The sequence below is a fragment of the Rhamphochromis longiceps genome, linkage group LG15, assembly GCF_057381845.1.
Source record: "Rhamphochromis longiceps isolate RC_006_pf linkage group LG15, R_longiceps_female_GT1.1, whole genome shotgun sequence".
NCBI lineage: Eukaryota > Metazoa > Chordata > Actinopteri > Cichliformes > Cichlidae > Rhamphochromis > Rhamphochromis longiceps.
The window spans coordinates 35,877,191-35,991,394 of NC_140571.1; the positions used below are offsets into that span (position 1 = coordinate 35,877,191).

The following is a 114,204-nucleotide window of genomic DNA, read 5'->3' on the forward strand; positions in this document are numbered from 1 at the left end:
CAAACTCCGCCATGGCCAAGACCAAAGAGCTTTCGAAGGACACCAGGAAAAGTATTGTAGACCTGCACCAGACTGGGAAGAGTGAATCTACAATAGGCAAGCAGCTTGGTGTGAAAAAATCAACTGTGGGAGCAATCATCAGAAAATGGAAGACATACAAGACCACTGATAATCTCCCTCGATCTGGGGCTCCACGCAAGATCTCATCCCGTGGGGTCAAAATGATCATGAGAACGGTGAGCAAAGATCCCAGAACCACACGGGGGGACCTGGTGAATGACCTGCAGAGAGCTGGGACCAAAGTAACAAAGGTCACCATCAGTAACACACTACAACGGCAGGGAATCAAATCCCGCAGTGCCAGACGTGTTCCGCTGCTGAAGCCAGTGCATGTCCAGGCCCGTCTGAAGTTTGCCAGAGAGCACATGGATGATACAGCTGAGGATTGGGAGAATGTCATGTGGTCAGATGAAACCAAAGTAGAACTTTTTGGTATAAACTCAACTCGTCGTGTTTGGAGGAAGAAGAATACTGAGTTGCATCCCAAGAACACCATACCTACTGTGAAGCATGGGGGTGGAAACATCATGCTATGAGGCTGTTTTTCTGCCAAGGGGACAGGACGACTGATCCGTGTTAAGGACAGAATGAATGGGGCCATGTATCGTGAGATTTTGAGCCAAAACCTCCTTCCATCAGTGAGAACTTTGAAGATGAAACGAGGCTGGGTCTTCCAACATGACAAGGATCCAAAACACACCGCCCGGGCAACAAAGGAGTGGCTCCGTAAGAAGCATTTGAAAGTCCTGGAGTGGCCTAGCCAGTCTCCAGACCTCAACCCCATAGAAAATCTGTGGCGGAAGTTGAAAGTCCGTGTTGCTCGGCGACAGCCCCAAAACATCACTGCTCTCGTGAAGATCTGCATGGAGGAATGGGCCAAAATACCAGCTACTGTGTGTGCAAACCTGGTAAAGACCTATAGTAAACGTTTGACCTCTGTTATTGCCAACAAAGGTTATGTTACAAAGTATTGAGTTGTATTTTTGTTATTGACCAAATACTTATTTTCCACCCTGATTTACGAATAAATTCTTTACAAATCCTACCATGTGGATTCATGGATTTTTTTTTCACATTCTGTCTCTCACAGTTGAAGTGTACCTCTGGTGCAAATTACTGACCTCTGTCATCATTTTAAGTGGGGGAACTTGCACAATCGGTGGCTGACTAAATACTTTTTTGCCCCACTGTATGTACACGTTTTTAAAGACAAACAACAGACAAATGTAGCGAGTAAACGCCACCGAGTAACCACTAAGGGCCTCTATACTACTTGTGCAAACTTTCAGGCCCAAAGCTCTTACAGGAACGAGCCCAGAATAAACGGGACAAGAGGGTCAATATCAGTCAGATATGTTAAAATTTATTTTAAAAGAACACAAAGGGCATGCAAAAGGCCTAAAACATCAAAATGGAAAAGGTCACTAACAACCACAAGATAGTCTTATTGGTGCAACCTGCCAGCAATGCAACTATCACCTGAGGGCTTGCTCTACCCCGGTGGTCCCAGATGCTCGTTGCTTTAAAAGAAACAAATCCACCCCAAATAAATACGAGCCCAACAGAACACTTATCGCATGCACTAAGTGTTTTAGTTCAGGCAATAATCGGTGGCACTAAAATCACTCTTAATAAAACTTATTCACTGCAAATCCACATGGAGCACCTCTAAAAGATCTACTTCCCCTAAGGTAAGAGCCCAGCTCAGGGATTGCACATTGCCAGACTAATATTGCACCAGCCCAGTAGAAATAAAAACAAACCCGGCATCAAAACAAACAGTTTTAAAAGGTGACCCTACTCTAAAACCAACTTGGGAGAGAAACACAACGAAAAAGAGAAGGAGGAAAAAACAGTGACAAATTCACATGTGCAGCCTGCCCTCCCGCAGACAACTGTGTTTGCTGCACACCTGGCTTATCTTGGCTTATCTTCTAAAATCACTACTTGAACCTCTGCTGTAGAGGTTTAAAACAACTGTTTGTGTAGCAGACAATTAAAACTTCTCAGGCTCTTCACCTACTCACACAACCATTGTTCACAGCCGCTCATCAGTGGAAATGAAGAGCACCAGCTGCTACTTCCTCTTTTATACCCTCCATTGGGTCCCCTGGGTCCTAAAGCCTTCCCCATTACACAAAGGTGTAGACATACAGTATTAGCAAAGGACTTAATTTCTGGAATAGCTTCAAGAACTGGTATGAATAGCACATACCTTTTGAACATCAGTTACTCGACTATATTGGATGATGCTTTTACAGGCTTCTCACATCCTACAATCCCAAAAACCGCATCCAAGTTAAATTCGATAATGATGCCGGTAGTGGACTTAGGTGCTGCTTATACAATCTCTGGAGTAATCATTGAGCTTTGAGGGGACAGAAGAAAAGAAGAATTTGGCCATTGATTTCACAGGTAAGTTCAATCCAGAAATGAAATCTACAGTATAGGCAAATTCTGTACATATTCTGTTGTTGTCAATATCATTGTGTTGTCAGTTTTGATAGCTGTTTAAGAGGACCTTCCTCGCAGTGGAGGACCTTATCCACCAGTCTGTTTGAATGTTTAACAAAGGGTCCAAGTAATGCTTTACCAAAAACTGAAGATGTAATTAATATGGAGACGTGCAGCCAAAGATCGAAATGATGAAATCCATGGGCATTTTTTAAGTCTAAATTAAAAAATGGAAAATAACAATCACAATACAACAGTAGCCTTAGAGTATCTAATATTTAATAGATGATAAAGCATCAAACATAGTTGTTGTTTTTTTCAGTACATTATATTACTTTAAATGATTCTCCTAATGTTATTGCACACACCTAGGTTTCTGTGTTTGTTGTTTTTTTGTGTGTGCTGTCCCCAAGTTGCATGCCCAGAAAACTGGACCCAAAACATGTAATGTGTTTTTAAAAAGAGAATCTGTTGCAGTGCATTTGGAATCTGAAACATTATTTTTTCTTCCGATTGTTCATCCTCAGACCACTGAGGACATCCAAAATCAAATTTCTGAACTACAAGACTACCTGGTGATTGCAGGTTGCCTTAGTCCTGTTAGAAAGGTTGGCGACAAGCACATAATGGTTAGGAACATCTTCCAGGTCCCAGGTCACAGCAATCACTTGAATGGCATGACCTGTTCCAATATCTATTTATTCATATGCTTCTCTGCTTTAAGAATGGATGGATGGATATTTTTCCAACAAAGATCCAATATTATCCAGTTGTGTTCCACCCCCTACTTTGTCACAGGCCTACACTACAAAGGTGAAACCAGACATCTTCTACAAACAGCTCCTTTTAAAATTTTCCAGTACAGAGAACAACAGGTGAACAGCAGAAAACCAGGTGGTGGCATTTTTAAGAGATCACCTCCAGTATTCACCTTCAATTTTTATCTGATTGATTCAGTAGGAAACGTTGTAGAGTGCATGTTCAAAATTAATGTTTGCCTGTTATGATTTCTCTGGTCTTATTCTAGAGGGAGCATCCACAATTGAGAAGATAATAATATTTACAACAGGGTTCAGGGAGTTCTCTGCAGTGCAGTTTGTCCAGAGCCATCCCTGGAATTTCTTCACAGTGATCCTCAACTTCAAGATTTTTAACCAGGAATGGCAACAGCAACCACCTGTGTGAACATCTCCAAAACATTCATGCAACATATGATTCTGACTGCAGTGAGAAATGCCAGCATCTGAGCCAGACTCTGTCTGTGTCTCTCATCATGGTCACCTAAATGCACAGTAATGGCAGGTTTTGTAATAAGGCAGATCGCGCGAACATAATATGCACTGTTAGTTGATTATTTACCTGCCGCATTAACGGGAGAGGACGTGCAAACGTTACCACTGCTGCTGGGTTGAGATTCACGAGTCCGGAGCGGAATTAAAAACACGACATTCATTTAAGGTTATCGCATGTTTTGTGAGCAAATGCTTTTGCATATTCGTAGTGTTTCCTCCCTTAAGTGAAATGTCTACTTTTCAAGTATTGCAAGTTGCCCTGTTGTCATCTGTTCTCGTAAAGTATAACCAAACTTTTGAGCGTTTGAGCCGCCATGTTTCTTGCCAGGTAATTGATGCTCCGCAACGTGGTGACGTCATTCGGAGCGACTGGAATCGATAAGGGAATCGTTTGCAAAAATGGCAAACAATTCCAAGGAATTGAAACAGTGGGAACCGGTTCTCAACAAGAACCGGTGTTCGATACTCATCCCTAATGGTGACTTGCGCTATTTTCTTGAAGTTGGACTCTAGTGTTGTTCACCACATCCCCATTGAGTTCCCGATGAAGGATCTAAAGGTCCTGTTGACCTTGTATAGTTTGAGGCATTCCAGGATCTACATGCGGGGCATTGAGTCATAGGCCTTGCTGTACCTGGGTTGACAGCACTAGCTAGTGTTTCGCTCTAGTATTCCTACCAATTCCTTTCTGTGTCCTGCTCATTTTTTTAGCCATGTGCCTGTTCATCTTTGCTGCTATATGTGTAAAACATTTTCGACATGGTGAGCGAGACATATTGTGTTGGACATATAACATAGATTAGTAATAACTAAAGTTGTTTTTGTTGTTGTTGTTTCTGTCCAAAAATGGTTTGAACGGGGTTAAACATTTCAAGCAGAGTAATATAATTTTTATTTAAAAATTCTCCCTTATCTTTTATTACACCCATAATAGTATGTACTAAATCAGAAGTGTGTTCTGCATATACAAATTAAATCTTTCACAATGTAAAATGAAGACCAGAGAAAGAAGTGTATGTTCCTGGTTTTTTAATCATAAAATGGAAAAAAAAAACAACAAGAATCTAATAAGAGCCACATCAGTCATGAAGGAACTGTACAATGTAGGCAGAAGGGGGTAGCTAGACAGAAACATGGTGTTAGCTAGACTTCTCATTTCATCAGTTGCAAAGTAACATTTGACATAACTACATTTATTAAAAAAAAGAAAAAAAAAAGACTGAAAAAGTTGTCACTGTACAAAATGTAAACAGCATCGTTGATGGGTCCAAAAGACATATTCTGTTTCTCAATGTGATATGGAAACCTTTTAATTCTCAATATTGTTAGTGTTTTCATTTTGCTTCCAGGGTGTCAGGTTTATATAGTGGATTGTTTTTTATGCTTAGAAATATTTACTCATACATGCTTAGAGTTGCATAATCAATGTCATGTTGGTAGAGGGTTGATCCTTAGTAGTCTGTGGAGACTCTGTGTGCCTCCCAGAGCACTCTGGCATGCACACACAACTTAAGGTCAGGAGAGAGGTTATATCTGCTCTTACTGATATATGGTATAGCAAACACACGTATATCTGCTTTACTCTAAGTTCCTTTTGTTTAGATGAACTGCTGGACTTCCAAACCAGCAGGTTTAGGGAAGTCGTTTATGGGGTCACACTCTGACCCCCCCCCACACACACACACACACACACACACACACACACAGACGAGGTATTCTTTGTCCACATGTATACCTATATGAAACGTCATATGTTAGTGAACCTATGCATATTCATGTGACCACAATAAAAGGAGTGCTACAGGGAACCTGGCTGAGAGGCTGACGGAGGTCAAGTGGGTGGAACGAGGCAGGCCTCCCTCATGCATGAATAACACAAAGAACTTTGCCTACTCGCGTCTTGCTTTTGCTGTGTAGTTGAATTGTCTTGAACGTTCCAGCGAATGGGTTTAAGCTACAAACCTATCACAGGGTAATGCAGAAAAGGAGAAAAGCCTCCAGTCACATTCCAACGCAAAAGATACACGCAGCAAAGGGGACCACCATCAGCACCAGTGATAGTTAAAGGGCAGTCTGCCACCCAGTACTGTTAATAATGCAATCTAATGATTCTATGATTTTAAGTCATACAGTATGTATCATCATGCATCATTCATGAAAACCGTCTTCATTTACCATGTATCCTTGCTATGCTACCTTTTACAGCAATGCAGAGTATTTGGCCACCCCACATCATCAGACATTTAGGGCCTTTTCCTAACAATTTTTAGAAAACATAATATTTCATGTCCAACATATTTGATATTAGATCTGATTTTATTCAATATTAAACTGAGGATGAAAACATCACTATATTTTTATAAACATTTAAAATAATAGTACATTTGAATCCAAGGGTACTTTTTGTAGGTTTTGGTATTCAAAACAATTGACAAGCTGACTGGACTTTTTAAGGTACAAGCTAAAAATGCAAAAACAAACAAACAACAACCTATTCTCAAATTCAGAACTGTTCTACACACAGAAAGGATATATAATTTATCCTTACTGTGCAGAACCTAGACCTCTCTTGGTTGAAACTGTTTTCTTGTTGTTGTTGTTAGCTGTCTCCTAATTTTTGTTGGCCCCCAAATTCTCTACACCGATGCATATATAGGACATCACATATAATGGGTTTCAACTAAAAAACAAAAGTGCAAACACATATTACAAGGGATCAGTGAAAACAAGTTAAAACATTTAACTGGCAGGTTAAACTTTTCTCTGAATTCTAATGTATGCATAGCACATTAGCAAATTTAGTGTGAGGTGTTAGTGTCAGATTCTCTGCATGCTTGTGTCTTTACAGTTCAGCTAATGTACATGGCACATCTCCATTGAATGCTTTGAGTTAGGTAAAGTGGCCTTTAAGAAAATTGTTTAAAATTGAATTGGCGCACAAAGCTATTCTCTGTGTAACACAGAATCTACAAACAGGTTTTAGTTTTTACTAATATATAGACTCACACTAGGCATTGTTGTTCAGTATTATTGATTTGAAGAGGTTATTAAATTAACAGTTATTTTGTTTTGTTTGGTGTTACATAATTTGTTAGTATTTGTTATTACCTTATGTGCTTACGTCCTGGACTGATCAGCCAGTAGTTATATCCCCTGTGTTTGTTGTGTGTTAGGGCAGTTATAATGGGGTAAATCAAACCTATAGATGGGCAAAGTGAGACTTTGTGAAACACTGAAACACTCAAAGCATTTGTGCCAGAGTTGTATTGAGGCTTTGAAACAATCTGAAACCCGTCTCCATGATGACATCTGCTGGCCAACCTTCACTACACCAGTACACTACACTGGCACAGACGAGCTCTGCACAATTCCAAACAAAGCTACTCATCATACCAGACTGTTAATAATTATGATCAACACATATTTTGGAGGCCAGAAAAATATTGGGACCGTTAAAGATGGGTGGCAGCCTGTGACTATAGTGATCGGTGTACTTCAGCAAAATTTTTCCTCTGTTAATAGTCATATTGCTTTCAGCAACTTAATTTACAAAGTAAATCATTCTTAGAAAAGACCACTGTGTTTACTGGAATAACCACAGAGGTTTCCAGCTGTCTGGAGCTCAGTCTGTCTCGTTTTTTCCTCAAAGCCTTCAAACTTTGGACGTCTTTGGTTGATTTTGAAGCTTTCCAGGTGTTAGTGTCAGCTTTGTGCTAGAAGCCCCCAGTCTCTGTCTTGATGCTAGTAATCATTCAAAAGAGGTCTTTACATATTATGTATATATCTATATAATATTGGATTGATTACACTATAGATTCCAGTGTTTAATTGAAGTAATTACAAATGACTCAGATTCTTGAAACATTGGAATCCTGGTGCTTTGTAATGCCTAGAAGGAGCAGGTTTGGCACCGGTTGAAATTGGGGTGAAGTGCACCAAAACCTTGTTTAGTTGTGGTCATGCGACCCAGGTGTTTTGAACCATGCTTCGGAGCAGTGTTTCAAAACATCTGCACTTCACAAGCTTGACACAGTGTCGAAACACCATTTCCTCTCCGGTTTATGGGATATCTGCTTTAAGGCACACATTTGTAAAACTACCTTCTCCTACACCAACTACAGGGGCCTGGCTAGGTACAGGTTTTTCAAGGGTGCAGTGCTGGGTCTCCAAAACTACAAACAGGCTAAATTTAGTATCGCTATTACAAAAGGAGGAGGAACCATTAAAGAAGCCATGCTACACATATATATTCGGTGCAAAGGAGGTAGAACTATACAGCAGTGAACCAACAACAAGCCGCATTCAGAGGGTTAGTGGTTAGGGTTTTGGAGTGATGTTATTTTAATTTATATAGTACCAAATTACAACAGCAGTCTCCTCAAGGATTTATGAGATTGGTAGTCTTTAGATTCCCAAGCATAATTCTGTCATGGAAATCCCTGCATGGTTCAGGAACACTTCCAGAAATCACTGTCTGAACACAGTTTGTTGTGCCATCTACATATGCAGATTAAAGCTCTATTATGCAAAAAAGAAGCCATATGTGAACATGATCACTTTTCTCTGGGTCAAAGCTCAGAGAAGACAGTCTCAGTCCATTCTTTGTCTCAGAATGGACAAAATAGAAAAACGTTCTCTGAACACACAACAGAAATTTGAAATTGTTTTTGGAAAACATGAATACCTTATCCTCAGGACTAACGATAAGAGGCGTCACCCAGCTTGTTATCAGCACCCAGTTAAAAGCCTGCATTTCTGATGGTACAGGGTTTCATTTGTGCCTATGTAATTGGCAACCTATGTATCTGGGAAGGCACCATCAATGCTGAAATGTATATAGAGGTTTTAGAGCAACACAACATAGACAGACAAGAATGAGGCAGCATTCCTCTCGCAGAAGTCCAGCTACAACAGAAAAGGTAGTGGTGCACAGTGGTAAACGTGAAACTGTGCAAACTTTTTGAGACTTGGTTACAAGTCTCAATAAAATTAAAAAGGCCTTGGTTTTTTTATGGTAAATTTTCTCAGTGTTAACATCTGATATGTTTTCTTTGTTGCATTGTGAATAAAACGGAATTTGAAATTTGAAAATTCTTTTTTCATTTACATTTTATACAGCATCCCAACATTTTTGAAATTGAATTTGGATTTCAAAAGTTGGAAAAAGAAAGTAAATTGACTCAGGCGTACAGGTCCCACTCTCACTTTGCACTTATGTGGCGTCTGAGTTGTCTTCAGCAGGTTCAGGAAGCTCATGTTGTCTGTACATAAAGGTGAGGAGAAACAGAGCCACATCATATGAGCACCAATAGGCTGTATGTGAAGTCACAGCTGACCAATAGCGGCTTTCTACTAATCCCTCCCGCAGCTCGAAGTCAATGCGTCTCTCCAATTCCACTGCAACAGAAGAAATGCCATATTAGGATCTAAGATCATGTGAGCCAGGCTGGTGCTGAATACTCATACTGAAGAAGTTCATTTGACTTTTTTTCACTATGCAACATGTGGTTTCCATTTCAGTTTACTGGAGCAATAAAATTTCTACTTTTGGCCTAAACTCTTACTATTAACCAAACATTGAATATTTTGTAGGTATGCATTAGTAAACTACAGTAGATCATAAAACATATTTATAAATACTGAATGTAATACATTTGTAACCACCAACCTTTCTTTCTCATCAAAAAATTTAATAGAATAGCCCTTTATTGTCATTGTACATGTACAACAAAATTGTGGGTGCACAAAACCAGCTGTGCAGGAATAATCGTTGCCCTGTACCTGTGACATGTGCAATGACAATAAAGTTGAATTCTATTCTATTCTATTCTATTCTATTCTATTCTATAAAATATAAATAGCAGACAGCGGGAATACATAACAAAGAGGAGAAATATATACAATCAAGAGGAATATATAAAAAGCAATAGAGTGCTTGGAAGTACTGCAAAGAAAAAATACTTCTGAAGACAGTCCGTGTGTGTGTGTGTGGCCTGACTGATGGGGGTTACTCAGACTATGGCTCAGATTAGTGAGGTGGGTGGGGTGTGGGGGAGCCAAGGAGAAGGATCTGTTTGTGAATCTTGAGGTGTGGGACCTGACTGACTTTAGGTGCCAACCAGAGGGCGGCAGGTCGAACAGGTAGTGGGCGTCGTGCAAGGGGTCACCTGTGATGGCCCTAGTTTTCTTGAGACAGGAGGAGCTGGCGATGGCCTCCAGGGGTGGCAGAGGGCAGCCAATGATTTTTTGGGCAGTGTTAATTAACCTCTGTGCAGCCTTTTTTTTTTCTCAGTTGTGGCCCCTGCATACCAGACACCCATGCAGAGCACAATCTCCACTAAGGAGTGCTAGAAGGCCAGCAGCAGCTTCTGGTCCAGGTTACTCTAGCTGCTGCTTGGCCTTGTTTACCAGGGCGATGGTGTTGTGGGTCCAGGTGAGATTGGCGGAGATGTGAGTGCCCAGAAACCTGAAGGTGGAGACAGATTACACCTATATTTCATTTATGATGCAAGGGAATTGGACCTCCCCTCCGCGAATCGCTACCTTATCATGTTGGAGGGATTTGTGTGTCCCAGGGATCCCCGGGGCTATGTTGTCTGTTTTTTTTTCCCTCTCTGGTAGGGTTTCCCATGGCACATTGTCTGGGGAGGGTGCCCGAGGGCAACCTTCTGGTGGCTGGGCCTTAGTCCATGGGGCCTGGCTGGGCACAGCCAGAAAAAGGGACATGGACCCATCCTCCTGCAGGCCTACCACCCGCACAAGGCACCGTAGGGGTCGGGTGCATTGTGAGCCGGGCGGTGGCGAGGAGCGTAGGACCTGGGTGTGTCTGCTTTGGGGTATCTGCTTTTCGCGGATGATGTGGTTCTGTTGGCTTCATCGGGTGATGGCCTCCAGCTCGCTTTGGAATGGTTTGGAGTGTGAAGCGGTGGGAATGAGAATCAACACCTCCAAATCTGAGGCCATGGTCCTCAGCCAGAAAAGGGTGGAGTGCCCACGATGAGTTCTTGCCCCAAGTGGAAGAGTTTAAGTATCTTGGGGTGTTGTTCACGAGTGACGGGAGGAGGAGCAAGAGATTGACAGACTGATTTGTGCTGCGGCTGCACTGATGCGGACACTGTACCGGTCGCCTATGGTCACGAGCTGTGGGTCATGACTGAAAGAACGAGACCGTGGATACAAGTGGCGGAAATGGGCTTCCTCCGAAGGGTGGCTGGCCTCTCCCTTAGAGATACGGTGAGAAGTTCGGCCATCCAAGAGGAGCTCAGTGTAGAGTCGCTGCTCCTTCACATCGAAAGGAGCTAGTTGAGGTGGTTCGGGCATCTGAAAAGGATGGGAGCCTCCTGGGTGAGGTAGTCCGGGCATGTGAAGGCCCCAGGGCAGACCCAGGACACGCTGGAGAGATTATATCTCTCAGCTGGCCTTGGAACGCTTTGGTGTCTCCCCGGACACCTGGTCGAGGAGGAAGTGGCTGGGGAGAGGGAGGTCTGGGCTTCTCTGCTTGGGCTGCCACCCCTGCAACCTGGCCCCGGATAATAGGAAGGAAGGAAGGATGGATGGGTGGGAGGGAATTGGACCTGTCTGTGCCTCCTGAAGTCCATGATGAGTTCTTTTGAGGTTCAGGTTATTTTCTGAGTGCCAGTGGGACAAACTCTTTACCTCCACCCTGCATGCTGTCTCATGTTCATCAAAGATGAGCTCAATCACAGTGCTATTGACATACTTGATGATGACATTGGTTGTGTGGGTTGGTGTATAGTCATAGGTGTAGAGGACATACAGTAGGGGGCTGAGAATGCAACCCTCTGGGGACCCGATGCTGAGTGAGAGTAGAGTGGAGAGGTGGGGGTCAAGTCGGACTGATTGAGGCCGGTTGGTTAGGAAATCTTTGATGCAGGAGCAGGAGGCAGGGGGGATGTGGAGGTGGTCCAGTTTGGTGGGAAAGGATGTCTAGGATTATGGCGTTGAATGCTGAGTCCACAAAGAGCTTCCTCTCGCAGCTCTTCCTAGTGATGGTAATGGAATACTCTGTAGGCCGATTTGCTCTGTAAGCAAACTGGTGGGGGTCAAGAGAGGGAGGTAGGCAGTCTTTGATGTGCTGAGACACTATCTGCTCAAAACACTTCATTGCAGTGCAGTGGCAGACCCTGTATTTATTTAAGAGGACCCAAATACAGACGCTCAAGGCAGGAATCAGGTTTAACAAAAAACAAGCTGTTTATTGACGGCCAAAACACATGCGAAACAAAGGCAAAAGAACATGGAGATAAACTAAACTAAAAATCTAAACTGGGGAAAAACTAACCAAGGTCTAGTCTAAGGAGCTTGGAAAAGCGTCAGGATTTTTTAAAGTTTTCTTGAAGACATCTCATCCAAGAAGCTTCTTCAGTTCTAAGAGCAATTGGTGGAGATTCCCAGATTTAAGCCTTGTGGAGTGTCCACAAGAGGGTCATGGACCCCTTATTGTTCCTCTACCTAATCACATGAGCCAAGGTGTGAAAACGGGTGTGGGTGAACAAATTGTAAGACCTTGCCTCACCCTATCATGTGATTTACTGAAGTCAAATGACCCAGGATGTGAGTGGGCTTTAAAGTGTCTGGGAAGGATCTCAAAACTGGATTACAGAGGGTTGACAGTTGGTGTCCTAAGCCCCGCCCTCTGTTCAATAATGGTCATCCAAAGTGGACATAGATGGCTTCTTTCACTCCTCTTTCAAATCATCTGTCTTATCTGTCCTAAATGTGAACACTGGCATCCTCGAAAGAGTGACCTGTGTCCTTTAGATGCAGATGGATAGCCGAGTCTTGTACCCTGGTGATGGCTCTTCTATGTTGTGCCATGTGTTTATCCAGTCTCTCCAATGTAGAGGTCCTAGCATTCCTCACTGCACTGTATAGCATATACCACGTTGTTAAGTTTATGTTTAAGAGTTTTGTCTTTGGAATGAACCAGTTTGTATCTGAGTGTGTGGCTGGGAGTACACTGGGATGTCGTGCTTGGAGAAGACTGAGTTTTTCTGATAAACCGGCTACATAGGGGATGACAATGTTGTTGACTTTGTCTTTCTGATCCTCCCTAGTTGGTGTCTGATCTTCTTTTCTGTGCGTCTTTGCTGACTTGATGAAAGTCCAATTAGGATAACCACATGTTTTAAGAGCTTCCTTTACACGTGTGTGTTCCCTCGGTCCCGATTACTCCAAGTTTGTGTTCCAGAGGGTGGTGGGAGTCAAAGAGGAGGTATTGGTCCATGTGTGTGGGTTTCCAGTAAACTTCAGTGTTGAGGTTTCCATTCTCTTCAATGTGCACGGCACAGTCCAGGAATGGCAACCTGTTATCATTTGTGTCTTCCCTGGTGAACTTTATGTTTTATCCACAGAGTTAATGTCTGCGGTGAAGGATCCAAGAAGTATAATCCTTCACAGCTCACATCACTGGAGGTTTCCTCCGGTTATGAGGTTTTTCTGCCCACTGTTGCTTGCTCGTAGGCGGGTCATGTGATTGTTGAGGTTTCTTTCTGATACTGGAGGATCTTTACAATATAAAACACCTTGAAGCAACTGTTGTTATGAAATGGCACTATATACATAGAACTGAACTGAACTGACTTAACAGAACAAACATGATTTTGACTCACAAAAAAGTTTCTGAAAAATGATTACAGGGAGATAAAAGAAATGGTAAATGGGCTGGTTCTTATATAGTACTCTTTTACTCAAGCACTTTATACATGTCTCATTCACTTATTTACTACTCTCTACTTGTAGAGATTATAGCTAAGTACTTTCTAATTATCATTCACACAGATTCTGTGTGACACACACATTCTGATGAATGCATCAGGGGCAACTCAGAGTTCTTGCCCAAGGATGCTTTAGCATTCAGACTCAGCCTGGGATTGAACTACCAGCCTTCTGATTAGTGGATGATCTGCTCTAGCCCCTGAAGAGCAGCTACGTTGGTTTAAGATCTCAATAACCACAGCAAATCATAGATGCTTTACTTTACAGCACTTACATGAGGTGATGTCCAAGACAGCTGAGGTGGACTGGGACATGGCAGGCTCCACCTCCCTTCTTTCCTCCATTATTTGTTTGTCTTTGTCTTCTTTCTCTGCCATTGCTACTTCTTCCTCTCCTGTTCCCACATTTTTTACATCAGAGGTCCCACTCTCAGAATCTGATGGCTCCTCCTCCACTCCACCCACCTGGCCGCTGGAACGGGAAAAGCGGGAAAATAGGATTCCTCCAATTCCCTTTCCGAGACTTGCAGCACCTTAGGGGTAATTAGATTTATGCATTAGATCATCTTATTTTGTATTCCTAATCTAAAGTTCTTCATTAACAATATTTACTGTGTTCAAAAAAGTCGTGTGTCTTCTGCCCTTTTCTTCTTTCAACTGCTCCCTTTTGGGGTTTTCCGGATACCCACAACCAAGGTATTGGGCAGTAATGGAAAAAGCTGGATTGATGCACCAACCGTATTAATTCTCAAGGGAGCCTCAGGGAGTCACTCGAAGGGGGCAAAAGGGCAACAGGTTCATGACCCTTGTCTGTGGACCACAACTGTGGCAGCAAAATGTCACCTTGAAATGTTTGTTTTTATCGTTCTAGTGCTCTACAAATTTCATGACCTAAAAACGCTTGGCTTGTCTCATCTTAAATTTTTGGGAGCTTAGTGGAGTGAAGTTCTAATAGTGTTAGAAGCAGTACCTCTATATCTGCTGTGTAATATCAAATGTCTTTTATCCAGTTAAAGTTACTCTCCAGAGCTAATTGCTTCTATTGATTTGTTTAGAAAATGTTTACTGCCCAGTGCTGGGGCTGCTACAATATCAGCAGCTCAAGCATCTTCTGTTTCTCTCAGCTTACATCAGCTGATTTTACTTGGCGTTCATATCCATTTCAGATATTATTATTTCACTAAACTGATTTTTAAACATAAGAAGTTGAAAAAATCACATATATATATAATGTTCTCCTATCATCTATGACTCTATTGCCGAAATCCTCACCCATAATGCTGGCCTTGCCCAGGTTGGTGATTGACTCTCCATAGTGCCGCCGGGGCTGGGGGGGAGACGTGCAAGGGCTAGGGATGCTCTCTGAATCTGAGACAGACACAATCTCCTTCAGGGGATTGAGCAGCGTGGGCCGGATCAGATCATACAGTGCCGGGTTGGTAGTGTTGTACCTGCACATCACATCAACCTCTGCTCAATGAAACATTTCGCCCTTACTTAAATGACATGATAGTTATTACTACACACAAAACCAAAAAGTTTATTTTATTCTAGCCTTTACAGCTGGAAAACATCTTTTATATACAAGACACTTGACATTTCTTACCAGTGGATCTGAACAGGTGCAATGTTACTGTAGTGCTTTAAGATTAGAGGCTCCAGTCTGTACGCCTAAAACAAACAAATATTTAAACTCATTAGGTATTTTAAAGACACAATTTAATCATGACTGTAAGCTTGTCTTTAAATTTTTTAAATTTATATTAGTGTAATACTACCATAACCTTTTGTAACATTATCTTTGTCAGTATTCATTGAACAAGATATGAATAGCTTGATCATTAAAATAGGTACTTATTATCTCAGCAGGTTAATAAGATACATAACTGTGGCGCTTCAGCCACAACAGCTCCCACTTTGGACCCATGATACACACATCCTCTCTACTTTTAATATTTGGCTTCAAACGTTGCTTTTTGCTAAAGCATATTTGAATTTGAATTTATTTATTTAAAAGGGACAGTGCAGTTTTACGGAGCCCCGCAGGGGACATGGGAGAAAAAAAAATTAAGATGGACTTTTGCGAGATCTAACTCGGGATCTCGCAAAAGTTTTGCAAGATCTCGTAAAACAAACTTGAGATCTTGCAAAACCTTTGCGGTTTTGCAAGATCTCGCAAAAGTTGAATTCCAACAATTACTTAGTTGTAATTAGAGCTGGGCGATATGAGATTTTTTCATATCACGATATGTTTTTTTCATTTCAGGCGATAACGATATCTATCACGATATAAGCCAAATAACTATATTTGTAAGATTTAAATGTGCTGTTGCTCACAAGTAAAATGTGAAATAATCAGCAGCTTGTTTTTATTTAAATATTTATTTCCCATAATAAGTTCAACAGGGTAGATGTACTTAAGGAACATGAGACTTTTTCAGATAAATAAAGGCAAATATTGCAAACTACACAAAAGGCAGCCGCTAAAGCGTTTAAGTTTCAAAATAGAACAAACGAAACAGACTACTAAATTGTCAATTCCACTTAGAAACAAAATATTAATTCTAAAAATAAATCTTAGTTTGTTTTACAGAAGAACAGACAAAACTGACTAACTTTTGTCAATATCAAATAAACTGAGAACTACAAGGAAATTCTCAATCTCTCCTTGTTGTATAGCTTAGCTTTTCAAACAGCTTTAACAGTTACTTTAGTCTGACAAAAGCCGAATGACGAATTAGCGCTTCCAGTCAGAGACTGAGGCTACGTCCACACGTACACGGGTATTTTTGAAAACTGAGATTTTCCGTTTTCGTTTTAAAAAATAATCCCGTCCACACATAAAGGGAGAAATGAAGGAAAACGCTGCTATGAACATGCCAAAGCAGCAGGTGGCGCTCGATTCCTAACCGTGCAGAAATATTGGCCAATCAGAAGTCTAGAAGCCTTGGTGGGAAAAAGTAAACAAAGCTGGGGCATAGAAGCAGAACCGAGTCGTATGTGTGGACGGACAGTAACTGTGTGTATATGTAAGCATTTAAACACTGCAGGGAGTAGAATTAACAGTATTGTAGAAATTCATTTCACCGAAACAATAACGTGGCGCACAGTGTGACGCATGCACCAGTTCATTGTATTTCCAGACTTGCTTTCGGCACAATTTACAGTGCACGCTACTCTGTTTTTTGTCAGACTTGAAATAGCCGAAATACCTTCACACTACGGAACTTCTATGGCTCTTCCGTTCGACAATCTCTCCGGCGTTGGAACCATTATCTGTTTTCTCTTCGGTCACGCTCGGTTGATTTTTCTAGTCGGCACACTCATTTCCTCCATTACCCGCTGGCTGCTTCCCAAACAAACACACGTGCGGCTTGGCACTTGTGCTGTACGTAACAAGTCACGCGACGTGACGCTGCGGCTGTGATTGGTTCGGCTCTGCGCTACTTAGTTTGGATTGGCTGACCTTTTTTTTATTTTATTATTATTTTTATTTTATTTTTTAAGAGGACAAGAGCGGCGAGGTCTATCGCGATAGCTTAATTTCTCTATCGAGTAAAAGTTATATCGCGATACATATCGTTATCGTTCTATCGCCCAGCTCTAGTTGTAATATTACTCTTTCTGGGTCACAAAATAAACTTTTAAGATATTTTCAGGCGTGAATGTAGTTGTGTAAACGTCAGATATCTGCTCGGTTTACAAGACATCACGTATTTGCAAAAGTGCTCCATCTCGAAGCTAACGGGAGGTTGAGACCTACTACAGGCGGGAGGAACACCGCTTTCCCGGCACATCGTGCCTCGACCTCACGGTCGGCTTCGAGCTGGCGGCCTCCGAAGAATGCGGCTAAAACTTTTGCGAGATCTCGCAAAAGTTTTGTGAGATCCTGAGTTAGTTTTGCGAGATCTCGCAAAAGTCCGTCTTAATTTTTTTTTCTCCCATGTCCCCTGCGGGGCTCCGTACAGTGTAACATAGTCCAAGTAAAAAACATGAAACTGATGTAACGCACATAAGTTTCATGTTATGTGCGTTACAATAATTTTCAACAATTGTCCCTTGTTGGGATTACAATCAACATAGATACATTTTACAATAAAACATACATTTTCATAAAACCAAAATACATCATAAATACAATTACAATTAATAGATAATTAATTAATAATTAATTACAATTAAAATAAATTAAAAATCATTAGTTAAAATTACTACATCTCTGATTTCCCTTTAACAAAACTTTAACTTTCAATGTAAAGGATCTGATGTCTGTAATCAATTTGATTTCGGTTGGAAGTGTGTTCCACAGATGGCAAGCCTTTATGGAAAAAGCTGATATAGTTAGAGTTGGATCAGATAACCCTGAATCTTCCTTTAGTTGTGCTGCAATAGTTTCTTTTTCACTCACCAGTCTGCATTTAATTATTATTTATTATTAATCTCTGGCCAAACACACCCAACGTTATTTATAAACAGCAAGTGCTGACTTATATGTTTAACTGCTTAACATTAAAGACAGAATATATATATATATTAGGGGTGCAACGATACTCGTATCGATATTGAACCGTTCAATACAGTGCTTTCGGTTCCGTACGCATATGTATTGAACAATACAAAATGTTTCATTTATTTTATCAACTTTTCTTCTGACGATGCTGTCTGTGTTGAGCGCTCAGTGGATCTGCGTTCAACTACTCCGCCTAGGCTGCACTGTCGAGTGCAGATCCACTGAGCGCAGCGCAAGCTAGCGAGACAGAACCGAACCGTGAATTTTGTATATTGTTGCACCCCTACAGTTTTTCTCAGTCGCTTTGGTGCATTTCTCACAACAGAATTGAACTCTCCACCACTACTAAGGCACTTCTCAAAACAATTAGTGCAAACTGCAAAACATGGTGGATAACTTGCAAAAGTGAGTCACTCCATCAAAAAGAAAAGTCAGGTGTCCAAAATAAGTTGTCAATGCATCAACAACAAATCCCTTGAGCAAAACAGATAATACATTCATCAAAAGCAAGTACTTATATCAATCAAAGTGTCAGGGCTGTCACAATTACAAGTCATTACACCAGCACCTTTGGTCACAAAATCAAATGGTTTGAACATGTTCTCATTGTGACGGATTTCTTTGTAGGTGCTTCCCAATGACATGTCAAGTCTGGACAGCATGCATGGCATGTTGAAAACCATAAATTGTAAAGGAAAATCAAGACACTCCATATGCACTCTTGATAATATTTAATTGAAACTGTTCACAGCATTGTGCAAACTGGGGAAATACAGTAAATCAAACATTTTACAGCAAACATAAACTCACTTAGACAGTAAACCTCACTCCAGTGGTTATGAAACAAAAAAACAAAACTGAAAAACAGACACTGCTGCATATCAATCATTGATATCTAGACGCTCCCGTCTGTCTGCCCACATATTTGCATCAACATCACAGCGAATGTCAGCTCTATCGATGCATCGGGGAAAGTATCTTCTGGAGTGTCAACTCCACTCTCTGCAGGACTCTGCTGTGATGTCATCACAAGCTGCATCCATAGCTGCTAGCAGGGTCATTTGGGTATGTGGATGCCTGTCATATACCTTCCACCTCCAGAAAGAGAAAAACTCCTCAATTGGATTTAGGAATGGAGTGTAAGGAGGAAGAAACTCCATAAGTATCCTGTCGTGTGCTGCAAACCACTGCCCGACTACAGCAGAGTGATGGAAGCTAACATTATCCCAAACCACTACATACATTGTCCGATTGTCACCAGGATCATCCCTTTCATTTTGTGGGATTAGGTCCCTATAAAGAGCGTCCAGAAAAGCCAACCGGTGTTGTGTATTGTATGCACCAATACGAGGAATATGGGTGTGAACGCCATTTTCTGAGATTGCTGCACACATTGAAATATTTCCTCCTCGTTGGCCTGGGACATCAATGGTGGCTATTTCTCCAATGTGATTTCGTTCACGCCTTTTGCAAGATTGAATCCCGCTTCGTCAAGATATACAAACGTGTGCAGGGGTTTCATGGAAACTCCTTAAAAATAGGGTTTTCAAAATGGGTGTACAAAGTGTTTGACAAGATGTTCAACAATTTTGAGTGCACTGACACAAGCAATGAAATGAAGACTATTAGTTGTGAGGACAATGACTATTCAGCCGGTACAAGTATGAATAATTGTGACATTCATGATAAAAGAAAGGAGATAGTGATGAATAGGAAGTCAAACGTGACCATTCTTTAGATATTTGTACTCACTCAACTGCTTCATGTCCAAAGGCATTTGCCTTTGGACGCAGTGAACGTGAAACCGCCACAGGGTTGTGCCAAAACGACTACATGTTGTGGTGGTTGAACTAACTGTTGTGCAATGTTTAATTCTGTTGTGAGAAATGCACCAAAGCGACTGAGAAAAACTGTAATATATATATCATTTGCCTGACATGGTCCACGTCAGCTGTTGAGGAACCAGGGCACCTTGGTGAGAAAAGAAATGGGTGTGACTTAATTTCTAATCTGTGGAATTCTTCCTGTCTTCAACTTGTCTTCTTACACTCACCCCAACTGGTCGCAGCAGATGGCCGCCCCTCCCTGAGCCTTGTTCTGCTGCCGTTTTCTTTCTATGTTAAAAGGGCGTTTTTTCTGCCCACTGTCACCGAAGTGTTTGATCATAGGGGGTCATCTGATTGTTGAGGTTTCTCTGTATTGTTGTTGGGTCTTTACTTACAATATAAAGTGCTTTTAGGCGACTGTTGTTATTGTCGCTGTATAAATAAAACTGAACTGAAACGAGTGACTCACCACAGGGTCTGTAGGGTGGAATATGTTAAAGAGGCGATTGCAGATAGATTTTGGAAGGATGTGGTCCTGCATGCCATTGTTTCCAGGACGGATTCCTCGCAATGCTAAGAATACAGCCAGAGGAGACCCCATGCAGAAGAAATTCTCTACCTGCAATACAGAGAACAGGGTATCATTAGAGATATTAGAGATATAGTCATTGCTCCTCACAGGCATTTACACTACAAGTGAAGCTCCCTCAGATTGTGATTCTGTGAGCATTTGACATGCTAGGAATGTTTGTACTTTAAATATGAAGGCCGATTTATACAACAATGTTTTTAGGCTGAAATACAGGGAGACTATAGCTGCAATCAGATCTATGACAAAAGATGAATAGAATGGCATAATAGCAACCCATCATTTTTGATATGCGGTTCACATTTTGTCACACTTTAATATTTCAGATCATCAAACAATGTTAGTATTAGACAAAGTTCATTTCAGTAAATATTAATTTTTTAAATGATGATTTCATTCGGCACCAGGAAGCAAAGTTGCAGTCCTACACAACTCTTTGTGGCTTCTCTCCTCTTGTTATCCCTTCAAAACCCCATCCCCTTAGAGACTGTGTCAGCTCCCAAACAAAAAAACCCCTAAAAATCAGGAAAAAAATTACTTAGAATCACAAAGAGTACCTGAACGCTACATCCACAGATTATCTTGTTAATAATTTTACATCCTCACTACGTATGACACTGGTTACTGTAGCTCCTGCGAAAAATAGAGCCTCAAATCAGAAGGACTTGACTCCCTTGAATAATTCTCAAACGCGTAGCTAAAGCAGATAACTTTTAAGCTGTCACAAATTTAGAAGACAATCGTTTAGCCTGGAGAAAGTTTGCTGCTTTATAAGAAAGCCCTCTGTAAAGCTAGAACATCTTACTATTCATCACTGATTGAAGAAAATAAGAACAACCCCAGGTTTCTCTTCAGCACTGTAGCCAGGCCGACAAAAAGTCAGAGCTCTGTTGAGCCAACCATCCCTTTAATGTTAAGTAGTAACGACGTCATAAACTTCTTCACAAATAAAATTTTAACCATAAATTAATTTGTAGTACTTTCCAGACTGATAGATATTTTTGTTTCTTTTCTGCTTAGATCGTGAAATGATGTGTCCTTTTTTGGGCTCTTTCTACCTACTTCACTTTGTCAGACAGGTTCTATTTAAGTGACTTTGTGATTCAGTGGGTCAGACAATAATCGGGTCTGGGTGTCACTAGGGACTATGGAAGCCTGTAATCCAAAATTTCGAGTTATCTTTCTCAAAATTACGAGTTACTTTTCTCAAAATTTCGAGTTAATAAGTCGAAATTTCAAGTTAATCAGTTGAAACTTTAAGAAAACAAGTCAAAATTTTGAGTTAACAACTCAAAATTTAGAGTTATGGATACTTTTTTTGTTCCGGAAATGGGCTTCCATAAGTTACATTGAAGTTGTCTTTCCATAAAATGTTGTTATTCACAGTTAATTTGTGATTTATTGAGGGGGATTACTTTTTCACACAGTGCCAGGTAGCTTTGGATTGGTTTTTCCCTTAATAAATGAAATCATCATATAAAACTGCATTTTGCATTTACTTGATTTATCTTTGTCTTGTATACAAATGTGACACAATTCAGTGTGACAGCCAGTTTGCCATACATAAGAGTATTTTTCTACCAACTAAAGACATCTGAGTGTAAATTTGCAACACAAAATGACTGTCACAGATGATCCATAGTCCTTTTTGGACATGTCTGAAAATCATCACTTCATGAGCACCGAGCTGGGGCCTGCCGACCACCCTTCTGCCTACGTCCAGCAGCTGAAAGATGCGGCTATGTGGTAGCTGCAAACAGGGAAGGTGGCTGGACAACAACAGCTACAGGAGCTGGTCATCACGGAGCAGTTTGTGAGGGATTGAGATGAGTAAATGAGATGTCACAGGCCAGTGAGCTCGAAGGCAGGTGGTTCTTAGCAGGTCGTCACTTTGGCTAAGAACCACCTTGCTGTGCATATAGGGGAACACACTGAAGCAAACCAGGCTACCCATCTAATACCATGGACTGGACCTAAAGTCACTGTCCCTGCTTTACTGCCATGAGTCCAGTTGCTTGCTGGAACTGCACCCAGCTTGCCTTGGGCAGGAGTGCTGCAAGCATGGAGTGACCCTGTCACTTCTAAAAATAAGTGCCCTCATAGGTGGTGGTGGTACAGGTCACTTCCAACACCTTTTCCCAGTCAGGGGGGCACCAAACAGTGTTGTGATCAAAATGCAAAGGGGATATACATTGTGACATGATAGATTCAGACTACATTCAGTCCCTGACTCAAAGGGATCTGGTTCACACATTTTAAGTGTGTAAATGGGGATATTTACTGATATGCAGTAGCATCAATGTAAAATAGGTACAACGGTAAAATGCCAGTAGCCCGATCCCATTGGCCACATATTTGGGTGCATGTGCACACTTAACCACATAAATCCAGCTCACATTCCAAAAGCACCTTTGTGCTCTTTACCACTTATGGAGGTCATGTTTGAACAAACTGGCATGGATTTCACTGGGTCGTTTCATCAAGCCATTTGTGATAAGTTCAGGTGGACTGTGCAATTCGATATTACAAAGCAAAGCACCATAATATTTCTGCAAGAAATGCCAGATGAATGACAGAGCTGAGATGAGTCCCTTCTAACTACCTTTTTTAATCAGCCCAGAAGGCATGTGTTGCCAAGTTGCATCTTCCAGGTTACAATAATTTCATACAACATCATGTTAAGACTTCCCAATGGTGACGGTTTGGTCAAGACTTTATAGATTGCCAGAACACAAAAAGTAGTTCTGAAAGAATTTAAACTAAATCTGGAAATGAAGGTAGTAGGAGTAATAGTGCCTGGTGTAGTCCTATTGTTATTGTCATGAAGAGGGATGGGTCTATAAGGTTCTGTGTTGACTATCCCAAGGTGAATGCTGGTTTACAGTTTGCTGCCTACCTCATGCCCTGGATTGATGAGCTCCTTGAACAATTGGGCACCGCTCAACTTTTCATGACACTGGATTTAACCAAGGCCTTACTGGCAGATTTTCTTATCTCCAGAGTACAAGGAAAAAATGCCTTGGTTTGGTGCCCCGGCCTGTTGCATCCCAATACTACAAATGCTACTTTCTACGAAGATTAAATGATCAGCCACAGAAAAACCTGAGCATAGCATGTACAGTGGGTAAGCACAGTGCTGGAGCCCTTGAAGCAAGCTGGACTTATTCCCAGCCTGAAGAAGTGCAGGATTGGACAGAGGCAGGTGCACTGCCCTTGGGAAGTGGGCGAATATCCTCTCATGTGGACAAGATGGGATTGGCTTGTTACTATCAGAAGTTCATCCCACATTTCACGGATGTGAATAGCCCATAACTAAACACACCGAGAATGGTGGTCCATCTTGGGTCTGGTGGACCGATTGGTGCCAAATGGCTTTTTATAGGGTGAAAATAGCCCACTAGTGGAACACCCTGATCAACAACTTCTCTGTCCCTTTTATTTCGCACATTGATGTGTTGAACAGAGGGTTGGGGGCTTATTTTTTTCCAGTTGGTGTGTGGGGTTAACTCTCAGTGCTTTACATCAGAGAGAAACTTAGTAATTTAATATAGCATACCAAGTTTGGACCATGCCACACTGCAGTTGCTCCACTACATAAAGGATGCCAATGTCCAGATCACTCGATGATGACTGTGGTTAACTTCTCTTTCACTGGGGAAGGGGTTAGAGCAAATAACTTCCCGCCCTAAGTTGGGCAGTGGGGGTGCGTGGCTGTGGGTTATGGTTTGTGGCTTTGCAGTAGCAGGGAAAGGTAGGGCAGGATGACCGAGGGTTCCTGCATCAGTTGCAGAAAGACACATAGGGTGTGCAAATTAGTTTTTTCCCTATATAGTACATGTTGAGCACAATAAGCAATAAGGAAGGGGGCAAATACTTTTTGACTGCACTGTGGGGCTGAAGGAACGCAGTGGTGGACAAACTAAAGCAGTGGGAATGAACACTATCCATGAGAGTATATTCCCAGAAAGTTTTATAATAAAGATCTGTGTGTGCAAATCTGCTCTGTTTGAGGAGAAACTGCTACACCATCTTTACCTTGAATTTCAGGGCGGGCACTGGAACACAAGACGAAGTCTGCAGACCCTGGAACTGATCCTCTAAGTCCCTCAACCTGGACAGGATGACGGATACCATTTATTATGCCAGTGTAAAGCAGTTGACATGACTTTCAGCCGAAAACATTCTAATACATAATGAAAAAACAAAGGCTGATGTGAAAATTGTGACCCGAAAAATGTGTGAAAAATCTGAAACTGAATAAAATAAAACTGTTTCTCCAAGTCAATGACAAAACCATAGTGATATCTCTGACAGAGATTATCAAACTCTCAAGCTATATTTTATTGAGCATTGATCCTTATAAAGATATTTGTTCCCTACATTTTGAGCGGCTCCAAGCCATTCTGCTGATGAAGGCCACTTAAACAAAGAGTTAACCTTTATATTGTATTAATACACAAGTATTATACAATTATATTACACAAGTGATTAAATATTTCTCTCTCCCTTCCTATATAATGAAAAAATGTGGAAGAATAAAGAGGGTCTCTCCTCAAACTCCTTTGTGCCATTAGGTACACTTTTTGCTGAAACAGATGGGGACTGACTCCTTACCTGTTTCAGACAAAAGCCAGAGGAGTACCTGAGGCGCGTTAGTCTCAGTTGCTCCTGAAGGTGGTGCTTTTCATCAGTAGGCCAGTGGATCTGTGGATCCTCTGGGTCTAGGGCTTCTGGATGATGAAAGCGAACTGGATCCCAGCCTGTCATTATGTCAAAGGTGATGACGCAGCCCAGTGAGTGAGACACTATGGACACCTTCCCATTTTTCTCAAAGTCTGGGTTCCGTGAGCAGAAGAGTGAGTACAGACGATTCAGTTCCAGAGTCAATCCCCTGGTAATCTACACAAACAAAACAACAGCATGTGTGCACAACACCATGAGATATAAGTTTAATTATGTCAATCAGATTCAAATAGATATGATTATATTTGATGTTTTAGGGTCATTTTGATCGGCCGGTAGACCAGTGCTGCATAGCCAGTCTGGATTACAAAATCTTAACCAGATTTTAAGTGTGACAAAGTTTGGTTTAGCCTAATAGGAGTAATGCTGAGTGCCAGCAGGGAAGCAGTTTATTCAACACACTGATCACAATTTAGAATCACCAATTAATCCAACATGCATGTCATGAAGCAGGAGTACCTGGAGGAAAGCCACACAACTTGCTACAGAAAGGCCAGGCTTCACATCACAAACCACTGCACCAGCTCCCTGCAGCACCATATCAGTGAGGGGACAAAGGCTAGCCCTTAGGAACACGGTTTGTAGTAAGAATACTTATTTATTGTTATTGTTTTTCATTTATTAGCACATTGAAATAAAAGGTTAAAATAAAATAAAAGTTTTATCGTTGTCATGTGTTGAGTGTGAGAAAAGTGAGGATCCAAATGTAGACATTCAGAGACTTACTGAGGTAAACTAAAAGTAAGGTGTTTTATTTGGCCGATTGCAAAAATGCATGTGAAACAAAGTGCAAAGGGAAACTGAAAACTATTAACTAAATTATTAAACTATTAAATGTGATATCAATTAAGCATTTGGGAAATCCACTAACTCCCTGTACTAAAGGGAAAATTAACTGGAACATGTAAGTGACACACTCTGTAAGCGAATCATGACAAAGGTGGTGGATCAGCCAAAAACTACACAGGCGGAGCTTGTTGATGATATGAAGGCAGTCGGGACGACAGTCACGAAGGATTTCTCCATTAAGTACTAAGTCATGTTTTGCTTGGGGATCAAATTTATGTTTTTTGGTTGGCGTAGGATTTTTTGTTGATATCCTATTTTTTTTCATTAAACGAACCTACCATCAAAATAAGAGACTGGTCATTTCTTTTTAAGTGTAAGTGTAACAACTTTGACTTACACTTTAACCTCAATAGCTCATCAGTTGGATCAGCCCACAATGGGCAATCTTTGCTCACCACGTGCATCAGTGAGACTTGCCTCCTCATGACCAAGTCGCTGGATCACCACCCATTCCTTCCTTTTGACCACTTTTGATTGATACTGACCACTGCAAACTAGGAACACCTCACAAGAGCAGCAGTTTTGGAGATGCCCATTTTCAGCTGTGAGGACAAAATGTTGAATTGCTCACTATTATATCCCACCCACTAACAGGTGCCATGAAGAAGATACAAGAGAAGAAGCATGAACTAAACCTCTTCTGAGAACATGCATTTGTATTTGCTTTAAACCAAAGGGCAATTTCTTTGATATATATATATATATATATATATATATATATATATATATATATATATATATATATATATATATATATATATATATATATATATATATATGTAAAAGTTCAAAGACATTTGATAAGTCAGAGATTTCTGACTGGCAAAAGTACCTTCGCCAAGGTAAACAGACTGTTGCTGATTATTATGTAGACTTCTGAATCTTAGCTGACTAGGCAGGCTGGGAAGAGAAAGACCCTCATTTTTACATGGATGAAGTAAAAATCTCAGAAGTGAATTCGCTGCCAAAGACTTTCTAATGTGTACTTGATTTATTGATACCTGAATGTGCATTAGGATCAGTGATCACATTCAGGTGCAGAGATGACTGCCAGACTCCCAGGATCCACCGACCTCCAAAAGTGCTTACCCAGATGCTCTTTCTCTGTAAGTTCTTTCTATCTAACATTTAGAGAACTCCTTGGGGTTAGTGTCTTGCCCAAGGATATTGGAGAAGACGAGGATTGAATAATCAACTTTCTGATTAGTAGGCTGCTCTACCACCTGAGCTACAGCTACACTGAATGTTGAAATGGTGGGGCTTTTTCACTCACCTCATCTCTGTACAGAGGACTTGTGTAGTACATGATGTCCATGGCACTGCTGTTCAACATGTCTCTTAGACCTCTAACCTTGTCTGGAGTGATGGAGTCCACTGTGTCTGTAGGAAGAACATCGAAATACATAAGACATAGTTGTCAGAAGTTCCCAGAGCAAAATGAATTACTTTTTAATGCTTCTGCATATACTTGAGTAGACATTATGATTCTGGCTTGCAATGTATAGATATGGCAAAACTCAGTAGTATTGTCCCTCTGTCCAACATGAATATTAGCGAGTAAACCACAACATGAAACCACTGACAGGTGAAGAGGATAGTACCATCATCAGCAAGTGTCAGGAACATTTTTCTCACCAGTGCTACTGACTTTTTCCTCCTTGTTTTGTAGCATTCAACAGTATGCTACAAAACTTCTCCTCTTTTGGTCCCTTTCGTTTGCTGCATTCATTTCTGTAGTTAAAAGTTGCTTTTGGGGGAAAAGTAAGTATGAGGAGGAAGTATAAGGATGATAGATGGATAGTTTTTCAGTGTCACTCTGAGAAAGAACCTTTCTAGTTTCAAAGATGTTGTGCAAATGGAAGAAAACAGTTGTTGTTTAATATGTACCCTGAAGGACGTATCCTGGTCAAAAAAGGTTCCTCACAGTGTTACTGGAGGCCAAGGTAATGCCATCCAGAGTAAGAATCTGGTTTCATATCCATATTTGTAAGCTGTTTAAGGCCAAGTGAATTCATCTCATGTAATAATAATGGATTGGATTTATATAGCGCTTTTCAAGGCACCCAAAGCGCTTTACAATACCACTATTCATTCACTCTCACATTCACACACTGGTGGAGGCAAGCTACAGTTGTAGCCGCAGCTGCCCTGGGGCAGACTGACAGAAGCGAGGCTGCCATATCGCGCCATCGGCCCCTCTGGCCAAGACCAGTAGGCAAGTAGGGTAAAGTGTCTTGCCCAGGGACACAACGACCAGGACAGAGAGCCCTGGGATCAAACCGGCGACCTTCCGGTTACAGATGCGATTCCCAACCCCCTGAGCCACGGTCGCCCACACTCATGTAAACAATAACGTGGCGCACAGCGTGACGTGAAAAAAGGCACATACCTTTGACATTGTGTGACGACCTCTGTACTCCTCGTCCACACGTAAATGCAAAAAAGGAGTTTTTAAAAATCTGTTTTCGGTGATTTGAAATGCCGTGTACGTGTGGACGAAAGGCCCAAACGCATAGAAACAGCTGCGTTTTCAAAAATACCCATGGAGGTGTGGACGAAGCGGTATTTGGGGGGGGCAGCAAAAAAAGTTTGGGAACCACTGAATTAGAGAATTAGAGGTATTTATGTCTTTAAGACATTCCTGCAGTTTAACTAATTGGTGTGTGTTATCTGGCTAGACAGAGTTGGGTGCCATCTGTATAGCAGTGAAAATGTACGCTATGCCTTCTGATGATATTGCCTAAGGAAGGCATGTATCATGTAAACAGAAATTGGTCCTAGCATTGAACCTTCTGGAACTCCATATTTGACCATAGACAGCTCACACAATTTTCACCACAAACTCATGAGCTGTGCTCTAAAACTTTTTAGTGAAGGACCTATATAAATTCAGCTAAATACACTTTTTCTAGTTCATTTGATCCCTTACAGTACAGTCTTTTGGTAAATTATAGATAGATAGATAGATAGATAGATAGATAGATAGATAGATAGATAGATAGATAGATAGATAGATAGATAGATAGATAGATAGATAGATAGATAGATAGATAGATAGATAGATAGATAGATAGATAGATAGATAGATAGATAGATAGATAGATGGTCTACTTATGAAGTAGACCATCTGAGCGCTTTGTGTTTCCATCTGCTGACTAGCTTCATGGTGATGCTGATTTCCTTTTCTAGCAGGACTAAATGGTTTGCTGAATAAGTTCTTACTGAGGTTGATGGGCAAGGCAGCTTGTCCGACCTGAACCCCAGAAAGAATCAAAAACACAGATGAGCTATCAAAGCAATCTGGGCTTAACAGAGCTGATCACCTCTATGCCACGCTGCATCGACGCCATAAAGGATATTTCATGAGCTATAAGGTCATCATGGGCTGTAAGCTAATCATCAAAATAAAAAAAGGAAAAAGCTAAATATATATTACAATATTGTAATTCTTTATTTAGTTTTTGCACTAGTATTTAAAAATCTTAATAGAAATTCAGTTAAAGATCAGAATACAGAACAAAACACGAGGATGATGGTAGATTTCTTTTCTTAAAAGTAATCCAGCATGGCACTAAATCACTCCCTGTAAAAAAGAATTTGTCACATTTCTTGTTATATTACTTTTGGATTACTCAGTAATATGCCCTGAAGTGCACTCTGACACAACGACCAGATAACAATATAAACCTGAGCTATAGTCTCCCATGCTGACACAAATCACTATCCTAATCAGGACATACATGTGCTCTTTTTCTTAGTCTTTACATAAAACCACAAAAACAACATCACAAAGCAGCTGAAAACCAGCTCAAAGGAATTCCCTCAGTGATTTTACTTTAGAATATATACGGACAGAAATGAAGTCTGCAATGCTGCAAGCCTGACTGCTCATCACCACTTTTGTTGACTGTTAAGGTTCAGGCTCTGGCTACATCCTGGTTCAGCATATGCTCAGCTTTAACATCACTCTGGATTCTTCTGTAGCTTTATGTCAGCATGCTGTTTGTGTAGACGTATGCAAAGAGCAAGAGTTGTATTGGTTTTGTCCCAGATGCAGTTTGCACTCTACCAGCGTACTTTTGCCTTTTTGTGCAATTAAAATCAAAGTAAAGTCCATATTTCCATTCCTCAGAAAAACATTGTTGTAATTTAGTCTGCCTCTGGTGTGGTATTGAGAAATTTTGAAAGTCTTTCACTGCATTACCTAATGTGGATAGTTGTTCAAGAGCCAAAGACCACTTGTGGAGAGCTACAGAAAGACCTGGAATCAGCAGGTACAATTGTTTTGAAGAAAACAGTAAGTAATGCACTCAACCGCCATGGACTGTATGCATGCATCTACTAGGATGATGAAGATAAAACGCCGGTGGATGTGTGATACTGAAAACAGGAAACTCTCAACTGTTTTCAGAGAAAGAAAATAATGGCTCAGCCAATCTGTTGACCTCAATCGCATTTAGAATCTATGGCGAGTACTAATGCTCTGAGTCCATAAAAGGGGCCCACAGAGCCTCAGAACCTGAAGACTATTTGTGTGGAAGAATTATCAAGCATCACACTGCACGCGACTAGTTTCTCCATACAGGAGGCATCTTGAAGCCGTCATCACCAACAAAAACTTTTGTACAAAGTGGTAATTGCATTTCGGTAAGCATGTTCAATACCTTTTTTTGGTGTCATTTCTCATTATTACACATTAACTACTTAATTTATATATAGATAAGATATTTTTATTGATGCCCATGGGGAAATTGACTTACAGCAGAAGACACCTGACATTCAAAAACACCACATAAAAAACAAACACATCACCTTAAAAAACATAAGCACACAATACATAGACACTTTGGCTTTCCTTATATCTTAGGGATGATTTTATACCACACCAACTTGGCAGCCTATGTGTTGCTTATGTTCAGAATTTTGATGGCTTGAGGAAAAAAAGATCATTTGGACGTATTTTCTGTGAACAAAGTGGGACAATAGCGCTGTGCAGATAATAATAATCCAATAATAGAAAAGGTAAGTGGATGCCTTACATCACTCACAATATTATTTGCTTTACTCCATGCCCAGTCCCTAAAAATGCTTTCTAAACTTGCAGTTTAGAAATGTAATAGCAATGCAGTTCCAGGCAACTTACTAGCTAGTATCACTGCCTTTCTAGTCATCTTTTTCTGTGCCTCAGAGACATTTTCCAAACCAACAAATAATACAAGAACTAAACACACTTTTAATAAAAGCCCAACAAAACATATGAAGCATTTTAGTTATGTTTTATGGTCGAGCATAACGCCCAGACATTTGTATTCAGTCACACACTGGATCAGCTCTCCATTTAATTTAGGCTGGGATACTGGATTCCTCCTAAAATCTACTGGCATTTGGTCTTTGTGGTGTTGAGGACAAGATTTGCCCTCTCACACCATTTAATAAAATATTCAAGAACTGGCCCATCCTCCCCATCATACACGAGGCTCTCTAAAGCTGTATCATCTGCATAATTAATAAAAAGTCTGTTTTGAAAGGTGCTATTACAAGACTTGGTATACAGAATAAACAACAATGGAGATAAAACAAAGCCCTGATGGGAGCCTGTTGAAATGGTCAGTTTGTCAGAAAGTTGAGTTACCATTCTGACCAGCTGTGTTCTACTCCAAAGAAAATCAATAAGCAAAAATTCTTTTTCCAATTTATCTGCTAAAATAATCAGTAAGATTGTGTTGAAAGCAGAGGAAAAGTCCACAAATAAAATCTTGGCATGAGTCTTTGCTTTTTCCAGATGAGCATGTAGTAAGCAGCAAAATTAATACAGCATCTTCCACCGCTCTCTAGGGTTGATAAGAAAATAGCATGAGGTCTATAAGACCTTGAGTTTTCGATACCATGTACCTTTTCACCACATGTTCAAAACATTTTATGGCCAGAGATGTGGGTGCAACTGATCTGAAGTCTTTTGGAACCAAAGGTCTAGGGAACTTTGGAACAGGAACAGTTACTGACACTTTCCAGATATTTGGTATCGTATGACTGTTAAAAGAAAATCAAACAAAAAAAACTGAAAAATATTTTTCAAATACTCCCACAGACATTGTCAGGATCTGAACTTTTTGGGGGTTTACAGCCTCCGAAAACTTGCAATACTTTTGATTCTGTAATAAAGTCCAAGGGAGGAGTTGGTGAGGACGGCAACTCAACAGGACAGTCATTTCTGCTGCCACTATCAAAGCAGCAGAAAAGGGTGTTTAGTTGATTGGCCATCTCCAGACCCTCACTAACCTGCAGGTTGAGGGAAGCCTTCCCCCTACCTTGATGTGGGACATTTATCATGGGTTTGATACTCTGCCGCGCTTCTCTGGAATTACTAGATGTGTCACAGCACCCTCTAACTTTTGATTGTACTTTTAATTTGTCTCTGGAGGTCACTTCTGGCTATGTCATCATAGTCTTTAAAAGTCTTTTTCTTCATTTGTATAACCTTTACAAGTTTTGGATGGGACCACTAAATTCACACAGAAATGTATATAATCAGTCACCTGTTTGGTACAGTCATTAATGTTAGCACTTTTAAATACTTAGACATCTATGGTTTGATTTCTTTGCATGTGTGGATTAGATGGGTTGTTACCAACATCTAGTGAGAATTTTATGTCATTAGCGCCTCTAGAAATATAAATATATTTTACATAGAAAAACTGTGATGTGTTCAATGCTTATTTACCCACTGTATATGTTCAACATTTGACATAGAAAAAAAAAAGTGCTGAACAAAAATAAGATTCACTAAGTATTTATGCAAATTTTGATCCTGTTTTAGAAGATGAAACTCTGAGTCAGTTTAATGTAAAGTGTTGTAAGCAGGCTTTTCACACGTGCTGTAGCAGAAAAAAAACTGCATAATAAGCTTGCGAGCAATCCAAAACAAAAGTGTTGTAAAGCATACCTCCATCGAGACACAGTTTGGACCTCCACTCCACAGGAAGGAACTCTACATGCTCTGTGGTGCGATCTGAGAAGTGTTTCTCCTCCATCTTTCTGGCAGCATCTCTCATCCTATCCAGCAATTAAAAATAAATAAACTGTTACTTCCAAAATTACTCTAATTTTAATTTGTTATCTGTTCTTGCAATGGAAACACCATAATTTCTCACATGCTGGTGTTCCTGATAATGCGACCCTGGTCCATCTTCTGGCCAATGCCATGCACCACAAATACAATGTGTGTGGTTTCAGGTGGGGTGTCTTCAGGTGCAGCCTCTTCCACGTACCCTCGATGGAGACGTGTCCCACTGCTGGAGGCTGAGGACGTGAGAGACAGGTACAGGGCTGTGAAAAAAGTATTTGCTCTCTTCCTGTTTTTTTTTAGTCCATCCAGCCATTCATCCATTTTCTTCTGCTTATCCAGGGCCAGGTCGCGGGGGACGCAGTTGAATGCCTTCTTCACATGTACTTCACATGTATACTGGTAGTCAAACTCCCATGCAACCTCAAATATCCTCAAAGGGATAGGGAGCTAGTCCAGTGTTACGTGAACAGGACAAAAACTGCATTGTCTCTCTTGTATCCGAACTTTGACTAATGGACGGACCCTACTTTCCAGCACCCCCCCTATAGTTGGAGCACCACTCTGGTCTGCCAATACAACGGTACCACTTGAGATCGCCACATGACATTGTAGAGGCGTGTCAACCAAGACAGCCTTACAACATCCAGAGCCTTCAGGAACTCAGGGTGAACCTCATTCGTCCCAGGGGCTCTACCACCAAGGAGCTCAGTAGCCTCACCCCCAGTGATGATTGAGTCATGCCCCTCATCTGCTTCCTCTATGGAAGACCTTCCAGTGTGATTAAGCAGGTCCTCAAAGTATTCCTTCCACTGCCTAACAATATCCTCGGTTGAAGTCAGCACACCACCCCATTATTCACCGTGTGGGTAAAGCACTGTTCTACCCCTCCTGACTCACATGACGGTTTGCCAGAACCACTTCAAGGCAGTCCAAAGTTTTTTTTCATGGCCTTACTAAACTCCTCCCTCACCCGAGTTTTTGATTTAGCCACTGCCTAAGCCACATTCCACTTGTCCTGCTGGGACCCATCGGCTGTCTCCAAAGTCCCACAGGCTAACCAAGCCGAGTAGAATTCCTCACCAATGGAGGTGTGGAACACGGTCCGTTCTGACTCAATGTCCCCAGTCTGTCAAAGGTGGGTGCTGAAAATCCCACATCAGCGTTGAAGTCTCCCAGTAGCACAACAGAGTCCTTAGGTGGAGCACCCTTAAGAACACCACCCAGGAACTCCAAAAGGCCAAGTATTCTGAACTGTTGTTTGCCACATAAGCACAAACAACAGTCTTCATTCGTTCCCTGACGCAAAGGCATAGAGAACAAACACTTGCACTCACAAGGGAAAAATCCAACATACAGGCAGCAAGCCAATGAGATACCAAGATACCCACCCCAGCCCACTCCCTCTCACCAAGGGCAACTCTAAACAGAGGCAGAGTCCAGTCCCTCTCAGGGAGACTAGTTCCAAAGCCCAAAAGAGTCAATTGAGGTGAGCCCGATTATATCTTGCCAGTTGCTCTCAACCTCATACACTAGCTCAGGCTCAATCCACCAGACAGGTGACATTCCATGTCGTGATCACCAGCCTCGGTAGCCAGGATTGTTTTAGTTTGCTGCACAAATGTTTAAGAACATAAAACAAATTCTAAAATATAACCTGAGTAAATAAAAAATCAGCTCAATATCACAAGCAGCACACAGGTCTGGTTACTGCCAGATATACTTAATTGCTTAAATATCGCTTACCTAATCATTTAACTCACTTAAATAGAATCTCTCTGACAAAGCGAACTAGGCAAAAAAAACACAATTTTGAATATCAAAACAGCAAGTCCACCTCTGAATGGCTGAAAAAAACAAAAACAAAATTAAAGTTTTGGAGTGGCCTAATCAAAATCCAGACTTTTTTTTGTTGAAATTATGTTTAGTTTCATGACATATTTCAGCTCAGAAGGACACTAAAACATCCTCGTCTTTGCAGCAGCTGGAGTTCCTTGGTGACTACTACTGTCCTGTTTCCCTGATCCTGCATGGAATGTCAGCAGTACTCACCAGGTCAGCTTCGTGGGGTGCACCCCATTTCTCACCCAGTGACAGCTGGGATAGGCTCCAGGGTCAGATGACCCTGAATTGGATAAGCAGAAGAGGATGGATAGAATTCTTGGAATAGACAGAAAGTTTTAATCATCCTATATACCTTTAGAGAAGCCCAGTTTCTGAGTTACAGTACGTGCAATCTTCGAGGTGGTGGCATCGCTGTACAGATACACCTCATCCACACTGTGCCAGTCCACATGACTCCTGTTCAGCTTCAGACTGTGGCTAGCTGTGAGAAGTCACACTGTAATTAAGAGCAACTGACATAATTCATGCAGAATAATTAATTCACCAACTCCCATGACAGTATGCAGAATTGGAGTTAATTGGATCACTGCATTTTAAAATTTGTTACTTTTTGTTGATTATGAAAATATTTGACTTGTTATATATTCTTATTCCCATGGACAGATATAACTGCTGTGAAAACAGAATTTCCCAAATCTGGAAATATCTTATTTTATTACAGATTTTAGAATCAATAAACCCATGCATTATAGCATCACTTGACTTGTTTTGTGAACTTCCTGTAAAAGACCATTCTGGCCAACAGAGACACACATCTACAGACATGGTTGCAAACACTCGTCTTCTTTGCCTGACACACACACAATGGCATCTCTCTGTCTTTCCTGTCTGTTTTAAATTCCCTACCGTCCTTGCTGTCCACTGTGGTGGTCACTGCCTCGATCTCATAGGTGTCCCTCATCTGTTGCCCCCGGAAGCGTAAAAGATGTTCCTGCTCAATCAGATCACTCTCATCCTCCTCCAGTGGAAGCCAAGTTCCATCAATGAACCACTGGCCCCTCATCACAGGAATTCGGTCTTGCTCTGTGGAACAACATGTGAAGTTTATAAAAACAAAAATTGTAATCTAAGACAGAATGTTGGATCCCAGTAACAGTAAAGATGAACTAATTTTGAAAACATCAAACACAAAATTTTAAATTAATCATATCTGTCAGTGTGTGTGTGTGTGTGTGTGTGTGTGTGTCTAATCTAAGAATACTAAGCAAATGTGTAATTATAGGTTCAATTTAGAATTGACCCAAATTAGTTCATTAATATATTAATATATACACTATCATTAAAAAGTTTAAGAACATCCCTACAGAGAAATTGCAAAGAAAGTCAAGGTGTACAGTACAGTTTCCTTCACCAACAAAAGGCACTCAGAAACTGGGGCAAACGCTGACAGGAAGAGGTCTGACAGACCTATAGCCACAACTGAATCAGAGGACAAGTTTCTGAGAGTTAACGGCTTGTGTGATAGTCGGCTCATGGGACAACAGCTTCAAGCACAGCTTAAGAGTGGTCATAGTAAGCAAGTATCACTTTCAACTGTGAAGAGAAGACTTTGAGCTGCCGGTTTGACAGGACGTGTTGCAGCAAGAAAGCCATTGCTAAGAAGTCAGAATAAGACAAAGAGGCCATGAAACACAGACATTGGACTACTGAAGACTGGAAGATGGTATTATGGACTGATGTGGAAGAGGAAGTGTGATGGTCTGGGGCTGTTTTGCTGGATCCAGACTGGTGACTTGTAATAATAATAATGGATTGCATTTATATAGCGCTTTTCGGGGTCCTCAAAGCACTTTACAATTCCACTATTCATTCACTCACACATTCACACACTGGTGGAGGCAAGCTACAGTTGTAGCCACAGCTGCCCTGGGGCAGACTGACAGAAGTGAGGCTGCCATATCGCACCATCGGCCCCTCTGGCCATCACCAGTAGGCGGCAGGTGAAGTGTCTTGCCCAAGGACACAACGACCAAGACTGTCCGAGCGGGGCTCGAACCGGCAACCTTCCGGTTACGTAGAGAATAAGAGGCACCCTGAACCAACACGGCTACCACAGCATTCTGCAGCACCATGTAATATCCACTGGTATGTGCCTAGTTGGTCAGGGGTTCATCCCACAGCAAGATAAAACACAAGCCCAAGACCAGACCAGACCAGGCCAGACCTACCTCAGAAAAAAGAACAAGATAGTAAGCTTGAAAATATGGAGTGGCACAGTCCAGACCTAAACTCCATCGAACTGGTTTGGGATGAACTGGACAGAAGACTGAAAGCAAAGCAACCTACAAGTACCCCACATTTATGGGAACTTGTGCAACAGATATGGGAACTTTATGGAAAAATATTTTATGTCTATTGTAGAAAGAATGTCCCGGGTTGGTCAGCTGTTATATCTGCCAAAGGGGGCTACTTTGATGAGTCAGAATAAATGTTAGTCTATAAATTTATTCCATGGTTTCTTTTTTTAACTCTAATTGCTTAATTGTACTATGCTTTCATTTCAGAGTGTAATGGGAGAATAAAGTGCATAACTTTATAAAAAACTAGAAAAATTGCAGTGTTCCAAACCTTTGACCAGTAGTGTGTATATATGTATTCCTGCTCTCTGCTCTACATCCCTGTAAAGTATCGCTATTGTGTTGGACAAAGTCTTGAGAAGTCTCCTTCTAATATGCGACTAATTGTGCGGAAACAACTGTATTATTGTCTCGTTTCAAAGAGCATGTCTAAAAACATGCTTGTTAAGTGAACTGGTAGTTGGAACGTGGCCACGGATGTGAGGCAGATAAAGTACAGAATAAAGCGCTGTGTGAATGCATGGCTCAGTGTGGCTTTTGGTCTAAAGCACTTTGGGTGGTCAGTAAGACCATGACGATGTCAGTAACAGAGGACGTTTTTAAAGCAGCCTATTAGCTCAGTCCTCAGAGCTCAGAGGTGACAGAGTCAGCAGCAGCAGACGTTTCATTTTCTTAGAAGTGGTCAAAGATACTGACAGCAGAACACGTGCTAACAGTCCTAACAACAGCTATGTCATTACTGAGATGCTCACGGTTCCAATAAACAGGGTAGCATTCCTTTTCTTTGATATCCACTTCATAAAGGCCCCCTCTGACACACACTGCCTCCACGCTGGTGCCGCCGTTGTGGACCGGCTCTGTGATTTGCTCTGACACTGAGAGCTGTTGCACTGCCGGTTCCGCCCTGAAACTTGCACTGTCCACGGCCGAGCTTTCCGGCTGCAGCTCAGAGGACCCGGCTGTCTCCTTTTCGTCGGCTTCATTGGGATCCAGGGCCTTATCCTGGTTCTGGTCAACGAGCCGCCGGTAGATGATCTCGATTTTTAAAGAATCGTGTCCGACGAAAGGCTTCCACGTCCGTTTGTCCTCTTTGTAAAACCAGCGGACCTCCTCTGGCCCCAGCTCTGTAACGATATCACCGCGGTGCCGGGAGCTGTTGGACCGGATGCGCTTTTTGGTTGTAAGGTTGCCATCGCTTTCGGTGTAGTTTGGCTCGAAATCCAGATAGGATGAGGCAGGATATTCAACCCGATCCAGGCCCAACATCATCCCATCCAAGGGCAGACGCGTGTCCAGTAAGCTGGACTGTGCCGACTCCTGGTCCCCATCACCGATGCTGTCCGCTAACACGCTGTCGTCAAAACCGGACACAAACACATCGTTTGCCATGTCCCACTCACTGCTGCTCACAGAGTTATTCTCGGAGCTCTGCTGCCGAATAGTCCCTTTTTCCTTTATACTGCTCATTTTTAGAGTCCACAGGAAAACTCACAATGATGTCCTCCCACCAGACCAGTGGACCCGATTAACGGTTTACTTTTCTGCACCTACTCACTGTCTTTCTTGCCATTATAGCTACACATTAAAGCTGAACAAAGTGAAGATAAATCCCTGCCTTCCTGGCCCCATTTGCATCCTCCTTTCTCTGATAATGGCTGGAATAAACACAATAAGCTATGATGGGATTCGCAGTCGCTCCCTAGTGTTAGGTAAAATACGAAAAGTGCAACTTCCTGTTCAAACGTTCAAAATAAACAGATTTTTCACATTAAGACGAAAATTGTAAACCCAACTAACGCGTGCGAGCAGGACGCACACAACGCGCGTGCGTCCTGCGCGCGGTGAACATCCAGCTACAGACCTTTAATTTGAAGATCAGTCTGTTTTTTCACTCGTTTATTCAAAATCAGGTCAAACAATCGTCTGACATTTCATCTTATACTGTTTAGAATTTTGCTAAACTGACTATTAATCTGTCGTCGTGTCAAAATTAAATTCCAAAACACAATTGTTTGTAATAGCAGGAATCGCACGGTGCATCCGGTTCAATTAAGTTTTATTTATCCCGCGCCAAATCACAACAACAGTCGCCTCAAGGATCGCTCGATCCAGAAAGTATTTACAGCGCTTCACTCGTACCAAATTTTGTAATGTTACAGCCTTATTCCGAAATGGATTCATGACAAAGTGAAATTCCAGGATTCCAGTGAGCGCAGTGACCTCTATCATCCAGAAATGGAGTCTTCCTAGAGTTGGCCAAGCTGACCTATTTGTTAACAGTGCTCACAACAATTTTTCGAGTATGCAAATATCTCATAAACAGAGAAGCCATGTGAAATAAATGGAACCCAAACTCCAGTCTCAAACAGTCAAACATCATGCCCCAGTCACACACAATATTACATCCATGAGGAAAGTTTATCAGCTGAACAGCACATGACATGCAGTTTCAGATTCTAGTTTCAGATTCTAGGATCAAATCTTTAGGTGACTCAGCCCCTGTTCATAATGTCATGCATAAAGTCCTGAAATTAATATTAATTATTCAATTAATATTCTGCTTTCACACTGGGTAAACAAACAAACAAACAAAAACTTTCAGTTATTAATGGATGCTTACACAGCTACAATGTTCATTTACAACAGTGTCATATTTGCTATGTCCACCTCCAGACTGTCATAGAGCTTTGCACTGCTACAGATAGACAAGCACACACAAAATATAGTTGATAATAAGAGTGAGAAGGGACAATAATTTCACCCTAGTGCATGCGGATATCACTTTGTATTAGTTCTGATGGATTGTGCAACACGAAATCCCAAAGCAGTGCTACTGTGCACCTTTTTTTTTTTACAAAGAGTGTTGCATAGGTGCAATTTCAGGCCATTTTCTGAGTTGGCATCCTGAAAGAAATACTGACCAGGACACATCGTGTATGTCTCGCACATTAAAAGAACTGCGTGAATTATTGGGAATTACCTTTGAGAAAGTCAAGGTGTTAGACCTAAAGAAAGAAAACTGGAAGCAAGGTCCAAGACCAACTAAAATGAGATTTAATACATTCTGGACACTCTGAGGGCAAAGCTTCACATGTTAGGGGAGTAGAGGGCGGACGTTGCTGCATAACAACAGCGTTTTGCAGATGTATTCTCCCCTTATTCGGCTGTACCAATCTCCTGGAGCACCATTTGGAGACGGTTACCCTACAGGTTACCTGAGCATTAGGGACAATTTGTTCAAAGAAATTGTCTGAAATGCTAAAAATGTGAGTAATAGAAGAGTCACACAGTGCCTGGTGTAGCCCCGTAGTTCTTGTAGTAAGGAAACATGGATCTATCACAAGGTGAATGAGGTGTCACAGTTTGATGCATATCTGATGCTTCGGTCGACTGTGTGAAGACTCGCCTGATTCACCTGATTCACTCATATCCATGTGTATCAGGGTCGACGATGATGCTTGGTTGCATCGGGGCAGACAACAGGCTTGGCAGCTTCGTGACTACAAGATGGCTGCAAACAGACGGAACAATGACCTGTGGCATTTGTATAACCTGTATAACTGTGGTCACATACAACATTTGTGCCCAGAAATGCTTTAAAATGTTAATTGGTGTAATAAAGGTTCTCAAATAGAAATAAAAACAGGGTTTTTGCAGTATGGTGTGTGGACGTACTCTTTGTCTGAAGGTTGCTAAACTCTTGAGGGACACTTATTGCGAAACATAAATGGTGACTCAGGTCATGCCCTATGCCAGCTTTTCTTTTTGATTACTTCATTGTTCAGTAACTATCAATATGTGAAGGAGCTCTGATGGTAACAATGGAGCTCCAACTTCCAGCGAGAACATTACAGTCAGTCAAATTCAGACAGATCATTATTACAGTACAGTCGCAGAAACACTATTTTGCAGCCGATGACCTCGCAATTCTAACTTAACTACATCTCAGGCACACTTCCCATAATATTCGGCATAATTTGGAGTATTATCTGGAAGTGGAAAATTCAAAATGCGTCTAATCTCCATGTTATTGAATGCACTTCTCAAAAATACAGCAGGATGTGGTACTCTGTTCTGCATTTCCTCCTGGTTGTTGTAATGAATAATCACATTGCTGGTTTAATGCAAACTTTGCAGCCGAGGTCCTAATCGATGCACTATCTTCTACATTGTTTTGGTATAAAGTTACCTAAGGGTTGACAGTGACAAAAATTTGGGAAGCACTGGACTTCCGAATTTTCACTTAGTATATTTATCTCACTTAAGAGCTCATCTGATATTTGAATCTCTGATTCTAATCGCAAGTCTTCAAGAGCCTCGTTTCTGGGTGTCAGCAAAAATGTTTAGTAAAAAGGCGATTTCAGACTGATCTATCTCCACATTCAAATGTAAAATAAAACTATTTCTAAAAATACACATACATAGAACGGTATTCTTTCTTTAATATTAACATTGTTTAAGTCACCAAACACGTTGTGCAGCATAATAAAGACACACATTGCTGTCCCGGACCAGCTGTTATATGAGAGATTGAGAGATGGTCTCATTTTTGTTTCTTTAATGTTGTCTAAAACACCATCATCAGTAAAAATCAATTACACATTCATCTGTATTTTGAATGGGGAAATCAGAGTCTGAAAGAGTAAACAGTGAAAAACATTTCAAACACGTAAAGAAAGGCTACACCATGTCAGAGGAAGCTACGATATCAAATGTATCAGCTACCGTTTCTTAGTCTTCAGCTTTGTACATATGTAAAACTGCATTAAGGTGCTATAATTCCCCTGTTATCAAAACGCTGACAAAAGAGGCATGAAAAATAACAAATCTTTGGCCAGGTAAAATTAACACCCTGCCTTATCATAAGCACAGCAGGACACCACCATCTGTTTTAATCAGCTCTGAATTGGCTTTGGTCATCACAGAGGCTTATCTCCCAGCGTGACCTTCTGAAATCCCCCTTTGTCTGACTGATTTGAAACATAAAACCTCTTCCTCAGAAGGCCGTAAAATCAGTTACGTTTCCCACTGGTCAGCTCAAAGCCATTCTCCCCGCTCTCTTGTTGGTCTAAGCGAGAGCCTGCCTATCCCATATTGCTTTATTGGTGATTCAGGGAGGAGCTCCCAGACAGCCAGTATCGTCAGGTGTGGACTTGAAGTTTGTGAGTTGGTGTGAAAAAGTCCCCCCCCCCCGCTTCCTGATCTCATATTTTTTTGGTGTATTTTCCACATGTAAAAGTTTTAGATGATCAAACGAATTTAAATATTAGAGAAAGATAACACAAGTAAACACAAAATGCAGTATTCCATTATGATTTTTTTTTGCTTCTACGGTTATAAATCACAGGGCCAGAACTCACTTTCTAAAAGTACTCTTATCCCTCCTTAGCATGAATGGAAAATGCAGTTAACATTTACATGATACGCGCAACTTTCTTGCTACTTTGTTGTTATTTTCGTGAATGGTCGGATGATCCGTCACAATGAATTATGGGGCGGCGTTTTCTCCTCCCCTTTCATAAAGGGTGGTCCAGTGTATCCTCTGCTAAAGGAAGTGCTGATGCTTCTTTCCTTAGTATTTGAAGAATATGAACAGCTCTTACTTACTATGACAGCCACAGAGATACTTCCGGGAGTGAAAGTTATCAGACTGTTTCAAATTATGGAAGAGGATTAAAGTCACTGGGGAAAAATAAAAGTGGGCACATCTTTTTTTCCAGAATTCTGAGAAAAAAAGTTAGGTTTCTGCCTTTTTTCTCAAATTTATTTTTTCAGACATTTTCTCAAATTTTTGTGATATTTCACTGCACACCAGTTGGTGGCGGTAATGCACCATTTTGCTGTTTGACAACCACCAATACAATACAATACAAAACAAAAAAGAAGAAGAAGCTATTTCCGTGTTACGTCTCAGTGAGAACCTTGCTAAGCAAGATGGATTATTGGAATGAACCCAAGGTGTTATATGAGGTTTTTTAAATAAACACGCTTATTCTTGAAGATGATGTGAAATGGCAGGGGTGTTTCTAGCCACACTCTACGAGTACTCTCCGCTCTTTTATATTAGTGTGGTGTCGCTTTGTTTCGTTGTAACCGCTGCTATGGTCCTCGGCTGGTAAGTTGTATTTAGCTAATATAGTTAGCCACACTTTGATATATAATTTACATTCGTTGTCACCACACAGGTACCCTTCGACTTTATATATTAACGACTTGAATGTGGCCTTCATGATATAACATAGCATGTAGGTCTGGCGCAGCGTGCTGTAACATGTCTATCAATCATTTTGCTTATTTTCTGTTGAACAAAATACTGCATTGACCTGTAATTAAAATAATCCAAACTATTTTTTACAGTCCATTAATTTTCACGGTTTCAGAACTAACTGGAGAAACTATCATAATTAAAAATCTGAGTTTAGTATCGTTCCCATTGATACTTTAATCATAATGTTTACAGTCACTAATGACTGCCTTAAGACTGGAACCGACGGGCAATAACAAATTTGATGATTTTTTTTCCCTCGGTGATGCTGCCAGACAATCATAGCTTCTGCACTGAGCGATCAATCTGGGACTTCTGGGCTTTGTTATGATGTTTGTGTTCCGGTGATGGGTGTGAAAATGTTCTTACCACACTACCTGGCGTTATCCACGCTAGTGTACTCACCATTGCTTAAGTTTGGTTTCTGGGTCTCATCGGGGTGCACTTTAGGGCTGTGGGTATTATGAAGATTACTAGAACAACCTCACAAATGTGCACACACACACACAACGAGGTGAAAAAAATAATGGGCTAGTGATGTTTCAAAATAATATTCGTTGTCAGAGGCCTCGACCTGTAGATGATAGTAAATATGACATGTGACTCTAGTAGCGCGGCTTACCATTTAATTCTTTTCTGATCCCCCGCCCAAAGGAGAAAAAAATAAATAAAATCAATGTACAGGAGTCTGGCGTGGTTGTCTTTACTGTCCAGGTGGGTTAATACCGAGTGCTGTGAGCAGTGATGTGTCAGCAGGGAGCACACCTCTATGGTCTTCCAGGTTTTCTGATTGCCACATGTAGTGAAGTTCTTACCTACAGTGACATCCTCTGTACACTGTGCAGTGTTGCTGGTTACTGTCTTCGCATACTCTTGGATGTTTATGTGGTCTCGCCGAGAGGCTTCACTCAGTGTGCCTAAAGTAGAAGTGCTAAGGCTGCATCCTCTGTTTGTCATTGGCTTTATGTGCTTCAGTGAGGTTTGTAAGCAGGTACAAGCATAATGGAAAGATGATCAGGTGGGGTCAGGGGGTTGCCTTGTATGTGTGTTGGTGGTTTGTGTACACCAAGAGTCCAGCATGTTCACCCCTCTGGTTTTAAAGTTGTTGTATTGCTTGAACTTGGGGAGCGCAGTCTTGAACCTGTTGTGGTTAAAATCCCCTCCAATCACTTCAAAGCTGCTAAAGTGTTTAGATAGAAGCCCAACGTTGCTGTCGTGTAGGCCTCCAAGTGCCTAATTAGAAATAGCCTTAGCACTGGGAGCAGTGTACACAATGGCAGTGATAATAATGGTGAATGGCTGCCGTTTACACTGAGGAACTCTGCCTCTGTCATTTTTTCTCCTTGACAATTGGTTTTTGTTCCTCTGAAGTTTTTGCTCACTACCTGAATTTCTTTCATTTTGCAACCTAATAATTGCCTGTTATTCTTGAATATGTTATTCTGTGAAATGGACATGCAACACTTAGAAACAATTCAGACGTTGTATCTGGTTAGCTGATGAAGAAATAACAAATTGCTCATATGACCTGCATTTGAAGCTCTAAAGATTTGGGTCTCTGTATAAAGGATTGTAATTCCTCAATGCATTATTTTTGTTCAATCCTTTTACAATAAAGTTCAGAATCTGCACTTGAGTTGGATTTTTGATTGTTGATAATTGGTTGTAGAAACATTTCCAGGCATAACTGTGTCATGTTCTAGACTACAGTCAACATAGTAGCAGTTAATTCAGAAGAGCATGTTTCTACACAGCCAGCCAGTGTGTGCACCCCTCTGCATTTAATCGAATCGGTTTAGATTTAAGCGAGAACACCACCAGACAGAGAGACTCTGCTTATTCTCGCCTCTTTTCTGTAGGTTTGGCTTTGACGTTCCAGTTATACTTCGCAGCTATGATGAGCAAGAGCCCAGCTTACCAGAGAAACAGATGGTTCAGGTGACCAATCCCTTCGCCCTGGAGTTGGGTTCTGGATCAGCAAGTGTTACCGGTGAGAACAGATGAGGAATGAAATAATGCTGTTACTGGAAAAAGGTATTTTTTGGCCCAAAAGTATTTGGGGATGTGAAACTTCCATGCCTGCATCCAGAAACATCTGTTAACCCTCATATTCTAGTGTGTTTCCAGAGGATGGTGTCCAGCTGGATGTACTAAATAGAAAAAACTGTAAATCTATTGACTGCCAAGAGAATGTTTCTGTGTAGTAGAGCAGGGCAATATGGCCAAAAATATTTATCACGATATATATTTGAAAATTTGCGATAACGATATAACTGACGATATAATTGATGCGAGACAAAATACAACTCCACAACATTACTAGCGCAAAAAGACAACCTTCCATTTATTTTCACTTAAACAAGAAGCTGGTTTTTATGTACATTAAAGCTTTATAAAAATGTAACAGTGCAAATGCAAATTCCTTGCTGAAAGTTTAACCAAAAGGCATTTCCAGTAGAAATGGGCTGACATATCCTGAGCATAACCATGTATAATATCCACTGAAGTTAAAAAGAGGTGCTTTGCAACATTAAACTGCAGTGTGCAGTACGCATTTTTCGGACCATAAGGTGCACGGGATTATAAGGCACATTAAGCGAAACAAAGCAGTCAGATAAATCAAGCTTTATTAAACTCATTCTTCTTGTTTCCTCCACTCCTGTACCATTGATTCATTAATGTTAAATTCTCTGGCAGCTGCTCTATTCCCATGTTGTTGCAGTATATTAATGACTAACCTCGTATTGTGGATGGATTATCTCAGTTGTTCTCCTGACTGAAGTTTGGTCCGTTTACAGCATCCTGCCATGCGATTGCATTTGTCTCTAACTATCAGGAACCTTAACGTTAACTTTTATAAGTGGAAAAGTGTTAGTGTTCGTCCTCCAGCTTCACTGTTTATGTTATGCTAACATAGCTGTGTCGCTAGCGATCACGTAGCACATCATTATATACCAGCTAGCCCAACTTCAGTAACCCTACAAACGTCACTGCTGTTTAGTTTCCTGTCTTCATTTATGTTGGACGTGATAGCAGAGCTGTACGTTTGATTTTTTTTCAGAAATCTCTCAGTCAGAACATGCAATATCATGCTTAGGTAACTAGCGAAACTAGCGAGCTAACTTCCGCTAGCTTCCTCCTAACTTCTAACTCCGTTAAATGTAATAAATTTTGTTTTCATGGATGCCTGGAAGTTAAACTTCATAGTTACACCTGGTAAAGCAGCAATGCTGATCGTATTAAAGATGAAAGAATTTAGACAGTTTTTAACTCTCAGTGATGCTGCAGTGTTCGTTTGACCTGAAGTATACAGGGTTTAGGACCCAGATTACTCCCAGATTTAAGAGCATCTTAGTCCGACAAATACGACAATAACGACGGCCGCTTGCATGTTCTGCAAAAAAATGTGCTTTGTCGTGTATCTGACGGACAAACCCCAAACCAGTTCCACATCACTGAAGTTGCACCATTTTTACAAACCAATTCTGGTTCATCTGTTTCACTCAACAATCGGCCATGTGCGTATGAAAACAAAGGCACTGCGCATGCGCGTTTTACTCATATTCTATCGCGATACTTCATTTTCCTATCGTTGTCTAACATTATACCGGTATTACCGTGAACGGTATAATATGGCCCAGCCCTACTGTGTAGTCTATATAATTATCAATTTGATTTGTGGTCTGCTGTTCAATGGAAAGAACTCTAAATGGTGATGCTGTGGAACACTGAACCTTTTTCTGTTTTTGCTCTGTTCAGACGGTGTGCTGGTGAGACCTTGTTGTCTGGAGTCCTGTGTCCTGAGCTGTTTCTGGGGCTGTGAGGTCAGTACCCTACAAGGAGTGCTACATGCCCACCAGCATGGCATGATGCTCAGCACCCACCAGCATTTCCAGGAAGCCCTAAACCTCCACTACTATTATTGCCAGAAATTCCAGTATCCTATTTGTTGCTAACCAAGTATCTCAGTGGTATGCCTCTGTCAAACAGTTTAGACTTAATCTTTGACCTGTGAGATCTAAACTTGTGTTGTTCAGTCGAGCTGGAGTGTAGAAATTTCTTCTTTCTTTTTTCACACTGTGTGTCACTCCCCTCTTCCCTCACTCCTGAACGAAACCCAGAGACATCTAAACTCCCCTACTTGGGGCGTCAACTCGTCCTTGACCCAGCCTCAGATGGCCTCAGATTTAGAATGGGAGATTTCTATTCCTGCTATTTCAAACTCTGCTGTGAACCACTCTAGTGCAAGCTGGTGGCCACCACCACCTGACAAAGCCAACAGAACCACATCATCTAAAAAAAGCAGAGATGAGGCTGAGGCTACCAAAGTGGAAGCCTTCCGGCACCTGAATATGCCTAGAACTTCTGTCCATAAAATTTATTATGAAGAGAATCAGTGACAAAGAGCTCTAGCGGAGTAAAACACCTACCAGAAATGAGTCCGACTTATTGCTGCAATGCTCCTCTAATGTTCTATGACCAGGACGAACGCCACACTGTTAAGATTCAACTAATGGACAAATTGTCCTTTCCAGTATCCTGGAAAAGACCTTCATAGGGAGACTAAGGAGTGTGATCCCCTGTAGTTGGAGCACACCGATGTTGCAGCAGCCAGCCTTGATAGCCGGGTATCCAATTGCTAGGGCCTGTGCCACTGCCCTCCACCTGAAACACATTGCACCTGACCCCAACACTGTGTCCTGGAGGGGGTGGGCGTGCCCATGTTGTCTTTTTGGGGCTCCTTTCTTTCTGCCCAGCTGGACCAAGTGGGCTAGGGTCCGGTCATCAAACACTTACAGCATAACAGCATAGTCCCTGAGATCACACAGTGGAGCTTGTTTCCGCTTGTAGGAACCTTTGAGGTCCATTCAGGTGATTGGCACTGGACTAATTGTTACATGTGGTCTGTTCACGTTCTTGTGCCAGTGGCAGCAAAGTTTGTGTTATTAGTCATCAGTCAAAGCAATCATTTCTAACATTTCCGCTCTTTGACTCATTGAGCTTCATGCTTCATGTCTGCCTTATGAAGGAAGACATGAAGCATGTCTTCATGTCTCCTGCCGTTAGTGTCTTTGACCTTCTCTCAGTATCAGCAGTGAAGATAGAGCGGAGCGGCACGCACAGATCCCCGCTGATCAGGGCATCACTGATTTTGGACCACTGCCAAGACAGCGCTACCCTCTCGTGGCTGTGCTGACCCTGGAAGAGGCACAAGAAAGACACGTGAACGACATTGTGAGTTTAATCATTTAATTTATTTATTTTATAAACATCTCCAGTTTGTCTTAAGGCTCTTTATACTGTGAGAAGGAAACCCACACAGGAAGGCCCCAACTGGGATTTGAACCAGGAACCTTCTTGCTGTGAAGCAACACTATACCATCTTGCCTTCACTCAGGGTAACAGTGTGGTCAAAATGAAGAGGGGCGTGGGGGTAGAGAAAGTGGGCAGTGCATCATGAGAACTCCCCGAGCAGTCTGATCTAACCCTAACGATGAGTTTTATCTAATAAGAAAACTTAAAGTGTGTCAAAGTGGGAGCAGCCGTCAGTCAGAGAACAGCAACACTCACAGTGAGTTAAAAAAATGCAGATTTACATGGTGAACTGGTAGAAGTGATTGTAAATGTTTTCTCTTTCAGGTGGCTAGTGTCATAGTTATTCATGTTCCTGATGACAAATACAAGCTTTCTGCACGGATTCTCTTCCAGTACCTCCTCACCTCACAAGGGAGCATGTACGAGTTAAAGGTTGGTCAATAATAATAATAATAATAATAATAATGCATTTGATTTCAAGGACACCATTAAATGTCAAAAATAACATAAAAGGTCCACTTCTTTGTACATTCTGATGTCAGTTTGATCAAACTGTCAGGACTTTGCTGTTATTTCTAGGTTGATGCTATTATTCTTATTAGTATTATTCCTTATACTGAGACCATTGTTATTCTGTCACTGACAAATTCAAAAACTGAGGTGAAGAATTGGCCAGAAAATGCATGAGAAGAACAAAACGGAATAGTTGTTGGCTTTGTTCAGTTATTTTTCACCCATGGTTTCAGAGGGGGTTGCGGTTATGACTTCATTTCCCACTGAAGCATAAATCCCAGTGACTCCTGGATTCTCCTGTGTCAGCGCAGCCAGCCAGCAATCAAGAAGCACTTGTGTTTAAAGGCCAAGAGTGAAAGTGGACAGTCTTTCCTTGGTTTTCACCACTAGAGTCATTGCTGCAGCCACGGCCAGCACAACAAAAAAGCAGCTTTTTTTATTTTACCAACAATACAAACAACAGGAGGTTGGTTACTATTATGTAGTGCCACATTATGGCTCTAAAAAGTTTGGGTTTAAACAGTTATTTCAAGGACAGTCTTAAATGTGACAGTTTTTTAGAGCAAGGCTCCATGTGGTAAATCAGGTTTCATTAATGCAGTGCTTCCTGCCTTCTGTAATGTGTGCTTTGAAGGAATATGTATCATGATGTAGTGGTGTGTCAGTCAGGAATGAAATGTGTCTCTTTGAAGTCAACAATGGGACTAAGAGCTTTTTTCTTTTTGTTTTAAGCAGTTACATTTATTTAGTTGTTTGATTGTCTTTTATTATTTCACTGTAAATAATTCAAAGTTTATAATCAGGGATTGTATGTTTTTTGGCAAACTGAGATGGATGTTTGTTTTTGTACTTTAATAAGTCATTATATATAATAAACATTAGTCATTAATTATAGACATCATTTTACTTAGTTAATTTTTTACCTAAACTTAACAAAACTTCTGACGAGCTGCTTAGAAACCAAAAGAGCAGGCTCTCTTAGTAGAGCTAGAATTCCCGTCACTTGCAGGATGAACACTCAGAGGAATTCACTGACTCTTCTTGCAGTTCTCACCCTGATGCAGATTACTGCAGATGCCTATCAGGCAGATCTTGTGGCTTTAGACTAGCAAAATGTTACATATTTTGTGTCGTCTCTGTCAGTGTCAATACACGTGTGAAAATCTCCAGTTTGCCAAGCACTTAGGGCCTTGTTACAGCAGTTTAAGAAAAACCTATCTCTTGTCTCTTGCAGCCTCTTTTCATGTCTGCTGACAGCGGGGGGATGTCTGGGTCTGCTGATTCGGGGCACACTTTCACACCCAGTGACACTCAGAGCGAGGATCAGATCCCAGTGATGGAGGAGGAGGACTGGTCAGAGGGGACGGAGGGCAGAGACTGTGTGGTGTGTCAGAATGCAGCAGTGAACAGGGTGCTGCTGCCCTGCAGACACGCCTGCATGTGTGACAGCTGCGTGTCCTTTTTCCAGCACTGCCCCATCTGTAGAGCCTTTGTCCAGGAGTCGTTTGCACTGACACAGCAATGACTGTCAGTGAACTGGTGAAGATGATAGAAGAGATGACTACAAGGATCTGTCGCCTGTGTGACAGGTGTTTTGGTTAGCAGCAGATCAGACCTGTCTGTGCTCCTTTAAGGTCTGGTGGCTTTCTTTAAAACATTCTCCAGGACTTTACAGCGTTACCCAACTTCTGCAGTGCTTCAGCTAGCCTCTGGGATAGTTTCCTTTCTACGAGAGTGACACTGCCTCCACCATACATGGAAGGATGTTCTCGGGTTGTTCTGCAGTACTTTTGTTACACTAAACAGTTCCTTATGTTCACTCAGTTCTTCCGCAAACAGGATATTGTGATGTTTTCTGGCTCCTCTTGCTGAAAGTGGCATCACTGTGACCGCTTATGATGTGGTTGTTACTCACAAAAGTAATCGATTAGATGTTACTTGATAATCTTCCTAAAAGTAATACATTATATTACCTATATTCACCACTTTTGTGTTACTCCATAATTGTCTTATAGTTACCAGTTAATAATTTAAAACTACAGTTCTGCACAACATGCATACAAGCTGTGTTGTACTTTTGACATATGAACAGAAAAACAGCCCAGAGTGATGGCCGGGGTGATTCTATGGTAGAAACAGGTGGAAGTGGAAGCTACAAGGTTATTTTTGGCTTTGTTTTTCTTGTCCTTTAATTCAATAAAAAGATTGTCCAGACCTGCACTCATCAAAGCTGTCAATCTCTTCATTTTCCACCTCCCAGAAACGAGCTGATTCAGCTGACTGTAGTGTGAGCATGCAGGGTAAAAAAAACAACAACCTGAGAGCCATTGCAATTTAAATAATAACATAATTGTAATAAATTACTAAACATGATGACTAAAAACATGGAAACTGGTTACAGTAACTTGTTACATAACTGCTTGCCAGAGTTTAGTTTCACTGTTGATGCTCATTAACTAAACTCTGGAACATTGTCCAGCTCCAACTTCCGAGTTCTGTGTCAAACTACACAGCAAAACTTTGATGCATTAGAAGGAACAGCATACATTTTCACTTCTATGATAATACTTTATCTTTCCGTGATAATTAAACTGCAGGTGTTTCTGTAAGACTTAAAGACCTTGATGACCTCTAATTTCTTGTTTGCTTACTCTGGATGGCATTATCATATCAAACGTAGACTGAGCCCATGTTTGACGTTTGTTTTTATATTTTCATTCAGTCTTTTATTTACAGCATGTTTTAAGTGACAATATAATGGGGGAATATGTTTTATATGAGCAGTGTGCAGCCTGCTGTACTAAAATCAGTGCGTCGCATGGTCACAGGAACATGCGTGTATTAATTTGGTGATTTATTAAATGTATGAATGTTGTACTTGATTCTAATCTGCTGCTGAGTCTCTTATGCTGAAGAAAATAATGCAGATAACAAAGAACACACATCACAAACACTCGTTCAACCAATCGCATTCATTTCACTTTGACCTGCAACAAACTGAAGCATTCATCTCTTTTACAAGTGTTGCGTTTGACTGCCATATTTTTATGTTCTTTACGATGCAGGTTTTCCCATCTCTGGAATAGTTGGCAGTAATAAGGATGAGTTTATGTTGATGAACACAGATATGACCATTAGATTACTTTGATGCTTTCATGTGCCCATGCTGGGAAACCTTGGGTTAACTTAGAGCTCCTAACCTCTTATCCTGGTCCCAGTGTTGGGGTCAGCGATTCCAGATAATGGAAAGATATCCTGGAGATGCTGTCCTCGCTCCATGGTGTACAGGGCTCTGAGGCAGCAGCTGGACTGCCTGTTTAGCCTCATGATTATTATTCACAATAAAATATTAGTCTGTGTTTCACTAACAAGCCTGGTACAGTTAAACCAAACAGTTACTACATGACGGACACCAATGTTATCCATTTTAATAAAGCTTATGTGTGTATACACAGGTCATGCTGATTATTGAACAAAAACTCAAAGATCAGATATTAATCAGATTTATTTGCTCTCTCTCCTCCTTTAACATGTTTTTAATGTTAGTTATAATTCAGAATTGGTGACTGAAATGAGCATGACACATACGAACATCACGAGAGAAAGACTCGATAGTTTAGTTAGTTTCTGTTTGTTGTTGGCGCTGAGAAACGCCCGCTGAAAGGCCAAAGCAATGGTGTTGACTCGACCAGCGTTAACCCCGCCCCCTGACTGTGATTGGTGAGGCTGACTGATAAAATTAATTCATGAATTGTCCCTCCTGGCCCTCCATAGACACCCTCTCTACTTTTAGAAATAAAGCATAGAGTTAGGACTGGATCCATTTACACTCCAATTGGTCTCAGCTGCTTCCCATGATGTACCAAGTGTTTCTTCTTCAATTACTGTGTGTTTATACAACACTCTGCATTAGTTACTCATTAGTTATTATTCTCTGGCGCGCCTCCTTTCCCTTCACCCTCAACTAGTGGTAGCAGATGGTCTGCTGGAGGTTTCTTCCTGTTAAAAGGGAGTTGTTCCTTCCTATTTTTGTGCTTGTTCATAGCGGGTCATCTGACTGTTGGGTTTTTTGTATTATTGTGAGGTCTTTATAATCAATATTAAAGAGCCAACTGTTGTTGTGCTTTGGCGCTATATAAATAACACTAAATTAAATCAAGTAGGACCTTCACCATGGATCCATAAAGTTTAGTCCATATTATTATGTCCCAGTTGCTGCCATCTTAAAATATGCATTTCAAAGGTTAATATCACCCTTCTAGATAAAAATCAGAGACTGGTTGAAAAAGTTTAAAAGCAGACTAAAACATAAACTGAACACCTCTGTGGTCATCTGTGGATGTGATTAGTTAACAGGAGCATGTTTTTGTCAAATTTCCATTTCAGTTGTGAATAATTAAGAAGAAAACTGAACGATGGAAATAAAACACAGCTTCGGCAACAGTTGTATTTGTGGACATAAAGCCGTTTTATACAAGTGTAGATTATAAGACAGAGCCTCTTTCATGTGGTGTAAACACTGAGGCAGGTTCGACTAATAAGTGGAAACAGCAGGTAACGTCACTATGAAAGTCACTTTTGGCAATCTTAAAGGTGGAGGGATTTTTTTTTCCTTTTTCCTTTTAATACCGCTTCCCAACAAACAAACTTTAACACAGCAAATCCATGACAGAGGAATAAAAAATAAAGAAAAGGACAGACAAGTTATACAGGTTTGTAGTCCAGCTTAGACTCGAGCTTCTTTGAGTCCGCCACCTTCCTCACGGCCTTCATAAAGTCCTCCTGAGTTACGTACTCACGATCTGAGCGGATGGCAAATAACCCTGAAAACATACACAGAGCCATGTGAGAGAAGAGCTTCTCAGAGCTCATCATAGATCTGATAAGGAATGATCATCTGACCTGCTTCTGTGCACACGTTTCTCAGGTCAGCTCCATTGAAACCATCTGACAGCTTCACAATGGCTTCAAAATCTGAAAGTAATCATACAGTTAGATCCATGAAAACGGAGGTCACGTGTCGATTATTCTGCAACAAATACATTAACAAAAGCCTTCAAAGAACAGAGATATGTACAAGTCATGAGTAGGCAGCAAAGAGGAAAGCAACCTGTTGTTCATCTGAGGGATTTTTGTCAAGTTAACATGCTGAAACTTCCAGGCAGAGCACCTTAAATGAGCAAACTACCAAAGTAACACAGAGTCCGTTTGACATTTGGATAAGTGCAGCAGGACTGAGGTGAAGCTCGTCTACTCACCTATTTCTCCGTGCTTGGTGATAGGACTGGAGTGAATCTTAAGGATGTCAAGACGAGCCTGCTCATTGGGCAGTTCAATGTCTGAGGAAGAGACAAAGGAAAGTGGTTTTCCTGCGTGGGCTCACATAGCGCTGACAGAGAAGCTGAACAGGAGAAGTTCTTACGAATTTTGCGGTCCAGTCTGCCAGGCCGCAGCAGGGCAGGGTCGAGAGTGTCAGGTCTGTTGGTGGCCATGATCATCTTGACTCTGTGCAATGTGTCGAAGCCGTCCATCTGATTCAACAGCTGAAAACACACAGACGTCATGTATTCTGTGTGATTAAGCACTTGTCCACTGCAACGGCAACCATGTTACTGGTGACTACAAGAGTCAAGTTAAAAACAACAAATGTTTGGAAAGGTCTGCTTCAAATGAACAACCGACATACTGACGTGATGTCTTATTGCCTAAACAGACCCAGTACAGACGATTGAAAAAGCGTGTTGTGCTGTTAATGTCTTTGTGTTAACATCTGTTATAATAACAACAGATGGGTGGGGTGGGTTGGGTGGCTGCGTCAGGAAGGGCATCTAGGGTGAGTTGATGTGCTGCTTGTGAGCAGCCAAAAGCATTTTTAATCTCACAGACTCAGAGAATCGGGACACTTTTATTGCTCATGTTAGGATCACAGACGTTCTCTCTTACAACACTGTAACCACACAATTTTACTTTCAGGTAAACTTGTCTCCTGTTTAGAAAAATGGGAATGTGTGGTATGTGGATAGCATAGTGAGTACCAGCCCAGAAATTTGGAGTACTTCTGATTCATGTCACACATGGCAGAACAAAAGTGGAGATGCTGTAGCTCAGGGGGGAAAGCAGGCGAGACACTAGCCCCAGTATATAGAATATAGAAAGTATTTAAACATAGAAAGTGCTTGTATGTATGGGCGAATGAGGCACGCTGTATAAGAACCAGTCCACTTTAAAAGCTTTGCATCAATTTGATGGAGATTTTGTGTGTGAGCTTATTTCTCGTGCAGGGTAAAAACGTGCATCCTTACTCACTAAGGCTCAATTATACTTTCATTTGTACTTTGCTTTCAAATTCATTTGGTTTAGTATGTTTCTTACTGTAGATAGTCACTACGTGACTGCAGAGTTACTATAAACTGATAACTGGCAGTTATTATTGGCAGGGACTGATACAGCTAAGGACACCCTCCAAGTACAATACAATTCTGTAGAATGGAAAATGAAGTCCAATGAAATGTTTTTTAGTTTTTATAACGGCACCTAAGCTGGACACTTGGGGTATTGGGTGGATTGAGCACCTTCTGGCTGCAACATGAAAGCATGACGCAAAACAGGCGATCACACTGTTCCATATTTGCTGTTTATATTCAAACAACAAAGAGTGCTGCTGAGTGGTGTTTTGGTGCTTCTGTTACCTCCATCAAAGTCCTCTGAATCTCTCTGTCAGCTGAGGTTCCCTCTGAGAAACGTCGGCCACCTACAGGGAAAAACACAAGTATCTCAAGCACCCTTCTAACAATTTCACTGTAAATAAATGCTCAGTACACAACTCTTTTTTGAATGAACTTTGTGCTTGCTGTGTCAGTATTGAAGCTCACACCTGTGACATGTCTTTACAAAGTACTTCAATTTAATTCAAACTGGTGACAAGCAGGCAAATAAAAAGACAGCTCCTGTTTTCAGTACGTCTTAACTTTAAGTATGATCTGAATTTTGGAAATACGGCTTTACTACTTTAACAAAAGAATTTCCCAAATATGGGATAAAGCATTTCCTATCGTTCTCTGTAGAGCTGACGCTGACTTACCAATGGCATCAATCTCATCCATGAAGATGATGCATGGCTGGTGGTCCCTGGCATAGTTGAACATTTCTCTGATCAGCCTGGCACTCTCACCAATGTACTTGTCCACAATGGAGCTGGACACCACCTACAGCAGCCACACAGACACACAATAAGCTGAGTGACTGTGTCCGAGTGTGGCAGTACACTCTGATGGAGCTGCTGAGACTCACCTTCAGGAAATTGCAGTCCAGTTGACTGGCCACAGCTCTAGCAAGAAGAGTTTTTCCAGTGCCTGTTTCACAACAAATCATCACTGACCATTAGAAGTACTGGTTGTACGGATTTCAAAAATACTACATCGTGTTCTACTCGATTTATCACATTCACAGACTTGGGTGTCCATGCCACCCGCCTGTCTTCCTGACACCAACACCCCCACCAGGCTTTTACGGCTGATTGATTACATTATGCTCCCAACGAAGAATCAGTGGGGGAAAAAAATTGTTGCACCCATAAAACAAACATATCATGGATGTATGATGAAGCCTATTGGCGTATTCACACCATGCGTTAAGTGAAAATTGGTGTGATTACATCAGTTCAAGAAGGTGTATTGAAACCAAGACAAGGCTGACATTTTCAGCTTAGGCAACAATTTGCTCCACACTGCATCGAGGTGTGATTAGAGCGTGTAGCCTTTAATGTGTACAGCACTTTGGCTTGCACTGACAACCCAAGGCTAACTAGAACTGTATGTTCAAAGTCACTTTTTGCATATGAAAAACAATGAAGAACTCTAATTGTGATTAAAATCAGGTGCAGTTGAAACACTAGTGACAAATGAGTAAAATTCAGCTTATTCAGCCTCACTTTAACACAAAGACAAGAAGGAACACAGAAGACTCTTTGGACTAAAATGAGTGAAATCACAGGATTTCTTGGCAAGCTGTGAAAACATTGTATTCTAACTTGATCCTAGCTGTTAGATGTACTCTTCCTCATGCCATTGGCCATTAGGAAGAAATATTCATAGGTTTATGAATGTTTTCAAGAGAATAAAGCATTGTATTATTCTATTTTTATCTTATTGTATATTTTTATTCGATTTTATTCTACTGTATATAGTATATTATTTTATTCTATTCTGTACAGCTGTGTACTGTATTTATTCTTATTGTATTCTAATTTTTGCATCATAACTTTTGCACTGTCCACTTCCTGCTGTGACAAAACAAATTTCCCACGTGTGGGACTAATAAAGGTTATCTTATCTTATCTTATTGTAGGGTCTACCTTACAACATAAAGCACCTTGAGGCAATTATTGCTGCGATTTGGCGCTGTAATGTGAAAACACCAGGAAATGACAGTTACCTGGGGGCCCATACAGCAGACAGCCTTTAGGAGGAATGATGCCAACTCTCTGGAAAAGCTCAGGGTTGGTCAGTGGGAGCTCAATCACCTGCAGGAAAACAGCAGCAGCCCCATTATTGTAGACTCATTTAAATATATAATGTAAAACAATGACTAGTGAAGGTGAAATCATACAAACAAAATGTAATAAAACACTGGAGCCAGTCACACTGAGATAAATAATGCAGAGCACACGAGAGTTGAGGAGGACTTCATTTTTGTTGTACCTCTCTCAGCTCACGGATCTGTTCAGACAAGCCTCCGATCTCAGAATAGGAGACGCTGCCAGGGTCCTCATGGGACATGTTGTACACCAGAGGGTCCACCTCCCTGGGCAGGTACCTGTGAAAAAACAGGCCACACATACACTGGCATCATCACATAAGCCAAGTTCAGGAAGCTTCCTTTTTATTAAGTTTGCAGACGACACCACCCCGATGGGCTTCAGCACAAATAGGGATGGGTATCGTTTAGGTTTTATCCGATACCGGTGCCAACCCGGTACTTTTGAAACGGTGCCGGTGCTTAAAGAATGGAGAACACAAACTTTGTCCAAAAACCTCTCATGTTTAACTGTTTTCCACTTTTTCTTTGGTCATTTTAGCCTTTTTGGCCAGGGTGAAGGGAGTATCTGCCATCAAACAAGAAGACAGCCGCATGTAGCTATGATGATGTTTGCTAGTTCACCTTACGTGCATTAATGTAATAACATGGTTAACCTACTTAATGTAAATTACACACGAACAACATTAAGCTACTCGCCCAGAGAAGAACGGCTGCCGCTGCTGCCATCATCCGTCATCATTTCTGCTACACTGGCAGGGCTAGGGGCCAGGACTCTACTCTTTTGGTTCTTGGGGGATGTTGCTAACTCCGGGTCCGATAACAGGCACCACACCCGCAGTAGATGTGCTCGGTGTGAGGTCTCGCAGCAAGCTATCAAATACGGTGCATTTCTCGGCTTTTAAAAAAACCCTATGCGTCGCCAGGTGTTTCATCAGATTCGAGGTGTTACCTCCTTTGCACAGCATCACCTTAAAGCACTTGTTGAAGGCTGCTGAGTTTGCATATTTTGCTGTGAAGTACAGCAAGACTTTTGACCACTTTGCCTTGGACATTTTTAATCTGTAGCTCTGCTCTAAAAGAATGTACGTACCTCGGCCCGCCTACTGTCCTTGGAAAGGTAAAATGATTGGCTAGAATCCCAAAAAATTCTTTCCATCTCAGGAAAAAAAAAAAAAAGCACCGAAATAATGGCACCGGATACCAGTACCCATCCCTAATCACAAAGGGGAATGAGGCTGCTGACAGAGTGGTGTGAAGCCAACAACCTGCTTCTAAACACCTCAAAAACCAGGAAGGTCCTCGTCGCCTTCCGTAAGACTGCAGGGGATTATACCCTCTATGGAGACTGGGTAGAGACGATTTCTGGGAGTTGCAATCATAAATTATAATAAATTATCTCTCATGGTTGGAGAATACACGGGCGATGGCAGTGAAGGCAATGCAGGGTCTGCACTTTGTGCCAATCCTCAGTAAAAAGAAACTGAATCAGAAGCTGCTTGTGTCCTTACTTACTGCATCTCAGTGTGGTACAGTGGAAGCAGCAGAGCGTGATAAACACAGCACAGAGGATCGTCAGATGCTCTCTGGCCCTTCCTGGAGGAGATCGCCAATTCCAGATGCAGAAGAGCCAAAAACATCCTGACTCCTCCCACCCAGCTCATCATCTGTTCAGCTTAATGTCTTCAGTCAAGCCCTACAGGCCGATGAAAGCCCCCACAACTAGTATGAAAATTATTTAATTTATATTGATATTTAAAGGAAGCTGCAACTGTGATTTCATTATGTCATATAATGACAATAAAGCAAACCCATATGGAGTTTCCCCACTGCAGCAGACTTATTAATTCAGAGATGTAAAAGTAAACAAACCTGTGTGCTGTGATAAATCTATTGTTTATTAATCAGTGCTGAGGGCCGTACTGCAAAGCAGGAGAGCACTTTGTTGAACTTTCAGTCAGAGCTTTCCTGTGTCATCAAAGCAGCTCTCTCTTGTTTCCTGGCTGAATTACTATTGTAGCTTATTGTGAATAACAACCTGATAAAAGATGCTGTGTTCCTAATTTGGGTTTTCAGGAAGCTCCACATTTCCTGGGATCTGCTCGGGCCACTCGCCAGGTTTGGGGGTCACTAGCTTGAGTGCTCCGATTACCACGTGCTCTAGGACCACTGTTGCCTTCACCCTCCACATCTTCTTGAGCACCTCTCTCAGCCCTTATTACTTCTTGAGCTTGTTCTGTTCCTTCTTCCTGATGTTGTTATCACTACGGCCTCCTTCCTCTGCTTGTCCACTACTATGGTAATAGTAATACTGTTGGTTAGCCACCACCATCCTCTAGGTTGTATTCCGTTTTGACCTCTGGACTTCAGGTCACACTTGGCACAGATGTTTCTGTATACTATTCCAGCCACTTGGCTATGGTGTTCCATGTATGCCCTGCCTGCTAGCATCTTGCACCCTGCTGTTATGTGCTGATCTCACTGCTTCTTTACACAGCCTGCACCTGGGGTCTTACCTGGTGTGCCTCTATAAACCTTTTTCTTAGTGCTGTGAGACATGATTCTGGTGAACCAATTCAAAATAATAATCATATCCACCTTACCTCATAATAGTAAGCGTAGTCATGTCCAGAGCCACTCTGGTCCCCGGCTTCAGCTGGGATTTGTCCAACTGGAAGTTTCCATTTTATACAGTCAGGTCAGCATTTGTTGAGAAAGTTTGATTAGTGAAAATTAAACAAATCATTTTTAATATGTCACAATGTAAACATTGTGAAGTGTGTTTCTTCTTTAGCTTCAATATACAAGAATAAAGTTAGACTGCCACTGCTGATTCTAAAAATTACATAACTCAGTGCTGAATAATGGAGTACTTCCAGCTGATTTACAACATTGTACACAAAGAAACAGATCTGGTCATTGGTACAGAGTCTTTTGTAAACCTATTTTTATTTCCTCATCATTGATAAATGATGAAAATCAAATGACTTAGCACTCAAAGCTCTCAGATGTGACTACAGAGGGCTTCCAAACCCTAAAGAAAATTCTGCATTACAAGACAGCACAAACACTAGAATGTGATCAACCCTTACCTGCCTGCGACATCCAACCACATATCGGGGTCCATTGGTAGCCTTTACAATGACTGTAATTTAGAAACACAGATGACTTCAGTCAAAAAACAAACAAACCACACACCTGAGTTTAACACTGTAACACATGTCACAGATTCACATTTGTTATTTCCATTGATTACCAGGCTTCAACATAGGTGTTGCATAATGAGCCTGACAGTAGAAGACTAAAGAGAAGTATAAAATCAATCAGCCTTTTCTACCTCTGCTATAATATATGGGAAGACTTACATTTCTCCTCAGTGAGTTGTTTGAGCACTTCTCCAACAATCTGCAGGGAAGACAAATAGTTAGCTAATAAAAAAAAATACATCAGGTCCCTTCTGTTTGTGTTGAAATTAGCTTCATGTACTATAGCCTCACTATTAGTTATTTAACTGGGACACAAAGGGGAAAAGGAGAAAAGAAAAATCACTCTTTTCATATTGTCTGCTGTTAGTTTCTCACCTGTAGCACAAAGCAGCTTAGTCAGCTGAAAGTGTTTAGCACTCTAGCGCATTGGTGGAAACTGCTTGTTTCTGTCTGTTGACAGCCAGAAATATCGCACATCTAATTACTGTCACTGGCTTCAGATTTCTGTCATCAGATAACAAGTGAACAGTCTTCTCTTTGCATTGCTTGAGTGTGACTGCACTGATGTACAACGTTAACCTTCAGTCTTTAGTTGAAGCCAAATGATTAATTTCCACACGGTATATTTACCTGACCGACGCTTTGGAGAGCCTTGAGATCATTCTCTGATTTCTCGTACTGTTTGGTCTGTTCTCGCAGCTGCTCTCTCACTGGAAAACAACGGACAGTCAACATGTTTCATACACACACTAAGAGCTAATTGGAACAGTTTGTTATAGCTAATGCTCGCATCAACGTGAAAAGTCAGACGTTAGCTCTACTTATAGCTCTTGATAACGTTAACAAATAATGACCTCACATTCTTAGATTAACCAGCCTTAAAATATGAATTATCCAATGAACGGACGAACTGTATCACTGTCGTGTTTATGCTCCTAAGCTGGTAGCGAGACCCGGTAGCCTCCATACATTTCCACCAAGAAGCTAACTGCATGACAAAGCACTAGCTAGCTGGTATGCTAGTCAATGCTGCCTGTCCATCTACAAGTAACCAGTCAACTAAACAACACGAATTTCTAGCACGAACGCAAATATCAGTGTTAAATGTTCCTTTACATTCTTTTAGTCGCCCATCAACTTCTTTGTGTTCCAGCAATTTCTTCCTGTAGTCCTGCAGCGCTTTTTCTCTAGTGTCCGCCATGACGCCCCGCTGAATGATGGGAAAATGCGGTGTCACTCCACTCTTGGTTCGTTCACTTACCTCAGTCGGATAGCGAAATTTCGCGCCCCGTGATGTTGCTGTTCGCTGGGATTGATATTCACACACACACTGCTGCCTGTCATTTTGACATGCAACACGTATAATGCAATAACTGATATAACACTAATAGAAATAAATAAATAAACAAGAGGACCCTATAGAAAATTTACAGAGCTCATCTTAGATGATGACAAAAGATGACGAACGTCCCAACCAAAACCTGAGCCGTTTGTACTAGATGATCGTGTAAATAAAGCTTACATTAAAATAGTCCTTCATAAATTATTTAGCCGCATAGCTAAAAAATTAAAGATTAAGTGCACTTGTGTATGCACACCAAAGATCCACACCTGGCTTTTGGAAGAAGTATGGGGCGAACTCAGGGATAAAAAAAACTCACTATAACGCCACAAAACCTAAAAAATGTGGAAAAGTACATTCTTAGAGACTTGCGCAATTTCTTTGGGAGTGTCGAATATGTTCAGGTTGCTCTGGAGTTACAGAAATCCACAGCTGTAAAAACCATTGCACATAGCTTGACTGAACGTCAGACGCAAAAAAGAAGCCAAATGGCATAGTCAAGTTTTTCACTGTTGGCCAAAGCCATCACCGCACAACTTGAAGTGGTGTTTTTTAACATCAACTTAGTATTCATCTTGAAGGAAAAACAGTCATCTTTTTCCTTGCAGATGAATACCTAAATACATCAAACATCAAAAATGTCGTCGCAAGAGAGAAATTTGATTATAACTGGATTATAATCCCCCAACCGGTCTCGGCAGATGGCCGCCCGCCTGAGCCTGGTTCTGCCGCAGGTTTCCTCCCATTAAAAGGGTTTTTTTCCCCTGCCCACTGTTGCCAAGTGCTTGCTCATAGGGGATCATCAGATTGTTGGGGTTTTCTCTCTTGCATTGTAGGGTCTTTATAATATAAAGCTCTTTCAATCAGCTTTTCTTATTGGGCCCTGTTTAAATCAAATTGCTCAGCAATTTGAGAATATTTTCCAATTCAATAAAACAAATTCTAAATGTTAACTTGTATTTCTGTCTCTTTTTATTTTCTGATTGTCATTGGATTGTCTTTTAAATGAACATGTACTGTGATTTTAAAATGAAAATGCATTGGTCCTTGTATATAATAAAAATATTGTTTCTTATAAATAAATACTGTTAAATGAATAACTGCTCACTATCAGTTTTCAGGAAATGAATAATGTTGATCATTTTTCTATTAATGGAAAAATGGAAAAGTTCTGCTGACATACGAGCTGTTTATTTAAAAAAGGACAAAGCCTTATATATCATACATACTATATAAACAACATATATAAACAGATTTTCCAATATAATATTTACCTTTGAGTTGTTGGTGCTTTGTAAATGGAAATCTCCAGAGATGAGAAGATGGAGCAGGTTTGTAGTCCTGGTTCAGTCTGTTCCTGCATTGTGGTCAGACATACAGCAGTGTTAAAGCTGCTGCCTGAGTACTGAAAAACAAATAATAATGCTACAAATTATTTCTCCTAAAGGATGTAAACTGTCCAGAGTGCTGCACATGTAACTTTGTGACCATTAACATGAATTCAGATTCGTTTTTTAACCTGAATATTTGAATCAAACTCTGTAAAAATAAAAATAAAAATACAGAGTCGGTGCTAAAAAAAAGAATTAATTTGTGGGAAAATTAAACGTAAATTTTAACTTAATCTGCCTGCTCTATCTGCCGTTCCCAAACACAAGTTTCACCGTGACTGCAGCTGCCAGTCAAAGAATCAAACATGGGAAAGGAGACCCCTTGAATATAAATGATGAGAACTATTGATAGTTAACGAAAGAATCTTTGGAGAAATTTTTATTTTAGTCTTACCCCAGTCCCATCCGCTAACATGGAGGAGGTGGGATTTATGACCTATACTGCAGCCAGACACCAGGGGGCGATAGAGACGTTTTGGCTTCATTTTTGGGGAGCTGTTGTGTCGTCCATGTTATGAGTTGTATGAAAGGTTAAGTTAGGCGTGCAATCTGATATCAGGTTGTACTTAAGCTCTCAAGGTTACTTTGTTTATAAGTTGTTGATCAAGTAATTTCTTTGTGCGTGACAGAACAGATTCATTTTTAAATAACTCATGACCAAAACTAGCAAAATTTGGCATACACAATGAAGTCGTTTACTAGATGATGTATTCGGTGAAAAAACTGAATATGTGAGGGTAGCCAGTAGTAGCCTCAGTGTGGGTACAAAGTTCTCTCCGTAAGTACAGTGAAATGACATTAAACAATCATTAAACAATCATATAGAAATATCACTGTTTCTTCGTGTGTATAGAAAATGTACAGTGATTGTAAAGTAAAACCCAGGGTCAACCCTGAAGTTACCCACATAAGCTTAAAGCCTTTCTTCACAGTATAGAGGCCTATGAAACAGGATTTTTGACTTATCCAGATAACTTCAAAGCTGACCCTGAAGTTATCCAATTTTTGAATAGCGTGACTTTGAAAAATAGACGTTGTTTATTATCTAAACTTGCATGAGTTGAAAACTGAGTCCAGTCCACACAATTTAAATTCCATGACTTACATTAATGAACAACAGACCACACTGTAGTGATGGGATTTCCGTCTCTTTTTAGAGAACCGGCTCTTTCGGCTCGACTCAATAAAAAGAGCCGGCTCTTTTGGCTCCGAACCGGCGCTTCAGGTTGTTTTGTTGCTTTAATTAATTTATTATTAACAATAATATAAAATTATGCACAAAAGGAATTACTAATGTAAAAAAAAGAAGTTGTTTTATTTATATATATGTTTATATATAAATATAAACCGCATATATTTATATATAAACATATATAAATATATGCGGTGGCCCCTAGAGACAAAGCACGTACAAACTCCAAAACACATTTCTAGCATTAACTGAACTTCCAAAACAGAGCTACCTAGATCACTTAAATGACACAATTGAAAGCATGTGTGTATTGTTTGTGCATTTATACACAAGCACTCATATATATTCAAATAATTTTAAAAAAAAAAGTTCATTTACCTGTTACTACCACACACCAAATCCGGTCTTTGGTACTTGCTGGCTGGTGTAGCCACTAGGTAACAAAGCTCAACACTGCGTCCTAGCATCCTGGCACACTTCTGTTGTATTTTGTACGTGTTTTGAGTTTTTGTGTGCTTCTGAGTTTGTACATGTTTTGGAGTTTTTACGTGTTTTGCAGTTTTTACATGTTTTGGAGTTTTTACGTGTTTTGCAGTTTTTACGTGCTTTGTCTCTAGGGGCCACCGTAAATATACTTTTATTTATTCACTCCACATAAAATGTAATAAATAAATCATATAATACAAAAACCAACTATTCACATTTCAACTTTTAACTATTTAAATTTTCAGCTTTTTCCTTTTACAAATTTAAAGTGAAACAACACAAAACACTGGAAACCACAATACAATTAAATATAAATTACGTCGTTCACGTCAAAGACCCGGCTCTAAGAGCCATTTCGTTCGCGAACGACACATCTCTACTCTGTTCGGTTCTCTGTAGTCAAACGCATACGCAGCAGCGTCTCGCTTACCTTGTCCAATCCGAGAGCTACGTGTATCACACGCGGGGTTCGGAGTTCAGAGGTTGCCAACCAGAAAACAAGATGGCTGCAGTCATGATGAGCCATAAGCACTGCTGAGCTCATTTACGCGGATAATATATCAGAATAAAGTGGTCGTGTTCTTGTACTTTATCCTGGGTTTTCCCCCTACACGAAATGCGGACACGAATGGCGCTTATGTACAGTTTGTTATGGCGGCTATTACTGATTCTCGTTCACGTCAACAGAGCGCTCTTCTCTTGGCTCCACGTCCGCATCCAGAGCTGGAAGGGCCGGCTGTGGGAGCGAGCAGCGACCGTCCTGCTGTTGCCGATATCTCTAGTTGGATTTCCAGACTTTCAGAATAATCTGAATCATGGCCCAGATGCTAATGTTAAACCGATAACTGAAAAGAGCACCGGCGGTGGCCGGTCACGGTGTCTGTCTGACGGAAAGTCCCTGAAGAAGATACCGGTCCATATCGGCCTGTTGGTTGCGGAAGAAGAGCCCAGTTATCCGGACATAGCAAACGTGGTGGTGTGGTGTATGGCTGTCGGCATATCCTATGTTAGCGTGTATGATAATCACGGTAAGCATGTTACTCCTATCAGCTGAGTTTGCTGCTTGCGCTTTTATACAGTGAAGTTCATAAAATAATAAATCACAGCTTCATCAAAAATAGCTTTAAATTTGTTGTTTAAAAAAAAAACTATACACGTAGTTTAGTGTAGTTTGGATATTATTTGGACAAGTTCATCCGATGTGAATGCAATGATTTGCAGATGTCACTGAACCCATATTTTATATCTTTATATCTCTCTCTCTCACACACACACACACACACACACAGATTCTTAAGTGGAAAAAAGAAAATCATAATTCCAGTCTTAAAGAGTATTAATGCGTGTGAGCTTTAAATATTCAGTATTCTTCTGACTCTTAAGCATTTTTATTTTATTTTATTAGATGTACATTGTTTCTAATATGCATTTTAAAGATATTGTTTCCAACTTTGAGGCTTTTAAGATTACATTGTATTACATTCATTCTCTGTATAAATTTCCCCTTTAATGCTTAGGCTGAAGATGTAGCGAATCTTTTCCTTTTCAGATTAGCAATACCCTGTTTAATTGTTTACATTAAATGCAAATTAAATCTGTCTTTTTTCACCACTTCCAAGTCCTAATTTTGTTTCAACATACTTTCAGCTACAGACACTATTCAAACGTTAAAACAACTGCGCAATATTTAACTATTAAACTTGTATTCATCTTTTCATTTTTTTGGTTGATTCTGTTCATTTGGCCGTCACATTTTCAGTAGGAGAAACGTTTCATCACTCATCCAAGTAACTTGACAGTGACCTCAGCTGACTGCAGATTTTCACTAACCTTATAAAACGTTATTGTGCAAATGCACTGTTTATAAGATTGGGGAAACATGGATGAGTGACGAAACGTTTCTCTGAGTGAAAACGCTACATCCAAATGAACAGAATCAACTTTTGGGATTCACTTACCTGGATGATTGAGCATCCATCAAGACTTCATTTTGTTGCTTTTTTTCCCCTGTTACAGTTATGTTTCTGCTTTTTAACTTTAAGCGGAGGTTATACTGCAGCTGAGCATTTTAGCCTCAAATTGTTGAAATTATTGTCCCCTTCTCCCTAAATGACAAATCTCGTAAAGCTAACTGATATTAATGTTTTGACTGAATTAGGGAGAGTGCCTTCTGACTGAAGTTATTTTACATTCCCAAACTACCTCAGTTGGCCCCTTTTGATATGGAGGAGCAGCGGCTCTATTCCATCCCTCTCTAATGACCAAGCTCCTCACCTTAGGGTCTCTCAGATTGTAGTTTTTGTCATTGCCAAATGATGTAAAGTCTCCACTATGGTGACGGTTTTTTATTTAGCAGTTTTCTACCTATCCCTCAGTTAAAGCACTTCATACAACATGCCACATTGTGTCTGTCTGATTACTGAATCACACAGACGTAAATACAGTACTTTTATCTAACTTTCACACACATTCAATTTTCAATTCAATTTTATCACAATAGCAGTCGCCTCAAGGCACTTTATATTGTAAGGTAGACCCTTACAATAATACATATAGAGAAAAACCCAACAATCATATGACCCCCTATGAGCAAGCACTTTGGCGACAATGGGAAGGAAAAACTCCCTTTTAACAGGAAGAAACCTCCAACAGAACCAGGCTCAGGGAGGGGCGGGGCCATCTGCCGCGACCGGTTGGGGTGAGAGAAGGAAGACAGGATAAAAGACATGCTGTGGAAGAGAGCCAGAGATTAAAAACAAGTATGATTCAATGCAGAGAGGTCTATTAACACATAGTGTGTGAAAAAGGTGACTGAAAAGGAAAACCCAATGCATCATGGGAGTCCCCTAGCAGCCTATGCCAGCATAACTAAGGGAGGATTCAGGGTCACCTGATCCAGCCCTAACTATATGCTTTATCTTAAATCTTAAAAGTAGAGATAGTGTCTGTCTCCCGAATCCAAACTGGAAGCTGGTTGCACAGAAGAGGGGCCTGAAAACTGAAGGCTCTCCCTCCCATTCTACTTTTAAATACTCTAGGAACAACATGTAAGCCGGGAGCGTGAGAGTGAAATGCTCTAATGGCAGGATTTTGAATTCAATTCTGGATTTAACAGGGAGCCAGTGAAGGGAAGCCAATACAGGAGAAATATGCTCTCTCTTTCTAGTCCCTGTCAGTACTCTTGCTGCAGCATTGGATTAGTTGAAGGCTTTTCATGGAGTTTTTAGGACTTCCTGATAATAATGAATTACAGTAGTCCAGGCTAGGAGTAATAAATGCATGAACTAGTTTTTCAGCATCACTATGAGACAGGATATTTCTAATTTTAGAGATGTTGTGCAAATGGAAGAAAGCAGTCCTACATATTTGTTTAATATGTGCGTTGAAGGACATGTCCTGGTGAAAAATGACTCCAAGGTGCCTCACAGTGTTTCTAGAGGCCAAGGTAATGCCATCCAGAGTAAGAATCTGGTTAGATACCATATTTCTAGAATTTTCAGGGCCGAGAACAATAACCTCAGTTTTATCTGAATTAAGAAGCAGAAAGTTAGCGGCCATCCAGGTCTTTATGTCTTTAAGACATTCCTGCAGTTTAACTATTTGGTGTGTGTTATCTGGCTTCATAGATGGAGCTGTGTGTTATCAGCATACCAGTTAAAATGTACACTATGTCTTCTGATGATACTGCCTAAGGTAAGCATGTGTAATGTAAACAGAATTGGTCCTAGCACTGAACCCCGTGTAACTCCCTAATTAACCTCACCATGTGAAGAAGACTCAACATTTACATGAACAAATTGGAGTCTACTAGATAGATATGATACAAACCACTGCAGTGCAGTACCTGTAATACCTACAGCATGTTCTAATCGCTCTAATAGAATATTATGGTCAACAGTATCGAACGCTGCACTGAGGTCTAGCAGTTTCTGTGCTGTGATGAGCTCTGAAACCTGACTGAAACTCTTCAAATAAACCATTCCTCTGCAGATGATCAGTTAGCTGTTTGACAACTACTTCTTCAATGGTTTTTTATATGAAAGGAAGGTTGGAGATTGGCCTATAATTAGCTAAGACGGCTGGGTCTAGAGATGGCTTTTTAAGTAAAGGTTTAACTACAGCCAGCTTGAAGGCCTGTGGTACATAGCCGATTATTAGAGATAGGTTGATCATATTTAAATTTAAACACATGTAGATGAATGCATTAGGGCAGGGGTGGCCAACCAGTCAGAGACCAAGAGCCACTTTTTTTTTACTGTGTTACCGCAAAGAGCCACATCATACGCATGGGCACACATGAACATCACCCATCCTTTCCTCTCTCTCTCTCTCTCTCTCTCTCTCTCTCTCTCTCTCTCTCTCTCTCTCTCTCTCTCTCTCTCTCACTCACTCACTCACTCACTCACTCACTCACTCACTCACACACACACACAAAATACACACATCTCTGCTCAGCCAGATTTATTGTAAATGTCACACACCAACATGATAATGACAGAAATGGACTCCTACAGTACTAAAACCACAGGCCAGTCATTTTCAACAATGAACATTGTGTGCACTGTCTCACACACACAAACTCTCAGTTCAACCAAGTCCACAAACAAAAATATAATAATCTACAATAGCATTTACTTTTATAATGCATGTTGTTTAGTGGGACTTCTGGCATTCCTTGCCTTGAACAATCCTCTTTAAATCTGGCTTGTATTCCGTTGTTGTCACTCGAAGCAATTCTTTCACATGTGTGTCAGTCAGAACAGATCGATGCTTTGATTTCACATGTTTTAGGGTAGAAAACACAGACTCGCAGACGTATGTTGACCCAAACATTGACAGTATCTTAAGCGCAGCCCGTTTGACATTGGGGTATTTTTCCATTGGCACACTTTTCCAGAACTCAATGGTCCCTTCCCTTAAAGCAGGTTTCAATTGGTCCTCTTCACAAAGATCGATCATCTCCAACTCAGCCGCAGCTTCATCTGTGACTAGCGGGACTTTCAAACAGCCGGTCTCTGCATTAAATGGGTCGGCGAGGAACGTAATCTGTGGCCTTTTCAATTGTAGATCATGGAACCGGGTCACGAAGCTTTCGTGCAAGTTTTCAATCAGCGTTGCATATCTGGCTCTTTGCTTACTCAGGGCAGCACTGGCGACTTGCCCGCTGGCTTTTAGCAGAGTGGGAAAATGCGTTAAATCTCCCTTTTGAATATGTGTCTTGAACAGCTTCAGTTTGTTGACAAACGCAAACACACTTTGCACTAGGTCAGGGAGCATTTTTAACTTACCCTGCAGGGTCAGGTTCAGTCTGTCCAAGTGACACAGCATGTCGACCAAAAAGGCCAGATCCATAATCCACTTGAGGTCCGAGAGCTCGGGATAGTCCTTGTCCTTCTTTTCCATAAACAGTTTCACGGCATCCAAAAGCTCAAAGAAGCGAGAGAGTACCTGGCCTTTTGACAGCCACCTCACAGTGCAGTGCAGCGGCAGGTCACCTGGAAGCCCTTGGTCCAGCTCAGCGATGAGATTCTTGAATTGCCTGTGGTTAAGCGCATGTGTGCGGATATAGTTGACGATTTCCATCACAGGCTTCATGACGTTATCTAAATTCAATGATTTAGACACGAGTTGCTCCATGTGGATGATGCAGTGGAAATTCCAAAAGTCAGGAATAGTTTGGTCAGCTTTGCACAGCCCCACAAGCCCGTTCACAGATCCCATCATGGCTGGTGCTCCATCCGTGGCTATTGCAGTTAATTTCGTTATGGGCAGATTTGCTTTTTCAAATGCAGCCATCATGGTTTCTTTCACATCTATGCCACGGGTTCTGTCTTTTAATGGCACAATATCCAGGAGTTCTTCTTTGATCACACAATCGTTTGAAACAGACCGTGCAAATATTGCCAACTGAGGCTTGTCTTGTATATCACAACTCTCATCCAATGCGACACTAAAATACTCACATGCTTGAAGGTCAGAGTGCAACTGTGATTCAATAGCCGTGTTAATGTCCGATATTCTGTGTTCAACAGTGTGGCGGGACAGTTGGACGTCTGATACCATGCGTTTTAATTTGTCGTTTTCAGGAGACAAGATTTCAACAACATCACTGAGGCATTTTTTAACGAACTCCCCTTCATTGTATGGCTTTTTAGCCCGTGCAATGTTCCAAGCCAGCTGATAGGATGCGAGCGTTATGGTCTCTGACCGCTTCGTAAATTTTTGGAAAAACTGTATCTGCTTTTCTGCCTGACTTTTCAAAGTGGCCAACTCGTGCTTGCGAAGTTCAGTCCCTTTTGGAAATTCCTGGTCGATGTTAGCATGGAGTGAGCTGAAGTGGCGCTGAAGATTTGAAGCTTTGAAATGCGCTAATGACGTCTGACATATAAGGCAGAATGGCTTACCATTGCGTTCAACAAAAAAAATATAAACTCTCCCACTCTGTTAAAAACGTCCTGTGTTCATCTTCATATTTTCTTTTTGCTGTGCATTTTTTTCCTGCCATTTTAAGGGCGAACTTGCTCCTACTGGGAAACTTTGCGGTATTTTCATCTCACACACATGCGCATTTGATGAAAATACCGTATTGAACTCAAGCGAAGCGAACGCGCACATTTTAAAACAACAACATAAAAAAAATCAAAACACAAACTTTGATATGAACGTAAGAGCCGCATGAAACCAGGCAAAGAGCCGCATGCGGCTCGAGAGCCGCGGGTTGGCCACCCCTGCATTAGGGGATTCAGTATTTTGCACATTGATACCTGGTTTCTCCAATCTATCTATTGACCTTCCAAGTGGTAGACCACGCACCCTACTGACTGAGCCACAGTTGCCCCTAATTTTGGATTTATTTGCTTTGTTTTAAAGAAAATAGATTCTATCAATCCAAAAGTCATGTTTCTTCACAATTACTGTTTCTGTCTTAGGTCTACTTGGTGATTTTGATCAACCTGAACTGAATGATGTGCTTTTCCTCAACCCAGGTGTTTTTCAGAAGAACAACTCTCGTCTACTCGAGGAAATAAAAAGGCAGCAACAGGATCTGCTGGGTGTTGATGGATCTATGCACAGTGTGGAGTTCCTGAGCAGTGGTAGTGACCAACACCAGCACAATGGTAAGAACCTGGCATGATATCTTTGATTTTAAGTTCATACAATTACAGACTCAGATGTACTTGGAAGCTTTTTACCAACAAGAACTTTTAAACTTGTAATACCAACATTTTGATTAGTAACTGTATTTTAATTGTATATTTCCAGATCAATGTTTTTCTTGTAATTAAATTCTGTGACTGTGTTACATATAAGTAGTTACATTCCAAAATTTCTGTGTCCACTTGTTGGAAGTGCCTACAACCTCATTTTTGTTTTCTGTATTGTTCTTCATTAGGTTAGATGGAATCCACTTATAAAACTTCAAACTTCAGACCCTTACACCCTTTACTTTGGAGAGCCCCCGGTTCTGGGGGCAAAGGGGTTAAACTGTAGTTTAACGTCAATTCTTTGATGCAAATATCAACATGTCTGATATCCATAGAAACCTCAGAATCTCAGCTAAATGCTAATATAAACCATTTCTACAACCACTGAACACAGCAAAAAAATAAATAAAAGAAAGACAATTAAATGAGTAGTTACGTAATTGTGCAAAAACACACACCTGAGCCACTTACTCTCAAGTTCAAACTTTTCATGTAATGTATGTACAGGCTGAACTTTTTGTCCTCACACAGTGTCAAGAAAAAAAAATTAAGTCAATGTTAAACCATGATGAGCTGGTCCTGAAGTTTCGAATTAAGACAATAAAATAATGGAAATTCTGGGTTCATCAGATTCTCTACAGATAGAAGTAGCAGGTAAAATTTCATGGGGCAGTTTCAGCTGTTCTTGGTAAAGTTGCTGTCACATCTGAGGAAGAGAAATAATTTCAGATACCCAGTTGACCAGTCATGTTTTGAGCTACGAGTCCACTGGTCTGGCTGGTCAGAGCTTTTTATTCAGACTTGGATTGGTAATAAATGCCACAAATTCATACAGTGAAGTTACATGGTTGGTGTGAATGGTTACATTTAAGAATAGGTGAGTCAGAAAGTGTCAGTTCATTTCATCGTAGTATTTATCCACATATTTTAGTTTTCTTTAAGTAGTTCCTTTGTGGAAAAAAATTATTAGTCAACGAAATGAACATAGATGGTAACATAAATAAATAATGTCACTAATTGGCTTGTTCCACTGAGGTAATGTCTGACTGAAGCCGAAGCATCATTATATTGACCCAGCAGTTTCTCAGTTTACCCAACAATATGTTTCCCAGGTGTAATCTAAAATCCCTCAACCCATACTTCACCAGTGTGCTCCAGTAGTCTACATCAGGTGTGCAAGTGAGGTTACAGTATTAAAAAAAAAAAATTTACAAAGTTGAAAATTTGGGTGTGTATTTGCAGAAGAATACCATTAGTAGTCATATTTAATTTAATGTGTTTTTATGTGTCCTTTGTTGCAGTTGTGTCCTGCAGGCCCACAGTGAGGGTGCTGTCTCCTGATGATGGGAAGCAGAGCATTGTCCATGTAGCACAGCAGCTCTGCCGCTCTGTGGAAAACAAGGAAAGGAGCTTCAAAGACATTAATGTTTCCATGCTAGACCTGCTTCTCAGAGGTAGCACTTTATGCCTGTGTGCATGTGTAAAGATACTTTGATGTTTTTCAGAACACACTTGAGAGATTGTTGCTCACCAACCTGGGAACACCTTGGTAGCCCTTAGTAAAGCTAGAGGGGGTTACTGAAGCTGCGTGTGCTTATTAAGAAAGAGTCTTAGAAGGCTTCTTTTCCCTAATCATTAGAAGTGTGTCATGGAGTTCATTAACTCATTACTGTTGAAAGCAAAAGAATTTCAAGATCCAGTGGATGTGTGTACTGTGTGTTTTAAAAGTAATTAAGACGTGTATTAAGTATTTTATTCTGTCTTTATCCACTCACTCCCAGCTGGTTACGCAAATGGCCGCCCCTCCCTGAGCCTGGTTCTGCTGGAGGTTTCTTAATATTAAAAATGTTTTTTTTCTTTCCCACTGTTGCCAAAGCGCTTGCTCATTTTGGGGTGGGGGGGGGGGGGGGGGGGGGTTATATGATTGTTGGCGTTTTTGGTTTTCTTTATTTATTATTGCATTGCATTATTTTAGGGTCACCTTACAATATAAGTGCCGTGAGGCAACTGTTGTTGTGATTTGGTGCTGTATAAATAAAACTGAATAGGATTGAATCATTATTGGACAGCTTAAAGAAGGAGCGTAACCTGTAGAGGATCCAGGTTAGCTGCGCCATGTCATGGGATTGTACTTTTACATGCAAGAGATGGACATGACATTGAAGTGCTGTAAAATGTTTCTCCTGGGCATTTTTCCCCACTGTTGAACCTCTTGTGTAAAGAGGCCTAGGAAAAGTGTCGTATGGATATGTCCAAAAAAATACTTAGAGGAGAAAAGTGAATGTGTGCCATGTAATTTATGAGTGTTGGAAAGAACAAAGAAGCACAGATGTAGCAGTCAAAATGTCTTTTTGTTATTTGACACAAAATAATATCCAAAAACCATTAAACTATTTTAAGAAATAAATCATCTTGTAACAGAGGTATTACACAACATATTGCCCCAGTAGAATTCCAGTCCACTGGTTAGGCTTCTGTATTTAATTAGACTATCCAATGCAACAGTTCAGCCAATTGGAGACAAATAAATGCAAAACAAACAACCTCTAGAAAATCAATTTAACTTAAATAATGACTCAAGTTTTCTAAAATTCCGGGGATTGGACACATTTATGGCACCAAAAATGACCATAACTGTGGAGAAGTGTATTATCCAGTGAGAGTGGATGTATATTACCTAAATTTTCTTTAACCTGTGTGGCTGTGGATCTCGGGTGACAGCTACACAAGTACTGCTGAATGGGAGCCACTCTCAGATTTGAGTTCATTCTATAGTCAGAACATGCAGATTCTCAGTAAATAGGAGAAAAAAGATTGTCTTGATAACATGTTCGCTTTCTTTGTGCTTGTTTCAGAATCAAAGAATATTCCAGACCCTGAGTTGGTGGTGAAGTTTGGTCCTGTGAACAGCACACTGGGCTTCCTCCCCTGGCACATCAGGCTCACAGAGTTCATGTAAGCTTCTTTACATCTCAGAATTTGCACGTTTCGATGGACCACGTTTAATAATGACAATAAAGTATGAAAGTTTGTTTGAATTTTGAAATTGATGTCATTAACTGAATTCACTTTGAAGCGCACTATGTTCAATGTGTAACCTACTCTGTGCCCTCAGCTCCCTGCCATCCCACAGAAATATCTCGTATGAGGACTTGTTGGGTGCCCTGCAGCGGTACGGGGCTTGTCAGCAGCGGCTCGGACAGTGATATTAAATACACAAGTGTGGGCTTTACACAGCCAGGACATCCCGGACAGATGACGACTACCGTCCCTCATTACTCGTCGGCTCAGCTATGCCCATCTGCTGGACCTCTAATACAACAAGACATTTCAAATATATGGAAACCAGGAAACATAGCCAGCCAATCTTTACCACCAGCTTGTCTTCTAATGAATTCACATTCCAGGACTCATGGAACATGCTCGGTAAAACAAGAAAAAATGGCACTGACGTAAGACTGTCTCCACAGACTCGGTGGTCCTAACACCCTTGTTTGTTTCATTCTTTCTCCAGCTGTCATTTACTGCTGATGGAAAAATTGCCTTCACACAGACTATATAAAGAAAAAACGAATCTTTTTGTGCAAGCTGCATCACAAGGAAATATAGCAGCAGTTTAGGGGCATGCAGCACAGGAGCTGAACAGCAGAGTGGCTAATGTGTAAATATGAGAAATTCCTGTAGCTCTGTTTGTCTCTGTGGCCTCCAGCTTGCAGTCATGTTCATGTGTAGTGTTGTTTCATGCACATACAGACGGTTGTTCAACATTGTTTTTGGTCTGAAATAAAGAAATGCACTGTGTGTATTTGAGTGTGTTTTTGTGTCTGTTAACACTCTTAGAGGAAAAGAAAGCTCCTTTTATGACAGAATGAACTCTTTCTATTATGATTTAACCTCGACTCACTGTGTGCTTGGACACGACTCAGTTCTTTATATTTTGCTTCAGTGCAGCAAGACTTGTTTGTCATTTTTAAGGTGGTCTTGAATAATAGTTTGTCTGAAGTTTTTCTTCGGACATTAGTCTGAAAATGGTTAGGTACAATGTTGTTTTTTTTATTGTTTTTTTTTAAAGTCACTTAGCATATAGATCGTTGAATCAAGCATAAATCCAGCTATGAAAAATGCCAACGGTGACATTCTGATGGGCATCAAATAGTATTTGTGCATCAAAAAAGTTTTTAACTGAAAACTTGGCATATTAGCATTCTTTGCATTTTAGTTTTATTATTTCACCAAAACACAACAGTCATCTCAAGGCACGTATTGCCATGTCCTTGAGATATAGAAACAGAAAAAATCCTGCAAGGTATTGGCACAAGACCCGTGAGATGGATCTGACCCTTCAGGTGATCCATATGTTTTCGAAGCCTCATGTAAAATGGTTGCTGCCAAGAAGCCATTCTTAAGGAAGCTGAGCAATGCCAAACTACACAATTTTCTTCCCAGACCAATCATTTCAAAAAATCGTGGAGGGGTGACTTGGCTAGGGTTGCCAACCGTCCCTTAAAAAACGGAATCATCCCGTATTTAGAAACAAAAGTACACGTCCCGTATTGAGCTAATAAGGGACGCACTTTGTCCCGTAATACAGTGAGAATCAAAAGTAGTCTATAAATGTTTATGGAATTAACACTTTGTTTGAAAACATAATTCCCAGCCCCTCTCCTGCTTTGTGACCAATGAGCTGACAGCACACTTATGACAATTCGAGTATGACAATTCAGATTACCGCTCATCTCATTGGTCGAGGAAAGGTCGCTTACAGAGAAAATACCGGAAGACAACAGATGACCACAACAAGAAGCATGGCCAACAGGGAAACAAACGCCGACACTGCGGTGCAAGTCTCGGACGACAGTACACCTAAAGCTGGGCAGACACTGCGATTTTTTCAGTCGCGTTATTCAGCTCCTGCTCAAACTGCACAATTGACTCGCAGGGGTTAGAAGTTGGTAGGTCACGATGCAGGGTCTCACACTATACCGCCCGATGCTCTGATGCGACCTGAGTGCGCACACTGTGCCTCCATAAAATGAAGGTTATAACAGAAAATCTGTCGCTCGCTCTCTCTGTCTTTCACTCACACAGACACGCACACCACCACCATCAACTTTGCTAAATTGCTAATGAAAAACATTGATCAGGCAGCTGTGATTGAGCAGCAGTGTAAATCCAACTATTTTCACGGTTGTTGTGGTCGTGATAATTTTGTGATGCCACATTGAAAAGGCTCGGATGAGCTTTCCAAAGTTCTCCAAGTTGTGCCTCCGTCGCTTGTGTCCAGATCACACGCTGCACAGCCGTGCTGCTCCGTCTTTTTCACCGACGTTTACGTGTTTGCGCGTGAGCAGTGTGAGCCCCTGTGGTGACACCCTCACGAGCGATTGATGATCGGGAGCTGGTCGTGAGGTGTTAATCACTTCTCGTTACCCCACGTATACTACACGACGCACGATGAAGGCCAAAATCGGTCCGATCACTCAAAAATCGTCTCAAAATGGGCCTAAAACCACACAGTGTGAGCCCAGCGTTAGAGCAGCAATGTTTGTTCCCCTCAGAGAAAGGGAAGAATGGGAAAAGGAAAACACCTGGCTGGAAAAAGTTAATATGGGCATGTGCAATGAATATCAGCGCTATGTGGCCAGAAGTGTGATAATATAACTTATTTTGTGTAATAAACAACTGCAAGGATAGATGATTACAACAAATTGATGACTAATACATAAAAGTAATACATAGATGAATAATGATGATGAGTTAAGATGCGTAATCATGGGAACAAGCGGGTTTACAAACAGGAGCAGCTGATTAGCATTAGAAAAGCTGAAATAATACCTCAACTGAAGCCAATTGTACTAAATGCACTAAATGTGCACTGTTACAAGAATATTTTTCTTTCTATTGTTTTCTATTATTTTAAGTTAAGCAGGACAGAGTTCTTTTAAAGAAAGATTTACTTATATTCTCAAAAGTTAAGCATGACAGGCTTCTGTTTAAGAAAGAGACCTGTTTTATCGTGTTAATGTTGTCATTTTGAGCTAAAAATAAATGGCTAAATGATCATTTGTTTCACATGTGTTCATATCACAAAGAATACACATCTACTTAAATCAAATTCAAGTCAAATGGTTAAAAAAATAATTTCACACACAAAAAAAGAGCTAGAAAATTCACCACACTGGGAAGGGTGAAGACAACTGGGTCGCCCGGCCCTGGCCACGAGGTGTCCCTTATTTATTTTTCAGGGAGTTGGCAACCCTAGACTTGGCCTATGTTATCAATGAATGCTTCACATACCATCTGGAGATCACACCTGCTATTTTATTATTTCTCATCACAGTAATTTTACTTAGTAAAACTTGATAATGAATGCAATATTCTAACCTCACTCATAATGTAACAGCAGTCTGGCGAGGAAGGAGCGGCTAGCCGGTCCAGCGGGCATGTGGTGTGGAGGTTAGCCGGATAACACGGAGCCAGTCAGTTAAATTAAACAACAGACCTTTATTCCTTGTCAGCAACATAAGACCATACAAGCCAGGTCTCCACGGCTCTACACTGTCCGTACATACATGTGCGGGGATCGGTAGTCGCCGGTGCCAGGCCGTTACAACGGTGAGGTCTATCCTGAGAACAGAACACGAGCAGCATGTAATGGCTGCCGCTAACAACTCACACACCCCCTAGGAGACTCCCATAGCTACTACAATAGTAGGGCAACCCCCCCTAGTGGTGCTATAACCCAAAAGGGTTGTTACAATAAGTAAGTAATTCGTTACTGTTACGTCTCCAAGAAAGTAATCCCATTACTTTAAAAAAAGTAATCAGATTATGCATTACTGTCCCATCTCTGCTCATAATACACTGAAACCCTTAGTAACTCTCTAGGGTTACATTCAATATAGAAACAGCTTTAGTGAAGGTTACAAATGATCTTGTGGACTCATCTCTGCCTGTCATGCTAGACCTCTGTGCAGTGATCGAAAGTTGATCACATTTTATTACAGCGATTAGCGCCAGCTGTAGGCATTAAAAGGTACCGGGCTATACTTGTTTGAATCATTTAATAGATCTAATATGATCACGGAGATGGAGAGTCCTCTTCACACATTATGGAATTCCACAGGGTCCCATGTCAGGACCAATTCAGTTTACATTATACACGCTTCCCTTATTAGAAGGCATATTTTCATTACTATGCAGATAAAGAGCTCTGTCTGTCCACAAAGACGGATGACACACACCAATAACTTTTTAATAAATCTTAAAAGATTTATGCAGTTAGAGGTCAGCTCCTGGATGATCTCTAATTTTCTACTTCTAAATTCAGAAGTAGAAACAGCGTCGTTGCTTTTGTATCACCTGCGAAGTGCATTGCAACCTGTGCACTGCTGCCCGCGGGACGGAGACCAGTAGCTCCGCAGCTTCTCTGCCGACGCCCCTCCTTCTCCTCCGGTACTCCTCCGAGCACAATGCGCTGATATCCGCACGCTCGGTAAAAGAATGATTTCTTTTGTGTCGACAGTACAGGGTGTTCCCAGAGATACGGGCACCGCAAGCCTTTACCAGCGGATCAGAAAGGTCTTGACGAGGTAAGATGATCGTGATGGCGCTGAACAATTTACATTCACTCTGCGCTCCAAACACAGGCTCTCCATCACACCCGTCAGATTCTGCTGCATACTGAGCAACAGATGTCATCGTAGCATCGTGCAAAGAGCTGTGTGTGTGGAGGGTAAAGCATTCGAGAAGGAGCGTTAATACATTTATAATACATTTCGTTTTATGTTGGTGTCCAGGGCTAGACAAGTTGTGTTGGGTCGGTGTCTGCTGCCGTGCTGCGTTTATCTTTCCGCTAAATTGCTGCTGTCCAGTCCCCGTGTCTGCTAAAGCCTCCGTCACCTCTACTCATTGGCCTCACTCACTGCATCCTTCAAACTCCCTTTGTATTTGCCTACTACATGCCTACCAATACCAATATGTAGGACTGCTCGCTTCCATTTTCGAAACATCTCCAAAATTATAAATATCCCTGTTCACAGTGACGCTGAAAAACTAGTAGATGGATTTATTATTTTTAGGCATGATTACTGTAATTCGTTATTATTAGAATGTCCTAAAAAACTCCCTGGAAAGCCTTCAGTTAATCCAAAATGCTGCAGCGAGAGTACTGACAGGGACTAGAAAGAGAAAGCATATTTCTCCTATATTGGTGTCGTCTATTAGCTTAAACTAGCTCGAATTTATATGTGCAACACATCAACGTTTCAGCTGTGAAAACAACGTGACAAAGTGAAAGAGTCACTTGTAGTAACCTACAGAAAGGCTTAAGTTGATCCTTCTTTTGCAAGATGCGGAAAGTAATCGAATGGGTTCAATAGGTTCTTCCTTTTCTCATGTCCCACATCTCCACCAAGTTTAATCAACATCCTCTTGGTAATTATTGCACAAATAGTTATTTCTGTCTTGGTGGAGGAGGACCATTTCAGTTTTACATAGCTTTATGGTAAGTTCAATTCTAATTCTATTCTATTCTACTTCTAATTTTTAGCTGCCTTCCTTGTACTGTTTTGATTCATTCTCTGTCATTCCAACAGTGGACAACCTTATCAGACACAAACAGTAAGATATCAAGTGATGATCATTTTTGGTTTCCATGGCCGAGCAGCTACATTTAAGCATTACATCACTAAGTACAATATAAAGCATTGGATGCAGTGGTTGGTGTAAACTGGGTATTATGGTCTGGGGTTGTTTTTACAAGCTCCAGTGAAAGGAATTCTTGTTTGTTTCAAACAAACTATTTTGTCTGTTTTTGTCTATTTGTTTCTACCTCCCCACCTGTTGTATTTTTTTTTTATTGTTTTGGTGTCTTGCCTGTCTTGCCTTAGACATCATTGTACTATTCCACATATAATGTAATGTCTGAAATAAAACAAAAACAAACAAACAAACAAACAGATAAAAGATTCACATGAACAAGAGGAGCCTATAGAGATTCTGTATAGCTGTTGTTGCAAAGGCAAAATGTGTTCGGCACCACCGTGCACTCAGATCACAATACTGACTGCAGGACAGGTTTTCTTTTTAAAAAAAGTTCACATACTTGTGAAGGCGGACAAGCGTATACTTTTGACAAAATATTGTGGGTCACTGTGTGCTTCTTGGTACATTCAAGTACTCCTGGTGGCCAAAAACGGTTATTGCATTAGTAAGTATGATTTCAGGTATTTAATTTTATAAGTCATCTCTTATGACAGAGAATGATGTAACAAGCAGAGAACGTTAGAGTATATTATTGCCTTATGATTATAATAATCCTTGCCATTCATGCTCAGTCATAAAACTGACTTTTTGTCCGTGTGTGCTGTCCTCCACAGGGACCTGCTGGTGACCTTGGCCCTGGGTCAGGTCCTGTCCTTGTTAATTTGCGCTTTAGGTCTGACAAGCAAATACCTGGCGAATGACTTTCACGCTAACACTCCAGTGTTTCAGAGCTTCCTCAACTACATCCTGCTGTTTCTGGTGTACACTACCACGTTGGCAGTCAAGCAAGGTAAAGCCACAAGCTAAGATGTGTGAGTGCATAAATCAATATCAATATTCTATCTAGCTATCTAATTATAATAAGAATGATAATAATGAAGATGAGGCAACTGTCTATGTCAATGAATACCAGGGTCTATACAGTCTTTTTTGTGTTGACTTTTAATTCATGTTCAGTTTGAGTACCATCAGGCCTGTTTTATGTTTTGTTTTTATGTTAATATTGTCACAGCCTGCGGAGACAGACTGTGTGGAGTGTGTGAGGAGGACCCAGGTGGAGACACAGATGAGGAACCAAAACTAAACTTGAACAAAAAGCAAGCCTTTATTTTGGGGCTGAAACTCACAAACATAAGACAAGGCAAAATGAGAGAAAACCGAAATTTACACTGGGCAAATTTTAACTATGACTTTAAACTATGATTCTCACTATGATTTTTAACAAGATAACTATGAAAACTGTGAGATGATGTGGGTAGCACAGACACAAGACACTGAAGTCAAGAAGACAGAGGGCTTAAATACACAAACGAGGAGATCAATGGAAGTGGAGACACATGAGGAAACAGCTGACTAGAATGAACCTAATGACACCATGGAACACAAGACCCCTTCAAAATACAACAGGAACTATAAATAGGACGCAGACGTGACATGAGCTTGACAACATGAACCACGCAGACATGAGACATGACAGACAGACACACTAACCAATATGGGAGACTTAAACACAGGGGTGGGACATAAGGGGAACGTGATAAGCCATGAACTTACACTGTAACCTAGGCATGACAGAATTTAACCAGATAAGCTGAAATGAAACTAGATTCGCAAATAAATACCAAAATGAAGAGCAGGGATCCAAGCACAGAACCTTGAGGCACATCTTGGTTAACTGGAGTAGACGTGTAACAGACTGGGTGGCTGTAGCTCAGGCGGTAGAGCAGGTCATCTGCTAATTGGTTGTTCAAACCCTCCAGTCTGAATCCTAAATATCCTTGGGCAAGATACTAACCCCAAGTTGCACTCCGATGCATCCACTGGAGTATGAATGTGTGCCAATGTTAGTTAGAAAGCACTTGTATAAAGTGCTTTCTAACTAACTGTCTGTGCAGTCAGCAAATATGCACTTTCATATTTGCTGACTGCAGGTTTCTCCAACTGTATATAGAGTAGAAAAGTGCTTTATGTCCATTTACTGTTCACAAACTATTGTGTGTTGGAGAGATAGGACTGAAAGCAAGAGAGTAAAGCACCGGTTAGTTAGATGAGAAACCGGTGTTGAAGGCTAGAGAAAGGTCCAGGAGGATGAGGATGCTGAGTTAGAGGTTAGTGGTCAGAGTCCACTCCAATAAGAGTGGACATTAGTTATTTTGATGAGAGCCACTCATTTAGCTTGGGAGTCACTTCACCGAGCGCTTCGATTACCACTGGGATCACTGTTACCTTCACTCTCCACATCTTCTTGAGCTCTTCGCTGAGCCCTTGTTACTTCTCAAGCTTCTCATGTTCCTTCATGCCTTCCTTCTGTATTGCTACATCTATCACTAAGGCCGTCTTCTTCTGCTTGTCCAACACTATGTCGGGTTGGTTAGCCACCACCATTTTGTCCGTCTGTATCTGGAAGCCCCTCGGTCATTCTCCACCACCCTTGGGGGAGTTTGCCATTTTGACCTCGGAACTTCCAGGCCATATTCGGCACAGATGTTTCTGTATACTATGCCGGCCACTTGGTTATGGTGTTCCATGTATGCCCTGTCTGCTAGCATCTTGCACCCTGCTGTTATGTGCTGGATTGTCTCGGGGACATCTTTACACAGTCTGCGCCTCGGGTCTTGCCTGGTGTGATAGACCCCAGCCTCTATGGATCTTGTGCTCAGAGCTTCTGACTACCTTCCCCTCTTTTTGTTATCATCTGACTACACTTCTCCAGTCTGAACTACATTCCGATGTCATTGCTGTATATCCTGGTGGTGTGGATCAGTGAATCGATGTCTTGTTCACTCTTGGCATACAGCTTAATGTCATCCATGTAGAGGAGGTGACTGACAACTGCTCCATTCCATAGTCGGTATCCATAGCCAGTGTTGTTAATGAACTCACTGAGGGGGTTCAGGCCTATGCAGAACAGCAGTGGGGACAGAGCATCTTCTTGGTACATCCTGCACTTGATGGCGACTTGTGCTATGACTTTGAAGTTGGCCTCTAGTGTTGTCTGCCACGTCCCCATTGAGTCCCTGATGAAGACTCTTAGGGTCCTGTTGATCTTTCACATTGATGTGAAAGACTCACTGTCACTTGTTGCAAACTTCTGTGTTGCAAGATCCTAACTTTATTTGATAATGACAAAGTTGTGGAAATGACTTTCATATTTGATCTTATGGTATAAACTACTTGCACAATTTTCACGAAATATAAACAGAAAATAATATTTTTGGCTGACTGACTAAATAGGACATTTGTAACTTTGTGTGTGTGTGTGTGTGTGTGTGTGTGTGTACACAATGTTTACATATATTTGTGGGGACCAAAAATTTGAATATTACTAAACTTGTGGGGACCAGTAGCCCTTATGGGGACAAAATGCCTGTCCCCAAGAGTTTGAAGTCTTTTTGACACTCAAAATGTGGTTTTAGTATCAGGGTTACAATACGTTTATGGTTAGGTTTAGGCTAAGCAGTTAGGGTTATCCTTCATTTGTGATGGTTAGGGTAAGATGCTAGGGAAAGCATTAGATGTCCCCACTAAGATATGAAAACACGATTTTGTGTGTGAGTGTGTGTGTGCACATGTGCTGTAATGGAGTGAATTCTTGTCCCTATGTTTGGAATACTGTTGTGAGATTCTTTCCTTTTGTCCCTTTCTATGTTTCTCACCAGGGGAAGGGAACTTGCTGGCCATTCTAATGCAGCGCTGGTGGAAATACATGATTCTGGGTGTCATAGACATTGAGGCCAACTATTTGGTCCTTAGGGCTTACCAGTACACTACACTGTCCAGTGTACAGGTTGGTATGTGTGAGTGCTTCTGTGCGTGTTTGCAGACATTACATCAAAGCCAGCTGTCCTCATAGTACCCATAGAGTTTTTGTGAAGTCTGACAAAATAATGTTGATGTTTATGGTACAAAGCTTGTTTGAGGTTTTTTGTTTTTTTTTTAAATAAAAAAGCCCTTGAGTTCCATTATGGAAAATCAGTGAAGAATCAGGATACCTTGACTTCTGCTTCGCCAGTGTGGCATGGTGGTGCCATGCTAGGTGTTGCTGCATCAGAGCAAGCAGGTCCTTGGTTGGATATGTGGGATTTGCAGTTCAGAATTTAGTTACTCTGGCTTCCTCCCACATTTCAAAGAAATGCATGTCTTTGAATTTCAAAGACATGCATGTCTTTGAAATGTAATAAGTGAATTTAAATTAGCACAGGGTGCAAGGTATGTAAAGTGCTTAAAGTGTATAGAATAAAGTAGGGCTGGGTGATGAGAGGAAAATCTAATATCAAGATATTTTTTGGCCCTCTCATGATACACGATATATATTGCGATATGTTTACGCGACTCAGGAGGGGAAAGTGGTGCTCTACCTGCACTGTGTATAGTGCGAGTGGAGCACTGCCGACTTCAGTTGAATTCAATTTTATTTATACAGCACCAAATCACAACAACAGTTGCTTCAAGGTGCTTTATATTGTAAGGTAGATCCTACAATAATGCATACAGGGAAAAACCCAACAATCATATGACCTCCTATGAGCAAGCACTTTGGCGACAGTGAGAGGGAAAAACTCCCTTTTAACAGGAAGACATCTCCAGCAGAACCAGGCTCAGGGAGGGGCGGCCATCTGCCGAGACTGGTTCTGGAGAGGGAAAGAAGACAAGAAAAATCATATGCTGCGGAAGAGAGCCAGAGATAATAAAAGTATGATTCAATGATGGGTGATGTGAAGGAGATGTGAAGGAGAGTCCGTAGTTGGATACAGGAGGAACAATGCGGCTTTCATCCTGGTCGTGGAACACTGGACAAGCTGCTTTGTGGACTTGTGGAAGGCATTAGACTATGTCCCTGGTAGTGTCCTGTGGGAGGTGCTTCAGGAGTATGGGGTGTCATAAATGGAAACTTTAACGGCCTTTGAGCCTGTTACCAGCTTAGGTGGGTTGCCGAACTGGCGGTGAGGTGACAGTGAAGTTGGCCATAAATAGCCTCCATTGATTGTCCAGATCTAACTCTAGGTGCGCTGTCCAGTTGAGAGAATGGTAGGCCCGCCCCAAGGTGGTTACAGGAGGCAGGGATCCACACCAGCTACACCCACCTGCTCAAATGGACACTTCTCTGCTTAGGCTGCTGCTCCCACGACCCAGATCCGGATAAGCGGAAGAAGATGGATGGATGAATAATTATTCCTGCAGTCTTACTATTTATATTATATTCCTGCAGTTTGTGTGGGTCACCCACAATTTCATTGTACATCTACAATGACAATAAAGGGCTATTCTGTTCTATTCTATTTGATTATTAATCTTTGGGTCTCTTAAACATTAAATTGGTATCCTCTGACAGTGATGCGGATCTAATCTGCATTGACAGACCACTAGGAACTCTACTGAAATCACTTATTGCATTGTTTAGAATACACAGTAATGGAGCCACTAGTCAACAGTAACAAAAAGATAAGTCTGATTAGAATGAAACAACACTTCCGGTGTGAACGAAAAAGAAATCATCAACCTGTTTATTTTTTTCTCTGTGCACGATTCTTTCTCTCAGCTCTTAGATTGTTTTGTCATCCCAGTGGTATTGCTGCTGTCCTGGTTCTTTCTCCTAGTGAGATACAAGACTGTCCATTTTGTCGGGACAGGTCTATGTTTGCTTGGCATTGGCTGCATTGTAGGAGCTGACATTCTTCTTGGTGGACAGCAAGGCTTTGGCAAGTACCAAGTACACACTGTCAAGTACACATAAATACTTAAAAGATGACACTCAACAAATTTACATTTGATTGCAAGCAGCTCATCAAGGCACAGATCCACTGGTAATTTGATATGATAAAGAATGCATTATTGTGGCCCACTAAGGGTGCATGCATGTGTGGGTGCTGTGAGTTTGTTGGGGTCTCTTGGTCATTTGTGAGTGTTGATTCCTCCTCTCTTTCTTCCTGAATCTTTCCAGGAGAGCAGAAGCTGTTTGGGAATCTGCTAGTTCTGGGAGGAGCTATGCTGTACGGAATATCCAATGTATGCGAAGAGTTTATTGTAAAGAACTTGAGTCGTGTTGAATTCCTGGGCATGTTGGGACTATTTGGATCCTTCTTCAGCGGCATTCAGCTGTGAGTTTGTGTGGAGGAGAAACATGCTTCATAAATGCAAGTGGTCAAAATTTAATAAGTAACAAGCTAGGTATATTTAGCACAGTTTTGATGTAGTTTTCTTTAATTTCTAAATTGAAATTGAAATTTAATCAAATTTTAGACATATTGTACTTTTAACTGAACTATGTGTATTTTACAGCATTTGTTATTAGCCTTTAAGAGAATACATTTTACCTTTAAAAAATTAAGTATTAATGCATAATGATAACACAGGTACATTACAGGTACAAATGGTGAGAGGATGTAAGAACAACACTTTCTGAATGTAACTTATAGGTAGGCTCAGGTATTTTAGACAAATTTTCACCAGGAAATGAAATCTAAAACTTTGAGGCACATGGACTAGTTCTTATATAGAACTTCTTTTACTCCACCTGAGCACTCAAGCCAGTTTATACAACTTAACTTATTCACCCATTCACACAAGCACTTTTTTAATGTGTTTTCTAAGTAAGTGCTTTCTATCTAACATTCATACTCCAGTATATGCATTGGAGAGAGCAACTTGGGGTTAGCATCTTCCCAAGTATATATGGCATGCACAATAGAGCAGCCAGAAATCAAACCACCAAACCTTCCAGTTGGTATGCAGATTACCTGCTCTCCCTCCTGAGCTACAACCACCCCATTTATCTGCAATTTGAACCTTTACACAAAAAGCGAAACACCACTGAAAGTGTCTTGATGCATGCTCAATCATCCAGGTAAGGAAATCCCAAAAGGTTCATTCTGTTCATTTGAACATAGTGTTTTCAGTGGGAGAAACGTTTTGTCACTCATCCAAGTGACTTCTTCAGTCTCTGCTGACTGCAGGTTTCTCCAACTGTATAATGAGTACATTTGTATAATGACTGAAACTAGCACCACTGGCAAACAATGGGCCATGAGGTCAGTTTCTTGATCATTAATATGCAAATTGTTATGTTACGTCCAGATGAACAGAATCAACTTTTTTGGGACCACTGAAAGTGGTTTTGGCCATACTAAACTAGAATAAACATTCTTTGTCCACTGTGCACCAAGACCCTAAAGGAACTCTGGTTCTGTAAAAATAAGCCAGTGCTATTAAATCTCTGTGTATGCTTTGTTGCAGGGCTATCATGGAACACAAAGAGCTTCTAAGAGTATCCTGGAACTGGCAGATAGGTGACTCTGAACACACACACACACACACACACACACACACACACACACACACACACACACACACACACACACACACACACACACACACACACACACACAACTGTGTGTGTGTGTGTGTGTGTTAGTTGACCCTCGGAAACAGGTGGAACAATGCAGTTTTCGTCCTGGTCATGGAACACTGGACCAGCTCTTTATCCTCTTGAGGATACTCGAGGGTGCATGGGAGTTTGCCCAACCAGTCTACATGTGTTTTGTGGACTTGGAGAAGGCATTCGACCATGTACCTCGGGATGTCCTGCGGGGAGTGCTCCGGGAGTATGGGGTGTCTGGTCCATTGCTACGGGCCATTCAGTCCTTATACGACCGCTTTCGAAGAGCTTGGTCCGCATAGCCAGCAATAAGTCGGACTTGTTCCTGGTGGGTGATGGGCTCCGCCAGGGCTGCCCTTTGTCACCGATTCTGTTCACTATTTTTATGGACAGAATTTCTAGGCGTAGCCAAGTGGTGGAAGGCTTTCACTTTCTCAGGATCTCATCTCTGCTTTTTGCAGATGATGTGGCTTTTTGCAGAGATGCTGACCTACAGCATCTCTGTATTGACCTAGAGGTCAATGAAAATGCAGTTAATGCATTTACTCACACTTCCAAGCACATGGGTCCTCGTATTGAAGTATGTAATGAAGCTCATCACTTAGGAAAACATGGGAAACCATCACTCAAGGATAAAAAGTCAAAGCATTTGTTTCTCAAACTTTATCAGACTTTCTCAAGCTTTCTCACAAATAAGACTTCAAAGATTTGCACGCTCTTCAGCTCCCTTCTGTAAGTGACAGAGTCAGAGATGGAACCAGTGTGCTTTATCAAGGGATGGGCTTCTGAGAAGAAATTTTCAAGCTACATGCTTGCATTATAAGGTAGCCCTCTCTAGTGGCTGCTGCCAGTCACACAAGATGGCATTTTGATGGTAGGTACATCAGCCATAAAAGAGGAGGCAAAACACCCTGAAACCTCTCATTCTCAGATCTGCTCACATGGATCTTGGTCAAAGTGGCAGGAATCACATTCAAGTTAGTTCAATTCAACTGTATATGTGTATAGAGACTATTTACAAAAGTCCCTTAAGGCACTTCATTTTAAGATAAAGACCACATAGTATTGGAATCAGACAACCCCCTATGAGCAAGCACTTAGAGACTCTGTGAAGAAAAAACTCCCTTGTAATAGAAAGAAACCTCTAGTAGAATCAGGCTAGAATTTAAATATAGATCACATTGAGGCACCTGTTGTTGTGATTTGGTTCAATATAAATACAACTGAACTAAAATGAAAAATATTGGAGAAGTACCCTGTTCACTTACAAAAAGACACAAAATGTGTTAGGAAATCCCATAAAAGTTTTTTGCCTTGGTTTGTCTGGAGAAAAGGGCTTGTGACTATGCCTCAGTATGTAAAAAATGTTGGTACACAAATGTGTTTTTCTGCATCTCTACAGTGTAGGTTGGGAATGAAGAGTTAGCAATAACTCATAGCATGATCCATAAGATCACAATAACCACTTTTATGGTAAATGGTACATAGACTGGTTCTTATATAGAGTTTCTCTACTGTATTTGAGCACTTTATAATGAAATAAAAGTAAATCCTATTAAAAACGATACCTCTTTGTGTGTTCACAGGTCTTCTTTATGTTGGTTTCAGTGCCTTCATGTTTGGCCTTTACAGCTTCATGCCTGTTGTGATGAAGAGGACTAGTGCCACCTCAGTCAATCTGTCTCTGCTCACAGCTGACCTTTACAGTCTCTTCTGTGGCCTCTTTCTCTTTCACTACAAGGTAATCAACTGCCAGGAATCATTTATGTGATGATGTGCAGTTTAAAAGATATATATATAAGAGTAAAGCACTATTTAGTTTGACTAGACTAATTGATTTAGTTGATTAAAACTAAAATAAGTGAACTGCATTGTGGTATAAATGATGTACACTGTTGTGACTTATGAAAATGCTAATGATACTTGTGGCACTTAGAAATATTTTTTTGCTCATAAAAAGTGATATAAAGTTAAGAATGGATGAGGTGAACACAAAAAGGCAAGAGCTATGCTGGCAGGCAGGTGGCACAGGTCTGATGGTGGAGGGTGAGTGGGTTTGGTGACATGGGCAGCAGGACATTCACACAGGCTCCAGAAGTAATACAAGGAAAACGGAGTTTATCTTTACTGTATTCGGTGATGCTATAATGAGAAATGTATCTTCAAAGCTGAGAACTTGAGATGTGTTGTAAAAATTTGTCAAAGCATATTTTAAAATGCCACCTAAGAGTTTAAACTGAGCAGATTTTCTGGAAACTGTTTTCTTACAACCTTAGAAAAAAAAAAAATAATAATTTTTATAGTAAATTTTTATCGGAAGTCTCGTAACTGACGGTCTTTATGCCACATTTATTTATGTTGTAGCTTAGTTGTAGCATATAAGAAACTATCAATAGCTTAGTTGCCATTAACCATGTCCACTAGAAGGGAAAACAGGTAATCCCAAAACTGGGAGCTGAAATGCTTAAATAATGCCTTTAGAGAGTTTATTTGTCAGATGATTGTTTTAGCACAGTATAGGGGGTAAAATAAGTATTGAACGCTTCATCTATGTTCTTAGTAAATATATTTTTAATGGTGCTATTGACATGAAATATCACTAGATGTCGGTAACAACCCATACAATCCACACATGAAAAGAAGTCAAGACATTGTATATGACCTCAAAAACGCCATCCCAACACCGAAGTTTGGAGGTGGGAACCTCATGATGTGGGGCTGTTTTTCAGCATAGAGCACTGGTATGCTTCATGTAATTGAAGAAAACATGTATTGAGACGATCATGATAAAAAGCTGCTGCCATCTACCAGGATGATGATGATAAAATGAAGGTGGATGTATAAGCAAGAGAATGATCGCAAATACACAAAGTGTGGAGCATGAAATTGTCTAAAATGTCTTGGTATGCTGAACTATTAAGAGTTCCTGGGAACTAAGGGGCTAAGCTCACTTCCTGAAAAACACCCCCACACCATATTTTTTTTGTTAAGGTCTGGCTACAATCTTATTTATATAGCACCAAATCACAACAGCAGTTGCCTCGAGGTGCTTAATATTTTAAAGTAAAGACCCTACAATAATGTAGATGACCTCCTATGAGCAAGCACTTTGGTGGCAGTGGAAAGAAAAGCTTTTAACCTCCAGAAAGAAACTTCCACCAGAAGCAAGCTTAGGAAGGTCATCTGCTGCAACTTATAGAGGTGAGAAAGACGGGACAAAAAAATGCTGTGGAAGGGAGAAAGAGATGAATAATAATGCTTAATTAAATGCAGAGTGGTGTATAAACACAGTGAGTGACAAGGGTTGAGAGAAGGAGAAATACTGGGCCTATGGCGCAATCACTAAGGGAGGATTCAGGGATACCTGGTCCAGCCCTAACTATAAGCTTTGTCAAAAAGGAAAGTCTTTAGCCTAATCTTAAGTTAGAGATAGTGTCTGTCTTCCAAATCCAAGCTGGGAGGTAGTTTCATAGAAGAGGGGCCTGAAAGAAGGCTCTGCCTCCCATTCTACGTTTAAATACCCTAGGAACAACAAGTAAGTTTCCAGTGTGAGAGTGATTGGGGCTGTTGGGGTGATATGGTACTATGAGGTACCTAAGGTATTTAAGATAACATGAGGTCTGATTTTGGTCAAAATCTTTTGACTTATTTGAGCTACACTGCCAGTCAATTTGTCCAGTTTGTTATTGAAAATTATCCAGTTTAATGTCTGATTGAACTCTGAAAGGAAAGCACAGTACAAATAAGTATTCTAAACTGTTGACTCGTCAAAGTAGCCACCCTTGCAGATATAACAGCTGAACACACCTGTGGCATTCTTTCTACAATACAATCAAATATTTGTCAGAAAGTTCTTCCCATATCTGTTTTTTTTGTTTTGTTTTTTTTTCAAGTTTTCAAGTCAAGTTGGCTTTATTGTCACTTCAACCATATACAGTTAGTACACAGTGAATCGAAACAACGTTCCTCCAGGACCAAGCTGCTACATGCAACATAAATTTACAACATAAATAAACAGAAAACACTAAACTAGCTAACTAAGAGGCCTAGTTAGCTGGCTAGCAGAGACAAGACAGACTGACCTAACATGAATTACAACATAAATTAACAAAAACTAACTATCTAACTATCTAAGGAAGACTGTTGCACAAGTTCCCATAAATGTGTGGCACTTGTAGGTTACTTTGCTTTCACTCTTTTGTCCACCTTGATGGGGTTTAAGTCTGGAGACTGTGCTGGCCATTCCATGTTTTCAAGCTTACCATCTTGTTCTTTTTTCTGTTGTGGTTTATCAGTTGTGGCTTTGGGTCTGTCAGACCTCTTCCTGTCAGAGTGTTCAGAGTGAAAGGTTGGAACAGCTGTAGGAATTAGTATGAACAGCTTTCAAGGCTTGATGAGCCTCTATTGCTGCAGAACAGCTTTAAATTGTTAACCCATTTTGTGTTCCCTGAAAAAGGCATTTTTGTATAATTCTGAAATAAACATTATCTTTCAGTTTTTGGTAACCTTACCTTTTTTAACCTCTGGCAGTTCACCACTTACCCATTCATTAGACTTGAACGACTTGAATTGTAAGAAATAACTGGAAAAATTGGGGTGTTCTGAACCTTTTGACCTGTAGTGTACCTTACTAAGTACTGATGTACTAAAGAGAGGACATCCTATGCTTTCCATTGATATGTCATGTGTTTTTTGGTGGGTACTTTTAGTTCCCCAGAGGAAGGAAAACACAAAAAAAAAATTCAATGGGAAGATTCTACTAGTTATTACTAGTTAATGTTAAAGCTCAACAGAGCTAAGTTATCTTTTTCAGAGGAGCCAGAGTATCCAGGGTCATACTGACCAAAGATGTAACATTATTAACGAGATAATCGACCACTGTGGGAGTAGAATTTAGCTAGCTGCTCTCTGTGTTGGTATATAACATTGAAGAGAACGGTGGAGGAATTCTTTCCGTACTTACCAGACTTTCAAAAAGACATCTACTCTGATATTCCCCTACTGCTGTGTAATCCATTAATCTAAATTTAAATGTTATTAGGAAATGATCAGACAAGAAAGGGTTTTCTGGAAACACTTTTAAACGTAAAGTTTCTATGCAATATATTAAAACAAGATCTAGAGTGTGATTAAAGTGGTGGTGGGTTCTTTTAAATTTTGAGAGAAGCCAATTGAGTCTAATAACAGATTAAATGCAATGTTTATGCTGTTATTTTCAGCATCTACATGGTTGTTAAAATCACCCACAATATAATTATTTTATCTGAACTGAAAACTAAATCAGTAAGGGCTAGGGTGGACAATAGATAACAAATAAAACTGTTTTTTGAGTTTTCCAGTTAGGGTGAAGAAGGCTAAGCATCAGGCTTTTAAATGAATTAAAACTCTGTCTGGGTCTTTGGTTGATTAATAAGCAGGAGTGGAATATTGCGGCTGCTGCTCCTCCTCCTCGTCTTGTGCTTTGAGGATTCTGAGCTAGTATAACTCAGGGGTGTTGATTCATTTGACCAGTTTTCTGTAACGCAGGGTACATCAATATGCTGATCAATTATTAAATTGTTTTCTAGCCTGGGCTCAGAAAGACAGACCTAATGCTTAATGATCCACATTTAACAGTTTTACTCGTTGGTGCAGTTATAGATACTAAATTGGTCTTTCTTTGTGATTTGTTTATGTTTAAGTTGTCTTTTGCTGAGTTTTGGTTTGTTTTTTGTTGGACTGGGAGCAGATACAGTCTCTAAGGGGATGGGTTTTTGGGGAGATAACGGGAGGAGAGAAGCTGCATAGAGGCTTTTAGCACTGCAACTCTGCTTCCTGGTCCCAGCTCTGGATAGTCATCTTTTGGGGGCTTTAATACATTTCTAGAAATGAGAGCTGCTCCATCCAAAGTGGGATGGATGCTGTCTTCCATGCTAAGATCAGGTTTTCCCCTGAAAGTTTCCCAATTATCTATAAAGCTCACATCATTTTTTGGACACCACTCAGACAGCCAGCAATTTAAGGAAAATATGTGACTAAACATCTCATTCCTGGTTCGACTGAGGAGGGGACGAGAGAAAACTACATCTACGTCTGACATTGTTTTGGTAAAGTTACACACTGGTTCAACATTAATTTTACTGACCTCCGATTGATGTATCTAGGTTTTAATTGCTGCCGATGTGAATTAGAATTTTACCAAATCTGTTTATCTTTAGCCAGCAATTTCAGGGTTCATTGAATGTCCCTGCTCTGGCCTTTGGAAGACATGGTGTTTGTAACGACACGTTTCTCAAAACAGAATGATCCAAACCAGAGTTTGTTCCTTGGCGGGTGTGCCACAGAGTGGGGAAAAATTTTAGATGTGAATGGTTGGTGTACTAGGGGTTTCTGTGTAGGACTACTTGGACTAAGGTGCAGGAGGGACAGTTGAAGACACTGTACTGCTAGTAAGTTGGCTAAAAGCTAAGCTAATGTAATGAATCCCTAAAGACACGGTGAATGAATACTGTAAATATAATTAGCCAGTTATTCAACAAAGAGTGTGCTTTGAATAAAGCTTTGGGACACTAGGAAATAAGTCATTTTCCAACAGTTTTTACTTAAATGGGCTACACAGATAAGCTACACCATTGTGTAACAGGAACAGGAAGTGATGCTGTTCCCAACACTGGACCAACACCGAGTGAGAATGCCACCACCCTCGACCAAACCTTGGCACAGTACAGTCAGATCTTTCTCCTGGTAACCACCAACCCAAATTCATCTATCCGATTGCCAGATAGAAAAGCGAGATTCGTCACTCCAGAGAACAGGCCTTCCTTTCACTGCCTGCACTGAAGTCCAGTTGTCCAGCATGCTTTACACGACTGCATGCAGGTTTTGCATTGCGTTTGGTGGTGTAAGGCTGGATGCAGCTGCACAGGAATCTGTTCTTGAGCTAATCTGAAGATCACATGAAGTTTGGAGGTCTGTAGTGATTGACTGTGCAGAATTTGGTGACCTCTGCTCACTATATGCATCAGCATCTGCTGACACCACCAATTTGTGAATAAGTTACCGTCTTCCCCAGTCACTTCCAAGTTGTTATAATACCACTTACACTTGACTTTGGAATATTTAGTAGCAAGGAGATTTCAGAACTAGACTTGTCGCATAGGTAGCATCCTACCATGGCACCACACTGGAATTCACCGAGTTCCTGAGAGTGACCCATTCTCTCACAAATGTTTGTAGAAGCAGTGGCCATGAAAGCACCGTAAGTGGGACACTTGAATTTGGTGATTTGGATTGGTGAGTGAATACTTTTGGCAATATAGTGTTAATACCAGCAGCAGAGATCTCACTTTGACACTGCCTTCTTGGATAATACTGATTCCCTACATTTTCTACCATGCACTATCAAATAAAGACAAATATAATAGATTTTTATGAGACTTTAAATAAGATTTAAATAAAAGACAAGTCAGGACAACCAATCCCGATGAACTGTTATTAATCAGCATTATCCTAAAAGAAATGTGCATCTTTACATTAGTTTTAGAATAGGTTGAAAATAAAATATTGCATGTATGCATATATTGAACGTCACATGATAGCTCTGTCTCTGTGTTTCAGTTCTCGGGTCTCTATCTGTTGTCATTCTTCATTATTATCTTGGGCCTGGTTTTTTACTCCTCCTCGTCAACCTATGTGGTCCAGGACCCACGAGTCTACAAGCAATTCAGAAACAAAGACAATCAAACACCATATGAACCACCTCCACTTTGCCCTAGAGTCTTGGAGCCCACTGTCATCTACACTACCCTGAGCCCTGAGCAAGGAGACGAGTTTCCTGTTAAAGTAGCCTAAGAACTGGGACAGAGTTAAGTGCATTAGCCTGATAAACTTGTGAGTCAGGTGCAACCCCCAGGTTTCCCTTGTATACAAATGAATAGTGCTAGGCTTTGCCCAATCTGGTAAGCAGGATAGCTGGGATCACCCAGGTAAGTCATGGTATTCATTTTATGGTCTGAATGGAGAAATGTCTCCATGCTCATAAACACAAATTCATTTAGCTACATATTGTATGTACTGAGAAATGACTGACCAGAATGTAATTTAAACACATAGCAATGTGAGTTGAGTTCACGGTCATCAAAGACTGTGCATAGAGTATAGTAGCTGTATATGATGATGTAAAGAGATGGTATTGTAATTTTTATGTTATCACGTATTTCTTCTAATATTTGCAAGAGGATATTGTATGGATGTAAACTATCGTCTGCCCAATATTGCTCTTATTTCAAAGAAAGAAGTTCAATAAATTTACAAAAATAAGTGCACATTGTATATAATAAGAAGGATTCTCTGTAGGATCTGATTGTTTGCAGGCTGAAAGAAGGATAACTATATTCTAATGCCCTGTTTTCCACAGTGTAAGTATTAGTGAGGCGTGAAAGAGATTTCAAATTCAGTGTTATATTTGTCATAGGCCCTAGAATGTTGAATTCAGGATCCAGCAGATGTTTGTGAGGTACATTTTGGTTTTTCAAGAGATGCATTCAGAGGAGTCATGTATCATCTGGACTGCTGTTACAGCTGTATGCTGTTTTGAAAAATACAGGTCATTGTTCAAAATGTTTTTGTTGGTTGCTTTGAAAAAAAATGTACAGTACATACAGTGAGATCAACCTTAACTGAGTTTTATTTATCGGACACGGTTTTTATGTATAAATAATTGTATGCAATTGGAACATAAAAAACGAAGGTTGACAAAACATAACTTAATTGCGTGCAACCAATGTACATTTTTTTTATGTTAATCCCACAGGTAATTTTTTTCAGTGTACTCTAGTGGTGTACATGACAGATGATTCATTTCAAATAATAAAATATAAAAATGTCCATTTGTTGGTGTTCATAATTCTACTTTATTTGTCCTCTATTTGATACATTCCTTTATTACAGCAGTTGAAATTAATATCTGCAGAGCGCAGTACTGTATTATAGATGAAGATTATATTTGGTACAAAAGATTTCCACCTGAATCTTTTGGTACACGGCCTGCATAAACTGAAGAACACTGCAAGATATCCAGAAAGTGGAAAACTGTTGTTGATGAGCACTTAAAAAAATAAAATACAGGTCTAACTGCCTGGACGCAAACTACAAAGAAGTGAGCAAAATTGAAGATAAATGTAAACGCCTATAAATAGAAAAATAACTTTAGAGTTTCCTGCCACTACCCTGGTGGTTTTTCATGTTACTGCCATCTCATCTTGTGATTTCAGCTTGGATTTAATGGTATTAAGCATGATGAGATGAGATTTCCTTTCAGGAAACAAATGACTGAACACTGTGTGACACATTACCACAGGAGACCTTTAGGTTCAGAGCTCAATGAGTGTTTTGGTGGACCTACCAAATAATGGTGAAGCTGACAACTGTGTACGACCCAGCTAAACAACAAACAACAACAAATTAGACTTGACTCCCCCCGCCCATATTTCTTTTATTAAATCAGTTACAATATACTGTTAGGTCAAGAAGAAAAAAAAATATCACAGATGAGAGTCAAACACATCCACAATATGTCTGAAACAAGCTAATGCGCTACGCAAGAACTTATCAGGAAGCTTGTCAAGCAGTCAAAACCACAAATGTTATCAAAAAGCAAGTCAGAAGCAACAAAAACAAGAATGCATCTTGTTACTCAATTAGCTGAGCGTGTGCAGACATGTGCAATATAAAGAAGAACTATCTACACCAACACATATGCACAACACTGCTCACGCAGGGTGATGGAGCCAGTGGGAACCTACTCTTGCTTCTAAATGTCACAGCTGCTCATGCACAACTCAAAAGAATAAAAACATTTTTTCCCTTTTTTAAACAGGAAACAGCATACAGAACATTACAGTGCAGAGTTGATGTGCACGCAGGATCATAGGAACCTTTTCAGATACAACTACTGTTAACATCACGTCGAGTTTTCAAAGAAAAACGTGCAAGTCGTCACTGGGTTTAACAGGATATACTAATGACTGCAATGAACTGTTAAGGATTCATGAGAATGGGCTGAAGTCACAGCTGGAAAAAACAAAAACAAAACAAAACACATGAACGTCCTGACTAGTTCATCATCTTCTGGTTATGTAGCTACACTCAGCAATACAAGCAACTCACCAGAGCCAATAAACAACCATTCCTTCAGCACTGACTCATGCAATGTTATTTAACTACTAAGTTTCTTAATTTGCAGTAACAAAACACAGGTGAAAGCTTCAATATTTGGAGCAGTGGGACAGTGTGCAGTTTCAGTCAAAGTCCCTATTGACCAGGACCAGTGGAGCCACCAATGTCCACACATAGAGTGCGATGCAGATCCAGCTGGAGGAGATCTTCACCCACACAGACGGCCACTTGCTGGTGATGGCCTCATACTTGGAGTCAGGGCTGCGGACACACACAAACAAAGTGGACTAGTTGCTTCTATCCAAATAATATACCTTAGCAGAAACACAAAACGCGCCTTATTTGGACCTAAACCCCACATATGAGGTAAGAAATCCAGAGCAAAGGTAACGTCTCTGACTATGGAAGACTGCGCAACTTTAAACTTATTGTGGACAAAACCCATGAAATAACAAATATAAAGTACAAAGACAGACTTATACAGGTCTCCTACAGCGTGAAACCTACCTATACCAGTTGGTGAGGGTCATCATGATGTAGAGCGACGCAAGGAACAACATGAAGTGGAAGAAAGAGTAAGAATACGTGACACCATCTTTCTCATTGTCCACAGCTCTGTTGGGGCCGTTTCCCTCCTCAAAGCTGTCCGTCTGAGGCCCATCTTCAATGAGAGCAGACTCATCACTGGTCAGAGTCAGCTTGTTGACTTGGGCATTGGATGAATTGCGGATGCTGACGAATAAACAGAGGGCTACAGTTAGAATCGTGCTATCCACAAAGAGACAGCCTGCGGGTTAGTAAATGAACCATTTAGTTGTCTGGGTGTTTGCAAGTTTAGAATTACAAAGATAATTAAGGAGTTCCATACCTGGAGTAAAGGACACACATGAGGAAAAGGATCAATCCCACAATCCCTTGGGCATCCCACCACTGAACCACATGGTTCTGACTGCCAGGACTTGTGGTGTTTAGCCCAATAATGCCCAGAAGGCTTGGGTTACATTTCCTGTCTGAGAGACAAGAAGAGATTCTTTAATTATCTAATTACCGTCATCTGCACAGCCACTGAAGTCTATTCAAATGCACTACATGTCAGTGGTATCAGTAGCGTTTAGCATTCAGGAAGGTGTTCTATCCATCTATATTCTTAGTGTGCTCCTGTACTTCCTTTCCTTCCTGTTGCCACCAACCCAGTGAAGAGGTAGAAGACAGCAATGCCCTGCAGGAATGCTCTGACACTACAGACATGTTCTGTGATCCAAATGGAAATGATAGCTATAGCATCACAGACTACATCACTGACTGTATACATTTCTGTGAGGATCGTCCCAACCAGGACTGTATGCAGTTTTCCTAACAACAAGCACTGGATCACCATCGACACTACACTGGTTGGATGTACTAAGGGTGGGCAGGAGTCAGAGTACAGAGAGCTGGTGAGGAAGAAATCCCCTCGTTCTGAATGTAATCAAGACAACAGAGATGGCAGTTGACTTCCAAAAGAAAAAGTCTTCAGCTAGGCCCATCAACATCATGGGTGAGGAGGTGGAAACAGTGGAGAGCTACTGGTAGTTTACATTGATGCTGTTTATAAGAAGGGGAAGCTCAGATCCTTTAATGTGTTGGAGGTGATCTACCAGTCTGGCCATCTAATTTGCTGTTGTCTGCTGGCGGAAAGCATCAGCGCCAGAGTCCGTAGGCTTTGAGTCGGTGAGGGACAAACTGCTCTCCATTATGGACAAGCCAGCATCACTCCACACTTCGAAGGCAGCAAAGCTCCTTCCTTCATTCTTCCTCAGTGTGATTCAACCCCGCTGCCTCAAACAACACTACAGAAACTCATTCCTACTGTTTTATAGAGAACAGTACAGTAACTACTTGTTCTACGACAGCAGATCACACCTATTAGCCAAACCATCCCACACATATTTTTGTATTATACCTTCATGCAGCAGTTTCTTAGATTAATAGTGGACATATTTATCAACACAATTTGCAGTACTCTGCAAAACGTCAGTCTTAATTTTACTGTTTTTTTTAAACCAACTTCGTTGCTACTTTTTTAAAAATCACTGTTGTATTTGTAAATCTTTGCATGTGCATTTATTAGCGTCCGCACTAGGCATCTGTGGCACTCTGTTTATTGTACACTGCAGTATTTTTATTCTTTGTCCAGCTGCTCTAACACAACAGTTTTCCTTGTGGGATCTATCTGGACCAATAGAAACACCCATATTCACAAGTAGAGTGTGACCATGTGGAGAGAATGGAACTGATAAATCACACAATAGATCGATGCAGCATGAAGCATCCCAAAAATACACAGGCCCACATTAGATAAAAACTATTATTGATCAGTTTGAGAATAAAGTTGAAATCCGTTGGTGTCAAACTGATTCTCAAAGCAGCGTTCCGGGATCACTGCTGGCTTTGGGCGGGCACCTGTCCGTTCACGTCAGAGCATGGGGTAGATGTGGACGGACGTGTATCTGTGTGTGTGGGGCTAGGCCTGGGTCTGGGGGTCAGTTATGGGCACATACCAGTAGGGCTGCTCAATTAATCGAATTTTAATCACGATTACGATCTGGGCTTTCAACGATCATTAAAAATGACTGAGCCGATTATTAGCCCCTCCCTCATTTATCCGCGACACCTTAAAGGCCGGTCCGTGAAAATATTGTCGGGCATAAACCGGTCCGTGGCGCAAAAAAGGTTGGAGACCGCTGATTAAGAGGACCCGAGGGAAGCTCGGAAAGCTAAGCAGAAGTTATTTGGAGAGTGACTGCCGTTGGTTGAAAAGAGAGGTTAAAAAAAATAAACTTCAGTGGTGTTGCACACTATTTTATATTATTTTTTTAAAGTCATTGTTAACCCTTTAAAGCCGGTCAGAGCAGCACGCTCCGTTTTGCGTAACTATTTTTAAATCCCTGTAGAACCTGAACCGTGTAAGCTAGCGCAATAATTTGTTTTGCATATGAAACCGGAGGAGTTGTACTTACATCTGATGCCATCAGCTTGTCCTCGGTCACGGTTTCGTTCCACATAAAGCTTTGCAAAAATTGCATAAAAAGCGCTTGCAGGAACAAAAACATAATATTCCAGAAACACGCTTTGCCGTTCCTATCAGCTGTTCGTAACACTTCCCACAGTGAAATGATGCACCTGCTGTTTTCTTTGCAAATTTGCATCATAGAATGTTTTTTGTTTTTCCTGCAGTATATAAAAATTGCTGTATCTCCAAAATAAAACTATGAAGACACTCAAAATAAATTTCCTGTGGTGGGAAACTATTTTTTGCAACTTTATTGTATTTAAAGTTTTGAGGGATAAACCTCTTAAACTTCTCCAAGTAGAAATATATGTAAACAAAACAAAAGCGATTTTCAATTTTTTTTGTAGTTTATTGCACTTTTTTGCAATTTATGTAATTACTATGCACTTAATGCATACATATTATTAAAATATGGGCTATAACAGTTGTATTGATGTATAGCAACTTGAAATGCTCCCACAAATGGCACTACAGCATGTAAAAATAAATAAATAAAAATAATATAAACTCTGGTGGACTTGGTTCTATAGTAGGTCTTAAAGGGTTAAATAAATATCGTCAAATAATCGTGATCTCAATTTCAGTGAAAATAATCGTGATTATCATTTTTGCCATAATCGAGCAGCCCTACATACCAGTACACTGCAAAACACAGCAGGCTGAAAAGCTTTTGTTTTCTTACCAGGCTCATTGGTCATAGCAGACCAGGTCAGGTACATGGTGTACAATGTCACCAGAGAAGACTGCAACAGGCCAGACCTGGGCTGGGACTCCTGTACATGACACACCACACATCAGTTATCTCTAATTTCTAACAACAACTTTCATACATGACACATTCTGAATTATATTAGGCGACACCTCCATGACTCCATCATCTCATGTCTGACTCATCTTGCTATAATTCATGCCATTATTCTTTTAGTGTTACATTGCATAACATCACTTCATAATAAAGCCCTACATATCCTGTCATGTTAATATGATTAATGCATCTTACTACTACATATAAAAGCTGAACATGTCGAGTCATCTAATGTACACAAGAAGTGGTGTGAACCTGGATCTGTGGCAGGATGGACATGACGGAGGCAGCGATGCAGAGGAGCATGTTGATGCTTATGAAGACCTTGTTTTCAGTGCAGCCATCAGAGTGGGTGTAGTAGACATAGAACATGACCAGAGACACCAGAGACAGCAGGTAGCTGACTGTGGTGACTGACAGCAGAGCTGTGAACATACAAAAACAAAGAAACCTCATTAACATAGAGTTGTGTTAATCTTTTCCAGCTGATGGAAACACCACCTTGAATTGTTTACTTGTCATATAAAACAAATACACCCAAGCGTACACCTAATTATTTCTTGTGACTGTTGTAATTAATAACATAAAAATAAGTCTTAAGTAAATCCTATTTTTCCAGCTATGACCAAAACATTTTTGTCTGCACTTCAAATCTATTAGATCAAAGACAGAGCTCTTTAGTCATCTCCACGAGTATCCTCTATCACTTGTCATCATACCTGCATACCAACAGCGAGAGTTGCCCTCCTCCATCTTCTCCACCCAGGACTCGTTCCAAGAATGGGCAAAGTCGATGAGTAAAACAAGCTGGATAAGGATGAAACAGAAGGCCCCCGCCATACCGATGTAGAACCACACTGTGGATCAGAGTGAGAGAAAGAACGTCACACAAAGGACACTAATATAATGAAACCTCCAGTTTAGTGTGAGATGAATAGAGAGCTTTAATCTGGCACATTCACATTTCTTTATTCTTGTCCTTTAATGTGCACTGTAAAATGAAACAAGGTGTGTGTGTGCAATCAATGATCAATGTAATCAATTGGACTAAGTGAGAGTGAACCAAAAACAGTTACCAGTAGTGAAGGGCCCTTCTGAGATGAAGAAGGATCCAACAGTGATGGCAACAGCTGCTGCAAACTTGAAGAACCAAAACCTGACAAACAGAACATAAAGAAATTAACAATCAGATTACTGCTGAAAACGTTTGCAGATGTTGTCATTCAAGTACATTAATGGTAACATGTTTTAAACGTGCAATGATGGACATCAGGAAACTGTGAGCAACACATCTGGTGCTGTGCTATTTAAATAAAACTGAATTTAATTGAAAATGCTTCTTATATTCATGAAAATAATCACTAGCTGCAGTCCTAAGTGGGATGTTCCGCAGTAAAGATGGCCTTTCACTCCCTGCTGCTAGTTTTGATGTGAGCTATAACAACAACACGTTCCAGCTTGTCACATGTTCTAATAACATGATATGTTTGGCATGTTTAAAGCAGGTAATCAATAGGGGTGGGTTTTTATAATCGATTTATTGATTAAAATCGATTCTGGCTTGGATAACGTAAAATCGATTCATTAAAATCCTGAATCGATTTTTTAATATTAATGTATTTTGCCCGAAGTGCCAGAATCTCAGGTGAAAGATCACAAAATTTCAACAACCACCAAACAGCTAAGACAGTAAATGAGAGCAGGAACACGGCTTCTGCACAAAGATGTAAACACACGGCTTCTGCACAAAGACGTAAACACACAGCGGGACCCGCGGATCAGAATCAGTGAGATGTCGCCTTTCTCACCTGACGGCACGGACACGGTCGGGGCTGAAAGCCGACGGCTGCTGATTCTGATCCGCGGGTCCGCGCTGTGTTTACGCCCTTTTTGCGCTGATCATATGGCTGTTAGTTTTATCTCTCTCCAAACAATATTGACCGAACCAGCAGCAAAAGAAGATCCAAACTACGCTTTACATAAACATCGTCATGAATTCCCTCTGACTTTTGCTGACTTATCAGGATAAAAATCACACTTCATGCACAGCTCTCTCTCTCTCTCTCTCTCTCTCTTCTGCATTATTCGCTTGCTTGTTACGCACAAGTCTACCGTTGTTTACAGGCTGTCAGCCGACGTTTTTTTTCTCCCTTTTACTTACTTCCGAAAAGTAAACCTAATTTCTGCTGTTCAATACTGAACAAATTTAAACTTTTTAAAATTAAGCAAAATGCAAAACGCTCAGCTGTGTCTCTAATAAAACAGCTGTAACTTCAGAGGTAATGTTCATGTGTTGATTAATGGTTTTCTTTCGTTTTTTAAATACTGCAGAATATTTTTATAAAATCCAGGCCAGGAAAATCGCCTTCATGTTTTTCTGTGTTTTATCTTCAGCTACTTTGACACAAAGGCATCTGCTGTGATGCTCACACCTTTGATAAAGTCTTGCGTGTGTCAGCTTCCTTTTAATAGATACAAAAATATGTAAATGTACTGATCTGAATTATAATATTTCTGACTGTCAAAATTTCCCAGATTCAAATCGAATCGAATTAAATCGAATCGTGGATCGAATCGATTCGGGACCTTGTGAATCGGAATTGAATCAATTCTAGAAATCAGTGACGATACCCAGCCCTAGTAATCAATCCATCAAATCTCAATAAAACCTGACTTTGTGTCATAGCAGACATGATGTGGAAGATGGACATGCTGACTCACCCGTTGTGGAGTGCAGCACGGGGGTCTTTACTGCTCTTGACTTTGATCATGAGCAGAGAGAAAAGCAGGAAGAACATAGCCATTCCGAAGCAAACACGGTACACGGCCTTGTAGCCAACCAGCACATCACAGTTCACATGTCCCTCCACACCAGGAATAGACGAACCCCTCCCTCCTTCACAGAAACCTGGAATCTAGAGCAACATAAAAAGAGACAATGTATACAGGTGTGTCGTAGTGCAGCACCCGCCACGAAAGGGCAAAGGAGCCACTGGATGCAACAGAGGCACTGTACTGCGAGCCAAAGAAAATCCACAGAGATCCCACAGGTCAATTATCCACCTGTCAAGTGCAGGCTGGACATGAGCTAGCCAAAATTATCCTTTAACATGTTGCATTTTGTACTCAAACGACGTGTCGGTCATACAAACACCACCACTGGATACATCAAAGCTAATATTTGCCTCTTTTCTAACTTTTCTTTTGGTCAGATATGTCACGCTTAGATATTTTAGAGCAAACACATTTCAGTATTAGACAAAGATAACCTGAGTCAATAGAGAGCAATTTAAAATGATGATTTCATTTATTAAGAGAAAAGTTATCTGAACTGAATCTGTTGTAGTTGCTTTTGTTTTAAGACAATTAGTGTTGCTTAATGTCACTAACACAACTGCTTGCACAAGGCCATACAAAGCTATCTTGAAAATGGAAATTGGTCTGGTTCTTATACAGCGGTCAAAGTGCTTGAGCACACTTGGGTTATGCAGCAGGACAATGACCCAAAGCACAACAGCAAGTGGTGGTTCCATCTCTCCAGTCTGCATGCCAAATATCCGCATTCATTGGATGCATGTGTGTAAATGTTAAATGGAAAAAAATAGAGCTAGATAGATCCAGCATAGAAAAACGTAGAAAAAAGTGCTTGGGTGAAAGAGACAAGTTGAATAAAGCACCGAGTGCTCAGGTAGAGTACAAAAGTGCTACATAAGAACCAGTCCAATGATCATTTGACTAGTCAAAGCCTGGACTTAAATTTAACCAAGGTCATGAACTTAAAATCCTCCTTTGTCGCTGAATTAAAACAATTCTGCAAAGAGGGGGCAAAAGTTCCTCCACAGTGATGTGGTACACTCACCGTCAGTTATCACAAAACAAGGAGGATGCAATCAGTTATTACGTTTGAGGGGCAATAACTTTTCCATTAGAGCATTTGTAGCTTTTCCATTAAATCAAATTATCATTTAAAAAAATTTACATTTACTTGGATAATCTCTGTCAATGTTCAAATGTGAAAAATTAGTGATGTTTGCGACTAGCCGACTAATCGTTGTCACTATTTGGTACCAGATTTGATGCCTAATGCTGGTAAATTGTTGGATCATAAATGTTATGCAGCCATCTGCCACTAGATGGAGCACTGTTGAAAAAACACCAAAAATCTGTTATTCTAATAGTGATGGCCTGGATTGAGACAGCTATACAAACGGCGGACAATGGCTTTCTTCGAAGGGCGGATGGTCTCTCCCTTTGCGAGGCTGAGGAGTTGGATCATTATGGAGGAGTTCAGAGTAGAGTAGCTGCAGCTCTACACAAAAAGGAGATGGCTAAAGCTGTCACCTCCTGGGTAAGGTGTCTAAGCTGGGCGCGTCATATCGGAGGAGGCCGCAGCGCAGACCCAGGACACACCAATGGCTGGATGTTTCCCCGGATAACCTCCAGGAGGTGATGAGAAGGAGGTCTGGGCTCCCCTGCTGCTGCCCCCGCGACCAGACTTCAATAAACGGAAAAAATGGCTGCAAAATTTGTTGTTTTCTTATTTTTAGATTTGAACTTTTATTGAAGTCGTTGTCATGAATTTTCAAACAGTGTGCATCGTTCATGATGCAGTGCCACACTGTTCAGTTACAGTTTTAGTTTTTCAGATGTTCATTTGTCCTATTTTAATAATTCGTGAACATGTTTCCATAACATATTTAACATTGGTTTATCGGAAGGGTTTTTCCTCTTTGGTGTCTATTTTGAGTATAACGTGTTGATGATGAATGACAAGAGGTGGCGCCCATCTAAACAGCACTGAAGAATCGGATTAATGGTTTGAAATGCCTTTTTATTAGTTTTTGACATTTTCCACTAAACTGTTCTCAAATGTAACATATTATCTTAGTGTTTCTGACTTGTCAGTTATTCTAGTATTAGAGTGTTGTCTCACTTGCTTAGTTGAGAAACAAAAAAAACCCCCAAAGAATGAGGTTTTTCACAGCACTGCAGCTTCCAAACACGGCCGACTGAACACCGTTAAAACTTTTTTCCAAACATCCCACCAGATTATTTTGTTATAGCCGATATTATACAACAAAGCTGCCCAAACAGAAAAAAGGGGATTGAGGCCACTGTAGGGATCAACATAAAAACAGTTACCACGTGAGAGGAAAGATCACAGTATTTTCACAGCCGTGTATAGTTCTCTTGGTGTGAATATCACACATAATTAAGTATTTAACAGTTGGAACGGGCAGGTATGGCTCATTAGGAGAATACGGTGATTAACAACTGGTAAGCTACTTAACAGCAAACAAGGGCCATGTGTCTTACATAATTAGGAGCAATGAACCAAACTATATTTACTCTCACTGCAGAATCCTGTTAAAGCCTTAGCAAACTAAAATATCCATGAGAGTGTTTTCATAACTTGTGACATCTCTGTGCTGCAGGAGATATTCCAAGGCTAGTTTTATGTCAGGAACACTGTGTACCTTCTTGAGCTGGCCCTCCATGCCAGGCATCAACATGATACAGGCAACAGCCACTCCCAGAAGCAGGAAGAAGGCATAGATGAGGCGAGTCACTGTGGAATTATTTCCACTGGGGCAGCATCGACATAGCAGACAGGGGGCGCTGCCACAGAGACACGGGATCTACATACACACATGGGAACAAGTCGAGTATTAGAGTTAAGCACAGATATTTCAAAGCTCATTGGTTAACAGGAATAACGGTAATCATTTAGTTCCTAGAAGCACCTCGTGTCTGTAAGTGTATCTGTCCGTTTCACATGACACGAACCTGCTGCGTGCAGCGGATACCGCACTGTGTTTACAAGGTTGAGCTAACGTCACACCCCGGTGTTTTCATTTCACGGACAGTGTGTTTACGAGCCATCACTGTAACATGAACATCAACAGGCCTGCTGGATGGGAGGTAGTACGGCGATGGTTCGCATAATCGGCTCCGTCTAACTAAAAGCGCAGTAACACGCTCACAGTAACTGAATCACTAAAGTGTGTTATGAGCCAAACGGTGATGTTAGTATGTCTGCGCCACAGACGCTCATCGTGTTGGCCTGACATTTTCCTCCTGCGCAGTCACTGCAACATTTGTTAAATCGAGGCAGCTAAAACGTCCTGTCGCTGTTAAAACTGTTCTCACAGTCAAATGAAGAATGATACTGACCCAGCTTGCCATCGAGCACAAACCCAAAACAGCTCCCATGATCGCTGTTGTTGTTCTTTTGTTGTCCAACAGCAGACCGCTCCAAGAGCTCGGTTGACAATTTAAGAGAAGATGGCTGACGCCCGGACACTGGCTTCTTTTGCGTCATAAGGCGACAGTGTCGGTGCCGTTCACCGCTTGGCTGCCCCCTACAGGACAGTTATAGAAAACAATCCAAATCAAAACGGAACTCTAGAAAAAGGAAGAAAAATACGCAGAAATAGTCTGATAGCCCATTTCTTACAAAGAACTGTACGCGGAAAGTATTGGCTAGGCCTAATTACTTTAATCCCTCAATCAAAGAAAATATTTTCTATCATTAAACAGTTGGCTACCAATATTAAATCATGCTTTTACCTTGCAACAGACTGACCGGGATTCATGGAAAACAGACATATTTAAGTCTGAGCTTAGACATTTTTACTCTGAACTTGTTACAGAAGACAGCTTTAGTCTTTTCTTAGGCCTCTTTAAAGCATTTCCTCAGTATATGAGTTTATGGCTTGATGTGTTCCTTATAGCAAATTTGTCAAAGCCCCAGTGGTTGTCAACGTTTTTACATCATTCACTACATGCAGGAGGAAAGATTTTCACGCCACAGACAAAAACAAAACAAAGACAGAAAAGCCTAGCTGCAACTTTGTTCTGATAATAAGCACATTCACAATGAATTCTTCATTCATTTTTCTTTTAAACAAACAATAGAATAGAATAAACATTTATTATCCCACGAATTAGAAATTTGGGTGTCACACAGCTCTTATAGCAAGAGGAATATAGACACAAAGTAGTCCTATATACACAGCAACCGAAATTCGTATGCACAGATATACATACAGAGATATGTACATAAGTGTGGGGGGTGTATAAATGCTCCTGGTGAAATATACAGTGTACAAACAAGCTGCTAATGAGTAGCAGCAATTAAAAACATATGATATGTCAATTAAACTGGTGATGAGTTAGATAACCATGTAATAGAGGCTGCTGTAGAGGCTGCTCAGTACAGTCTCATACAGGGGGTGGCAGGTGTTGTCCATGATGGATGTTAGCTTAGACAACATTCTCTCCTCGCCAACCTGCTTGATGGACTTCAGTGGACAGTCCAGGACAGAGCTGGCCCTCTTGATCAGTTTATTAAGTTTCCCCCTGTCCCTCTCTGCCATTCCACCACTCCAGCAGACCACAGCATAAAAGATAGCAGACACCACCACAGTGTCGTAGAAGAACGCCTTTAAAAGAGTCCTGTTCACCCCAAAGTATCTCAGCCACCATAGCAGGTGAAGACGACTTAGACCTTTTTTGTAAAGGGGATTTGTATTTGCGGACCAATCCAGTTTGTTACTGAGGTGAACACCCAGGTATTTGTACTCCTCCACCATTTCAATGTCCAAACCCTGGATGTTCACTGATGTAGGGGGGACTTCTTGCTGAAGTCAATCACCAGCTCTTTCGTCTTGCTGGAATTGATATGAAGATGGTTCTGTTCACACCAGCTGACAAAGTCATTGATGATGACCCCCCTGTATTCCAGTTCGTTTCCCTCTGACGCCTAGTCCACAATGGCGGTGTCGTCTGAGAACTTCTGGAGATGGCAAGTGTCTGTGTTATAACTGAAGTCTGCAGTGTACAGGTTGAAGAGGAAAGGGGCAAGTACTGTTCCTTGTGGGGCCCCCCGTGCTACAGACTATACCACCTCAGACTACAACAACTTTCATTTCAAACAACTTTGCAACTTTTGTCACTAGACTGTGTCATTAGTCTGCACCACTTCTTCAAAAAAGCAGCAAGTTACACAGAATGTGAACTTTGCCAGAAATGCAAAAATAAAGTTCAGTCTTAGTCTTATGAAAAAAGAAATCCAGAAATTCATGAACAGAGATGAAAAAATATATAATTTAGTGAGAGTTTAATACTTGTCACTCGTAGTGGCTGCACTGAGCCTGTGGTTGCAGGCTTGATACCGCCATTGTCAAGTCATGTTCAATGTTCAACCTAGATCTATACTTTGTTTTCAGTGAGGCTCACTCCATCTCACAGAGGTAGGACGTGCCAAATGGAAGCAGAATGCCCACAGCTTTCTATCCATGAGTGGATGCTCCCTCTCCACACCAGCCAGACTCACTCGGGGTGGGTTTCGATGATAGATTTTCTGAGTAAAATCGATTTTAGTTTGAATAACGCGATATCGTTCATTAAATCCTGAGTTCATTTTTAAATATAAATGTATTTTGCCAGAAACGCCAGAATCTCAGGTTAGAGCTTTTATTTTTTTTCCTGCTGACGGTAATCTCCAATTTTCTTTGAAAGAAGTCAAGTGTCTTATGGATGTCATTGGGGTGTAATGTCTCTGAGTGTCTTATTAATTTGTTGGGCATCATACTGTCAACTGCCAGAGTTCTCAAACATAAAATACACACCGGTCTCTTTTCATCTCCTATCACATTCACCGTGAAACCAAGAGCAAGATACACTTCATCGTATTTCCTTTTTGCCTTATTATCAGCATTTGCCTTGTTTGTCTCAGATGCAACGCATGTTTCTCGTCAGATATCTCTCCATTTTAACGACCATCCAAACCTGTGGCTGCAGCAGATGCGCATATTATTATCGCAACTGCGGTGAATTTCTTTGTTCCACTGTGAAAGTGATTCCGATGCCCTTTTTGACCTTACAGGTCGGAGCCGTTTCAGTTGTAGGTGTTATTATTGCAGGAAAGGAAATTTCTATCAGCTGGGTGGCAGATGACTGATAGAGATTTCATCCTATTATTCATAAAAGCCAAAATCTTCTAACTGGTTACAAAAGAAAAAAGATTGTCCCTTAGGTCAAATCTGTTTCACCTCTCACTAAAGTGTGAATGCTAACATTGGATCACTCTTACAACAGAAGGTGATCTCAGTTCCTTCAACAGTATTTCAACAGCATGACTTTAACATCATTCTGAAGGAGGCTGGAGACAATAAGCTGAATGGACCGTGCTCAACACCTCCATTGCTGAGGCTGTTGCAAGGCACTGTGGTTGTAAGATGGTACCTAACATGGCGATAATCCATGCACTGGATGGTGGACACCAGAGGTGAAGGGTTCCCTATCAAGAATCTCATACCCAGATTCTGCTTCCTCTACAGAAGATGTCATTGGGATTAAGGAGGTCCTGGAAATTTTCCTTCCAGTCAATTTTCTTTCCAAGCTCCTTAGATTAGTGATGGCAAAATCAAGCTTTGTGAATCACTGAAGCTGGTCTTGAAAAAGGGTTTGTTACTCGAAGCTTTTCGACACCGTCCTCGCTGGTGGCATCTGGTGGCCAAAAGTATGAAGAGCAGTGCAGCTTGAATCTACAAGTTGAACTGCTTCATTATGATTGCCCACTGTCCAGAGCTGAGTTGACAGCTTCTGTTTAGCATCATGTGACTGTGGCGTGGGTGTGGTCTCTGGCCAGCTGCAGAGGAGGGATGACGCAGTGAGCTCCCGGGGCGGCGCAGGGGCGGGGTGAACAGGTGTGCTGGGAAGTGAAGGTGATTGTCACTCTTTATATGTTCGCAGTGACAGTCAGAGGCGGAAGAGTGGACGTGACAGCAGAGAGCGGGAGTGACTGTGTCCCAGTGAACCTGAAACCACAGTATTAATGAAGGTATTGCTGTCCCCACACCCGTGTCCTGTGGATACTTTACAGGACAAACGTTACAGTGACAAAACAGTGTGATATCGAAATCTATCACTTCTAGGCTTGAACATAAAAGCCTTGCTTCATCTGGTGTGGTGTGGAGGATATTTTTTGGCACGTACCAACTGAGTATCATTTAAATATCACAGCCTGAGTATTGTTGCTGAACATGTCCCTCCTTTTATGATTGCAGTGTATCCATTTCAAAAGACTGCCTCCAGCTGGATAACACGCAATGTCACAAAACCTTAAATCATCTCAAACTAGTTTCTTGAACATGACATTGAGTTCACTGTACTCAAGTGAGCTCTACAGTCATCAGTAGTGATGGTGACTATAGAGGCCAGTAGTGTATGAAGCAGAAAACAGTGACTCCCCCGTATCACTGCGTGTATCGCTTTAAGAAAAACCATGAGACTGGTGCAGCTGCTGTGTCATACTGCAGTGAGGTGCCAAATTGTATAGGAATTGTGTAGAAAGCACAACTAAGATGATAGGAGACAGCCTTTAGTGCTTACTTTTTAGCTTGTTGTGGAAGAACTCCGAAGCAACTACTAATGCCATCACCCAAGTCCAGCAATATCTCTCAGAGAGCAACATATCCAGAACACAGGATCCTCTAGTATACTGGGAGTATCAGAAACATTTACCTGTACCTCTACAGATTTGCTTTAAATTTTGATGTTACTAAAACCTCTCATTCTGTGGAAAAATTTGTAAACCGTGCCTTCTGCCCTCAGATACAAATACACAAACACTCCCACTGTCACAAGCACTTCTATTTCCTAAACAAAACCTTGGCTTTTATTTCCTGTGTTCCCACTTATACTTGCTTACAAAAAAGATCAGTAAATTTAGCATTTGACAGACTATTAGTCAATCATATGTAGTTCTCATCTAATTAATGTGAATATATACACTTCTATTTCATCATCTGCTGGTTATGTAAAGACCATTCATCACTCATTTAGTCCAGATGTTGTAGTTTAGTCTCTAAGCTTTATCCAGGTTGCCTGCAATGAATATTTAATCCAGCAGATGGTGCTATTGAACACCTACACTCTTTCAGAATCAGAATAGTTGTTATTGTAGCAAAGAAACACTGAAGAAAACTTAGGTGCAATTCTCAGCACAACAGAAGCATGGTATTAGCATGGTATCTTCACTAGCCAAGCAGTATGCATTTCCCAGATCAGGTCCTCCCTGACCTTAACTCCCAAAAAGCAGAAGTCTGAGAGCCTCTCAACAGAAAACCGCTTGACAGTCAATGCCAGGATATAATTGATTTCTTCCTGAAATCAATGATCATTTCTACTTTTCTCATATTCTTATTTGTCTTATTGTGTACAAAATGCTAAAAGGTTAAAATGCTGCTGGCCCTCAGTCTCCCAATAA

At 40.9% G+C, this 114,204-nt stretch overlaps 6 protein-coding genes across 6 annotated transcripts; 3 read left to right on the forward strand and 3 right to left on the reverse strand.

Annotated features, from left to right (window-relative positions):
- Positions 1-5,491: 5,491 nt before the first annotated feature.
- ddhd1b (DDHD domain containing 1b) lies at positions 5,492-39,060 on the reverse strand. Its single transcript, XM_085382290.1, has 13 exons — positions 38,078-39,060; positions 35,875-36,051; positions 35,321-35,449; positions 33,212-33,359; positions 33,004-33,113; positions 27,334-27,440; positions 25,111-25,367; positions 24,504-24,579; positions 20,349-20,498; positions 15,150-15,214; positions 14,816-14,994; positions 13,819-14,076; positions 5,492-9,203 (listed from the first exon to the last, which is right to left on the reverse strand). The coding sequence occupies exons 1-13, from the start codon at positions 38,790-38,792 to the stop codon at positions 9,019-9,021; spliced, it is 2,556 nt and encodes an 851-aa protein (XP_085238416.1). The 5' UTR covers positions 38,793-39,060; the 3' UTR covers positions 5,492-9,018.
- A 4,160-nt stretch (positions 39,061-43,220) lies between these two features.
- cgrrf1 (cell growth regulator with ring finger domain 1) lies at positions 43,221-52,301 on the forward strand. The gene is made up of 6 exons (XM_085382826.1): positions 43,221-43,440; positions 45,450-45,580; positions 47,350-47,527; positions 48,678-48,825; positions 49,231-49,338; positions 50,654-52,301. Exons 1-6 carry the CDS (start codon positions 43,337-43,339, stop codon positions 50,942-50,944), a joined length of 960 nt encoding a protein of 319 aa, XP_085238952.1. The 5' UTR covers positions 43,221-43,336; the 3' UTR covers positions 50,945-52,301.
- A 605-nt stretch (positions 52,302-52,906) lies between these two features.
- Positions 52,907-62,434, reverse strand: psmc6 (proteasome 26S subunit, ATPase 6). The gene is made up of 14 exons (XM_085382825.1): positions 62,277-62,434; positions 61,791-61,870; positions 61,320-61,359; positions 61,047-61,099; positions 60,558-60,625; positions 58,119-58,233; positions 57,853-57,940; positions 56,710-56,771; positions 56,501-56,624; positions 56,109-56,170; positions 54,842-54,962; positions 54,678-54,758; positions 54,322-54,393; positions 52,907-54,242 (listed from the first exon to the last, which is right to left on the reverse strand). The coding sequence occupies exons 1-14, from the start codon at positions 62,359-62,361 to the stop codon at positions 54,124-54,126; spliced, it is 1,170 nt and encodes a 389-aa protein (XP_085238951.1). The 5' UTR covers positions 62,362-62,434; the 3' UTR covers positions 52,907-54,123.
- Positions 62,435-66,042: 3,608 nt separating this feature from the next.
- Positions 66,043-76,581, forward strand: nus1 (NUS1 dehydrodolichyl diphosphate synthase subunit). Its single transcript, XM_085382828.1, has 5 exons — positions 66,043-66,599; positions 72,558-72,689; positions 74,078-74,230; positions 75,632-75,731; positions 75,892-76,581. Exons 1-5 carry the CDS (start codon positions 66,188-66,190, stop codon positions 75,980-75,982), a joined length of 888 nt encoding a protein of 295 aa, XP_085238954.1. The 5' UTR covers positions 66,043-66,187; the 3' UTR covers positions 75,983-76,581.
- A 3,638-nt stretch (positions 76,582-80,219) lies between these two features.
- slc35f1 (solute carrier family 35 member F1) lies at positions 80,220-97,885 on the forward strand. Its single transcript, XM_085381624.1, has 8 exons — positions 80,220-80,368; positions 82,157-82,332; positions 85,202-85,329; positions 87,082-87,241; positions 87,484-87,640; positions 88,776-88,828; positions 90,504-90,658; positions 96,514-97,885. Exons 1-8 carry the CDS (start codon positions 80,280-80,282, stop codon positions 96,745-96,747), a joined length of 1,152 nt encoding a protein of 383 aa, XP_085237750.1. The 5' UTR covers positions 80,220-80,279; the 3' UTR covers positions 96,748-97,885.
- Positions 97,886-98,358: 473 nt separating this feature from the next.
- serinc1 (serine incorporator 1) lies at positions 98,359-109,238 on the reverse strand. The gene is made up of 10 exons (XM_085381623.1): positions 109,104-109,238; positions 108,407-108,568; positions 105,651-105,844; positions 104,006-104,085; positions 103,649-103,786; positions 103,185-103,354; positions 102,807-102,897; positions 99,941-100,082; positions 99,580-99,804; positions 98,359-99,333 (listed from the first exon to the last, which is right to left on the reverse strand). Exons 1-10 carry the CDS (start codon positions 109,140-109,142, stop codon positions 99,195-99,197), a joined length of 1,380 nt encoding a protein of 459 aa, XP_085237749.1. The 5' UTR covers positions 109,143-109,238; the 3' UTR covers positions 98,359-99,194.
- Between the last annotated feature and the right edge of the window lie 4,966 nt (positions 109,239-114,204).

Bases quoted from the DNA above. Each gene is read 5' to 3' on its own strand.
- slc35f1 (XM_085381624.1), top strand. From the start codon at position 80,280: ATGATTTCTTTTGTGTCGACAGTACAGGGTGTTCCCAGAGATACGGGC. The intron at 85,330-87,081 runs GTTGGTATGTGT...TCTTTCTCTCAG, and splicing joins CTACACTGTCCAGTGTACAG to CTCTTAGATTGTTTTGTCAT. The intron at 87,641-88,775 runs GTGAGTTTGTGT...GCTTTGTTGCAG, and splicing joins TTCTTCAGCGGCATTCAGCT to GGCTATCATGGAACACAAAG.
- serinc1 (XM_085381623.1), bottom strand. From the start codon at position 109,142: ATGGGAGCTGTTTTGGGTTTGTGCTCGATGGCAAGCTGG. The intron at 108,569-109,103 runs GTCAGTATCATT...GTGTGTATGTAG, and splicing joins TGTGCTCGATGGCAAGCTGG to ATCCCGTGTCTCTGTGGCAG. The intron at 103,787-104,005 runs GTAACTGTTTTT...TCTGATCCACAG, and splicing joins AGAAGGGCCCTTCACTACTG to TGTGGTTCTACATCGGTATG.
- ddhd1b (XM_085382290.1), bottom strand. From the start codon at position 38,792: ATGAGCAGTATAAAGGAAAAAGGGACTATTCGGCAGCAGAGCTCCGAG. The intron at 35,450-35,874 runs GTAGGGAATTTA...GACTTCTCACAG, and splicing joins CACAGTGGACAGCAAGGACG to CTAGCCACAGTCTGAAGCTG. The intron at 15,215-20,348 runs GTGAGTCACTCG...TGTTTGTTTTAG, and splicing joins TCCACCCTACAGACCCTGTG to GCGTACAGACTGGAGCCTCT.
- nus1 (XM_085382828.1), top strand. From the start codon at position 66,188: ATGCGGACACGAATGGCGCTTATGTACAGTTTGTTATGGCGGCTATTA. The intron at 66,600-72,557 runs GTAAGCATGTTA...TCCTCAACCCAG, and splicing joins TAGCGTGTATGATAATCACG to GTGTTTTTCAGAAGAACAAC. The intron at 72,690-74,077 runs GTAAGAACCTGG...CCTTTGTTGCAG, and splicing joins TGACCAACACCAGCACAATG to TTGTGTCCTGCAGGCCCACA.
- psmc6 (XM_085382825.1), bottom strand. From the start codon at position 62,361: ATGGCGGACACTAGAGAAAAAGCGCTGCAGGACTACAGGAAGAAATTG. The intron at 56,171-56,500 runs GTAAGTCAGCGT...TTTTCCCTGTAG, and splicing joins GGATGAGATTGATGCCATTG to GTGGCCGACGTTTCTCAGAG. The intron at 54,243-54,321 runs GTCAGATGATCA...GTATGTTTTCAG, and splicing joins AAACGTGTGCACAGAAGCAG to GGTTATTTGCCATCCGCTCA.
- cgrrf1 (XM_085382826.1), top strand. From the start codon at position 43,337: ATGGCAGGGGTGTTTCTAGCCACACTCTACGAGTACTCTCCGCTCTTT. The intron at 45,581-47,349 runs GTGAGAACAGAT...TGCTCTGTTCAG, and splicing joins TGGATCAGCAAGTGTTACCG to ACGGTGTGCTGGTGAGACCT. The intron at 49,339-50,653 runs GTTGGTCAATAA...TGTCTCTTGCAG, and splicing joins GGAGCATGTACGAGTTAAAG to CCTCTTTTCATGTCTGCTGA.